This window comes from Haliotis cracherodii, unplaced genomic scaffold (genome assembly GCF_022045235.1).
Source record: "Haliotis cracherodii isolate W230 unplaced genomic scaffold, xgHalCrac1.p SCAF_25, whole genome shotgun sequence".
In the NCBI taxonomy this organism is placed as follows: Eukaryota; Metazoa; Mollusca; class Gastropoda; order Lepetellida; family Haliotidae; genus Haliotis; species Haliotis cracherodii.
Window position 1 is genome coordinate 4,590,843 of NW_027266281.1, and position 121,896 is coordinate 4,712,738.

Sequence of the window (121,896 nt, forward strand, 5' to 3'; positions counted from 1 at the left end):
ACGCTCTGCACGAGATTGGGAGACGTCTTCAGGATGCAAGACAGCCATCCACACTTCACGAACTGGAAGCCTGTTTTGCGTGGGAATAGAACGGGACTGATCAAGCCTTCTTCAGAAACTTGTCGGCTCAATGAGACGGCGATGAGCGGCCTGTATCGCAGATAACGGAGGCCACACACTCCATTGATGGACACGACTGACACTTGCAATTTTTCTGTTTGGGGGCCCTCTTTTTTAGGGGGAATGTTTCACTAATAACGGATGTTTTTATCATTCAGTCAACGCCCATTTGTTACATACCATTATGGCCTTAACGTTATTCCTATTATATATGTACAACTTGCGTTTCTCTGCGGTTAGTTAAGTATAGTATCTCTATGAAGAAGCTGACGAGGAAGCACAGCAATATACAGTAAACTACGGTTATAACGAACTCAAAGGGACCAATATGTTGTGTTCGTTATATCCGTAGTTCGTTATAAGCATTTCAACTGAAGGTTATCGCAAATGACCGGGACCAAAAACAACAGTTCGTTATATCCGTCACTTCGTTATAAGCGTGTTCGTTATAAACGTAATTTACTGTAACACAATGTAGTTGACGCGAACCTACCTTTCAGTATACAATACAAATAATTCAAACATTGTTTAAGATAAAGTTGTAATTATAAGTAGCACAATGTTACAACAGTAATACATAGCGCTTTTGAACAACTACTTTTCCTGCCGGTATAAACTTCTTGTTTGTTCGAATTTAAAAGTTTACTCATAATTTTTCGCGCATACTTTATTGGGAAGCACGTACCATCATAACTGTCATTTCTAAACAACAATTGTGAGAGGAAAGAGGGGAGCCATCGATCCGTTCGCTTGGAAGCCATGCGCTCAGGGACCACACATTTGTAAAAGCCAAATGTTGGCAAGGCAACTGAATAGATATTGCTGCTTGGTTTATTCGAAATCAATGTTTAACCGTTATGTTATTACAAGAACACTAAGGGGCTAACTTGATGGTTCAGTGTTGAAGTCTAGAGAGGTTTGTTTTGTTGTTCTGTTCATGCAGTAAGGGAGTGTTGTCTGTGGTGAGGTGGGTGAGGTGGGTGAGGTGAGGTGAGGTGGGTGAGGTGAGGTGAACTGGGTGAGGTGAGGTGGGGTGAGGTGAGGTGAGGTGAGATGAGGTGAGGTGGGTGAGGTGGGGTGAGGTGAGGTGGGTGAGGTGAGGTGAGGTGAGGTGAGGTGGGGTGAGGTGAGGTGGGTGAGGTGGGGTGAGGTGGGTGAGGTGGGGTGAGGTAAGGTGAGGTGGGGTGAGGTGAGGTGAGGTGAGGTGGGGTGAGGTGAGGTGAGGTGAGGTGGGTGAGGTGAGGTGAGGTGAGGTGAGGTGAGGTGAGGTGGGTGAGGTGAGGTGAGGTGAGGTGAGGTGGGGTGAGGTGGGGTGAGGTGAGGTGAGGTGGGGTGAGGTGAGGTGAGGTGAGGTGAGGTGGGGTGAGGTTAGCTGGGGTGAGGTGAGATGAGGTGGGGTGAAATGGGATTTAACGTCGTGCTTAAGATTATTGGATTTAAATTGTGACGTTCATGCACGTGTAGTTTGTGTGTATGTGCGTGTGTGTGTGTCTGTGTGTGTCTGTGTGCGTATGGCTGCTTTTACTAGTCCAGAATAATGCCGATTACTAAAGACTTATGCTTGCCCACTTAGATACCATGCCGCAGTTAAACATGGATGCTCAACTCACGCACATTATACTGACTCCGAACCGACCAGGCCTGTATCCCTTTATGCCGAGTGCCAGGCAGGGCAACACCAAGTACTTATTTTAACGTCTTTCTATTGTACACCTTAGTTTAACCTAAAGATGGTGACAAATCACTGCTACTGTTATACCACTGCTCTGTTTAGAAACACCGAAGGGCAATGACACATTTTTCATCACAACGATTCCAATTTATGCACGCTTACCTTTTCGCGAACGCCGCTATAATCACTATTCAATAGAGATTCATGGACACATGCTTAGAATATTGTCGGAATAGTACAATGAATTCTGCTTTCAGCAGAGATTTTTCAAGCGACTTTTTTCATTGTTTGCAAAAGGTTGACTCTGTTGTGCCACGTTTAATTGTTACACTGCTTTGCAAATATGGTGGCAACTGTGATCACATTTAATTATCCTAAACCAACCAAAACCATTAGCCATTTACACCATATTTTAGTAAATACATATTTTGCTCTTTAACAAGACCATACCATTTTGTGCCATTGAGTATACACTATTGGTTTGTTAAGTGGTCCTAATGATGTCTGGAAAGCCAAAATTTTGACCAATGGGATATCAGGGTTTCTGCACCAATTAGGGAATCAGTGACAAAGAATACAAACGTAGGCAGTATGCTGATGATACTGATTTTTTTCTAAATGGCAAAGATGAAAGCGTGTATACAGCTATAGAAACACTAAATAATTTCTACAAAATGTCTGGCTTAAAAATTAATGTAGAAAAGACAAAAGCAATATGGATAGGCTCAAAAGCGGGTAGCAATGATCGTTTATGTCAAGACTTAAAAATAGAATGGCACAATAAGGAATTTGAAGTATTAGGAATTATGTTTAATCCAAACTTAAGTGAACACTGGGTTATCAATACAAAAGAAAGCTAGAAGAAATAAATAGATTGCTTGCAAATTGGAGAAAAAGAAATCTAACGCTTATAGGAAAAAATACAGTCATAAAACTTTAGCATTGTCAAATCTAGTTCATATATTTTCGACACTACCTAATCCTCCTGAGGACTTTGTCTTATCACATGCAAAATATTTTACAATTTTATCTGGAATAATAAAAATGACAAAATCAAAAGGACCACTTTGACAAGAAAATAGGAGGAAGGTGGATTACGCATGGTTAACATTAGAGCCTTTATTGACGCACTAAAACTCTCTTCGCAGAGATTATATTGTGAAAAAATAACATAATGTATATCCCAATTAAAAATATACTCTCTCTGGGTGCTAATTGTGACAAGCAATCTTTTGTTTAAAAACCCTACAGGAAAGATGTATTAAAAGCTTGGAACAAATTTTGTAAAAAGAATATTATCAATGTTGATAATATAGAAGAAATTTTGTCCTAACCATTATGGCTTAACCACAACTTCAAACAAGCAACATACTACAGAAAGCAATGGGCTAATAGTGGAATTTACTCATTTAAAGATATATGCAATGAAAACGGACTGATGTCATTTGAAGAACTGAAACTAAAATATCCGATAAAAGGTACAATATTAGACTATAGATATGTAATCTTCAATATACCAGAATTATGGAAAACGACAATCCAGAAAACTAGAAAACTAATTTTTACAGAATTTGTATATAAACAGTTGCTTAAGTGATCTGATGAAGCCTGTTAAAGGCGCTAGAAACGTTTATGATAAATTAATATCAAATGAAAATAATCTTAAAGTTTGTGATAAATGGCAATCAATTTTTCAGTGTGATTTTTATTGGAAAACGATATTTACTGTTTATAGATCTAAACTGAAGGATGTAAAACTTTTAGATTTTCAGTACAGACTTCTACATGGAATTATCTACACAAAGAAGGAACTATTAACAATGAATCTTGTGGACAACAGTGCTTGTAGCTTTTGTAATGCTGTCAATGAGGACATCAGCCATGTCGTTTGGGAATGTAATGAAACTAAACAAGTTTGGCTTAATAATTATCTTTCACACTATGGTTCTAACTACTCCAATACTTTAATCAATCATATAGTTTTATTGGAAAAAAGGTATATTCATGTAAGTGGAATTAAAGAAACCAAACCGAAATTAGATATACTTTTAAAACTATTAAAAAACATATATTCAATCGAGAAATTTATTGTTTTAAAAAAGAATGACAAAAATAAATTTAACAAAAAATGGTCACCTTTATTCTCGGCATTTGATTCTTAGCTCTCTGTTGATACATGCCATGTTTGAGTCTGATTGTGTGTTGGAACCGTTTTGGTTTGAAATAGGACCAAAAAAATTTTCCAATCCTTTAATTTTTTTAAAGAGTGTATTGTGCCTTTCTTTGCTATGCAAAATATGTTTTTGACGGAATACTGGATTAATCTCCAACTCTTTTGGAAAATTCTGGAATATGATGTTCACATCGTTAGCAATTTGCAGAATTTCTGCAAGGTGTGACTTCGTTATGCCACGTTTAATTGGTACACTGATTTGCAAATGTCGGGGCAACTGTGATCACATTAAATTATCCTAAACCAACCAAAACCAGTAGCAATTTCACCATATTTTAGTAAATAAAAATTTTGCTCTTTAATAATTCTGTTTCTGTACCATATGAGTATACACAATTGGTATAGTTAAGTGGTCCTAAGTACGTTCTGGAAAGCCAACATTTTGACCAATGGGATATCAGGGTTTCTGCACCAATTCTGGAATGTGATTTTCACATTGTCTTAGTAGAAACTAGATTGTCCATGCTACAAACATGCCAATAATGTCACAATAAAGCCATGCACACTCTATGTATGATATTGAAATGTAAAATATGATGGAAAAAAGGGAAAAAGAGAAAAAAAGAATCTAGATTGCGTGTCTATATTCTAATGAAAGCCTAACTAGAAACACTGTACTTTCTTTAAATGAAATATTTTGCTATTATTATTAATATAACCTTCTCACATGTGTAAGCATATTTCAATAAATACAAATTTTGTTCTTGTAATATTCTGTTATTTACCATATGATATAATATTTGTATAGTTTGATTGGCTTTAAAGAAGTATGTCTTAAAGATATGCCGTAAACGAAAAAGCATATTTATTTCATTTTTTCACACATTAGGTAACCTAAATCAAAGCAAATATTCCACTAAAATACAGTTATTTACTTTATAGATGTAGTAAGGGGTAAATACATTCCTAAATGTACATTCTTCATAATATATTTAGGTTGTGGGTCATGTTGAAAAAAGATATACTAGAGTTTCATTCCTCCGTGGCGGCCATATTGAATTTTTTTGGGTGCCCCCATATCTGAATTTTTTTTGAATGTCATTACCTACAACTGAGCCAAGTTTCATGCTTTTATCAAAAAATTTCACGAACCGGCTCCACTATTTCATTTCCCCTACACAACCAATTGGCTCCATGTTGTGAATGAGACGGTGTGGTTTGCGCCACATCAATCCAGTCAAGATGGGGGACCTATAAACCTCTTAGCTAGCCTGACAAACTGGCTTACAGACAAACCAAACTGGAAAATACAACACCCCCTTAAGTAGTCCCGCTATTTGTTTCAAGAGCGAGGAATACATTTGCAGGAGTCTTAACGTGCAGTAAAAGGATACGCGTTTCACTGACTGATTGATCACAACAGTCACGCCACCCTCAGTCTTGTTACAGGTGACACGACACGACCCTGCAGTCGGGGGACATGTGGCAAGGGGGAAGTAGGTAGGTGCTTTACTTGTTAAAAATGTCGAATATTGATATACATGTAGGATGAATTATTCACAGCATTTATGATGTGTGGGAGAATAAGAGAAAATAGAGTAAAGTTAGCGTAAAGGCAGACATGGGGGTGAGACGGAGGGTTAGAAAGAGCAAGGAGAAGAGTGATGGGGAGAGAGAGGGAGCGGTTGAGGGAGAGAGGGGAGAGATATAGAGGAAGATTACAAAAGGGATAAAGAGAAAGAGGAAGAAAGGGCAGGAATGATTTCGAGAGGGAAGGAATGAATTCGAGAGGGAAGGAAGGAGTTCGAGAGGGAAGGAAGGAGTTCGAGAGGGAAGGAAGGAGTTCGAGAGGGAAGGAATGAGTTCGAGAGGGAAGGAAGGAGTTCGAGAGGGAAGGAAGGAGTTCGAGAGGGAAGGAAGGAGTTCGAGAGGGAAGGAGTGAGTGCGAGTGGGAAGGAAGGAGTTCGAGAGGGAAGGGATGAGTTCGAGAGGGAAGGAAGGAGTTCGAGAGGGAAGGAATGAGTTCGAGAGGGAAGGAAGGAGTTCGAGAGGGAAGGAATGAATTCGAGAGGGAAGGAATGAATTCGAGAGGGAAGGAAGGAGTTCGAGAGGGAAGGAATGAATTCGAGAGGGAAGGAATGAGTTCGAGAGGGAATGAGTAAGTGCGAATGGGAAGGAATGAGTGTGTGTGAGTTGAAATTTTAAGTCACAATGGCAATATTTCAGCCATATCCTGACTATCAAGGGTTGAATTTTATGAATACAATTAAACCTATATAAAAAACTGCCAACGAAGGGCAGTAAAAGTACTAGACTTATCACAGAAAAAGATTTTAAAACTAGTATGGAATCCCAAAAAAGGTAGCATTTATACATAACAATAACATGATAAAAACGGGCTATAGATCGCCAGCCCCTGAAGGGAGATCACTATATTGGGGACCATGGGGACTTACAGTACCTTTGCTACCTGCATGGACCCCAGCAGGATTTACATCATCCCTTCAAGTGTTGGCGATTATTGGCAGAGTTAGCCTAACATCTTAAAATGACACATATTCTACGGTTAAAACACGGTAGTTCTAAATTTACCTTGAAAGAAGTAGAACTTACGTATCCTCTCAGGAACACAATAAGTTTACAGTACTTTAACCCCCCTCGAGGATACAGCCACTAACAATCTCAGTTGCTGATTTGATCTACCAATCATAAAACATTTATATTTTACAAGACACAATCAAAATTTTGCAAACACCTCTATTTCCTTTAAAAAAACAATGATTAAACGAGAATTGATACTGCTAAAAAGATCCTTGATAGATGACGATCTGAAATATTTATCCCTTGTGATGGCAAAATCAATACAGTCAAGCAGGACATGCTTGATTGTGATTTCTTATCGCAAGGGATACAAAATGGAGGATCCTCACCTTTCAAGAGATATTCATGAGTATACCTGCTGTACTCAATACGGCACCGTTGTATAATGACCTCTTCAAATCTGGACTGACATCCCAAGTAGGTGTAACCAATAGTTGGTTTTATTTCATGTAATTTATTGATACCTACTTGGGTGTCCCACTTCTTTTGCATCAGATCACGAATATATGATCTAATCACTGGCTTGTAATCAGTAAATGGGAGCAAAAGTGGTGTCACAGATTTGTTGAGTGCTGCTTTTGCAGCAGCATCGGCCATTGTGTTACCAGTGATTCCAACATGGCTTGGTAACCAACAGAAAACGATGTTGTATTGGCCAGTAGCAAGATCATTAAACAATTCAACATTAAAAGTGGATGCGTGGAAGAACATGTATGTTTTAATAGCTTGAATGCAAGAGAGTCTGAACAAATAATGAACTGTTTATGTTTAGTTTGGCTGTGGATGTATTTTAGAGCCGTTAAAATAGCATTTGCCTCCGCTGTGAAAATAGAACATTTATCTGGTAATCTGTTTGAGATAGTTCTGGATCCAATGACGGTGGCGCTGGCAACAGCGTCACCATACTTGGATCCATCTGTAAATATATATTTATGAGTATCATACGTACCTCGTAATTCATTATATTGCTGTTGATAAATTAATTGATTTGTGTCGGATTTCTTTAGTTTACTTAATGTTAGGTCTACCTCGGGCTTCACTAACTGCCATGGTGGAGAAGTGAACAGCCGAGTGGGGGCTATGGTTTCAAGATTGATTTGGGCAGCAGAAACATCAGATTGTATTCTTATTCCAAGTGGTGGAATAAAAGATGTCTTTTTATTGTAGAGATTTTTGTACAGAGGATTAAAAACACAGACATATGCTGGATTTGATTTAGTAGAACGTAATTTACAGATATACTGTAAAGATAATTGAATGCATCGGTGTTTAAGGGATGGCTCATCAGCCTCCGCATACAAACTGTGAATAGGTGAGGTTCGGAAAGCTCCAAGACAAAGCCTCAGGCCTTGGTGATGAATGGTGTCTAATAATTTTAAATTGCTCTTACAAGCTCCACCATAGATGATGAAGCTGTAATCAAGTTTTGAGCGTATAAGAGCTCGGTCTAGTTGGGGGAGGGTTTTCTGATCTCCTCCCCACTTGGAATTAGAGACATCTTTTAACAAATCTAGGGCTTTCAGACATTTATTCTTTAAGTATTTTATATGTGATAAAAAGGTTAAATGAGGATAGAAAAAACTATACCCAAAAACTTCGCTTCTTTTACAACTTTAACGGGGGTGTTATCTAATATTAGTTCTGGGTCTTTGTGAGGTTTATATTTTCTGCAAAAATGAATACAGTTAGTTTTAGATTTGGAAAATTTAAAGCCATTTTCTAGTCACCATTTTTGGATTTTATTTAAACACAATTGCATTTGCCTCTGAATCGTATGCATGTTCTTACCACGTCAAAAAACCATTAAAATCATCCACAAACAACGATCCATCAATTGAATCGTTTAAAACCTTTGCTAAACTGTTGATTTTTATGCTAAACAAAGTGACAGACAAAATACTGCCTTGTGGGACACCCTGATCCTGATTATAATGATCAGACAGGGTGGAACCCACGCGAACTTGAAATTGCCTGTCAGTTAAAAACTTGGATATAAATTGAGGCAAACGGCCTCGCAATCCGAAATCATGTAAATCTTTTGAAATACCGTACTTCCATGTAGTGTCATATGCTTTATCTAGATCGAAAAAGATTGACACTGCATGTTGTTTGTTTCTAATGGCATTCTTAACGAATGACTCCAATTGAACTAAATGGTCAATGGTACTGCGATTTTTACGAAATCCACATTGAATATTTGTGATTAAGTTATTGCATTCTAAGTACCAAGTTAATCTATTATTGACCATGTGTTCCATGGTTTTGCAAATGCAGCTTGTCAATGAAATGGGTCGATAATTGGAAGGATCAGTATGATCACGTCCAGGTTTAGGTATGGGAACAATGATAGCTTCACGCCATGAAGAAGGAAATTCTCCTGACGTCCAAATTTTATCAAATATTATCAAAAGAGTTTCTAAACACTTGCGGTACATGTTTTAAAAGTTGATAATGTATATTATCAGACCCTGCAGCAGTGTCATGGGCCTGCCCAAGTGCAATATGGAGCTCATGAATGGAAAAGACTTCATTGTAATCTTCCCCGTTATCTGAATTAAAATGTAAAGGTGTCTTTTCCTGCAGCTTTTTGTATTTTTGAAATTGAGGGACATAATTAGACGAGGAAGAATGGTGAATCAGAGTTTCACCAAGTTTATTTGCAATATCTGATGTATCAGTTATCAATTGATCTTTGAGATGGCGGATGCTTGATTTAGTACCCTTACCTTTTATTTTCTGAATCATGTTCCATACCTTGGACATTGCCTTCCGTGAATTTATCTTGGATACATAATTTTGCCAAGATTGACGTTTGTTTTGTTTGAAAGTGCGCCGGGTTTTAGCATTTACAATTTTAAATTTATTGAGATTATGGACTATTGGATGGCGTCGGAAATATCGTTCAGCTTTTTTCTGTGCCTTTCTAGCTTGTTTGCAATCATTGTTGAAACATGGTTTACGTATGTGAGGACTTGAGGAGGACTTCGGAATACATTCATCAGCTATTTTAGTAAGTTCATCAGAGAACAGTTATATAGAATCGGTAACATCAATAAAAATACAAGGTTTTAGTTTGTTAGAACAAAGGACTTCATATAATGCCCAGTTGGCTCTAGTAAAATTCCAACGTGAAGATAGAGGAACATCAGATGGTGTCACAGATTTTAAAATGGTAGGAAAATGGTCGCTTCCACAGAGGTCATCGTGGACCGACCATTCAAATTCATTAAGTAAATTAGAATCTACAACTGACAAGTCCAGACAAGAGTATGTTCCAGTTGCCGGATGTAGATATGTATGAGAACCATCATTAAAAATGCACAGATCGTTATTTAAGAAAAAATCTTCAAGTAATTTCCTTTAGTGTTGCTGTCATTACTACCCCAAAGCGGGTTATGGACATTCAAATCTCCCATGATAACACAGGGCTAAGGGAGTTGGTCATATAGTGCCTGTAGATCAGACTGTCTGAGAGGGTGCGATGGTGGTATATACAACGAACACAAAGTAAAAACAATATTTAACGTTATACGTACTGCAACAGCCTGAAGAGGGGTATTGAGAGGAACAGGACCATGAATGACATAACAGAGGATCCTCCAGTTGCTTTATCACCTGGAGGGGAAAAGCAATGGTAAAAATCGTGCTGTCGTAAATCATAATTATCTGTGGTTTTGAAGAATGTTTCTTGAAGCCAAAACGCAGATGGTTTGAAATCCTGAATTAATAGCTGAAGATCATTAAAATTGTTCGAAGTCCTCTACAATTCCATTCTCTCAAGGAGGAGGAGCAACTCATGGAGGTTCAATTGGAGATCGTGAATGGGGGGAAGGTCCTCTATGCTGTAATGGCAGCGATGGAGTGACCTCATGTCTAGAGGTTCAGAGGGGTTATGAACCTCTAAGGGATCTATTTTTGAAGCAGTCACCTCGATATGCTTAAGGCCCTTTGCTTCTTTTCCTTTTTGTTGTTTTCTTTCTTTTTTAGTTGAACAAACATTTGTTGTTGGTTCAGTACGGGATTCTGGCACAGGTTCAGATTCTGGATCAGGGTCGGGAGGGAGGTCTGCTGGCTGAGACTTAGAGGTAGATGGTGTATCAGTCTGAGTTTCAGTTGTTGATACGGTCACCTCAAGTGGGAACAGCATTGTTTGTTGGTCTTTGACCCAGCTAATTGCTGTCTGGCATGCACTATTTACCTTTTGGATAGAAGAAGAGACTACGACAGAGTATGGTTTAGAAAATGGAGAAGTTGGGGGAGAGAGGGAATGAATGAGTGAGAGAAGGAAGGAATGAGTAAGAGGAGGAAGGAATGAGGGAGAGAGGGAAGGAATGAGTGAGATAGGGAAGAAATGGGGAGCGATGGAAGGAATGCGTGAGAGAGGGAAGGAATGAGGGAGCGATGGAAGGAATGAGTGAGAGAGGGAAGGAATGAGTGAGAGAGTAAAGGAATGAGGGAGAGTGGGAAGGAATGAGGGAGATAGGGAAGGAATGGGTGAGAGAGGGAAAGAATGAGGGAGACAGGGAAGGAATGAGTGAGAGAGGGAGGAAGAGAGGGAATGAATGAGGGAGAGAAGGAGTGAGAGAGGGAAAGAACGAGGGAGAGAGGGAAGGAATGGGGGAAGGTGGGAGAGTTGGAAGGAATGAGTGAGGGAAAGAGAGAGGCATCATTTTATTGTAAATTGTATTTGGATAGGGCCTGTAAAGTTGTACCAGTTGAGGCAGGGAGTGAAGCGTAGATAGAGGAGAGGAAACAGAACGGCGACCGAGACGAGACAGGGAGACGCACGCAGATTGTGAGAGAAAGAGAGAATAAGAAAAGGAAGAGAGGGAGTGCGAGAGAACGACGCTATCTATATGTGTTGGCTATATCACTCAAATTACACAGTCGCCGCCGTCCTTGCCAGTAATATTCATGTTCAAACATCACACGCCTGTCTGCTCTCTGCCGTTGTTTTATTATGAAGATCTTGCAATAACTGACAATGTCTCACACAAAACACCAATAACGACGTCTAGACATAAACTGACAGTGAGTCTCCCTTCAAGGTTGTATGTGAGATAAAATAACATTTCTCAGAAATGCCACTGGCAGTAAAAAGTAGACTGTGTTGTATGTGTAGTGAAATGTAGGGTTAAACGTTGTTTTTAATTAAAATGTTCGGCTTCAGCTAACTTAGTGTTCAAGTGTCTGTTTGATACTAACTGCTAACATTCTCAGTTCCCCAACTCAATCTGTTTTAATCCGTCTTCCCGAGGCCAGGCGTTAACTGACTATAAAAGTCCAGGGGGAACGTCTATAGTCAGTTAATGCCCTTGCCTCGGGAAGATGGTAGAAATCCAACGAAAGACAGGAGCATGTAATAATAATAATAATTGCATTTATAATGTGCCAGATTCCATTCACCAAGTTGATGCTCATAGCGCTACATTATTATTACCCCGGTCAATGGATCAGTGAGCACTCGATTTTCATTCTCACCTCCCTGAGGAGTATACAACCCAAGCTTTCTGTGAGGCGCTAGAAGGTTAACAGCCACATTACCATCTCATCCTACCGGGTACCCACTCACTGCTGGGTGAACAGAGGCACATTTCGAACAAAGCCACTTGCCTAAGGAGACACCACATGTGGTACATGTGCTTCAGTGTGGGGCAGGACCGAAGCCCTAGAAACTCTCAGGAGTCAAGTTGCTGAAAGTTGTCACCCATCCAACTACTCTCCGAGACCGACGTGTGTCTGTGTGGTCTGATGTGAACTACTCACCACCGTTGCAGTGAGTTTGAATCCCATGATTGTCCTCATCGTGACCCTTGAAGCCTAAACATCTTATCCGTGCTTGTGTGAGATTTATTTTCATGTTTAAGTCCAATTAGCGGTGGATCTGTTGTTTACAGGCCTAATGAAATTTCTTGTACCCATTTGGGAAATAACACAGAAATATTGAGAAGAAAGTTGACTAAACACGAGCCTTCATGGTTGCATGTTATGTTATTCCAAACACGCCAAACTATTCCAAACATTGCCAAACATTTCCGAACTATTCCAATCATTGCCAAACTATTTCAAACATTTCCAAACAATTCAAACATTTCCAAACTATTCCTAACATTTCCAAACTATTTCTAAACACGCCAAACCACCCCAAACTATTCCAAACATTTCAAACTTTTCTAAACATTGCCAAACATTGCCAAACTATTCCAAACATTCCAAACTACTCCAAACATTTCCAAACTATTCCAAAACTTGCCAAACTATTTCTCAACACGCCAAACCGTCCCAAACATTTCCAAACTTTTCCAAACATTGCCAAACTATTCCAAACATTCCAACCTATAACAAACATTGCCAAACTATTCAAAAAACGCCAAACCATCTCAAACATCGCCAAACTATTCCAAACACGCCAAAACAACCAGAACATTTGCAAACCATCACAAACATTTCCAAACTATTCCAAATATTGCAAAACTATTCCAAACATTCAACTCTACTCCAAACTATTCCAAACTGCCGAACCATCCCAGTCATCGTCGGGTACACAGGAGACTTGAACACATTGAACCGTCCCCTCAATAATTCCGGTCAGTATATAGAGCCATTGTAAAAGGCCAAATAGTCCTTCACTCTCACTGTCTACAACCGCATGAAAACGTATCACATAGATCGATCAGGTTTTAGAAACCGTTTGGGGAACTATTATTGACACAGTACCCCGGTAGGAATCTGAGTGTGTCTGTAAAGGACGGTTTTTATTGATAGTAACACTTTTATCGTCTGTCGACAAGAAATGAACCGGAAGTGATAAGAAGCAGCATTCGTAACTCCGCAGTAAAAGCATTCTACAAAATAAAGAGCTTCCAGGGGCTCCTAAAATCAATACAGTCTGTTTGTATAGTTAGAAGTCAACACAATTGATCGAATTACAATGACAACTGGACGACATTGCCCTCTCTGGGGGAATACATGCTGTTAAAACTACTTCATGATCAGGATATGTGTCTGACAGAGTGTGTATGATCAGACAGACATACTTATTTCAAGAGGACGAGCTAGGTATTAAGTATAACATCCCATTTGACACCAGGAGCGATGACAAAATGATTAATAAATGTTGAAGAGCGAGCCTTTGTATTTAGATTAAAATATTTGGGAGATAGAGAGACAATGAGAGAGTGTGAGCCGGGAGAAAGGGGAGAAGTAAAGAAAAGTAGATAGATGTCATGAGAGAGAGAGAGAGAGAGAGAGAGAGAGAGAGAGAGAGAGAGAGAGAGAGAGAGCAAAATATTAACTAGAGGACAACAGATTGAGAGCGAGAGATATCTTCTCGTGGCAAGGGATTTAACTGACTGTGAAAGTCTAGTTTTAACCCTTACCACCCTAGACTGGAATTTCTGACCTGTGGCTATTACGAGTTATGTCCCTTCTATGTCCCTCCTATCGTTACCAATTGGCGGGGCCCAGTCAAGACGATCTGATCCATAATCAAAATCTATATTGTGATAAAGCGGGTATTTCTTGTCATCACCTTGATTAAAAACAGGAGAAGATTTGGAAAATATCTGTTAACGCCGAGTTGGCGGCACACATGCTTTGCAAATCCTGCAATCAAAGTTCGGCTAGGGTGGAAACTGGACTTTTCAGTCAGTTAACTCCCTTGCTACGACAGAGAGACAATAACAGACGGGCAGATAGACAGACAGACATAAAATCCCTGGTGCAATGTCGTCTATAGCACGCCCAGCATTGAGTGTTCCAAGACATCGACCTTATTGAAGTAATATTGACATGAAGTAAGGTTTAAGAACATTGAGTTATCGACCACTTAAAAAAACACTCCATGTCGGTTTCTGGATGATGAGGTTGATAATGGCATGACATATTGACAGTTATCAACTCCACACGACTATACAGATAGTATATAACGATATGGGTATTCTATCACCAGCAATGTCAGCGGGGTTTGTGGAGCGAAAAACGAGCTAGAGAACTGCTTGTGTTACGATAATCGACATTGTAAAAAAGCAACAAATCCCCTTCCATAATCATAATTTGGGGAATAGTGGATCTCGTTGTGACTATGGGCAGTCCGTCTAACTCATTCGTGTCCAGCTCGTGTTATTCCGGGACAAGCCGTCTTGCAGGTTACGGAAAGGGGCGAGTGTTGACGAATGCGCTTAACCATTTCACCTGTATCACAAGTTTGTGCTCTTGAATCACTGACAAATGACGACACCGTGTCCGTGTAACGTGGCCCCGGTGGCCCGCATCACACCACTGAATGTATCGGAATGTTACGTTGATATTATGGTTTGATTGTATAAGTGGATGTTATCACCTTGAACCAGCTAGTACGTCACATCTTACATCTGCGTAGAATGTTCGATGTGTGTATGTAAGATATATTGACTCTACCATCTATGAAACCTTACGCTCATATATATGTATGTAACACATGAACACAGGACTGGACAAATCTCAGAGTTTGCATTTCTGCTATTTGTATCTATAGATGATGATGATGCTGCTGCTGATGATGATGATGATGCTGATGGTGTTGGTGTTGGTGTTGGTGATGGTGTTGGTGTTGGTGTTGGTGTTGGTGGTGTTGGTAATGATGCTACTGCTGCTGATGATGATGATGCTGATGATTATCGTCATCATCACCACCAACATCATCATCATCATCATCATCACCACCAACATCATCAGCATCATCATCTATAGATAAAAAATATGATGCTGATGCTGATGATGATGCTGATGATGATGGTGTTGGTGTTGGTGGTGTTGGTAATGATGCTACTGCTGCTGCTGCTGCTGCTGCTGCTGATGATCATCATCACCACCAACATCATCATCATCATCATCACCACCAACATCATCAGCATCATCATCATCACCACCAACATCATCAGCATCATCATCTATAGATAAAAAATATGATGATGATGATGATGATGATGATGCAACATTAATCATAAAAAATATGAGCTGGTGGTAATCCATATCCGTTGCTTCATGTTTAAATATGGTATTATCTTCGCTCACCTGTTACCTATTGTGTTTTAGCAGACCTGAGTGAACAAAATGTTCATAAATGATCCGACATTATCGCCATGTTGGTTTGACATTACACATATATTAATAACTTTATATTCATATTTAAACTATGTAGCTGGCAAAGCGGGAGGCATTGTATATATCATAACTCATTTAAGACCACAGCACTACTGCACATGCAGTTTTACGGTAATAACAAAATAGACTTTAATTGACATTATACTTAGTGGGAGTAGTTGTCATATTCAGCCTGCAAGTCATGACTTGTAAATAATGTAAATTGCTGCACTTACAACACGTGCACACTGCAAGCAGCAGGGGTCAATTGTATCGGGGAGTCCTGCGGGGCCATGTAGCTGGCCAGGATGATACCGATGGCGGGAACCTGCGAGAGTACATGTTTAAGTAGTTATGTTGTCGATAATACAAGCGTGTCCATCTGTTCTATATGGAGAATTTACATCCCTATCTCAAAATGGCGTTGATATGAATATGGCTTGCTATGGTGCCTCTAAAATGTGTGTGGTACAAGCGAGATTAAACAGGAATGACAATTTGATGACGCGTATACCATGCTATTAGACACCCACTCAAACATTTGACAGTGCATGTAAAATAAGTTCATTTAATTTCCATTGCCGCATTGATTGTACGGCTTAATGACAATCTTGTCTGGTAATAGTGAGTGAGTATGGTTTTAATTTACGTCGATTGAACGATTGAATGACAATCTTGTGTGGTAATAGTGAGTGAGTATTGTTTCACGTCGCTTTTAGCAACATTCCAGCAATATCACGGCGGGGACACCAGAAATGGGCTTCACACATTGTACCCATGTCGGGAATCGAACCCGGGTCTTCGGCGTGACGAGCGAACGCTTTAATCACTAGGCTACCCGACCGCCCCTCTGGTTTTAAGACCGGAAGGTACTGTTGACATAGAAACGTGTTTGTGTCCAATGTTCTCATACAATTATTGTTTTCCCTTTGTTTATGAACATATTTATTTTGTTTTCCTGCAGGAGAGGACATGTAATCCATCACACAAGCAACAGGTTCATCAGCATCCCAAGAAGCTTCTGTCCCAACATCGGTTGTACCGATTGAGCACTCAGTGTGATTTGACATCTCTGTGAGACGATAAAACCAACAGCGGACTGAGTGGGTCGTTATAAATCAGTAAATGCAGTCTCCGCCAACTCTGCCTCGTGTTCTGCTCTGAGGAACAACAATACATCACGATACCTCACAATACATCTAAATACATCACAATACATCTAATACATCCAATACATCCAAATACATCACAATACATCACAATACACCCAACACATCCAAATACATCACAATACATCCAAATACACCAATACATCCAAATACATCCAACTACATCCAAATACATCCAAATACATCCAACTATATCCAAATACATCAAATACATTCAATACATCCAAATACATAACAATACATCACAATACACCACAATACATCCAAATACACCAGAATACATCACAATACATCCAAATACATAACAATACATCACAACACAACACAATACATCAAAAACGACGGCGGGCCAATCCATGACAGCATGTCTCACTGATCGACTGTAGTCATCATATTTGCGCCAAAGGTCCATAACGTTGGATATCGGAAACATGGATACCAAGGTTGTCTTCAGCCGGAAGCCGCCCCGGGATCACAACGGGTACCAGGAAGACTACAGCAGTGACAAAGTGTACGACGGGGAGTATTCTGACGATGATGATGTGTTCGTGGAGGACCCAATCCTTGACGTGTCATCTGCCACGAAACCGCTCATGCACCCCCGACAAAGAGCAAGGGTGAAAAGTCGACGACCAGATTGTAAATGTAGACTTCTCATCCGGCCAATTCTGTACTTCCTGTTCCTAGTTGCCTCCCTTGGCGGACTGATGATTCTGATCTTGTTCCTGGTGAACCGGTATCAACACCGCTATGATTTTCTAACACAGAAGCTCATTGGTGGAAAGGATGCTGAGACGATGGCTGTGATTGGCTGTGGTAATATTGAGGTGGAGGATGTTTGGGTTGTTGGAATGCCGAAGATGTTGACAGAAACTGCATTCAGGATGGTGGAGGTCAATCAGGATGGAGTACTTGATGTCATAATGGGATTTGCGACAGGTAAAGGATGCTTGCAGATTCTTGTTTGTACCATAATGATTTAACAAGTGTCGGGATTTCCCGATTGAGGACGATTTTACATTGATACTGACACAAGATAGAAAGCGAGAGAGCGAGAGAATGAGATGAAGCGAGAGAAAGAGAGAGAGAGAGAGCGAGGGAGTGAGAGAGATATAGTGAGAGTGAGAAAGAGAAGATATGAAGCGAGGGAAAGAGAGAAGAGAGAGAGATAATGAGATGAAACTAGGTAGAGAGAGAATGAAATGAAGCGAGAGGGTGAGAGAGAGGGGGAGATAGAGTGAGAGAGAGTGAAAGAGAGTGAGAGAGATAGAGTGAGATAGAGAAAGAGAGCGAGCGAGAGTGAGAAAGAGAAGAGATGAAACGAGGGAAACAGTAAGAGAGAGAATGAGATGAAGAGAGACAGTAAGAGAGAGAGGATATAGGTATAGAGATATAGGTACAAATGATCCTGACACGAGAGGGAGAGAAAGAGGGAGAGATATGAAGCGAGGGAAAGAGAGAAGAGAGATATAATGAGATGAAACGAGGTAAAGAGAGAGAGAGAATGAAATGAAGCGAGAGAGGGAGAGACAGAGAGCGCGGGAGAGGGAGAGAGAGACAGAGAGAGAGAGACAGAGAGAGAGAGTAATGTGGAATCGAACCCGACCCTTAATCCTGAAGCACACGGTCCTTTACCCTCGCGCCCATTTTCTACGCCTGTCTAAAGAGAGAACGATGCATGTTCATTACGTAAGAACCGTTAGGCGAAGCTGATTTATGATTTCATAACATATCATGTCAACACTACTGTGACGTCAACAATAACGTGAGCATTATGGTGGATGAAATCATATTTACATGACTACTTTATATAAAACCATATTTATAACTTATACTGATATTCGACCATACCCCAGTATTCGGCACGAGTATTTTGATCTTGCAATTGTCATGAAAGAAATTAATAATCGATAACATATGCCAGACATTTTGTTTATGTTATTTGAATTCTAAAATTATGTTTTGCGTTCCATTGTCTCACAGAAATGTTCGGAAGAGAAAAATTGTTTTTCCGCGTTTCTGACAATGGGGATAGATGGTTCTCGTGAATCTTAAAAAAGGACTACCCTTTTGATTAACTTTTTAAAGCAAATCTAAGTGATACGCTAATGTAGCTTGACATTTGTAATTCTGTAATCCGTTTTTTTGTATCATCGCCCGCGGAAACGAAATAAAAGTCATGTACTTCAATGCCACGAACGATTGAGGAAGCACTAATTGTCTATTGCTCCTGGGAAATTCCAGCATCACAAATGTCAACTCCATCACCACCGTAGGCGCCGTTGATGTAGGCCGATGTTAGATGAGAGATGAGTGATCCCCGCCGAGTTACACTATCACGTTAGACGAGACAACTCATGAAACAAAGACAAATGTTGTCTGTTGGTTTTCAAATCGATAAAAAACAAACATTTGATTTAGCTAATATTGCCTACCCACGTCTGGATGATGTATTTTATTTCTTACTGTTGACACACCGACGACCCGTGGTGTTTGGCGCCACCTATAAGTTTATTAGTCCATGGTTCGCTGGTACCATGTTCGAATCCAAGATAGTGAGCCCCACAACCCGTGCCGTATCCGTGTGCAGTCCGATTCCCTTTAGAACTGGCTGCTGTGACATAATTGAAAATGGGCATAATTGGTCGACTTTTTAATAGGATGGAGTGTGTATGTGTGATTGTGTGTGTGTGTGTGTGTGTGTGAGAGAGAGAGAGAGAGAGAGAAAGAGAGAGAGAAAGAGAAAGAGAGAGAGAGTGTGTGTGTGTGTGTGTTTAGCCACAAATCCAAGCACTGACCACATCCTATCGCAACCGAATATTCTTGAGCCAGAGTTGCAAAAATAGACCTTAGTGCTAAGACAAACCTAACTACCATGCCTCAAAATAACGTATTCTCTCTTTATGCAAACGGTGTCAGGTTTTGTTGAGGACATTTCTTGATCTCTCTTTACAGTGATCCCCAAAATTGAGTGACCCCTAAATAGTTGCCAAAATGTTACCTGATATTCAATTTCAGTATATGCTAGATTTTGTTTGTCTGCTTCTTGTTAAACGCCGCAATATTAAAGCTACAGGAAGGCATATGATAGCTGAAGCATTTATGTTTGATTCAAGCTTGAAAGCGAGAGTGAAACATTGATTTAGACGTTCATTTGTTAATATACTACTCAAAAGAAGTTAAGGATCACCTCATTCTTTAATATTACAATAGTTAATCCCTCATGCCATGACAGATTAACATTACCAATATGATAGAATCGGGTGATCCTTAACTTCTTTTGAGTAGGATATATACTCGCAACTGTTTTCTCACCGTGTAACGTCCTCTGTGTGTAACGTCCTAGTTTGTAGTGGAAGATAATGTGAGCACAGCGTCTATCCCTGGCGAACTTAGAACAATCATCACACGACCCTTTATTCTTATAGCACATTATTCCCAACGTTGACTCACTGTTTACTAACTGACAGTGTTCACAAATACAGCCGTGGAGGACGTTGACAGCGTTCCCTCGGTGTGGACGTGAACATTGTGACGACACGCGCGTCTTCTCGTGTTACCATAGTAACAACATTTACCTCTTTACCGCATTGGTCTCTGTGCGCTCAGAATGTATAATATGTGTTCTAATCGATGAGTGTATGACATACAGCTGCACCTCATATTCTGTTAGTGGGTGATTGAGTGAGTGATTGTGTGAGTTGGATTTAACGCTGCTTTTAACAGTATTCCAGTTATATCACGGCGTGTCAGATTAATGTGGGAGGAAAGCCCGAAGTGATGCAGGTCTCAGACGTTTACCACTTCGGTGAAACCCACGAGCACGGGTATGGTGCTGACAAACCTAGAAACATAATCGGGGCGAACCAGGATTCGAACCCACAATCATAGGTTTCTGGCGTGCCAAAGGGACGCAACTCTGCACAGCGAATCGCGGCGCCTTAGACGACTGGGCCACCCGTGCCCCCTGATATTCTGTGGCTCTTTGAGGAAAACATTAGTACAGAATGGCCACGTAAAGATTTAGCAAATGCACGTGTCAGCTAATTAAAGATTTGTGAAAATGAGAGGGAAAACCCGACACGTCTGACATTTCACACATGCAAACTGACAGCCAAAAGAAAGTATACACACAGGTTGGGTGGGGGCTGGATTTTGTTTGGATATTTTTTAGCTACAGGTGCAAACACAGATATTGTTTTTTCTTTCAACCTTTGAGCCTAAATACATTCTCCATAATATAGCATCTTACCAAAATGTATTTCTTGTGTTTTATTTTTTCGACATTCAAAGTGAGTGAGTATGGTTTTACGCCGCTTTTAGCAATATTCCAGCAATATCACTCCGGGGGACACCAGAAATGGGCTTCACACATTGTACCCATGTCGGGAATCGAACCCGGGTCTTTGGCGTGACGAGCGAACGCTTTAACAAGTAGGCTACCCGACCGCCCCTCGACATTCTGAGGCTGAATTATGATGTTCAAGCATATTCTGGGCCTTTTTCGATTCCATAAAATCTCTTCCACACCCTACCCATCACATTTACACACACCACCCACACACATTACCAATCAATGGTCGGTGTCTGATGTCATCGTACCCCAGTTGCGTAGATCGATGCTCATGACGTGAGTCAGTAGATCATTTGGTCAAAACTTGCTTTATGAACTTATCTGACAAACTAAACGTTTCAAATCATGCATATAACCACTATATTTCCACCATATTTCTACAAAATGTTCACCATATTTCCACCTTATTTCCACCATATTTCCACGATATCTCCACTATATTTCCACCATATTCCCACTATATTTCCACCATATTCCCACTGTATTTCCACCATATTTCCACCTTATTTCCACTATATTTTCATCATATTTCCACCTCATTTCCACCATATTTCACCTTATTTAAACCATATTTCGACCTTATTTCCACTATATTTCCACCATATTTCCACTATGTTTTCACAATATTTCCACTATTTTTGCAATATATTTTCACCATAATTCCACAATATTTCCACTATATTTCCACCATATTTCCGCGTTATTTATTCCGCTTTTCTATTGTTCTTTGCCGCGAAAGACTGTAATATTGCTAAAGCATCGTAAAGCAATATTTATTAATTCATTCTTTTTGCTCTATTCTTCTAAACAGGGGCTGACGGCTATGGGATTCCCGACATCGTGTGTGATATTTATTTTAACGGTACGAAGCCATGTTTCGGCGGATTACTCGCCCTTGACGGAAGGACGGGGAAGGAGCTATGGCGGCACTACGCTCCGCACGAGATATACGGCGTCAACTGTAACGCTGACCTGAATGGCGACGGTGTCCTGGACTGCCTAGGAGGAGGAAGGGCGGGGGTAAGTGTGACATGTTTATGAAGAACAGTTTGCGCGTCAAACCATTGGACGGATGTTCTATATCGGTGAGCGAGTAACATAAAGAGAATCTCACCCTTGTGTCTGTTGATATCAAATATATCAACAATCGTTGATAAAAGTGGAAAAATTCCGAGGCTTGCCGAGGATTTTTGCCACTTTTATCAACGAGTGTTGATATATTTGATATCAAAACACACAAGGGTGAGATTTTATTTATCATCCAACATCATTCTCCCAGTTTTTTCAATTTGTTGACAGTAATTAGCAGTGTCTTCAGTGTAAAAAGCACTGCTAACAGCTTCAGTAGCAGAGCCATTAGTGATGTCATTTGATTGTGACGTCATGGTAACCAGTGGGGTCACAATGGTCTGCAAAGCATTGTGATGTAATTTCATTGATCTCATCCAAGCGATATCTCCTGTGTGAGCCAGTTCTGGATGATAAATGAAGCCGCAATATTCTCGCGGGGAACACTACAAATGAAAGTTGAAATATGATCGCTTATGTTGTTGTAGTTGGTTTGTTGTTTTCGCACTAAGCTCTATTCCAGCTCTATGACGGCGGTCTTTAAATAAGCGAGTGTGACCACACAATCCACTGATTAATATCATGAGCATCCATCCACGCAGTTGGGATCGATAACATGCATCAACCAAGTCAGCGGGCCTGACCACCCGATCCCGTTAGTCGCCTCTTACGACAAGCAATGTCTGCAATTACTGTTGCTATGGAACAATTACCAAGACAGGAAGTAAACAAAGAAGTTAATTATATACTACCCACCGGACAACATATTGTTTTGGCCATTCTCCTGTGCCAACTTTGGAGACCTTCAAAAGAACTTTAAAAAAACATGCAAAGCTACTCGATTTCAAATGTTATCATATGTATTGTACATTTAGATAGCATTACATATTAGTTTAAATCTGTCACAATTTGCCCCCTGTTTGGTACCGAAATATTGCCGGGCTCATAGACTAATTGGCTTTGCAAATAATGATTAGGGAGAGAATAGGACTCGGGTTTTCGCTCTGACGAAAACACTTTAACACTATTACCGCCAGGCTAACCTACCGCCCCTGCCGTATATAAATTGAACTGAATTTAACTAAATACAACTGAACTGTGTTATGCTCAGCAGTGACCTTCAACCTACAGATGCATAATTAAATATGAACTGACAACGAACTGACGTTATTATCCATTTATATTATTATTATATTAACATTTGGAATTGGAATCTCTGATTGATGAGATTGTAAATGGACACTTAAGATAACATACGATACCTGGAAGTGCACTTTGACTGACGTTAATGCGTTGATCTTTTCTTAAACCCGCAGAACACAAACGTGACATTCAGAGTTCTCATGCTTGTAACGGTTTGTTAATTATATCAGATCTTCATATTGCTGTAATATTACTAATAACTTGAAATTTTCCAGATGGGATTCATGTGCGCTAGTTATTATCTTACGGTCATGATCCGTACCGGTCAAAAATTTAATTAATGTCAGTCTCTTTGGGTCGAGCTCGTAATTACCGTATTTGACGTAATAAGCACCCAGGGCGCTCTCAAAATTAGAAATAGGGTCTCTTTTAGGATATTATTTTTGTGAAAATAACAGAGTTGAAAGACCGTAAATTTCCTGGTTTATGCTGACAGCCTGAAATGTTTATGTATATACAACATATATATTTTTCCAGATTTTAATTGCCCATAATGAAGGGTGCATATAACACACGAGTGCATATTATACACGAATATATAAGTCTTGTGTACATTGATCAATCGGAAGGGGTGCTAATTGGGATTGTTCACTAGCCAAAATATCATCAAATATCACCGTGGGCGCTTATTTCGTCGAATACGGTATAGGTCTTTGGAAGATGAACTTGCTCTAACCCAATCCATTTCGTTATCTGTGCATATATGCTTATCGATATTGTAAAATTTAAACTTAATGCAAAATTTGTAAATATGTCCTCATCCACCATCTAAGGGGCACGAGTGGCCAAGTCGACTAAGGCGCCGCGATTCGCTGTACAGAGTTGCGTCCCTTGGACCCGCCAGAAACCTATGATTGTAGGTTCGAATCCCGGTTCGCCCCGATTATGTTCCTAGGTTTGTCAGCACCATACCCGTGCTCGTGGGTTTCACCGAAGTGGTAAACGTCTGAGACCTGCATCACTTCGGGCTTTCCTCCCACATTAGCTGACACGCCATGATGTAACTGGAATTCTGTTAAAAGTGGCGTTAAACCCAACTCATTCACTCACTCACTCTTACGTTATCTGTACATATACGCTTATCGATATTGTAAAATTCAAACTTTATGCAAAATGTGTCCGTGTGTCCTCATCAACCATCCGCCCGGAGAGCGGAAGGTCCGAGGTTCGATCCCCGACCGCGTCATACCAAAAGACGTGAAAAGATGGTACTTGTTGTTACCCTGTCTGGCGCTCGGCATTAAGGGGCTAAAACAAGGACTGGTCGGCTCGGAGTCGGTATACTGTGTCTGAGTGGGGTATTCATGTTAAACTGCGGCATGGTATCTCAGTGAGCTAGCACTATAAATCGACATCAGTCCGGACTAGTACAAGCAGCCACACACACACACGTGCATGCTCGTCGCTATGTAAGTGCAATAATCTTGGACGCGACGTTAAACCCCATTTCACCTCACCACCTCAACCATCTCTCTATGTGAACTCACTGACTCCGTGAGTGAGTCAGTCAAAAAGTCACTCTCGTACTCACTCTGGTTTTCAAGTATGTTGTAAGTCACATTCTTCTACAAAGCAAACCAAGTGATCGTGGCGAGACACTGATTTGATCAGCTGGTGTGCTCACGGCCAAGCCCTTCAGTAACTCGATAAGAAGATGGATTGTGGCGACGATTGATTAACACGCATAGCACCACACACTACACGTTACGACCATGCCATCACCGACTTGTTGGCAGGATGCCAGAGAGCCACGGCCGTCAGACAAATACAATGTAAAGTTGACATACATACAAGATACATACATACAAGATACATACAGATTAACCACACATGCATGGTTTGTTTTGTTTATTTGTTGTTTTTGTTTAACGCCGCACTCAGCAATATTCCAGTTATATGACGACGGTCTGTTAATAATCGAGTCTGGACCAGATAATCCAGTGATTAATATCATGAGCATCGATCCACGCAATTGGGATCGATGACATGCATCAACTACGTCAGCGAGCCTGACCACCCGATCCCGTTAGTCGCCTCTTACGACAAGCATAGTCACCTTTTACGGCAAGCATGGGTTGCTGAAGAGTCTTCACATCTTTGGAGTCAGGCACATACAAATTAACCCCTCACCAACGGAGTAAGACACATACAAATTAACCCCTCACCTACGGAGTAAGACACATACAAATTAACCCCTCACCTACGGAATAAGACACATACAAATTAACCCCTCACCAACGGAGTAAGACACATACAAACTAACCCCTCACCTACGGAGTAAGACATTCAAATTAACCCTTTACCTACGGAGTAAGACACATACAAATTAACCCCTCACCTACGGAGTAAGACACATACAAATTAACCTCTCACATACGGAGTAAGACACATACAAATTAACCCCTCACCTACGGAGTAAGACACATACAGACTAACCCCTCACCTACGGAGTAAGACACATACAAATTAACCCTTCATCTACGGAGTAAGACACATACAAATTAACCCCTCATCTACGGAGTAAGACACATACAAATTAACCCTTCACCTCCGGAGTAAGACACATACAAACTAATCCCTCATCTACGGAGTAAGAATTAAGCTATATTCCAGCTATATGGCGGCGGTTTGTAAATAATTGAGTCTGGACCAGACAATCCAGTGATTGACATCATGAGCATCGATTCACGCAACTGGGATCGATGACATGTATCAACCAAATTAGCGAGCCTGACCACCCGATCCTGTTAGTCGCCTTTTACGACAAGCATAGTCACCTTTTACGTCAAGTATAGGGTGCTGAAGACCTATTCTACCCCGGAATCTTCACGGGTCGTGACAAGAAGTACCGACTTAACATCACCATATATATGAGGTGGGGTGACATTGGGTTAAATGTCGCGTCCAAGATTCTTATACGTATATAACGATTTGCGTCAATATTTAAAATATGTGCTGGTGCAGCAATTGAAAAGGAATGAATAAATAAAAACGAGAAAAGTATTTCAATGGCATTTGTTTATGAATGACTATCAAATAGTGATGATACCAGGTGTTCGCGAAAGGTTGATCGTATTTTGACCCACTGGTGGCACGAGTCACAAACACATGCCAAGGCAAGTCAATGGTCAGCCTATGAACCTTATTTGAAGGCACAGGAGAGCCACGGTTTAAACTGTGTGGAGGGGGAATACTGCTGTGTATTGCAACAAGGGCTTGAACGTGTTCATATTTACTACCCGGGGACCCAACATACTTTTACCCTTCCCCACCCGGGTACCCGCTGTAGGTCTCAAGAGATGGGTACACAATGTCAGTTTGGGACAAGTTTGGCCGTAGCCTTGGCAAAATGCACTTAGATATAGATATAGGACGATCTGGTCATGCGGTGTCTAGCCGGGAGAGCCACATTTCAGAAATGGCTATTGCCGGTAAAGCCACATTTTCAGCTGAGTGCATTTCACCTATTCTAGCAGGTAATTAATTAATCTGATTACCGATACCTTTATATGAGTGTCCCACATTTAAATTACTAAGCGTGGTGTTCTTTAGAGATACCTTTAAATGAGTGTCCCACATTTAAATTACAAAGCGTGGTGCAGAAAGAAGGTCTGGTGATGGACTATAAGGAAGATCAGGAGGTGAAGAAGCTGGTGAGAAGAGCTGCTGCCCTCCCTCTAGTACCTCGTGACAACGTGGATGATGTGTGGCTTGATGCCATTGCTGACTCTCCTGCTGGCTTTAAAGTGACTGCCTTCATGGACTACGTGACAACCAGTTGAGTTCAAGGAGGGGCCTTCATGCCAGAGATTTGGAACCATTTCGAAAACCAAGGCCACTGTACCAACAATCACCTGGAAGGGTGGCACACCAGTGGTCAGAACCTTCACGAAGAAAGAAGTACAAGGCAATCGATGCACGTATTGCGTCCCTCAAGATCCAGCTCCTGAACCAACACCTGAGTGAGATGGAATATGCTGACCACGTGGGCGACCTCCTTCATCTGCAGTAATGACATTAAATCCATTATGATATTCATATGCTATTCATATTCATCAATGTAAAGTTTTGATGAATATGTTATCCTTGTTGAATAAAAAATGAGAAAACAAGACTTGTTTTGTTATATACGGTAACCTGTTAGAATCACAAACCATAACCATAACCATGGCCGCGAGAGCCACATCAATTTGGGCTATCTATTTTCGAAATGTGGCTTTGCCGGCCTGTAACCGGTCAGGCACACACTGAATTTGACTGAAAGTCAGAAGGAATTCGTCCATTAGCGACTTGTAGTATAGCCTTGAAGTTCTAGATAACGTTTGTCATTAAACAATATATCACGTGACTAACCATTTGTGCGGGTAGTCCTGTGGGTACCCGGGGCCTACTAAGTTCCCACCCGACCCTACTACCCGAGTTACCCGTCCAAATATCTTGTATTTCGGTATATCACGTCAATTAGTGTGGAATATTAATTAAGAACGTCCTTGAGTGTTGGCTGGAACTTCTGTGAAGTGGCTGTTTATTTTGCCATGCTGTGTTGTCTACATGTCTACGTGTGTTTCGTTGCCCTGTCGATAATCTTAGCAACATTTCCCAAGCCGTTTCCAACATATATTCCATGTAGAGCTTTAGTCTCAGAACCCAGACAGCGGAACATCAGACGAGGGGCTCTCACAAAGTCGCCCGCGGTGCCGAAACCGGGAAATTGGTCGGGCTCCGTCTCCAGGGCCCACTTTCCTACACATGTAGTCAGAGCACGCGCAGCGAAGTGAACTGTAATTTGAAGGAGATCACGTGTAACCTGGGTTGCCGCCGTCTCTCTCATCGAATGAGACCCAGGAGCAATCAATAGTGTTCATTTAGATCGCTGCACCCTGTCTCCTTTTATCCCAGGGTGTTGTGATTCTGCAGCATTGTGTGGTATTGAACGGCCGCATCAGACACTTGTGGTACGCATTTGAAAGAGAGGACGAAGCAAGCCATCAGGAGTTCCCTCCCTTCCCCAAACTGCATTCTAGCTCCTCACAGCGATAGCCCGTTCGCGGAGCTCTCTATACTATGTTACCGAGAGTGTAACGAAAGTGTCACGCGCTGGGAAGAAGCTTGAACTGGCATTCCCTGCTGTTTGTCTTACATTTGACGGTACAGTTACCTGCCCCTACCATTGAGCTCACTCTGTCCAAAACCCACATCCCCAAGAAACTCCAACACGGTTGCTGGGGGGAGGGGTGGTGTGTGTTGGTGGGGGTAGGGGTGCGGTGGGGGTGTGTTAGTGAGGGTAGGGGCTGTCCCTTTCAAAATACGGTTATAACGAACTCAAAGGGACTACTAATATTAGTTCGTTATAACCGTAGTCCGTTGTTCAAGAAATAAACGACGAGTGGGAGTTGATTATCTTACAATAAAACACTGCAGGGAGAATATAACATGAGGGGCGCATAAACAACGACCACGAGTCCTTAATTTCATATATGAGACATCAACATTATGTACAGTCTCTTTAAGGATGACGATAAAATGTACAAGCTTCAAAAATATTTAACGGTATTTAATAATGATGACTGTCTGAATAGAATCCTACTTCGGCAATGTCGGACAAGTTGTTTTTTATGCAGGTTGGTATTTTCCGCATTTTCTCACAATCCTCACTTCACTAATCTGTATCTTTTCTCCCAATACCGAGTGTCTTATGTCTCCCGCTTTGGGATTCAGTTGGTCAGCCATCGCATTTATCTGCGTAGCCCAGTTGCATCTATGTCTCACTAGACACTCCCCTCTCAAAAATAACGTCATCCAATAAACGACGTCATCAAGTTGAAAGAGCACGTTTGAATCTCAAGAAATGACGTCATTATAGAACAATGTTTTATCGTGAAACAAACCACGCTTCGTTCTTCATTGTTCGTAGATGTCTTATATAAGTATGCATACAGCAGATGAACGGGCCCAAAATAACAGTTCGTTATATCCGGCAGTTCGTTGTAAGGGTGTTCGTTATAAGCTTAGTTTAATGTAGACTTAAAATATATAAAACAAATTACCAAATAATTATCTGACATGCTTTTGACAAGAGTAATATGACTACCAAATGAAAATTGTTTTCACGATATATTTTCATTCCTCTCGTATGCTGTATGTTTGATGAAATACTTACTTTGGTGCAACTTGCAATATTGGCTTTACTTCTTGATTCTACCAGTGGCTATATAAAAAAAGTATTTGTACCAACGTACTTGGTAAAAGTTAAATGTTGTTTAACGCCGCGCTCAGCAATATTCCAGCTATATGATGGCGGTCTGTATATAATCGAGTCTGGACCAGACAATCCAGTGATTGATATCATGAGCAGTTGGGATACGATGCCATGCATCAACCAAGTCAGCCCGAACCTGACCACAAGATCCTGTTACTCGCCTCTTACGACCACCATAGTCACCTGTTACGGCAAGAATGTGTTGCTGAAGACCTATTCTAACCCGGATCTTCACGGGTCAATAACTTTTGTGATTGGTCAAATGCAATTCCCATCCGAATTCTCTCTCTTGTCCGGCAGCTTATAACACTAAAGGATGTCCTGTCGCTTGGCGAAGGGGCGGTCGGGTAGCCTAGTGGTTAAAGCGTTCGCTCGTCACGCCGAAGACCCGGGTTCGATTCCCGATATGGGTACAATGTGTGAACCCATTTCTAGTATCCCCCGCAGTGATATTGCTGGAATATTGCTAAAAGCGGCGTAAAATCAAACTCACTCACTCAAATGACATGTATCTTGAAACGTCATCACGACATGTGTACTTCCAGACGTTCCAGGCCGTAAGCGGCAAGGACGGACAGCTCTTGTGGGACTTCGGCGACCAGGAATCCCGGAACAGCATCATGAACTTGTACACCGCACAAGTCGTCGCTGACCTCGACCACGATGGCGTCGTCGACGTCCTGGCTGCACATGGCGGCGACCCCCTACAGGATCCAGGTAAATTATTAAATTTTCGTTGTGTTCGTTGTAATTCCTGCCTTCCGATTAGCTGAAGTTATCACATGTTATTGCATAGTACACGCATAGTACCTCTGCCACAGGCCAGCGCCATCTTTCACAGTCAATTCAAGATATTGCATATGCTTTTCATCCGTTTAATTTTTGACACGTCTACATATCTAGATCCACATATGTCATAGAATGGTTAACTTTTATTGACAAGATATCCTAAATTGTGAAAAACTATTTCCATTTGCGTAGTTATCCTATGTTTACATTGGATGTACGGCTCCACGTGCTGTCATCGAAGCCCTACGGAGAGCTAGCGATACAGTAACTTTGATGTATAAATATATATTGTCAGGCAACTTACTGTCGCAGTTATAGTAGCATATCTATATAATTATGCAAAACAATATGTAAAGCTACCCCAAATACTTTCATAAGCCCGTTCTATTCTGATTTCTGAAAAAGTGCTTTTGTTTACAAACAAGAAAAAAGTCCGGTCACGTGATATTCAAATTAGCCTGTGGCAGTGGCGTTATGCTGAGTCACCACTGCGGCGGAGTGTGTTCATTTCCCACAAAAGCGGACTACTTTCATTTCTATGGAATCCCAATATCACTGTTGAGGGAACTCTTTTTCTGCTACCTACATCGTTATGCACAGGACTTTTTAGCCACATTCATGCATATTCATGGTCCAACCCACCTTTTCAGGCTCGCTCGTCTTGGTTCTACAAATTTCATGTCTTTGGGGCTAATTTCTAATTCGCATTTTTCAAACTGTGTCTTCCGTTTCTCAGGGAACTGACTATGTCATTTGAAACAGCCGCCTTCTCGGACATGTTTGTTCCGGTTCGTTACAGTCTGACTGTTGCAGTTCTTTTCGCCTCTTTGCCTTGATTGACAGGTCCTATGAACATTGTTTTGATCCTTCTCTCCGTTGATTGGCTACTGATATGTGGGCGTGTCAAGTTATGTGCATAAATTAAACGATCAACTGATTCATGTCACGGAACAGTATGTATTCCTACACCTGGAATGTTTATCATTCTCGTCATATTTTCTGCTTTGATTTGCATAACTATTTTTTATTAAACTATTGCAGATAATGCATGTTTTCGTTGTCTAATTTAATTATAAAGAATGACTGTATATTTTTTCAGTTCATTGAAGTATGAATAGAAAAACCGATGTGAAACTTTTCTAAGAATACAGTTTTCACATCGGTTTTTCGATTCATACCTCAATGAAACGAAAAAAATACACAGCAAATCCTCAAATGAAAGCGAGTTTCGCCTGACGGGTAGACCCATCTTATCTCTACTTTCTGTGTTCAGGGAGGGAGTTCCGCCTGACGGGTAGATCCATCTTATCTCTACTTTCTGTGTTCAGGGAGGGAGTTCCGCCTGACGGGTAGACCCATCTTATCTATACTTTCTGTGTTCAGGGAGCGAGTTCCGCCTGACGGGTAGACCCATCTTATCTCTACTTTCTGTGTTCAGGGAGCGAGTTCCGCCTGACGGGCCGACTCATCTTCTTCAGCGGCCGCACCGGTGAGGTGTTGCGGTGGGTGGGGGTGCCGGACAAGAGGGAGACGTACTACTCCCCCCAGGTGTACACCCAGCTGGATGGGACGCAGATCGTGCTGTTCGGGACGGGGGGAGAGACGCACGCGGGGTCACTGTGGAGGATCACGCTGAATCATCTGTTCAAGGGCCAGGTTCAGAAGGTGTGTGTGTTGGACGGACGCATGTGGCATAGAGGCTTCAGACAGATTCAAAGTTAAAGAACACGAGACCCGTGAAGATCCGGGGTAGAATAGGTCTTCAGTAACCCTTGCCTGCCGTAAAAGGCAATATATATTTGGAAAAATCTTGGGAGTCCTTATGGGAGCGTAGTAGAAAACTTGTGTTCCGTCATTTCTTTAACGAGCGAATATAGGTTTACGTCGCTTTTAGCAATATTCCAACAATATCACCGCCCGCCAGAAATGGGCTTCACACATTGTACCCATGTCGGGAATCAAACCCAACTACGATACCCTCAAATACACCTTCTTCGATTGATCATAACCTGTTTATTTTACACCTTGGTGTATTCTTTCCTTTGCCCGGCAGTTAATAAATATGAGATAACATCTTACACTTACTTATTGACCTAGGTACACATATTTCACAAATTTCAACTTAGTGACCAGTATTGAAAATGGTCAGCGCAGTTTTATGGATGCAATGTTCTCGCAGAGGAACAACTAAATCTACGAATTACCACTACTCCATTCCGCACTTGGCCTTTTGTTTTGCAATCAGGAAATATTAAAACCTTTTCACTGTCTAACGATTATGACCAAAACGTGCCACCTTAACTTCATATGATACATTCTCTGTCCAAGTTTGATTCCCTTATTCTCAATGGTTATAGTTCTTGGTTTGTCTGCACCACGTACAGGCCCTAATATCACTGAAATACGATTGAAAGCATCTTCCCGAGTCAAGGGCATTAACTGACTATAAAAGTCGAGTTTCCACCCTTGCCGAACTAGACTGGTATTTCCAGGCTCGATCATAGCGCCATCAGCGGCTATTACGAGTTATGTCCCTTCAATGTCCCTCTATTGACTAATCAGATTCCATCTCTCATATCACTTGCATTTGCTTCGAACAAAATGGCGGCGCCCAGTCAAGTCGATTTGATCGATAATCAAGATCAATATCGTAACAAAACGACCCCGCGTAAATCAAATCACTTGAGCACCTTGATTAATAACATTAAAACATTGCAAAATATCTGTCGATGCCAAGTTTGCGGTACAATGCTTTGCAAATCCTGCAGTCGACCGAAATTTGCACTTTGAAATCCATGTCGTTCGTTACGCGATTTTGATTGGACTATGCATAGACTCGTTAATCCAGCCAAAATGTAACTCGGGAATCCCAGTCTAGTTCGGCAAGGGTGGAAAATGGACTTTTACGCCCTTGCCTCGGGATGATGTATTAAAAGTGGCGTTAAACCCTGGTCAAACATTGATAAGCTTGAAGCAGAAATGGCGGACTAGGTAGGAACTCAGAGAACTCAAAGCGATCTTAGCGCTGAGGCGATCGTATCCCACATATTTGAATATATGGTTAGAATAGATATAAGGCTGAGATCACTCTGTGGAACGTCATTGCTTCAATACCTTCACAGACCGCCTACGTGGTCTAATGGTATAGCGTCCACCCGGAGAGCGGAAGGTCCGGGGTTCGATCCCCGACCGCGTTATACCAAAAAACGTTAAAAGATGGTACTCGTTGTTACCCTGTCTGGCGCTCGGCATAAGGGGCTAAAACAAGGACTGGTCGGCTCGGAGTCAGTATACTGTGTCTGAGTGGGGTATTCATGTTAAACTGCGGCATGGTATCTCAGTGAGCTAGCACTATAAATCGGCATCTAGTACAAGCAGCGACACACATACACATGCATGCACGTCCATCTATAAGTGCAATAATCTTGGACGCGACGTTAGACCCCATTTCACCTCCCCTATAGCTTCACTACTGTATTTCAGGCTGTGAAAATATACACTGACGAGTATAAAGGGGTCATGACGCCTCCGGTCCTTGTTGACATCACCGGGGATGGCGTCCAGGACATCATCATCTCCACCTTCAACTCCAGCACCATCGCCTTCGACGGCTACGACTACACGCAGTTGTGGAACTACACCCTGCCCCTTTCGGAGTCGTACAGGTAAACACGACAGTGTCAATGTTATGTACAGGTAAACACGACAGTGTCACCATGTGCAGGTAAACACGACAGTGTCAATGCTATGTGCAGGTGAACACGACAGTGTCACCATGTGCAGGTAAACACGACAGTGTCAATGCTATGTGCAGGTGAACACGACAGTGTCACCATGTGCGGGTAAACACGACAGTGTCAATATTATGTGCAGGTAAACACGACAGTGTCAATGTTATGTGCAGGTAAACACGACAGTTTCAATGTTATGTGAAGGTAAACACGACAGTTTCAATGTTATGTGCAGGTATACACGACAGTATCAATGTTATGTGCAGGTAAACACGACAGTATCAATGATATGTGCAGGTAAACACGACAGTGTCAATGCTATGTGCAGGTAAACACGACAGTGTCACCATGTGCAGGTAAACACGACAGTATCAATGCTATGTGCAGGTAAACACGACAGTATCAATGTTATGTGCAGGTAAACACGACAGTGTCAATGTTATGTGCAGGTAAACACGACAGTATCAATGCTATGTGCAGGTAAACACGACAGTGTCAATGTTATGTGCAGGTAAACACGACAGTGTCAATGTTATGTGCAGGTAAACACGACACTGTCAATGTTATGTGCAGGTAAACACGACAGTATCAATGCTATTCGCAGGTAAACACGACAGTGTCAATGACATAGATATAGGATGACATATATCAACAACAGAAGGATGTGATCAGTAAATAGAAACGACCTTCAATGGTGTTAGGATCTGTTATTGTCCTTTCAGCACTCCAGCTGCCGGCTTCTACAACGACGATGACGTGCCAGACTTTCTGGTGAAGTTTTCTCACGGACCAGGATTCCCCGTGTACTACTACTCCGAGGTGAGTGAGTGAGTATGGTTTTACGCCGCTTTTAGCAATATTCCAGCAATATCACGGCGGGGGACACCAGAAATGGGCTTCAGACATTGTACCCATGTGGGGAATCGAACCCGGCTCTTCGGCGTGACGAGCTAACGCTTTAACCACTATGCTACCCGACCGCCCCACTACTCCGAGGTGAATGGCCACGTGTTGATGCGTTATCCGTGCCAGGAATGCTTGTATTTAATCCCGGGGCTTAATAACGGGCTATAACCTTTTGCAGTCGAATACGTCATCCATAATTTAGCCCTGGGCTTAAGTTTGGCCATATGTAAACACGCCATTTCATTTAATTTTAATGAATGAAATATGGTCTAATTTATAAGTGCAATAAGACACTAAATCGGTACTTAAACACCAATTATCAATACAATCTAGGACACCAATCCGTCCCATAAAATATGGAAGCATGGCATTGCGCTTACAGTTTGTAAAAGTCTAGATTATTCATATAGTGACGTTACATTCCAAGTGTTTTTGGATCACTCGAAATTGTGTTTTTAATTTAAGCCCATGGGCTACAAAATCGGATAAGAAATCTCCTGTTTATGCCCATGAGCTAAAAACTCTTGGCTTAAATACGTGCATTTCCCGGTAGCTAAGACATTACCGAGAACTGGTTCATCACCCAACATCGTTACAACTTCTGAAATTCATTGTTTCCTTGTCTGTAAAGGTTTGTGCCCCAATACCCAAAACGTATCTCTGGGAGACATACCATCAATATAATGCCCCAAATATATACATATTACAAGTATTAGAATACTAATTAAAATACAGTAAAGGTGGTTATACCGAGACCCAGAGGACTGTTGTGAGGCCAGGGTAGGATGTGTATAAGTTAAGAATTGAGCAAAGGTTTTAGGAATTGTTTTGAAATATTGGATATAGCCATAGGAATGAGAAATAACTCTGTTCATTTCATCAGTTATATGGTAGGGACTTATAACAACATCAAATACATTGATGAACTGGGTCAACAGATTGATTTTAGAGGTTTCCCATGTTCCCGATGCTTGGTCTACGCAAGGTGGCACCAGGGTCGAGCCAAGAAAAAGGCCTTGATGTGGCAAGGGTAGAAACTAGGCTTTTATAAAGGGAAGTGGACACGCTTGCCTCGGGAAGATGGAGGTTCTCATGAATCGGTTGTTCTTGTATTTGAACACCTCTTCGTACAAGCTGACTGTCGTAGTTGATGACGTCACAAATATAAAGAAAATCTTGGGTCACAGACTTTGACATAGAACTGCCTTTTTCACTCCTGTTAGGTAGTTTTGTATACGGGACCATGGCAACAGTTCCAAACATTGCCAGTGTAAGGTGAGGTGAGGTGAAATGGGGTTTTACGTCTCGTCCAAGATTATTGCACTTATATAGCGACGTGCATGTACGTGTGTGTGTTTGTGTGGCTGCTTGTACCAGTCCGGACCGATGCCGATTTATAGTGCTAGCTCACTGAGATACCATGCCGCAGTTTAACATGAATACCCCACTCAGACACAGTATACTGACTCCGAGCCGACCAGTCCTTGTTTTAGCCCCTTAAAGCCGAGCGCCAGACAGGGTGACAACAAGTACCATCTTTTAATGTCTTTTGGTATGACGCGGTCGGGGATCGAACCCCGGACCTTCCGCTCTCCGGGCGGACGCTCTAGCAAGTGTAAGGGGCGCACAACGTTATATGTCAGGCATTTGAATATGTCTCATAAAGGTTGACACATTCAGTGGCCCCAAAAGATCTTTTACCCGACCTAGTCCTTTGTCCGTTATATTCATGGATTGTTTCATGTTATTTCGTCCATTATCTGTTAAGGTTCTGTAGTGTAACATTCGATAACATCTGAATGAGGAGCGTCAAACAATTTATGGCCTAAATAGATTCTTGTGGTTTTTCAGAAAAAACGCACATGCATGACGTTAACAATCGTTTGGGATGACAAATGTACAGTAAACTACGGTTATAACGAACTCAAAGGGAGCACTAATTTTAGTTCGTTGTAGCCGTGGTTCGTTATATGCATATATACAGCATAACTACAGCAAATAGTCGGGACAAAAAAGTAAGTTTGTTATATCCGTCAGTTCGTTATAAGCGTGTTCGTTATAACCGTAGTTTCTGTACTTGTCTCCGGTGTTCTCCTGTTCGCAGCGATTAACAAAAGATCAGTAGACTGGTGTCGAAACTCTCATGATCATCGTCCACAAACAACATGAACAGTTTAAACCTTTGTTATAGTGGAAAACAGTAAATTGACCTTGGTCAGTAGTCCGTAATCCTGACTTGTATTTGTCTTCCCACAGACAACAGTGCTGGACGGCAGGACAGGTGCCCCCCTCCTGGATCAGTCAGTGAGGGACACCGTGGGGGCACAGACCTCCTCCCTGACCATCAGCCTGGAGGGGAGGGGCAACGACATCTTCCTGTACTGGCTGGCTGACTGTGAGGACCACGAGGGAGGGGGAGAGGAGTTCAACTTTCTGAAAGGTAAACCAAGACAAGACTGACTAGAAAAACTCTCTGATAAGTGTCTTTACAGTTTGAATGTATTGTCTTAGGTTTTGAATTAATTTTTTATCACCAGGTTTATAAAAGAAACAGAACCTGTGAAGATCTGGGTTAGAATAGGTCTTCAGCAACCCATGCTTATTGTAAAAGGTGACTGTATGCTTGCCGTAAGAAGCGACTAACGGGATCGGGTGGTCAGGCTTGGGCTTGGTTGATGCATGTCATCGATCCCAATTGCGTGGATCGATGCTCATGATATCAATTACAGGATTGTCTAGTCCAGACTCGATTATTTACAGACCGCTGTCATACAGCTGGAATATTGCTGAGTGCGGTGTTAAACAACAAACAACAACAACAGCTTAGTAACTGTTCTCCACTTTCAGGAACAAACGTCCATGAACAGAGCCGGTCCGACTTCTGTAAACTTCGCTTCAAGACCAAGGGCTTCAGCAAAGTCTTTGCATTGAGTTCACACGTGGCCCCACCAGGGAAAACAGTGTATTATTCAGGTAAAACCAAAAACGAATTAAGTGGGTGAAGTATCATTGCTCCGACCAGTAGTGACGTTAAAGGACAAGGGCATTGTTCTTGGACCTCGATTCATGAAGTCGACACACATCTGTATGAAGATTAGGCAAGTGGAGTAACTGTATGTCTCAAGTGACAGATAGGGTGGAGAGTCTGAACGTGAAGTAATAGTGGACAAAAATCCCGTGCATATAAAAAAATAACAACAAATAAAATTACCATAGACTTTTCAGAATCATGCATGACAATCGCACGTACAAACATTTATCATGATTACCCATGAAGACCCCGAAATTGCACGTTCATTCCGGGCATCGCATGTGTAAAATCCCATGGTTAGGAAAGTCGCTCCATATTTACGTTGGATCGAGGAAATAATAAAAGCGTTTTAATTGTGAAAATCAACTTTGTTAATGGCCAAACCTCCTAAACGGTATGTCACGCCAATCTGAAAACAAGCAGATGTGTGAACTGGAAGCCTCGAAACAAGAATTGTGAACGTTCTTGCCGGGGTTTTTCAGCAGGACAAGGACTGCCTCCGTGGTCTAGTGTTAGAGCGTTCGCCCGGAGAGCGGAATGTCCGGGGTTCGATCCCCGGCTGCGTCATACCAAAAGACGTTAAAAGATGGTACTTGTTGTTACCCTATCTGGCGCTCGGCATTAAAAGGGGCTAAAACAAGGACTGGTCGGCTCAGAGTCAGTATACTGTGTCTGAGTGGGGTATTGATGTTAAACTGCGGCATGGTATCTCAGTCAGCTAGCACTTTAAATCGGCATCAGTCCGGACTTGTACAAGCACCAGCACACACGTGCATGCATGTCGCAAAATAAGTGCAATAATCTTGGACGCGACCTCACCTCACCTCACCTCACCTCACCTCACCTCACCTCACCTCACCTCACCTCACCTGGACAATGCACGATCCCACGTTGCATGTGTACTCAAGGACTTCATTGGGCAACAGAAAATTCCAACACTCCCTTTGCTGTTTTGTTAAATCCGCACCCTATAGATCAAATGAAACTTTGTTCACGCCTGTGATGTTCGTCCAGGTACAACAGTTGTTGGTCTAGATCTGGAATGACATCCCACAAGCCTTGACAAACCATTCTGTATAGAGGTCTTAAGCTTGTGTCACTGTGGTAGTGGTCATGCCCAATACTGATATATGACCCCATGCCTCTTTTAACGTCAGATTGCGTTTACGGGGAACGTGTGATGGCACTGTCATGAAGCATAGGTGTATCATGGACATTTATATATTGTTCTGTCGCGTAAAAGTGTTTTTTTTGCGTTTATTTGTTATTTCTTTTGATTGTCAGTGAGCACATAAACCTCCTCTGCTGTTCCATAACTCAGCTGTCAGAGGGAGTCAGTGTATTTCGGATGACGGCTGTACCTGAATTCACCTTCTGTAGTCCAGAGTCTGAACGTGTAGTATCTGTATGCTTCAGGTGACAGGCAGCGTGTGGAACACTCAGTATGGGTCAACACCAGTAAAGAGGCTCTGGACTTCATCGCATCTCACCCACACCTCAACAGCCACTATGACAAGTATATCTTGAAGGCTCAGGGTCTTTGGCAGGTGCGTGTTTTAGCCATAAAGCGTGTTGGAAGAGACAGTAGTTAGTTGGACTTTGACAATGTTCATTGTGAATACTTACTTTCTTATGTTTCCAGTAGGGTAGGACATGCTTACCTTTTACCTGGTGTCGTCACTGATTTTCAGTGGGCCATTCATATAATTTCCACAGCTATTTCCCCTTTACGCCAGGTGGTAGGTACTTTGGCAGAACATCTTGGTTGGTTATTCTCTTGTATTGACAACTTATATTGTGACGAATATAACAAAATAATTACAAAATGACAACAAAAAGGTATGCATCATTCCCTGACTCTCAATGTTGATTACATTTTTAAGCAGCCAACAGACGACACCGTCACCAATGACGACAGGATGCCATCACTGACGATGACGACTAAAGAATTCATTTCCCCTGAAGCACACTACCGCAATGAACAGACTTCCAGTCGGAAAAAAGGAGCTCAGATACCCGCCAGACAGGTGCCCAGTACAAGAAACAGGGGCAGCTTGGGAATTCCAAATCGGAACGGATACAAAGATAACCGGAATTACGGGAACACTGTTAACGGCTATATGACAACGGGAGACAACTCTCCCAGGCGGAACCAGTACGACACTGACTACTACCAGCTTCCATATGACTTAAACACTGACTCGCAGTATCCAGGATATTATCAAAGAAATGATGATGATTATGATGACAATGATAGGTATGGTCAAGATTATCCTAAATATAAATCAGAGAAGAGATCGCAGCCAGCGGAAAAGTTTCATTTTATGAGGAAGAAGCGAGATGCTGAGATGAAAGAGAACAATTTCATGACTGTTGAAAAGTTAAAAGAATTAAATGAAAAGCTTCTTAAAGAAATTAAGAAGAGGGAGATGGGATACAGTCGATATGAGGGGCAGTATATGAGAAGGAAGAAGCGCGATAGTAACAAATTGAAGTCACCGGATCATGGAGAAAACCGGAAGCGGAAGAGACGCCATGTTGGTCCACATGACGCGGATGGGCTTCAGAGGCTGATATCTACGGGCACTGTGGCTCCATCATCTTTGCCCCTGGATCATCCAAATTATAACCATACCATGGACTTTATATTCGCTACCTACTGGTTTTATCCAGCGAAGACACATGCTGTTTTACCCAAGGATCAGAAGTGCATATCGAATAAAATGGCGAACGAGAAGATTCGTTTTGATCCCAAAAGTAAGTTCTGTTATTTTAAAACCTCATGTATTCTATTATAATACAATCAAATTATACGACATCAAATTCAGCAAATGAAATTTAAAATAAAATGATAAATATCTTCCACAATAGACAATAAAAAATAAATCATAACTGCATGGCAACTGATGGCGGAAATATAATCACACATGTGCAAGAATTATACTGATACAAATATTCGTCTTTCGACTACCCAGGCGAGTACTACGGCTTGGACCATGACAACTATGAACGCGTAATCACAAAAGACTGCATTAAAGAGAGCGGCCATGAGCTACCAGATGACGGAGTGTACGAGAGCCAAGACGACTACAACCCTTTCAGTATCCACATGGGTCAGATGACAGTCTACAGGTAAAGGCCCCAGTAAAGCCTTCACAAAGTTTAAGTACAGATATGTGAAGGACATTCCCAAATTTGACGCACTCCAGAAACCTATGATTGTGGGTTCGAATCCTGGTTCGCCCCGATTATATTTCTAGGTTTGCCAGCACCACACCCATCCTCGTGGGTTTCACCGAAGTGGTAAAAGTCTGAGACCAACATCACTTCGGGCTTTCCTCCCACATTAAGCTGACACGCCCTGTTATAACTGGAATAATGATAAAAGAGGCGTAAAACCCAACTCACTCCATAAACACATGTCGGAACCGTAAAATGGTCCCAGCTCTACGTGAAGATTTCTTATGGAAGGGGATTTGTTGTTTTTATTTACAATTACAATTAGACTACAGTCATTCTCTTATCATTGACAAGGGCGATGTAAAAGTCTACACATATACCAAATCCTTGTGGGACAAGTAGCTTATTTACAGAGGTAAGGGTAAGTATGCTTTTACGCCGCTTTCAGCAATATCACGGCGGGTGACACCAGAAGTGGGCTTCGCACATTGTACCCATGTGGGGAATCGAAACCGAATCTTCGGCGTGACGAGCGAACGCTTTAACCACTAGGCTACCCGACCGCCCCTACAGAGTTAAGAGGAATCTACGGGACCAAAGTTTAGTTCAGTACATGCAGAGGTCAGAACAGAGTGAGAGCGTGAGTGAGTGAGTGAGTGAGTGAGTGAGTGAGCGAGAGCGTGAGTGAGTGAGTATGTGAGAGCGTGAGTGAGTGAGTGAGTGAGTATGCTTTTGGCAATCTTCCAGCAGCGGGGGATACCAGAAAATGGGCTTCACACATATTACCGATGTGAGGAATAAAAACTGGGTCTTCGGCTGACGAGCCAACCCTTAAAAAACTAAGCTACCCCACCGCCCCTTAGCATTAACAAAAGCTGCCTTCATCACTGTCACAATATAAACACAAAACACTATTTATTTATAAAGCCTGTTTCCTGCATCTACGATGGTCCATATTGAATAAAAGAACCTTACAAAGCTTTGATAAAACAAATAATCTTTTATCTTACTTATGTTTTGTGGAAAGTATAAGCATTAATTTGAAACAGCTTTGACCTCCGAAAATTTTAACCCGCCTTCATAAATGCTCTTCCATGCTTGTTGTTGACTCCTTAAAGGAAGTTTAGATTTGTCTTAATGATAAATTAAGATAGTGAATTGGGGACAATACATTGTGTCCAGTATTGGCGGAGACTTATTCACAGTTTTTGTCAAAACACAGGTGCAGTTACTATTACCATATACAATTTTCAGGACAGAATTACAGTTTTTGTGATTTAACGCAGGTCGAAACGCTAATACTGAAGTCGTAAACTAATTTCGGATTTTTTCTGATGTTTCAGGGTTCGTATCACATGCACGTGTCTAAATACAACAATGTCAGCTCCTCAGAACAAAAATAAGAGATGCTCACAGATGCTTCCATACGACAACCAGAGATGGCCAGCCTATATGGGCAGATTCGCCGATAGCCATTGGATGGGGAACTGATGTTTCATGCAAGCTCGACTTGATCTCAGAGGGATCATGGCATGTGATAAAAGAAACAATGGCAAAAATGTTGAGACGTTGCTGCTAGGAAACATCATTTCAAATCAGAAACATTAAGATGCAATGTGTGGAATAATTGGGAACATTTGCAAACTTGTTTCTGGCAGGCAATGTATCAGTGTGAGTCATAAGAAGAGGTCACAATCCTTTCATGAATATGCGAAAAATATTTATTCTTTACCTGTAAAGGTATGGCAGTGACAAGAAACCAGCGCTTCAAACTATAACCAATATTGGTACTTAGCGAGCACTCGCACCACACTATGTATCACTGATGATGCTTTCGTTCAACATTCAAACGAGTCCCTAAGAAATAGAGAATCTCACCCGAGTGTCTTTTGATATCAAATATATCAACATGAGTTGATAAAAGCGAAAAAATTCCGAGGCTTGCCGAGGATTTTTGCCACTTTTATCAACGAGTGTTGATATATTTGATGTCAAAAGACATCAAACATCATTCTTCCAACTTTCTCAATTTGTAGACAGTAATTAGCAGTGTCTTCACTGTAAAGAGCACTGCTAACAGCTTCAGTAGCAGAGCCATTAGTGATGTCATTTGATTGTGACGTCATGGTAACCAGTGATGTCACAGTGGTCTGCAAATCATTGTGGTGTAATTTCATTGCAGCGATATCTACAGTGTAGATATCGCTTGATCTTATCCAAGTGATATCTCCTGTGGGAGCCAGTTTGGGATGATAAATGGTATATTCAGCACTGTTTGTGTCGCCTTCTGTTCAGCTGGCATGAGGGGAATGTACTTCTGTCGCCCTTCAGAACATTGGCTTCTACAGCTGGCTGATGAACTAAGATTCATAGGAAGTGGTATCAACAAATTACCAACTCCCGTCGAATATAAAATGATTGTCATGTCCCGTTCTAACTACTGTAAAAGATACTTTGACAACTGAGATTCAGAATGAAGACCACAGATATCAGCCTTTGTTGCCATGCTCCATCGTATGGCATTCGTGTTGTGCGTTTACAATCTTGGACTTAGATACTTCAACAACTCATATGCATTTACAGTGTGTGTCTATTATGTTGTTTTTCCAGAAACATACACATGGCCAATGAAGCAGTGTTTGTGGTTGCGCTAGAACCGTGTGTATATCTACATCATGAAGTGTGGGCCAATGAAATGGTGAACAGTCTTCATTAAGTTTCAATTGTGACAGTCACCTTCACTGAGCAGACACATCATTTGTTTATTCCCTTGATTACATGGCAATGATGTGGGTGTGGAATGTTTTATTCTGTTGATCATTGCAAGCACGTCCAAAGATCACAGCTGACAGGAATATCTGGATAGCAACTAGATATCAAAAACAGTTATTTGGTGGAGATCGTCTATTGTAAAGTGACAGTTTGGTTGCATCCATATGATATTTGGTGGAGACCGTGTATTGTAAATTTACAGTTTGGTTGCATCCTTATGATATTTGGTGGAGACCATGTATTGTAAAGTGACATTTGGTTGCATCCTTATGATATTTGGTGGAGATCGTGTATTGTAAAGTGACAGTTTGGTTGCATCCATATGATATTTGGTGGAGATCGTGTATTGTAAAGTGACAGTTTGGTTGCATCCGTATGCTATTTGGTGGAGATTGTGTATTGTAAAGTGACAGTTTGGTTGCATCCATATGATATTTGGTTGAGATCATGTATATGATATGCTGATTGTTGAACACGATCTCTCATGTGTACATTCTTCGTTGTGTTACAATCAATACAATTCAACACATGTCTCCATTAGACGTGACACAGCGTTTGTAACTGGAAAACGATGTGCCCAGTCGGCTATTTCCATATGCCTGTACAGGGAACTGACTTGTACATATGAAAATTGATAGTTTAATTGGATGTGACTCTGTCGATAAAAGTGGTTCCAGGTCTTGCAGAACAGAAAATATGTGTAAGCGTACACCAAGTAGAACAATCTAGGCAGTGACAGGGTGTGTGGGTGTGGGGTTTAATGAGGTTTCCAGCTGTTAAACTGTAAACTGTAAAATGTTTGCATTTGTTGTCTTAAAATAGACTGCACCTGGTTATGTGCAATGATTATGTTATGCAGTAGAACGTCATTTGTACTTGCATTAATACACTGCTAATTCTAATGCCATATTGAATGTAGTAAAATTATGTACATCTTCAAATTCACAAAAAATATTTTAGTTGTCACAACTTTTATGCAATGTTCTTTGTTTTTAAAGGAGATATTAAGATGCACCTAGAAATGTTAGATATATGAATGTACTGTGGGGTTAGATGGCCTGGAATTCTGAATAACTGATGCTGAATCTTAATACCTGACCAACGGTGCAGTTGATGAGATTCTTAATTTAACCCACATAGGCTATATCAATGATAATTGATGATATATCATCTGCTGGTTTGTGAGGTCACGCTGATATAGTTGAAGGATTATTGACAATGACTTAATTAGCATTTACTCTCTCACTGAGTCAGTGCAGACCGAATACTACCAGCAATGCATTATTGTGATCTATGTTTAGAGTCATTGCAGGCCGAATACTACCAGCAATGCATTATTGCGATCTATGTTTAGAGTCATTGCAGGCCGAATACTACCAGCAATGCATTATTGCGATCTATGTTTAGAGTCAATGCAGGCCGAATACCACCAGCAATGCATTATTGCGATCTATGTTTAGAGTCATTGCAGGCCGAATACTACCAGCAATGCATCATTGCAATCTATGTTTAGAGTCATTGCAGGCCGAATACTACCAGCAATGCATCATTGCAATCTATGTTTAGTCAATGTCATGTAGGTGTGTTTCTGAAACGTTTGTAGAGTACACCTACATCCCTGACATTTTCTCATTTCCCCGACATAAGTATAGTTATCATAGTGGTAATTATTGTCATTAAATGTATGTATAAAATGTGTGTGAATGCATGCCATACATATCTGCCGTACTTATCTACTTACTTCCTGGTACTGGATGGACTTGATACTGTTTTGCACCGAGGCGCATTGTCATGGGTCAGCATCAGACTTGATAGTTTAGAATTGACATACTCTGCCAAATACAATAAAGTAGTCACCTGAAGACTTCTCGCATCTGAATAATGCTGTTGGATCTATGCACTGTGATGGTGTTGTCTTACATTGATAGTTTGTCTGGTGGTTTACTTATCTGAATGTGTCGTCAATACAAATACACACATAATTATTGTTAGCTCCAGATACTAATGAGCAGAATACTGTCGCGTTGACACCATGATGCTTGTTATATTATAATTCCATGGAACAGTGTTCGAAATAACAAATTGCCAGGCTGCTATCAGGACCCACAGACTTCAGAAGCACCCCATCCTGACTAAACTCTTCCGGACCTAAATTTAAATAACCTGCCGCTTGTGGTGACGGATAAACTGAGACGTAAATTTACTGTAGGCCATAAGGACCATACAACTTTGAAACTATGGTCCCGATACGAAAAATACCTTCCTCGGGCCAACGTACAGCGTTTATTTGTAACACTGCTATGGAATCCGATTACAGTTTCATTGTTCATGGGAGTAAATTGTTTTCAGGTGTTTATGATGCAAACGTGGTGTAGCAATCAAACAAGTATAACCAACAATTGACCTCTGCCAAAATACCAGATTCAGATATTGTTCTTTGTAATATGACTGTACTTTGTAAATCGACGTGGAACCGACATGGACAATGAAGAGCGAAGACTATAAAGAAAGGTTGACATTATGAAAATTTACACCCGAATGTCGGAACGAAAGTCTTATATGTAGCAACAGTAATGTCGTACAGTGTGAAAAAAGCTATATTGCCAAAATACTTTTGAAGAACAATTCTCCAACACATTCAAAGATCTATTAATTAAGTACCAAGATACTAGCACCATTACAAGATTGAAACTACTGTAATATGTTTCTGACTGCTCATTGAATATGGTGACCCCTAAATCTCGAATTCCTACTCTTTCATGTGTCCCTATTTCGGGTCTTGGTGTGACCATCACATCACAAGTAATGACTGATAAAGGGCCCTTAGTGTGTACAAATCTGACAGTTGCATGGCGTCATGGCTAGAACATGCTTCTGTGTCAATGTCCAATCATTGTTCCTGTGGCTTTCGGGAACTTATACCTGAACAAATAAACATATATGCGTGCACTCTATAGGATAGAAGTGTGTAAAATGAATATACATAAATATATATCTATATATATAAATATTGATTATATATAATATGCCTATTTTTGATCGCATATAATCATCGCACTAATGATCTTGGAATAAAATGTGTATATTTTTGTGAAGTATATCGTGTCCTGTTTTCATGATTTGAATGTTACTTGATTACCTGACGTGTCTTCACCAACAGAAAACTAACTCAGTGCTTCTCTACACTACGCCATGCTGTACTGGGGCGCGTGTCTTCACCAACAGAAAACTAACTCAGTGCTTCTCTACACTACGCCATGCTGTACTGGGGCGGGTGTCTTCACCAACAGAAAACTAACTCAGTGCTTCTCTATACTGCCTCATGCTGTACTGGGGCGGGTGTCTTCACCAACAGAAAACTAACTCAGTGCTTCTCTATACTGCCTCATGCTGTACTGGGGCGGGTGTCTTCACCAACAGAAAACTAACTCAGTCCTTCTCTACACTATGCCATGCTGTACTGGGGCGGGTGTCTTCACCAACAGAAAACTAACTCAGTGCTTCTCTACACTACGCCATGCTGTACTGGGGCGGGTGTCTTCACCAACAGAAAACTAACTCAGTGCTTCTCTATACTGCCTCATGCTGTACTGGGGCGGGTGTCTTCACCAACAGAAAACTAACTCAGTGCTTCTCTACACTACGCCATGCTGTACTGGGGCGCGTGTCTTCACCAACAGAAAACTAACTCAGTGCTTCTCTACACTACGCCATGCTGTACTGGGGCGCGTGTCTTCACCAACAGAAAACTAACTCAGTGCTTCTCTACACTACGCCATGCTGTACTGGGGAGGGTGTCTTCACCAACAGAAAACTAACTCAGTGCTTCTCTATACTGCCTCATGCTGTTCTGGGGCGGGTGTCTTCACCAACAGAAAACTAACTCAGTGCTTCTCTACACTACGCCATGCTGTACCACAGAAAACTAACTCAGTGCTTCTCTATACTGCCTCATGCTGTACTGGGGCGGGTGTCTTCACCAACAGAAAACTAACTCAGTGCTTCTCTACACTACGCCATGCTGTACTGGGGCGGGTGTCTTCACCAACAGAAAACTAACTCAGTGCTTCTCTATACTGCCTCATGCTGTACTGGGGCGGGTGTCTTCACCAACAGAAAACTAACTCAGTGCTTCTCTACACTACGCCATGCTGTACTGGGGCGGGTGTCTTCACCAACAGAAAACTAACTCAGTGCTTCTCTACACTACGCCATGCTGTACTGGGGCGGGTGTCTTCACCAACAGAAAACTAACTCAGTGCTTCTCTATACTGCCTCATGCTGTACTGGGGCGGGTGTCTTCACCAACAGAAAACTAACTCAGTGCTTCTCTACACTACGCCATGCTGTACTGGGGCGCGTGTCTTCACCAACAGAAAACTAACTCAGTGCTTCTCTACACTACGCCATGCTGTACTGGGGCGGGTGTCTTCACCAACAGAAAACTAACTCAGTGCTTCTCTATACTGCCTCATGCTGTACTGGGGCGGGTGTCTTCACCAACAGAAAACTAACTCAGTGCTTCTCTACACTACGCCATGCTGTACTGGGGCGGGTGTCTTCACCAACAGAAAACTAACTCAGTGCTTCTCTACACTACGCCATGCTGTACTGGGGCGCGTGTCTTCACCAACAGAAAACTAACTCAGTGCTTCTCTATACTGCCTCATGCTGTACTGGGGCGGGTGTCTTCACCAACAGAAAACTAACTCAGTGCTTCTCTACACTACGCCATGCTGTACCACAGAAAACTAACTCAGTGCTTCTCTATACTGCCTCATGCTGTACTGGGGCGGGTGTCTTCACCAACAGAAAACTAACTCAGTGCTTCTCTACACTACGCCATGCTGTACTGGGGCGGGTGTCTTCACCAACAGAAAACTAACTCAGTGCTTCTCTATACTGCCTCATGCTGTACTGGGGCGGGTGTCTTCACCAACAGAAAACTAACTCAGTGCTTCTCTACACTACGCCATGCTGTACCACAGAAAACTAACTCAGTGCTTCTCTATACTGCCTCATGCTGTACTGGGGCGGGTGTCTTCACCAACAGAAAACTAACTCAGTGCTTCTCTACACTGCGTCATGCTGTACTGGGGCGCGTGTCTTCACCAACAGAAAACTAGCTCAGTGCTTCTCTACACTGCGTCATGCTAGTTTATTAAACTATACTTTTTAAAAAGTTTTTTTTGGAAACGTCATCGGAGCGTAGGAGTGAGTTAGTGAGTTTGGTTTAACTCCGCTTTCAGTAGTATTCCGGTCATATCACGACATGTCAGCTTAATGTGGGAGGAAAGCCAGAAGTGATGCAGGCTTCAGACGTTTACCACTTCGGTGAAACCCACGAGCACGGGTATGGTTCTGACAAACCTGGAAACATAATTCGGGCGAACCGGGATTCGAACCCACAATCATAGGTTTCTGGCGTGCCAAAGGGACGCCACTCTGCACAGCGAATCACGGAGCGTGACGACTGGGCCACCCGTGCCCCCTGCGGGGCGCAGGAGAAAACGTGCGTTTCGTCATTTCTTTAAATATCTAATACCTCACTCTGTCGGGTCAGAACTGCTCATAATATAACTCTACCTTTATAACCTACAAGACCCGAGAAAATCCGGGGTAGAATTGGTCTTCAGCAACCCATGCTTCCCGTAAAAGGCGACTATGCTTGTCGTAAGAGGTTACTAACGGGATCGGGTGGTCAGGCTCGCTGACTTGGTTGAACCATGTAATCGTATATCAATTGTGTTGATCGATGCTCATGATGTCAATCACTTGATTGTTGGTCCAAGCTCGATTATTTACACACAGCCGTCATATAGCTGGAATATTGCTGAGGGCCGCGTTAAACAACAAACAAACAAACAAAACACAATATTACCAGCAAATATGTCTGAATCCTTGTTTGTACCATCCTCTAGAAAACGTGTTATGAATAACCAATACACTTAACTAGGTTTTAACAGTTTTACAATAAAGGCATCAAGTACATGCCAGCAACAATAGGCAACAAGCTCTGGAATTAATGTTAGTGCGCCTCGGATATTCAGAACACTTTCCCAATTGAATATATTCAAAGAGGCGTGTCTCCACTCTTGATGCAAAAATGACGTTTGAAAGCTGACAGCCCTTGGTGTTTCCAGTATGTTACCAAATCGTACTTGGCAAGTAGGTTAGGATCAAGTAAGATGAAAAAGCATATATATTTTAGAACGTTTAGAACGAATAAAACTGCCGTGTTATTGTCCACCTCAAGGGCAGATAACTCGTTTTCTAACACGGAGCTTGGAAACTCCACTTTCTGCTGCTGACTGCTGTTCACATCTAGCCACATCACGTATTTCTTACAAGCACTCATTAAAGATTCATACTCTAGTGAACAAAACCAATATTGAAGTAAAGAATTGTGAAAATAATCAATAAGTTGTATGTCTTTTTATGCAGCATGACGAAACTAAATGAAAAAGATTTTACTTGCTTTACAGTACCCGATCAACCGTAACTTCACTTTCAATATTCATGTGGAAGTATATACGACAGAAAAATAATCTTGAGTTATATATTACTGTCTGCATGTTAGTCTCTGCTCAGACCGCGGGAGCAAGTCAAGTCTAAAAGTACCCTCAGCTATGTACATGTTTGTAGTTCAGCTGTTTACAGTCTACAGTGTATGTAGCTACATCACATGTCAAGGCCAGGATGTGTTCCTTACCAGGGTGCTGCCTTCCTCCCTGGTGTGTGGCTCTCTGTGTACCTACACAACTAGATGTGGCTCCTTCATCTGGGATGCTGCCTCCAGCAGCTGCCACCTCCACACACGAGGAGAAACAGAGACAGGGACGATGCCCGTGCAAAAGTCAGGGGTAGGTCTCTCTCTGTATATATATCTCTTCTCTCTGTGTGTTTCTCTTCATCTCTTCTCTCTCTCCCCCAATCTCTCTCTCCCTCCCTCTCTCTCTCCCTCTCTCTCTCTCCCCAATCTCTCTCTCATCCCTCTCTCTCTCCCTCTCTCCCCCCTCTCTCTCTCTCTCCCCTCCTCTCTCTCTCTCTCTGCACACAGGAGGAGACACAGACACAGAGACGATGCCCGTGCAAAAGTCAGGGGTAGGTCTCTCTCTCTATATATATATCCTCTCTCTCTCTCTGTCTCTCTTCATCTCAACCTCTTTCTCTCTCTCTCTCTCTCTCTCTCTCTCTCTCTTACTGTTTCCCTAGCTTCATCTCTTCTCTTTCATACTCTCCCTCTCCCTTCCCCCTCTCCCACTCCCTCTCTCTGTGTGTCTCTCTTCATCTCATTCTCTCTCTCACTCCCTTCTTTCTCTCCCCTTCTCTCTCTGTGTCTCTCTTCATCTCATTCTCTCTCTCACTCCCTTCTATCTCTCTCCCTCTCTCGCTCTCTCTCCCACCCTCTCTCTTTTAGTGTTTCCCTCGCTTCATCTCGTCTCTTTCTTACTCTCCCCCTCTCTCTGTGTGTCTCTTTTCATCTCATTCTCTCTCACCCTCCCTCTCTCCCCTTCTCTCCCTCTCTCCCCTCTCTCTCCCTCCCTCCCTCTCTCTCTCTCTCTCTCTCTCTCTCTCTCTCTCTCTCTCCTCTCAGCGTGAATTGGTATCACTGTTTGAGTAAGTCACTTACAGCCCAATCTGGATAGTATGTAACAATCCAATTGCCACGTACCGAGTGTGTGAATAGGTCTTCAACAACCCATGCTTGTCGTAAAAGGTGACTGACTGTATCCTTGCCGTTTGAGGCGACTTACGGGATCGGGTGGTCAGGCTCGCTGACTTGGTTGATGCATTCATATATTGCAGACAATTAACTACTATTCATATATTGCAGGTACAATTGCTACAGATTAAAGATTCTATTTGTTCACAAGCAAAATTTTCTTTTATTATGTTTCTATTGATCAACCAGTTACTATAGAGACTAACACTTTTTGTATTTCTGTGAACGTTTTAAGTGTTGGAACGTTGCACTGGTGGCGAGGCCGTGCTAGCTTTCTAAAATTTGTCATTTTTGTAAATTGAACATAGTTTCTATTTTACAACAGTAAAAGTCACAGAAAAAGGTATCATTGCTTTATTTACCAATTTATTAAGAAATAAATACATATTGCTATATTTCAGCTATCAATAGATTCACAAAAGACACACGTAAAACATTTCCGACGCTCCTCCCCCTAAACCCCACACTTTTCGGACAACCACACCACTTTGATACCCATATGTCATTACTAAAACCATCAACCATAAATATATAAACTTCCCTTTTAAACCACTGCTCATTTCCACAACCACCTTTACCCACTTCCCAAAAACCACCTTCTTTACCCACTTCCCAACAACCACCTCCTTTACCCACTTCCCAACAACCACCTTCTTTACCCACTTCCCAACAACCACCTCCTTTACCCACTTCCCAACAAGCACCACCTTTACCCACTTCCCAACAACAACCACCTCCTTTCCCGAATTCCCACAACAACCACCTCCTTTCCCCACTTCCCACAACCACCACCTCCTTTCCCCAATTCCCAACAACAACCACCTCCTTTACCCACTTCCCACAACCACCAACCACCTCCTTTACCCACTTCCCAACAACCACCACCATCTCCTTTCCCCACTTCCAAACAACAACCACCTCCTTTCCCCAATTCCCACAACAACCACCTCCTTTCCCCACTTCCCACAACCACCACCTCCTTTACCCACTTCCCAACAACAACCACCTCCTTTACCCACTTCCCAACAACCACCACCACCTCCTTTCCCCACTTCCCAACAACCACCATCACCTTTCCCCACTTTCCAAAAACCACCACCTCTTTTACCCACTTCCCACAACCACCAACCACCTCCTTTCCCCACTTCCCAACAACAACAACCTCCTTTACCCACTTCCCACAACCAACACCTCTTTTACCCACTTCCCAACAACCACCACCACCTTTACCCACTTCCCAACAACCACCACCTCCTTTCCCCACTTCCCAACAACCACCATCACCTTTCCCCACTTCTCAACAACCACCACCTGCTTTCCCCACTTCCCAACCACCACCACCACCTTTACACACTTTCCAACCACCACCACCACCACCTTTACCCACTTCCAAACAACCACCACCACCTTTACCCACTTCCAAACAACCACCACCACCTTTACCCACTTCCCAACAACCACCAACACCTTTACCCACTTCCCACAACCACCACCTCCTTTCCCCAATTCCACAACGGCCACCTCCTTTCCCCAATTCCCACAACGACCACCTCCTTTCCCCAATTCCCACAACGACCATCTCCTTTCCCCACTTCCCAACAACAACAACCTCCTTTCCCCAATTCCCACAACCACCACCTCCTTTCCCCAATTCCCACCCACCACCACCTCCTTTCCCCAGTTCCACAACGGCCACCTCCTTTCCCCAATTCCCACAACGACCACCTCCTTTCCCCAATTCCCACAACGACCACCTCCTTTCCCCAATTCCCACAACCACCACCTCCTTTCCCCAATTCCCACAACGACCACCTCCTTTCCCCAATTCCCACAACCACCACCTCCTTTCCCCAATTCCCACAACCACCACCTCCTTTCCCCAATTCCCACAACCACCACCTCCTTTCCCCAATTCCACAACGGCCACCTCCTTTCCCCAATTCCCACAACGACCACCTCCTTTCCCCAATTCCCACAACCACCACCTCCTTTCCCCAATTCCCACAACGACCACCTCCTTTCCCCACTTCCCACAACAACAACCTCCTTTCCCCAATTCCCACAACAACAACCTCCTTTCCCCACTTCCCAACAACAACCACCTCCTTTACCCACTTCCCAACAACAACCATCACCTTTACCCACTTCCCAACAACAACCACCTCCTTTACCCACTTCCCAACAAACACCACCACCTCCTTTCCCCACTTCCCAACAACAACCACCTCCTTTCCCCACTTCCCAACAACCACCACCTCCTTTCCCCACTTCTCAACAACCACCACCTCCTTTCCCCAATTCCCAACAACCACCACCACCTTTCACCTCTTCCCAACAACCACCACCTTTACACACTTTCCAACCACCACCACCACCACCTTTACCCACTTCCAAACAACCACCACCACCTTTACCCACTTTCCAACCACCACCACCATCTTTACCCACTTCCCAACAACCACCACCTCCTTTCCCAACTTCCCAACAACCACCACCACCTTTACACACTTTCCAACCACCACCACCACCACCTTTACCCACTTCCAAACAACCACCACCACCTTTACCCACTTCCCAACAACCACCAACACCTTTACCCACTTCCCAACAACCACCACCTCCTTTCCCCACTTCCCACCCACCACCACCTCCTTTACCCAATTCCCACAACCACCACTTCCTTTCCCCAATTCCCACAACGACCACCTCCTTTCCCCAATTCCCACAACCACCACCTCCTTTCCCCAATTCCCACAACGACCACCTCCTTTCCCCAATTCCCACAACGACCACCTCCTTTCCCCACTTCCCCAGAACCACAACCAACCATGGTGCTTCTATTGTTGATTAGAACTTTGCCTTTCAAAAGTTGCAGCTGAATAGCTTAGTACACTGGCTGATGTAAGAAAATGTTCAAAAAATGATATTGAAATAGTTTTTATATGTACAATGTCTTGCAAACTTGAATGTTTTTCATTTGTGTTTTCAGAAAGGGTCTCAGAGGATGACTTGTCACACCCGCCCATGTAAAGAGGAGGAGGTTTGTGTGCCAGCTGAAGCAGGGGTTAAATACCTCTGTCTGGCCTCAGGAGTCACTACCCCCACAACCGCAGCACCAGTGACAGCGACAACTACGACTCTTTCAACTACCACCATCGCGACACCAATTACAACAACAACCACGACTCTATCAACAACCTTCACCACGACACCAGTTACAACAACAACCACGACTCTTTCAACAACCTCCACCACGACACCAGTTACAACAACAACCACGACTCTATCAACAACCTCCACCACGACACCAGTTACAACAACAACCACGACTCTATCAACTACCACCACCGCGATACCAATTACAACAACAACCACGACTCTATCAACAACCTCCACCAAGACACCAATTACAACGACAACCACGACTGTATCAACAACCTCCACCGCGATACCAATTACAACGACAACTACGACTCTATCAACTTCCACTACCACGACACCAATTACAACGACAACCACGACTCTATCAACAACCTCCACCGCGATACCAATTACAACGACAACTACGACTCTATCAACTACCACTACCACGACACCAATTACAACGACAACCACGACTCTATCAACAACCTCCACCGCGATACCAATTGCAAAAACAACCATGACTCCAGTTACGGCCATGGCTACAACTGCTAATGTCATTATCACAACCACGGCCACTACAACTACATTACCTTCCTCGATACCACCATCTACATCAACGACTACAACAATGCAATGTCGCACTGTTGCTAATCATCACATAGGTATGTGTGTCTGGTCACATGTTGATGTAAAAATAATTAACATTTGAACTGTCATTATGGGATTATCTTCTTATCGATCATTTGTATTTAAGCTATCAGGTTTGTGACGTAATTGTTACCATGACGTCACAATCAAATGACATCACTAATGGCTTTGCTACTGAAGCTGTTACCAGTACTTTTTTACACTTAACACACTGCTAATTATTGTCTACAAAAATTGGGAGAATAATGTTTGATGATAAATAGAATCTCATCTCTTGTGTCTTTTGATATCAAATATATCAACACTCGTTAAAACTCCGAGGCTTGGGAGTTTTAAACTTTTATCGACTTTATTGACTCGTGTAGATATATTTGATATCAATAGGCACTTTGGGGAGGTTCTCCATATATCAGTCAGGGATCACCTTGATCAGTGTATTGTTACAGTGTCCTACACATACGCTGGATGTTACCAAGATGACGCGGGCCGGGTACTTCCGCGCTGCTTGATGAAGGACGAGACTGGTCTGACACCTGACTCCTGCAGTCTGCACTGCCATCAGAATAGCTTCACCCACTTTGGAACACAGGTAGACAGAAGTGACATTTAACATTTCATTCGTCATAGGGGCGGTCGGGTAGCCCAGTGGATAAAGCGTTCGCTCGTCACGCCGAAGACCCGGGTTCGATTCCCGACATGGGTAAATTGTGTGAAGCCCATTTCTGGTGTCCCCCGCCGTGATATTGCTGGAATGTTGCTAAAAGCGGCGTAAAACCATACTCACTCACTCACTCACTCACTCATTTGTCATATTTCAATAATGGACATACCATTAATCGAATCTCTACCAAAATGAGAAAAATCTAAAAACACAAACACCAGTATGCAAATAACGTACAAGGGATTGAAAGTGTTAGCATGTGTTTATGAAATCGTGAAATAGCGAGGTTATTTTGATTTTTATGATTATGATTATCGGGTTACGAAAGAGTGCAGCAATCTTATCAGTCAAATGAGATGATTAACGGAATCAGCAGGTTACCTTGCCTCAGACCTGGGCAGCTAACCAGACTAATGCAACAGACCAGTACAACAGACTAATACAACACACCAGTACAACAGACTAATGCAACAGACCAGTACAACAGGCTAATACAACAGACCAGTACAACAGACTAATACAACACACCAGTACAACAGACTAATACAACACACCAGTACAACAGACTAATGCAACAGACCAGTACAACAGGCTAATACAACAGACCAGTACAACAGACTAATACAACACACCAGTACAACAGACTAATACAACACACCAGTACAACAGACTAATGCAACAGACCAGTACAACAGACCAGTACAACAGACTAATACAACACACCAGTACAACAGACTAATACAACACACCAGTACAACAGACTAATACAACACACCAGTACAACAGACAAATGCAACACACCAGTACAGCAGACTAATACAACAGACCAGTACAACAGACTAATACAACACACCAGTACAACAGACTAATACAACACACCAGTACAACAGACTAATGCAACACACCAGTACAGCAGACTAATACAACAGACTAATACAACATACCAGTACAACAGACTAGTACAACACACCAGTACAACAAAGTAATGCAACACACCAGTACAGCAGACTACTACAACAGACCAGTACAACAGACTTATACAACAGAGGAGTACAGCAGACTAATACAACAGACCAGTACAGCAGACTAATACAACAGAGGAGTACAGCAGACTAATACAACAGACCAGTACAGCAGACTAATACAACAGACCAGTACAGCAGACTAATACAACAGACCAGTACAGCAGACTAATACAACACACCAGTACAGCAGACAAATACTAGAGGCCAGTACAGCAGCCTAATACAACAGACCAACGCATCACCCGAACATATCACACCAGAACATAAGACCAGTACAACACGCCCATACAACAGAAAACCCCATCAGTTTGTTTGTTTGTTTTTAACGGCGCAGTCACCAATATTCCAGCAATATGACAAAATTTGTACATAACCGAGTCTGGACCAGGCAATCCGGTGATTGACATCATGAGCACCGATCTACACAATTGGGATACGATGGCATCAACCAAAATATGTTCATCTAATTGTGACGAGCACTTATTTCCATATAAGTTATGTTTGTGTGTTTGTTTGTTTGTGGTTTAACGCCGCACTCAGCAGTTTTCCAGCTATATAACGGCTGTCTGTGCAAAAGCGAGTCTGAACCAGACAATACAGTGATTGACATCATGAGCATCGATCTACGCAATTTGGATCGATGACATGCATCAACCAGGTCAGCGAGCCTGTCCGCCTGATCCCGTAAGTCGCCTGTTACGACAACCGTAGTCGCTTTTTAAGACAAGCATGGGTTGCTGAAGACCTAGCCTGCTCACGATCTTCACGGGTCCATTAGTCATGTGTTCAAATGTCATGTTCAATGTCATGTCGATGGTTTAGTCTTGGTTTCTCAAAATACGTAGGAAATCAGATGTGAAAGTTTTCATTCCTGTGTAATCCTTAATCAGACGTTAAACCCCATTTCACCTCACCTCACCTTATTGATACCAATGCTTCTGTGGTCAAGTTATCAAAGAAGGGAACCCCAGGAAACCCGACACTGAGTGCATATTCACCATATGACAACATCACAATGCTTATCCCCTCTCCTAGAGTTTCAGGTTCAGACATAAACGTCAGGGTATCGAGGCTTTGGTGTTGGTTGTTCAAAGTTCTGTTCGTTTGTTTGTTGTTTAACGCCGGACTCAGCAATATTCCAGCTATATGACGGCGGTCTGTAAAATAATCGAGTCTGGACCAGACAATACAGCGATTGACATCATGAGCATCGATCCACGCAATTGGGATCGATGACATGCATCAACCAAGTCAGCGAGCCTAACCACCCGATCCCGTTAGTCGCCTTTCACGACAAGCATAGTCACCTTTTACGGCAAGCATGGGTTGCTGAAGACCTATTCTACCCCGGATCTTCTCGGGTAGGTTCCAAGTAGAAGACACTGAGTAACGCACATGCTACTTCTGATTACAGGTGGGACATGAATGCTACTGTGGTAATATCATCAAAACTGGGTACGCCAAGAGACGTGACACTGAATGCAACATGCCATGTACTGGAGACAGAAGCAGATGTGGAGGACAGTGGAGGATCTCCATCTATACGATTGGCTAGTGTACAGCTGTTTAATGGTCACTAATTGAACGTGACGTCACCTATCCCTATCCGATGACGTCACCTAACAACGGGAGTGATAATGGCCCGTCGTCAAGCAATATGAGGGCATTATTCAGTTACAGTAGCCCGCTCATTTCTTATGTTTAGTGACATTTCTATCCATTTTAGCTGTAATGTCTGATATTGCTGAGGTCGCTCTGCTTTCACTGGTATTGTATTCTATTATCACGTCAAGTTTCTGAATAAAAGTTGTGACTACTTTCTCTTTCAATGAAACGAAAGTTTATTTATCAAAATACAATGCGTACAACAACAGCTCTGTTTACCATGAAAATGTCCAATATACCTGACTTTACGTTTATGTAGAGATTGATTTCACATGGCGCAATATGCCAGAGCATTGTTGGTTTCATGAACATGATCTAAAGCAGGTACCGTCATCGTGGGCAGGTACCAAGGATATCTTACCTCTGAAGATAAGCTAATCCTATAAGGGTAACGCTATTTTTCAGGGCATTATCATTTGTAGAAGCCCGAGGTTTTCCATTAACAGTTGAAAAGACCGAGGGCTTCTGCAAATGATAATGCCCTGAAAAAAACGTTACCGTTATTATAGCTAAAATGGATGGAATTTGTTATAAAATAAAAAGAAACAACAATATCGGTTTTGAAACAGTTACTGCAATCAACACGAATGTCACTGACCACATTTTACAAATATGGAAACGTTATAGAACAAATTAGATGACGTCACTATAATACGTGACGTCATTTTCTCTACCCTATGACGTCACCTAATGGCCCGTCGTCAAGCATGATCAAGTTACAGTGGCCCGCTCATTTCTGATAACGTGCGGGCGGTTTAATGATAATTCTATCCATTTTAGCTATAAAGAATAATATCAACCACTGGTATGCCTGGTCCAGACTCGTCAATGTACAGGCTGAAGTGACATAGATGGAATATTGTAAACCTATAGAAAGAGTGTTCTGTGTTGTGATTGGCTAATTTGGGTCACATGACCAAATATCAAAGGGTGAAAATATGATTTGCATTCCCTGAAGCAAGCGACCGAATCACTGTGTAGGAATACATAATTACTCAGCATGTTTTGCATACTAATTGACAATGGACGCAAATTGAAATACAAAATTAACATTCATAACAAATATTTTCATTTTCTCTATTCATTGGAATTATTTGGATTTTAAATTTTGAATTAAAATTATTAATATCCAAAGTGAAATTCATTGTGTGAAAAAAATGTACAAAAGATATGCAAGATCTGCATCATGAAACAGTAAAAAGCAGTTAACAATGATCGTGTGTGTTCTCATTCAAGACCTTCACCTCAGAGAAATTACCAAATATGTACAACAAATATGTTGAAGTTTGACATCACTACCGGTGACCCACTTTTACAAAATGGCGTGTTGACTGTCAACAGTGCGCGGGATTTTACGAGGTGACTTTCGTTGATTCAGGGTTCGTATATACATAAATGTGACATGTAAGTAATCAGAAACATTCTGACAGTCTGTGTACTGTTTTTTGTTGTTGTATTTTTCATTGAAACCAACGTAAATAGTCAGAAATTCCTATAAATACCGTTGTCGTTGTGCGTGATTTTGCGTCAGTCATGGTGTCACACAGAACGGGAACTTCCACAAGTTCTGTTGAAAATATCAAATTAATGCAATGTATATATGTTTAATTCCCTAATTCTTCCTACGATTATCTTCCCGTGTATATTCGGGAAAAGCAGATCTCGAGCCAATGTACTCAACGAATAGACGAATGGCTTTGTTTACATTTCCAACAAGTGCAGTTTTTTCAGCGTCCGTTTTCACACCTCATTTATTTTGCTTCATTACATCTAGACAATTTGTATTGGTGACAAAGACCATTTGGCATTTGATTCTAAAATGTATGAGGAATTCAAGGATGTAGGTATCGCAGCTGAAATATACGTGATGGTATTTGCGTCTCATTACCGGTGAACCAAAATCACAATCACCATAGCAGCAACAGAACGTTCGATGTTGACGCATCACAACCGAGAAAGTACGAGGTGTTAAAGAGTGAGCATGGTTTTTTTTAAATAAAACAATAGGTTTACAATATTTGCATCTTGGAAATTTTCATTTGAGCCCCTCAAGCTAACGCTTTCGGGTCTCGAGATGAATTTCCAAGATGCAAATACTCGATAAAATCCCGGAAATAGACACACACATAGTATTTATCTTCTATTTGCAAACCCCCAACAAGCAATAAGGCGACAGGGACCAATTCATAAATCCTTTTTCACCATTGTATTGAAGTTCCATTATAAACGTGGGCATGGGTGGCCCAGTCGTCTATGCCGCTGCAGTTCTATGTGCAGATATACGTCCCTAAGGCAGACCAGAAATCTGTGATCGTAGGTTCGAATCCCGGTTCGCCCAAAATATGTTTCTAGGTTTGTCAGCACCATACTCGTGCTCGTGGGTTTCACCAAAGTGGTAAACGTCTAAGACCTGCATCACTTCGGGATTTCCATCCACATAAAGCTGTGACGCCGTAATATAACTGGAATAACGTTAAAAGCAGCGTTAAACCCAACTCACTCACTCACTCACTCATTCACTCACTCACTCACTCACTCACTCACTCACTCACTCATACATGTTTAATACAGCTCCCTGTTTTGTGTAAGTAGGAGAAAGCATAATGTCACGATACCATACCCCATGTCAGAATGATGAGATCTGATTGGTCGACGTGATCTTGATAAAATACTGTATCACACTCCCATGTCAGAAGGATGAAATCTGATTGGTCCACGTGATCTTGATAAAATACTGTATCACACCGCCATGTCAGAATGATGATATCTGATTGGTCCACGTGATTTTGATAAAATATTTTATCACACCCCCATGTCAGAATGATGAGATCTGATTGGTCCACGTGATCTTGATAAAATACTGTATCACACCCCAATAGCAGAATGATCAGGTCTGATTGGTCCACGTGATCTTGATAAAATACTGTATCACACCTCCATGTCAGAATGAGTGAGTGAGTGAGTGAGTGAGTGAGTTGGGTTTAACGGCGCTTTTAACAGTATTCCAGTTATGTCACGGCGTGCCAGCTTAACGTGGGAGGAAAGTGATGCAGGTCTAAGACGTTTACCACTTCGGTGAAACCCACGAGCACGGGTATGGTGCTGACAAACCTAGAAACATAGTCGGGGCGAACCGGGATTCGAACCCACAATCATAGGTTTCTGGCGTGTCCAAGGGACGAAACTCTGCACAGCGAATCGCGGCGCCTTAGACGACCGTCTATCTTGATTAACTCGCATATTTGAACCCTATGAATAAAAAAGTCATCACAATATCGCCTTGAAAGTAGTTATCAATATGTACATCCATCGCCATTAAAAAAAAACAATTAGTTACAGTAGTGTATATTTAAAATGTTCCTCAAATGTTCCAGATGGCAAATTAAGTTTTTATTAAAAACTTATCTCGTTGACAAATGTAAGTTAAGACCGCCTCTGTGGTCTAGTGGTAGAGCGTACGCCCGACGAGCGGAAGGTCCGGGGTTCGATGCCCGGCCGCGTCATACCAAAAGACGTTAAAAGATGGTACCATGCCTGCTGCTCGCCATTAGAAGACGTCACCGCCAGAGAAACATCAGTCGCGAGTACCTGCCGATACCCATGTAGGTATCTTTGTCACATGAAGACGATGCCAGCACAACTGAATCAACATCCTGGTTATAGTGAGTGATTGTAGTTTTACGCTGTTTTGGGGTAATATTCCATCAATAACACGACGGGGGACATCAGAAATGGCTTCACACGCTGTACCCATACTGGAAATCGAACCTGGGCCTTCGGCGTGACGAGCGAGCGCTTTAACCACAAGGCTACCCTACCGCTCTTTCTATTTATAAATAACTTCAGATATAAAATGCATAGCACACTTGTAAATGATAACACTCACCGCTGACTTATGACACAGGTGCCGAAGCACTGAAATCAGGGCATCCGATGACGTTAGTATCGAATGACCTTACGCCAAACCTGGTTTCCCTTAAGAATAGAAACATCACTTTCAAGACAGTTAAGTGAGTGAGTGAGTTTGGTTTTCCGCCGCTTTTAGCAATATTCCAGAAATATCACAGAAATGGGCTTCACACATTGTACCCATGTCGGGAGTCGAACCCGGGTCTTCAGCGTGAAGAGCGAACGCTTTAACCACAAGGCTACCCGACCGCCCCTTCAAGACAGTTGAACCTTCTAACAAGACCAGTCAAGAGAGATGACCACCAAACTATCTCCACATTAGGACATAACCCCACCCCATACGTTCTGGCTGTTCATATTTCAATATTAATATATCGCTCCGTGAGGATTCTGGGTTAGCGTTGTTACCCTGTACCTGTTGATTGAAGCGACATACGTTCTTTATGTGTCATCGTACAACGATTCGGCTGTTGGTTCAGATTCTTGTCCATATAGAGTGAGTGAGTTTGGTTCAACGACGCTTTTAACATTATTCCAGTTATATCACAGCTTGATGTGGGAGGAAAGCCCGAAGTGATGCAGGTCTCAGACGTTTACCACTTTGGTGAAACCCAGGAGCACGGGTGCTGACAAACCTAGAAACATAATCGGATTCGAACCCACAATCATAGGTTTCTGGCGTTCCCAAGGGACGCAACTCTGCACAGCGAATCGCGGCTCTTAGACCCCCTTGGTCCATACAGACAGAACGGGGGATAATGTGGAGGACTTACGGGTATTAATGAGTTTTCAAAGTTATCGAAAATCTATAGAAGTTAAATGGCAGGGCAATTCTCACACAGATCACAAGATCACATTACTCCCAACCTCGATATCGACCTGCACAGGACATCCGTAATTTATATAATTCAAATTAGAAATGGAAGCTGATGACTTAATTATTCGTATCACCTGATCTTATAAAAAGACACTAAGCACAAAACAAACTTTATCAAACGTAAAAAAAACTTTCGACCCCCGACAGCTAATTGAAAATACACCAGGGGAAATTAGTTCATTTGTTATGCAGAAAAGGCCCTGTGCTATGTCGCATTATATTTCAATTAGCCAAGTTCAACAACGTGGTTGAATTCTTTATAGATTTGATCACTTATGATGTCTTGGTAACAATGTTTATATTATTGATACTTCATGATCGGCACAAGATAAACAGGACTAAATCATTTCCTTTGATCAGGAAATGAGGAAGAGAATATTTGTCATTCAATACCAGCATTCTACAGCTTAGATCTTGTCAGAATAGGTCTTCAGCAACCCATGCTTGTCGTAAAAGATGACTATTTTTATTGTAATAGGCGACTAACGGGACCTCGCTGACTTGGTTGATGCATGTCATCGATCCCAATTGCGTGGATCGATGTTCATGATATCAATCACTGGATTGTCTGGACTCGATTATTTACAGACCGCCGTCATATAGCTGGAATATTGATGAGTGCGGCGTTAAACAACAAACCAACCAACCAACAGTATGTGTTGTTGCACGTGACCATTGGTTTTAGCAATATTACGGCGGGGGACATCAGAAATGGGCTTCACACATTGTACCCATGTGGGAATCGAACCCGGGCCTTCGGCGTCACGAACGAACGCTTTACCACTAGGTTACCCCACCGCAACCCGGTGCCCCCCTCTTCCGTCCCAGACCGCCTCCGTAGGTCTAGTGGTAGAGCGTCCGCCCGAAGAGCGGAAGGTCCGGGGTTCGATCCCCGGCCACGTCATACCAAAAGACGTTAAAAGATGGTACTTGTTGTTACCCTGTATTGCGTTCGGCATTAAGGAGTTAAAACAAGGACTGGTCGGCTCGGAGTCAGTATACTTTGTCTGACTGGGTTGATCATGTTAAACTGCAGCATGGTATCTCAGCGTCTATATTTATATCTATAATTCGGCATCAGTCCGGACCAGTACACAGGCATGCACGCACGCACGCACGCACGCACGCACATGCTACATAAGTGCACGCTACGCACGCACGCACATGCTACATAAGTGCACGCTACGCACGCACGCACGCACGCAAGCACGCACGTCGCTATATAAGTGCAATAATCTTGGACACGACGGTAAACCCCATTTCACCTCTCCTCACCTCTTCCGTACCCACAATTCGCCATTTTGTCCGTTCATTGAGATCCTGTCTTGGAGGCATCAAGCATGTGCTTAGCTCAATTGCATTAGTGATTATGAGTTCTCCTGTTAGCGCACACACTTTGGCTTCTGTGTGCATGTGCATCACATGCTGTTCACGCATGATAGGGCGGTCGGGTAGCCTAATGGTTAAAGCTCGTCACGCCGAAGACCCGGGTTCGATTCCCGACATGGGTACAATGTTGAAGCCCATTTCTGGTGTCCCCCGCCGTGATATTGCTGGAATATTGCTAAAAGAGGCGTAAAACCTCACTCACTCACTCATGCATGATATGAACGTTCATTGTGATTAGATGTTGCGCTCAGATTCAACGACACGGTATTGTAATTGTACACTCTAACTCCAGCTACATTCAAATCATTAGATCCCCTATATCTTGGAGGTACAGTAAACTACGTTTATAACGAACACGCTTATAAAAAACTGACGGATATGACGAACTTACTTTTTTGTCCCTAAAATTGGCTGTAGTTATGCTGTATAAATAGAGAATCTCACCCGAGTGTCTTTTGATATCAAATATATCAACACGAGTTGATAAAAGTGGAAAAATTCCGATATCAAAAGACACGAGGGTGAGATTTTATTTATCATCCAACATCATTCTTCCAACTTTTTTCAATTTGTAGACAGTAATTAGCAGTGTCTTCAGTGTAAAAAGTACTGCTAACAGCTTCAGTAGCAGAGCCATTAGTGATGTCATTTGATTGTGACGTCATGGTAACCAGTGACGTCATAATGTTCTGCAAAGCAATGTGATGTAATTTCATTGCAGCGATATATACAGTGTAGATATCGTTGGATCTAATCCAAGCGATATCTCCTGTGGGAGCCAGGATGATAAATGCTCACAGCGAACTACGGTTATAATAAACTACAATTAGTGGTCCCTTTGAGTTCGTTATAATCGTAGTTTACTGTATTATATAACTGATATTTGAATACAGACATTGTCCTTATGATACGTCGTAGGCTAAGACACAGAGCCAGAACAAACACACTCAATGTAAATGTGTGTGATAATTCTGTCTTTATATTGAATTTAGTTTTCAAGGTTCTTTGGTGCCTGTTACAACGTTCCAAACACATGCAAATGTCATAATACACAAAACTACGTTTATAACGAACACGCTTACAACGAACTGACCGATATAACGAACTTATTTTTTAGTCCCGACCATTTGTTGTATAAATGTTGTTTATTACCCACGTGTTAAAGATACAGGTGGTAAGATACTAAATCCGTACGTCACACGTGTGTCGTACAAGGTTGACCTTGTTTTATTCGTTTTGATTGGATAACCGTGACCTCTGTCTCACCAGGACTACTTTTTTCATTCATAAAAAATCGCGAGACGTCATTCATTTTGCAACCACAAGGCAGAACTGAAGAAATTAATGAGAACGAGAGATATTTACAAACACTTTATTAAACCAAACAAAATAGTCACACGCATCAAATTCGGTTTGCATTATATTTAAGTTATGGATAGAGCTTCTACAGACATTATATAATCGAGCTATATCCATTTACAATGTACGACTACCGATCAATAGATCGAGGGCCCCCATGACCGTTACGCATCCGACCACTTTCGCAACTTTCAATTTGATTTAACGTAAAGGGATAAGCGTGGTGAAATGAAGTATGTTTAAACTATCTGGACAGATATTTAGGCTTACTTGGGATGATCCGGTTGTGCAATCAGTGTCCCTTTCGAAGCGTATTTTGTGGCGCTGTTTCGGGAGGTGTTGTTCATGAATGAACGTACACGACTGCACGACCAAATCACCAAAAAAGAACAGTTCTGATACAAATCATTCGAAAACTCCGTGGAAGAGTGTCTGACTTCGGATTTTGAGGCCCCAAACATCCCAAATGTGAACAATAACATTCCCTATCCCTAGCGTAAAACGCTCTGAGTAGGCCTAGATCACGGTTGTCTTTTCTTATTCCGGTGGCGACCTTGCCCTTTGTTCAAAGCTGTCACTGACATGCAAGCAGACTTGGAGCGTGTTGATTTTCACGTCTTCAGTATAGGGTGGTACAGTTAACATGAATGTCTTTTGCGAACACTCTGATTTCCCTCTTTCAAAATGGTACGAACATGAAATAAATTCAGCTGATAGATCAAGGAAACCGAACCATTTTGATTGCACAGACGGGACACCGACAGTGCGAGTGACCGACTGTTAGTCCGATAGTCAAAGCGCGGCGCTAATATGACTTTTCAAATTTTCATATAGGTTTCCTTCGTTCTAACAACATGGCGCTTGAATTACCAATTACCAAGTTGAAGAATTTCTTCGAAAAAAGGATCTTGAGCGTCGGTGCTGTTTTGTTTGCAAACACAACTGCAGGGGCATGTTGTTTATGCGTATGCATAGACATGTCAACAATGCCCATATTTGGTCATATATCAATATTCATGCGCAACCAGATTTTGCAACCGGTTTCAGTTTGGTCGGTCAACGAACGAAAGTTGTTATGTATTTACACTTAAATATATATTTAACGTGGGTAATAAATAAAATACCACACTCTTTCTCGTTAGATACCATTTTTACGAAACTCGTGAACTTTCTATGGTATCTGACCTAGCTGGTTTTGTAAAAATGGTATCTAACGAGAATGGGTGTAGTATTGTCTATATATATGCTTAAAAGGTACTACGGTTATTACGAACTAAAATTAGTGGTCCCTTCGATTTCGGTATAACCGTAGTTTACTGTATTGATTTGTAACTGAGAATGAGCATGAACAGAAAACTACGATTAACTGATAACAACACACTATACTCCAGCTTTACTGTCCAGATCATTTTACACTGCAGCAGGAATTAATCATTTTCAGGTAAACAAGTGATAATTCACACAACACGACACAATCGTTAATTCTAATACGGTCCTTCCTATGCATATTACAGCTGAGAGTTGATCTTGCTCCTGATGCCACCATCATGACACTGTCGCTATGCTACGTTGGCGAGGCACATCTGATATGAAGCTGACTATGTTTGTCTCATATCTTGATCAATCTTTGTGTAATTTGAGTTAGGTACACGAAACTAACACAGGCCGACATAAAAAAAACTATCCTTGAGTTTGGCAAGTTTGATTTACAATGACATTTTGTAACATAATGGCACATTGTTTCAAGCTTCTTTTTAAGAATGTATGATGGGAAACAATTTGAATATTTATATTCGAAAGTGCGGCAGCAACACCAAACATTTAATGGCAAAGAAAATGTTCTGAACTTCAATTTATGTATTTAAAAATTAAAATAATTTCCGCGTGTATCAAGTATTCTTCCGAACACGATGCTTCTCCTAAACAAAGTGGGGAGTATTGAACTGAGTGGCAATCAGGCAGTACCAAGGAGGTCTTCTGTATGTGTTCACCCGCATAAATGCTTGCCTAATTCCCACTGACTTAGTCCTCGTATACAGGTTCATATGTGGCGGTCGGGTAGCCTAGTAGAGCAGCAGCCCAGAGCACTTTGGTCAAACGAACAAGGTACCAATATCCGAACACAGGAACATTTACTGTGTAACCCAATATATTCATATATGGATGTCTGCCGGGGACCCCCTGCTGCATGTGGCCCCTGGCCCCCCAAAACAAGGGACCATTCAAGGGCTGGATCAAACATTGGCGGTACCACATGAAAGTAAGTGTAAATGAACTGGTACACCTCAGAGAGTACAGAATGGGCCACACCAGACAAATCTTCCTCTGCAAAAGGTCTGCCAGACACCCCCAAGAGAGGGTCCCAAAATTTGGGCTGGGTTAAACAATGGAGGTACCACATGAAATCAACATAAAATTAACTATTACACTCTACTAAGTATAAAATACCCATTGCCAGACAAATCGTCTGCTGCATAAGGCCCGCCAGACACCCCCAAATGTTGACCCTTAATGTACTCAGTGGACACTCTGGTAAAATTTGACTAAAGTATACATTCAAAGTACCAGATGAAAGTAAGTTTAGATCAACAGGTACATATTACTGAGTACAACACGGCCCATACCTGACAAATTGTCCTCTGCATAAGGTCCGCCAGACCCCCCAGAGAGGGTCCCAAAATTTGGGCTGGGTTAAACACTGGAGGTACCACATGAAATCAACATAAAATGAACAATTGCACTCTACCTATTGCACAATACCCATTGCCAGACAAATCCTCTTCTGCATAAGGCCCACAAAAAGTTGTCCCTTCAGGTATACACGGGTAAAATTGGTCTGGAATATATATCGATTAATATATATTGTACCACATTAAGGTACGTTTGAATGAACAGGTTCATATCACAGAGTACAGAATGGGCCACACCAGACCAATCTTCCTCTGCATAAGGCTTAAACATTGGAGGTATCACATGGAACCAACATAAAATGAACTATTACGCTCTACTTATTACAAAATACCCATTGTCAGACAAATCCTCTTCTGCATAAGGCCCGCCAGACACACCCTCACCCCACCCCACACAGTTGACCCTCTGTAATCCCAGTGTGCAGGTCTTTGGACGGGCAATATGTAACAAAATGGGGCAAACACCTTGGGTTTTTTAACATTGTGATTATTTGTTGTCATTCGGCATCAGAAGGAATAAATCCGTTTCTTTTAGACCAAAGACTATTTCTTTGAATACAAAATAAACTGAGGGCCAAAAGAAAATTTACCCGTTTTGCCTGATTTAACTGATTTGCCACTTTGAAACAAAGATGCCAACCTGTTCAAAAACAGTAAAGAACACATCTCATGAATACAGCCTTCGTGTTCTCTGTCGTTCTTTCACGGGGTTTTTTTGTGGATTTTGGGAGATATTGGTGTTTTTCAGCAATTTTTTAAAAACATTCTTTCCCAAATTATCGTGCAATTTCCGGGTATACATTACCCACGGATCTGTTCTCTATCATTGGTTGCGATGATTAAAGTACTCACGGAAATGGAAAAAAACTGTTTTTCTCAATTTAAAAATCAACACAAAGTGTTACGTAGCTGTAAATCCGAAATAACAAAACAACTCGAAAAGTACTAGTCTGGATTTGTTAGTTTGATCTCAGTGAACAATACAAAATTGTACTTTACAGGATGTATTTTGTCGGCACTTTCAACATTCAAAAATAAAACTAAGTCCAAATTGACACAGAAGAACAAGACTATAGGCATTATGCACCTGTTCTCACCTTGATCTACTTACACCTGGTTATGCCCTGTTTCACAATAGTCTGTTTTATTCACATTTTTACACACTTTTACGTGTAAAAAGGCATAAAAACATTTGATACGCTGTATCTGTGCCACGGCCCAATTAGTACTAATTTAGTTGTTTGAATATTTACATATTTTGTATATTAACTGCATTTATTTAAGATCTGAGGTCGAAAAAACAGTTTTTTTTATTTCCGTGAGTACTTTTAACACCAACGAACATGCCAAGACTGACCGCTGACCAGAGGGAGAGAGCCATAGGTATGCTGCAGATGGGCGCGACACAGAGAGCGGTTGCCATTAACATGAACTGCTCAAATATGACCATTACCAGACTGGTTCAAACTCTTCAAATCTGATGGGCGGACGCGAGTTTATCGACGACGTGGTGAACGTACGGCTCCTTGTTGTGTCCAGGAGGTGGAACCTTACGGGGTCGGAAGTGTGATGGTCTGGGGCGGCATTTGCGGGGACGAGAAGACGGAACTTGTCATCATCGAAGGCAATCTGACAGCACAACGCTACATTGACAATATCTTACGGCCAGTGGTTCTTCCTTTCATCCAGCGTCAACAACGGACGGTGTTCCAACAAGATAACGCCACACCCGATAAAGCCCGTATTACTAGAGATTTCCTCAACGCCAACAACGTGACTGTCCTGCCGTGGCCAGCTCGATCACCAGATCTGTCCCCCATAGAACATCTCTGGGAACAGCTGGGGCGTCGTCTTCGGAAACGTCAACATCCTCCCTTCACGAGACAAGCGTTGATCGTTGCCCTCCGTGAGGAATGGAATCGGATACCTGCAGTCGATGTGAGGACGCTTGTCAACTCAGTTCGACGCCGCATTCGAAGATGCATTGCCGCTCATGGAGGTCATTTCCCGTATTGAACGGTCTGGTCCGTCGTCACCTAAAAGTTGTAACCAATGTTGTTGATCGAATACTGGACGAATGACCCCTGTTGGAGGTCAAGGACTTTGTTGTTGAATAAGTAAATTCGCATTTTACTGTTCTGAATGATGAATTTCTACAATACAATTGTTATTGCTGCTTCAAATTACGTTGGTCATATTTTATCCTAGAAATATCGTTGATAACGCTCTTTTGGCCGTCTGTTTATATATAAGACCCTGCCTAAACGCTTCAACAACGACATCAATCTTGGGCTAACATCCAGGGCGACAAATGTGTGTCTCCTCATTGGCAGGCAAAACGTGCGATCGTATGTCATCATCGACTCTGCTCTGTTTCCGCCTGTACATGTTTCTGGTGATGAATTATCTCTCTGTGTGTGTCACATTATCATGTGCTAAGGCACATCATCAGAATAGGTCTTCAGAAACCCATGCTTGTTGTAAAAAGCCACCATGCTTGTCGTAAGAGGCGACTAACAGGATCGGGTGGTCAGGCTTGCGTGGATCGATGCTCATGATGTCAATCACTGGATTGTCTGGTCCATTATTTACAGACCGCCGCTGGAATGTTGCCGAGTGCGGCGTAAAACAAAACATAACATAACCATCTAAAGTACTCCCATCATGTTCTTTGCCTTTGTTGATAATCTACCCAAACAAATATGAAACACAACTGTCACTCAATATAAAATAACCAATACGTTTCTTTTCATTTAGATTACAGGACATCTAATCGATTCTACGTATTTTGCATAACTCTTTTGTTCTGTAACTTGACTGTCATCAATATTCATGTGCAAACATATCCCCCACAGCTTAGGTGTATTAAGCTGTACGTTACTGTCTGTATGTTACTCACTGCTCAGCATCAGTAGGAGTAAAGTCTGCTTGTACCCTCAGCTATGTACATGTGTTTAGTTCAGCTGTTTACAGTCTACAGTGTATGTAGCTACATCACATGTCAAGGCCAGGATGTGTTCCTTACCAGGGTGCTGCCCTCCTCCCTGGTGTGTGGTTCTCTGTGTACCTACACAACTAGGTGTGGCTCCTTCATCTGGGATGCTGCCTCCAGCAGCTGTCACCTCCACACACGAGGAGAAACAGAGACAGGGACGATGCCCGTGCAAAAGTCAGGGGTAGGTCTCTCTCTGTATATATATATATACATATATATATATATATACATATATATTCTCTCTGTGTGTCTCTCTTCATCTCTTCTCTCTCTCTCCCCCAATCTCTCTCTCCCTCCCTCTCTCTCTCCCTCTCTCTCTCTCCCCTCCTCTCTCTCTCTGTGTCTCTCTTCATCTCATTCTCTCTCTCACTCACTTCTTCTCTCTCTCTCTCTCCCCTCCTCTCTCTCTCTCTGCACACAGGAGGAGACACAGGGCCAGAGACGATGCCCGTGCAAAAGTCAGGGGTAGGTCTCTCTCTACATATATATATCCTCTCTCTGTGTCTGTCTCTCTTCATCTCATTTTCTCTCTCTCTCTTCCTCCCCAATCTCTCTCTCCCCCTCTCTCTCTTCCTCCCCAATCTCTCTCCCTCCCCCTCTCTCTCCCCTCTCTCTCTCCTTCTCTCTCTCTTCCTCCCCTCTCTCTCTCTCTCCCTCCCCTCCTCTCTCTCTCTCTCTTCATCTCATTCTCTCTCTCTCTCTTACTGTTTATTGCTTCATCTCTTCTCTTTCTCTCTCTCTCTCCACCCCCTCTCTCTTCATCTCATTCTCTCCCTCTCTCACTCCCTCTCTCACTCTCTTTCTCCTCTCTCTCCCTCTCTCTCTCCCTCCCTCCCTCCTCCCGCTATCTTCCTCCCTCTCTCCCTCTCTCTTTCCCTCCCCTCTCTCTCTCTGTCTCTCGTCACCTCATTCTCTCTCTCTCTGCACACAGGAGGAGACACAGAGCCAGAGACGATGCCCCATGCTATTATTCGGGTAAGCTAAGCTAAATAAGTTCAAACGAAGGATGAAGAGTTTTTCCTTTTGTTTACATTGTAGCCACCTATTGATATGATAAAGGAAATAATGTATAGGCCTCTTCATTTAATAGGAGACAGATCAATTGATGTTCTTCTAGGGGAGGTTGGGACCAGGTATTTTATCGGAATTCTTGAAAAAACTAATTATGCTTCAGACTGTTTAAAGCATTTTTAAAAAAAACATATTCAGGATGATAGTTTTAATAAAAATAAATATCAGGTTTCGCAACTGAAGGTGAAAATTATCTAATTTCCAGAAACAATTCCAAATATCCCGTAGGGACTGGGTGTAGAATGTCTCCCAAGCCCCATTGCTGGCCGTCTTTTTGTGCATGGTCACTGGACGTTTTCAGCGTCGTTTTTCCTCAGAAAAAGCGTCAAAAATTGCCATCGGAATTTACTGCGAGAGAACGAGGATATCCAGCTTCTCCTTATCGAGAACCGCCTCCGTGGTCTAGTGGTAGAGCGTCCGCCCGGAGAGCGGAAGGTCCAGGGTTCGATCCCGGGCCGCGTCATACAAAAAGACGTTAAAAGATGGTACTTGTTGTTACCCTGTCTGACGCTCGGCATTAAGGGGCTAAAACAATGACTGGTCGGCTCGGAGTCAGTATACTGTGTCTGAGTGGGGTATTCATGTTAAACTGCAGCATGGTATCTCAGTGAGCTAGCACTATAAATCGGTATCAGTCCGGACTAGTACAAGCAGCCACACACACACATACACGTGCATGCACGTCGCCATATAAGTGCAATAATCTTGAACGCGACGTTAAACCCAATTTCACCTCACCTCACCACCTCACCTTATCGAGACAGGAGTACTGTTGTGCTGCGTCAGACAACAAACGCTTGCTTTTATATGCAAATTGTGTTATAAGTGTTGGGTGTTACCAACAGAGCTTGCCCTTTTCACGAACACCTGGTGTCCTGTGATCGGTTCATATTATTTTCACGGAGATTTTTCCATTTATGCTTACTGGAATCTGTTTCTGTGGATAATCGAGACTGAATACTTTTCTGTATTGACGTTCTATGTTGATTGGCATTGTTAATCGAGCTGCAACGTCAAGAGGAATTTGTATTTCTTACATTTCATAGGTAAACTTTGGCGTGTTAGAGTTCGGCACGATGCCCGTGCTTCTTGCGCAAATGCTGAAATCTACCCCTCTGAGCACGCTGATTTGTCAATCCTGCTCAAAATTTCCGTTCTGTGCATGCATGATTTCGTGGAATACCGTATTCGACGTAATAAGCGCTCCGCTCTCGTAAGCGATATTTGCTAATATATTGGTTGGTGAACGATCAGCACCCCTTCCGAATGATCAATGTACACAAGACTTATTTATACGTGTATAATACGAAATCATGTGCTATGCACCCTTAATTATGGGCAATTGAATTCTGGAAAAATATATCTGTCGTACACAATCAAATCTAACCAACAAATACGCAAACTAATATCAAAAGTACAATTGAACAACTTGTCGACTATCACGCCATATGTCTGTAGGACATATATTGGTTGGCATATATTGCCAGAGAACATGATAGAGATAGTGGTTTCTAATAATGCTTGAAAACTGAGGAAACGATCTCTATTGTATTTTTTATCTTTTCATAACAGAAATTGTATCGTGAGTGTGTGTGTGTGTGTGTGTGTGTGCGCGCGCGCGTGTGTGTGTGTGTGTGCGTGCACTAATACACTATCATTAGTAACATGTAGTACATCGTAGTATTGGGCAGTTTCGACAACTGTTTTTTTTTTTTAAATTTATTATATTTCCCAAGATTGTTGATATGCTGCGTTTAATATACAATGGATGACATATTTACGGCTTTTTCACAATTAAAACAGCTTAAAATAATTAGACTATAGACACGCATTATAATACTTATAATAATCTGATATATTATAAAATGTTATCTGCAAATTGTTTCCATTTCTGTAAGTAATTAACAAGTATGTTTCTTGTAATTGCAATAGATCTTTCGCTGTGCAGAGTTGTGTCCCTTGGGCACGCCAGAAACCTGTGATTGTGGGTTTGTCAGCACCATACCCGTGCTCATGGGTTTCACCGAAGTGGTAAACGTCTTAGACCTGCATCACTTTGGGCTTTTCTCCTACATTAAGCTGACACGCCGTGATAAAACTGGAATACTGTTAAAAGCGGCGTTAAACCCAACTCACTCACTCCTGACAATGAACAAGTCCCCCGTCATAACATTGCTGGATACAATCAGTGAAGACCATTGCAGTGTCCCCTGTCATCATGCAGGTCTCAGACGTTTACCAGTTCAGTGAAACCCACGAGCACGGGTATGGTGCTGACAAACCTAGAAACATAATCGGGGCGAACCGGGATTCGAACCCACAACCATAGGTTTCTGGCATGCCTAAGGGAAGCAACTCTGCACAGTCGACTGGGCCACCCGCGACCCCTCATTGTCTGGCAATCATCACGATTTGTTTGCAATTTACAACCGTTTTCTATCACTGAATGATACTAATACAAACCGCCTAGTGGTATAGCTTCCGCCCGGAGAGCGGAAGGTCCGGGGTTCGATCCCCGACCGCGTCATACCAAACGACGTTAAAAGATGGTACTTGTTGTTACCCTGTCTTGCGCTCGGCATCAAGGGGCTAAAACAAGGACATGTAGGCTCGGAGTGAGTATACTGTGTCTGGGTGGGGTATTGATGTTAAACTGCGGCATGGTATCTCAGTGAGCTAGCACTATAAATCGGCATCAGTCCGGACTAGTACAAGCAGCCACACAAACACACACACACACGTACATGCACGTCCCTATATAAGTGCAATAATCTTGGACGAGACGTTAAACCCCATTTCACCTCACCTGATAGTATTACATCCTGTTTGATATTCCTAACTCAAATCTAAAAGTTAGAAACTGGAATGTTTTTCATATGTGTTTGCAGAAAGGGTCTCAGAGGATGACGTGTCACACCCGCCCATGTGAAGAGAAGGAGGTTTGTGTGCCAGCTGAAGCAGGGGTTAAATACCTCTGTCTGGCCTCAGGAATACCTACCTCCACAACCGCAGCACCAATTACAAGAGCAACTACCACCACCACGACTACAGCTACATTGACTTCCACGACTATAACTAAAACATCAAGCACGACACCAATTACAACAAACACGACTCTAAGAACTACCACTACCACGACACCAATTACAACAACAACCACGACTCTATCAACTACCAGTACCACGACACCAATTACAACAACAACCACGACTCCATCAATTACCACTACCACGACACCAATTACAGCAACAGCCACGACTCTATCAATTACCACTACCACGACACCAATAACAACAACTACAACCACGACTCTATCAACTACCAGTACCACGACACCAACTACACCAACTACCAATCCGCCAACGACTCCACCAACTACGACTACAACTACCCCATGTCCTGAGGGTAGGTGTAGCTAGACACGTCCCCTGCCACTGCCATTATGGGGATGTCATTCCGGAAGCAGTGTTAATAATAACATTTTTTTAATAATAATAAAAATCTCAAATATTAAGGACTCATGGGATAAAAGTTAAATTGATGAAATTCTGTCTTTGATATTATGTCACCCTTTTCATCCCTTCCTTTTCACTGTTTCATTATGTTGAGTGGTGAGTATGCCTTTCTATCCTTTCCGTTGTATGTTTGTTTGTTTGTTGTTTAACGCCGCACTCAGCAATATTCTAGCTATATGACGGCGGTCTGTAAATAATGGAGTCTGGACCAGACAATCCGGCTATTCGGTTTATCCCGGAATAACACGAGTTGGTCACGAATGGAATGCATTGCCGCTCCTGACACAAATTCACCGGAGCATGACGCTTCAACGGTCCAGTTAGTAGCCCCCCCCTATAGACCTATTCTACTCCGGATCTTCACGAGTTTTTCCATTGTATGAGTGAGTGAGGGAGTGAGTGAGTATACATTTAGCAATATTCCAGCAGGGGACACCAGAAATGGGCTTCACACATTGTACCCATATCGGGAATCGAACCCGGGTCTTCGGCGTGACGAGCGAACGCTTTAACCACTAGGCTACCCGACCGCCCCCTTTCCATTGTAATATTCACCATGCATGTATTTCGTAACCTATCACTTGTGACTGATGACATGAAATATATTTCTTGTCATCTAGTGATCTTCAAAAATAATCCAATTTTACAGACTCACACACATACGTTGGGTGCTACGAAGATGATGCGTCTCGTGTTCTTCCATGCGGCCATCTTGTGAGAAATACAGATCTGACAATTAAAACTTGCAAGCTGCACTGCCACGGAATCAACTATACCCACTTTGGAGTGGAGGTACACAAAGATGTTATTCAATATGTTTTTGCCTCAACAGTCAACAATGCATTGACCACTAATCACATCTCCAATAAAGCCTACCAGAAAGAAACATCACTATTTCATTTTCAAAGCAGTTTCAGTTGTGATCAGTAGCTGTTTCTAACTGTTAGAGTTTCTTTGACAGGCGCCATGCCACACTTGGCCAACGCACTGGTCGAGGAAAGCTACCAAGCAAGAATACTGAGACTGTTTGTATATACAGTAAACTACGGTTATAACGAACACGCTTATAACGAACTGACGGATATAACGAACTTACTTTTTTGGTCCCGACTATTTGCTGTTGTTATACTGTATATATGCTTATAACGAACTACGGTTATAACGAACTAAAATTAGTAGTCCCTTTGAGTTCGTTATAACCGTACTTTCGGTATTTGAATATAAAACTGGCTTGAAATAGAAAAGTCTATTTTCATTCAAAATCGTCTATAAGAATCTACTTCAATATATTATAACATTGATAAACATTACTTTTTCCTTCATTATGTTACAGAAGGGTAACATATTAAAAATAATATCAATACGAGGCAAGATGCTGGCTATCTCAGTTGTGGAACATGCTACCATAGGGAAGATATTAATCCCCCAAAATACGGTGGCGTGAAAGGTTGATATCAGTAAGGGTGCACATGGTATTAAGGGGTGAATATTTAAAATATTCACTAGTAGCGATGCAAACACTATCGAGGCACATGCTTACTTGATACTATCCCCTCGAACATTTCGTAGGAATATGGTCCCCCTTGCATGTCGTATAACGGGAGTTAATGGAGTATGCTTCTTGTTTTTTGTACCAGCATATCGTCAAAAACATGAGCTCAGTTCATCAGACTAGTAATCAGATCAACACGTCAGACCAGTAAATGAGATTGGAACATGCGGTCAGACCATCATACCTATTCATCACACTAATTCGTCAGAACATTGCACCAGCTTACTACCCCGGACCAGTACTTTCGACCAAACGTCAGACCAGCACACCAGCTTACTACCCCGACCAGTACATCCGACCAATACGTCAGACCAGCACACCAGCTTACCTTCCCGGACCAGTACATCCGACCAATACGTCAGACCAGCACACCAGCTTACTACCCCGACCAGTACATCCGACCAATACGTCAGACCAGCACACCAGCTTACTTCCCCGACCAGTACATCCGACCAAACGTCAGACCAGCACACCAGCTTACTATCCCGACCAGTACATCCGACCAATACGTCAGACCAGCACACCAGCTTACTACCCCGACAAGTACATCCGACCAATACGTCAGACCAGCACACCAACTTACTACCCCGACCAGTACATCCGACCAATACCTCAGACCATCACACCAGCTTACTTCCCCGACCAGTACATCCGACCAATACCTCAGACCATCACACCAGCTTACCTTCCCGGACCAGTACATCCGACCAATACGTCAGCCCAGCATACCAGCTTACTACCCCGACAAGTACATCCGACCAATACGTCAGACCAGCACACCAGACCAGTACATCAGAACATATCGTATACCAACCGCGAGATATCCATATTTCTGCTGCAGGCTATCTGCAGAATTGTAACACGATTTTTATTTAATTGTGACGAGAACCACACTCCTTCTATACAATTCGGACATCTACAACAGGATGTCAAGGGTTTGGTGTTGGTTTCCCCAAATAAGCAGAACATCACATCTGGTAATAAACATGCTACTTCTGATTACAGAATGGAAGGGAATGCTTCTGTGGTGACGTCATCAAAGCTGGGTACAGATGGAGATCCGACACTGAGTGCAACGTTCCTTGTTCTGGAGACAGAAGCACGATGTGTGGCGGAGACTGGAGGATGTCCATCTATAAGATCTCTTGTACTACAGCTGTGTGAATTATTCAATTCCGTGATATGCTGGCTGGTTTGTTTGTTTGTTGTTTAACGCCGCACTCAGCTATATTCCAGCTATATGGCGGAGGTCTGTAAATAATCGAGTCTGGACCAGACAATCCACTGATTAATATTATGAGCAGTTCCACGCAGTTGGGATTGATGATATGCATCAACCAAGTCAGCGAGCCTAACCACGCGATCCCGTTAGTCGCCTTTTACGACAAGCATAGTCACCTTTTACGACAAGCATAGTCACCTTTTACGATAAACACAGTCACCTTTTACGACAAGCATAGTCACCTTTTACGACAAGCATAGTCACCTTTTACGACAAGCATAGTCACCTTTTACGGCAAGCATAGTCACCTTTTACGACAAGCATAGTCACCTTTTACGACAAGCATGGGTTGCTGAAGACCTATTCTACCCCGGAATCTCCACGGATCCCGTGATATGCAGTGTGTAGACATTCATCGCTACAATAATGAGTTACGTAATGCCCATGGACCACGACTATGCCGCTATAAAGAGTAATGGAAACATACGTCACTATCTTACGAAGAAGGGGGCACGGTTGTCCAGTCGTCTAAACTTCGCGATTCGTTGTGCAGAGTTACGTCCCTTGGGCATGCCAGAAACCTATGATTGTGAGTTTGAATCCCGGTTCGCCCCGACTATGTTTCTAGGTTTGTCAGCACCATACCCGTGCTCGTGGGTTTCACCGAAGTGGTAAACGCCTGAGACCTGCATCATTTCGGGCTTTCCTCCAACATTAAGCTGACACGCCGTGATATAACTGGAATACTGTTAAAAGCGGCGTTAAACCCAACTTATTCACTCACTCACTCCTACGAAGGAAGACCGGATTATCTTTGTTGTTATGTGCTGCTGAGGTCCCTGTGCTTTTACTGGTATTGTATCCTATTATCCCTTCAGATTTCTCAATAAAACTTGTGACCTTTCCGAATCTGACTTTTTCACTGAAATCTACCTTTGTTTGTTTGTTTGTTTGTTTGTTTAACGCCGCACTCAGCAAAAGTCCAGCTGGCTTCCATCATCTCTATCAGTCTGCATGTTGACTCTGTGTTCATCAGTCATCGACTGGCTTCCAATTATCTTAATCAGCTCTCTGTGTCCATCAATCAATTTACTGTATAAACATTGATGTTAATAAGTATATATACCTATGTTGTTTAGCACTATCCATGGCAAATTAATCCCGAATGGATAGAAACAAACGACCTAGTACTCCTTAATAGCAACCAACCCACGAGGTACGATAAGATAAACCAAAAAATGTCGGCTATCGACCGAACCATATGCACCGCAGATCTAGCCCAAAGTAGTCAATGGGAAGTGCACGACATTCCCGCTAGGTAGTGACCACTTCCCCATAAACATAACCATTGGAAAAACAAACGTACCAATCCAAACAGAAAACCAAGAACCAAAATTCCATTCCAATAAAGCTAACTGGGACCAATTCCAAGATATCTGCAACGAAGCTAACTTAAACGAAATAGAAAATAATGATCCAGAAACCTATTGTAAAAACCTAACAGACCATATAATAAACGCAGCCCAAACCTCCATCCCCTTCAAAACCTCTAAGACAGGCAAACCGACGGTACCATGGTGGAATGAGGAAATAGAACAGACTAGACGAAAACGTAAATCAGCCTTCAATAAAGCAAAACGCGACTTCAAATATTTAAACATTCCACGAACTAAACCACCAGGTTCAAAAACTAGTCCAAATAGCCAAAAGTAGAGACTGGGAAAAATTCTGCGAAGGTATAAAAAACCGTACAGATGCCTTATTTTCGATGAACATCTCACCTGGGATGCTCACATCCAAAACCTAACAAACTAAATGCAGTAAAGACCTAAACACTCTAACTGCCTAACTGGCTCTAACTGGGGAGCCTCCAAAGATACCCTCCTCTCTCTCTACATATCACTAATCAGATCAAAACTAGACTACGGCTGCGCCATATACAACACCCTAAACAACTCTCTATCTAAAAACCTTGACTCAATACAATATCAGGCTCTCAAACTAATTACACGCACCCAACATGGCACCTCCTACACCTCACTTCAGGCCTTAACAGGAGAAATGCCACTAAGTCTACGCAGGGAACAGCTAAGCTTAAATTTCTGGGCCGCGTCCCAATCAAACCCTCTCATCCAAAACTTAATAAACCAAAACATCAGCCCTAAACACCAAGCTCTAGCTGATAAACACCCCTTACTTACCCCAATATCTCAAAGAATAACAAACTACCTAAATGAACACCAAATTAAAAAACCTCAAACAAAACTGCAAACAATCAAATATCTTCACCCCTAAACTTAAAATACCCAAGTAGACACAACACTAGCTAGCCAAATAAATAAACAAACCGACCCAAACTTAGCTAAAACTACCACACTAGCATACATACACGAAAATTGGCCAAATTGGTGTCACATTTACACGGACGGATCCTCAGATCCGACCTCCAAACACACAGGTTTCGGAGTCCATACCACACAACCAACTAAAACCACACAATCCTTCCGACTCCCAAACAACCAATCAATATTCACGGCAGAACTAATGGGCATGGCCTCAGCCCTCCATAATCAAGAATCCAAAAAACAAAACAGAAATCCTAATACTTACCGACTCCCTAAGTGGACTGCAAGCCCTCCAAAACCAAAAATACCCAAAAACCGACCTAAATTAATAAATCAAATACTTAAAAGCTCCAACGACCTAACTAAGGCAGGCAAACAAATAACCTTCTTGTGGATACCGGCCCACGTAGGAATCACAAAAAAATATATCTAAACTCAAATAGCCAAATCAAAAAAGTGCTCAGCAAACCACTAACCAAACCAAAAATTCTCCATCCATCAAAAAAAAGCGACAGAGTAATCACAAAACTCCAAACAGGACACACCAACCTAAATAACCACCAAATTTATTTTTAAAAACACACTACAGGTAACTGCCCACACTGCAAACAACTAGAAACCCCAGAACACGCACTCATCCACTGCACACACTACCTAACACATCGAAACCGCATTACAAACCACCCTCGGTCTAAACAAGGCTCTCACGCTAGAAACAATACTAAACCCACAAAATAAACTAGAAAACTTCAAGGCCTTAGGCGTATTCTTAATCAAAACGGAACTAATAAAACGCATCTAAAAACACAATAACCTACCAAATCAAAATCACATAAACAAACAGACATCCACCATACCCAGCTCCCTTAGTTCTCCTCCCCAACCCCATCGGCATCTATTCCAAATCTCAAAATTCCCAAATTCTATATAAGCAACCCCTAAAGCCCCCTCTTGGGTTGCACAGACCACTTTCGCCCCTTTCGGAAACATATTAAATGGCCTGGCCTGGCCCGTGTGCGAAATACATCAGTCGGAAAGCGCACGTTAAATCTCCAAAGTAAGTAAGTAAGCACATTGTATGTGATATACGACACCAGCTGGTTCTTCTTTCTTTGATGTAGGGGGCTTGCCATTGGCACTGAGGATGTTCCTGATCATCCTGCCTCTCTGGAATACTGTATCAATGTTGGCATGGTGTTTGAGCAGTTTGCGGATCTGGTGGCTGGCTGTTCCTATGTAGGGAAGACTGATGACAAACGGGGATGTCTGTTGTCGTGGAGGCCGCTCTCTAGGGCTGAGGATGCTGTTGATTGTTTGATCAGCTAGGCTGGTAGGGTAATTGTTGAAGTTAGTGAAGAGGTGAGGTGGGGTAAAATGGGGTTTAACGTCGCGTCCAAGATTATTGCACTTATATAGCGACGTGCATGTACGTGTGTGTGTTTGTGTGGCTGCTTGTACTAGTCCGGACTGATGCCGATTTATAGTGCTAGCTCACTGAGATACCATGCCGCAGTTTAACATGAATACCCCACTCATACACAGTATACTGACTCCGAGCCGAACAGTCCTTGTTTTAGCCCCTTAATGCCGAGCGCCAGACAGGGTAACAACAAGTACCATCTTTTAACGTATTTTGGTATGACGCGGCCGGGGATCGAACCCCGGAGCTTCCGCTCTCCGGGCGGACGCTCTACCTCTAGACCACGGAGGCGGTCAGTTAGTGAAGACATAGCGGAGGTGGTTGAGTTCAGTTTGTAGCTGTTGTGGCGTGGAACAGATGTTGACAGCACGTCGGGCTAAGGTGGCGATGATTCCTCTCTTGATTTGTGGTGGGTGGTTAGAGGGTGGCCCAGTCGTCTAATGCGCCGCGATTCGCTGAGTTGCTTCCCTTGGGCACGCCACAAACCTATGATTGTGGGTTCGAATCCCGGTTCGGCCCGATCATGTTTCTAGGTTTGTCAGCACCATGCCCGTGCTCGTCAGTTTCACAGAAGAGGTAAACGTCTGAGACCTGCATCACTTCGGGATTTCCTCCCACATTAAGCTGACACGCCGTGATACAGCTGGAACCTAACTCACTCACTCACTCTCACACATAAATTGTGTTTACTTTGTCAATCTGTCGTATAGTGGACAATCTTATAGATGGACATCCTTCATCCAGAATTCGTTCCTCTGTCACCAGGGCAAGGCTTGGTGCCTTCAGCGTCGGGTTTCATGACATACCCATCTTTGATGTCATCTCCACAAAAACAATGATCTCCAGCCTGTAAACGAAAGTTGCATATGTAACATGGACGAAAAATGATTATCAACTACAGTAAACTACGGTTATTACGAACACGCTTATAACGAACTGACGAATATAACGAATTTATTTTTTGGCCCCTGTCATTTGTTGATATATGCTGTATATATGCTTATAACGAACTATGGTTATAACGAACTAAAATTGGCCGTCCTTTTGAGTTTTAACCGTAGTTAACTGCACATATTTTTGCATTATTTATATAAGGCAATTACTTAAAAAGAATGGGGATTTCTTTCAACGCGAAACAATTGCTAGGAAATATGGAATTGTCATAACACCAAGAAAATATAGTAGGTATATCAATGCTATTAGGAAGGCAATAGGACAGAACATGTTTAGTTTCCAAAACACGGGTCCTATAGAAATTGAACCACATCCTGAAGTTAAAGGAATCAGACTTGCTGACACACCTTGTAAAAGTAAATTTTGTTATAATACAATCTATAATGTGTTCCAAGTTGCAATTCAAAATTCTACACTCAATCATTCCTTGTAATCAGTATTTAAATAGAATTAACATTAAAGAAAGTAATGTATGTGAACATTGTGGTAGTATAGATACTGTTAGACATTACATGTTTTACTGTTCAAATGTATTACTCTTTTGGATAGAATTCTTTAAGTGGGCGAAGGTTAATATACATAATCAGATATATGATAATTACAAAGATACTGTATTGTATGGTAGAGAAGGAGGCACAGAGGAGTGTACTTTGATAAATTATTTACTACTGCAAGCAAAGTATATTGTGTACAGATGTAAAGTAACTGAAACCGATTGCCATTTTAGAATATTTAAAAGAGAACTAGAAATACAATACAAAGTACTACAGTATAACAATGTTAATCTTGCAGAAAAAATTAAATGTGTACTGAATATTTAGATGAGTATTATTGCTTTATGCAACTCAAACCCAAATATAAAAATATAAACCCTGATATGCCAGGCCATGTAAAATCGTGGACAATCAATATGAATAAATGATGTCAACAAAAAAAACAAAAAAAAATTAAAAAAATGCACATATTTCTTGTGGTTTTGAATTAGGAGATAATATCATACTGTGTTTTCAAGGTAGAGCTAGGTTACCTGTAGATTTAACCCCGCTAAATTGAATTTGGAACCGAACGCGCAGCGTTAGGTTTCAAATGTTAAAATTAGCGCGAACTCTTTGGTGTGAGCAAATATACTAAGTGAAGCGGCATGGGTTGAGTCCAGTGTTTTGTGTGGGTTATCGATGAATTACGGAATCACCGAAGAAAATATGGTGCTGTATATACTCAAGCAGTTTGTTTACGCCGCCGTAATACTTCACTCGAACATATAACAGGCATTGAAAGCATATAAGCACGGCAACTTGGTAAGCTAACATGAGGTGGGCATCCCTAAAGAAAACAAGCAAGCTTTGCAAGGCTTTCGCTCTACATCGCGCGTCACCATTATGACGTCATATCGCTCATTGTGACGCAAAAGATATGACGTCACTGTCGTATATAGAAAAGCGCCAAAATTCCAAGCTCTCTGTTGTCTCGTAAACGTAAATACATTCCCTTTGTTGATATTCTGTGGTGTTTTTCTGCACGAAAAGTATTGCCACACATTCTTTGAATATTGTAGTAACCGCATCTGTGCATTTTGTAACCTGTAATTGTAGATATAATTATTTAAATATGCCTACCGACAATGACTGAAAATAGTACTATTCTATGAATATTAGCTTCCGCGGTGATGCGGCCGTCAAAATAGCTGTTTCAATCAAAGGGGGTTTATTGTGATTTAATAGCCTCTGACTGACCAATCAGAATCGAGTAAATTCCAAATTCATGGTAGAATACATACTTAACCTAGAAATTGGTGCTCGTCACAATAAGATAAAAATGTTTTACAATTCTGCAGTCCACAAGCAGCAGATGTTCAAGTATCTCGTGGTTCAGAATCAATGGGATGTACTGGTGTGATGTATTGATCTGATGTACTTGTGTGTTGTATGCGAATACTGTCTTGGTTGGATGGATTGGTCTGATGTGTTGCTCTGGTGTACTAAGTCTTATGTGTTGTATGCGAATACTGTCTTGGTTAGATGTATTGGTCTGATGTACTTGTGTGTTGTATGCGAATACTGTCTTGGTTAGATGTATAGGTCTGATGTACTTGTGTGTTGTATGCGAATGCTGTCTTGGTTAGATGTATTGGTCTGATGTACCTGTGTGTTGTATGCAAATGCTGTCTTGGTTAGATGTATTGGTCTGATGCACTTGTGTGTTGTATGCGAATGCTGTCTGGTAGGGATGTATTGGTCTGTTGTACTTGTGTGTTGTATGCGAATGTTGTCTTGTAGGGATGTATTGGTCTGTTGTACTTGTGTGTTGTATGCGAATGCTGTCTGGTAGGGATGTATTGGTCTGTTGTACTTGTGTGTTGTATGCGAATGCTGTCTTGTAGGGATGTATTGGTCTGATGTACTTATGTGGTGTATGCGAATGCTGTCTTGTAGGGATGTATTGGTCTGATGTACTGTTCTCTGGTACTGTACTATTGTAGGTCTGATTTGTTGATCTTAACTACTGAATTGTTGTTTTTACTGCCCTGTTGCTGAGGCCTGACGTAAAGATTTATTGTACGTTGGATTTGTTGTCTACTGTTTTTTCATACTTCACATTTATGTCAGACCCGTGAAGATCCGGGGTAGAATAGGTCTTCAGTAACCCATGCTTACCGTAAAAGGCGACTATGTTTGTCGTAAAAGGCGACTAACGGGATCGAGTGGTCGGGCTCACTGACTTGGTTGATGCATGTCATCGAGCCCAATTACATGGATCGATGCTCATGATCTTAATCACTGGGTTGTCTGGTCCATATTTGATTATTTACAGACCGCCTTCATATAGCTGGAATATTGCTGTGTGATGCGTTAAACAAAAAACAAACGACATTTACGTCATACTGAATCTGGTTAAAGGAGGCTTAATGTTAACAAGTTTGTAGTCTTTCGAAATCATTTGAATTTCTATTGCAAGCGTTGTAGGTTGTAGGTGTAGTGAAGCATGCATCAACCAAGTCAGCGAGCCAGACCACCCGATCCCGTTAGTCGCCTTTTACGGCAAGCATAGTCACTTTTTACGGCAAGCATGGGTTGCTGAAGACCTATTCTACCCTGGATCTACACGGATGTTATGAAGTGGTACGTTGCAACTGGAGATGAAACATTAGAGAGCAACTAATTACATGAAGTGATGCATCACAACTGCAGCTGAAAGACTAGAGACCAAATCATTATATGAAGTGGCGTGTCACAACTGGAGCTGAAACATATGAGAACAAGTCATCATATGTGGTGCGTCAGATAAGATTAATGTCAGACCGCGTTCGGTTTCAAACGATATCATGAAGAAATAATCTTCATCCTATGGATATTCTAATATTGTTTGAGGGCGGTCGGGTAGCCTAGTGGTTAAAGCGTTCGCTCGTCACGCCGAAGACCCGGGTTCGATTCCCGACATGGGTACAATGTGTGAAGCCCATTTCTGGTGTCCCCCGCCGTGATATTGCTGGAATATTGCTAAAAGCGGCGTAAAACCATACTCACTCACTCTAATATTGCTTGACTCACCCGATACCCAGTAATTGGCGTCGTCTCTTTCTCTGTTCTGTATCCCAGATGAAGGAGTCACATCCAGTTGAGTAGGTACACAACGAACCACACACCAGGGAGGACGGTACCTCTCTAGTGAGGAACGCATCCTCATCTTTACAGGTGATATAGGTACATTCGCTGCACAGTGTAAATAGATGAGCTAGACTTATGAACATAGCTGAGAGTACTTTTCTAAGCCCCATAGAGGCTGAGCAGAGACTTACACGCAGACAATACATACAGTTCAAGATTGATCGTGTGTCCTTTATCATCCCCAGGCATATAATGCGGGGGAATACTGCGATAAGCCAGTCTGTCCGTCCGTCCGTCCGTAATCATTTCCTTTTCTGGTGCAAAACTCGAAAACAATTCAGTCTATTTGAACGAAACTTGGCAAATCCATCAGTCACGTACTGAAGTGGTGCCTTTTGATATTTTGGGATTTTTCGATTTTTTTTGGATTTTTTTAGGTTATAGGGAAAGAAGTTGGACATAGACGCCATTGGGGATGGGATTTGTTTCCGGGGCAGAATTTGAAAACCATTTAATATATTTGATTGAAACTTGAAAGATGTATCAGTCACATGCTGAAGTGGTGCCTTTTGCTATTTTGTAAATTTTTAAAATTTTATTTTTGCTATTTAGGACAGTTTCAAAATTTCATTTTTCCGTGTATCCATGGAAACAAGTTAGACTTAGCTGAAATGGAGGTAGGGGTCGTTTCTGGAGCAGCACTAAAAACTGTTCAACGGTGTTGAATCAAACTTGGAACATGTATTATTCAGGGGTTGAAGTGATGCCTTTTGCTATTTAGGAATTTAGATATTTTTGTTCCTGTTTCCATGGCAAGAAGTTTGACTTTGACTACATCTTTAAAACTGATATGTATTATTCCTTGAAACTATGCACACATATGACTAGTTTGTCATCTGGTGCCTTTTTTGAGGGATTGTTAGAATTTATATTTTTTCCGTATCCCTGGCAACAAGTTTGACTTTGACTGTTCATGTTGGTGTGTACCTGACACAGAAATACAAAGTTCCGAATCCCAATTCCACAGTCCTGCTTCGATAGCTCAATAACTACTCTTGTATACTGACAGACAGATCAGATAGAAATTCGTCATCAAGTTCACTTAACAGGCAGATATTATGTTCTTTCGAATTTGTAGGGGCCGGGGGATTTGTCATCTTCTGATGACTCTAGATGCTTATGTTCTGCAGCCTGTTTGACGTGGGCTTTTACCCTTTGTCGGCAGAAGAAGGGAGTCTAGATCTGATGGTTGAGGGCGACGGGAGCCCACAATAGTGCCCCTTAGTTCGTGGAACTCGTGAAGATTCCGGGGTACAATAGGTCTTCAGCAACCCATGGTGACGATGCTTGTCGTAAAAGGCGACTAACGGGATCGGGTGGTCAGACTCGCTGACTTGGTCGATGCATGTCATCAATCCCAATTGTCCCATAGTCACCTTTTACGGCAAGCATGGGTTGCTGAAGACCTATTCTACCCCGGAATCCTCACGGGTCCAGCGCATGGGATACGATGACATGCTGTTACCAAGTCAGCGAGCCTGACCACCCGATCCGTTAGTCGCCTGGTCCAGACTCGATTATTTACAGACCGCCGTCATTTAGCGGGAATATTGCTGAGTGCGGCGTTAGACAACAAATCCACCAAACAACCAAACATAAATGGCTTAATATTCCGACACTTACAGCGATTTGGTTACTTCTTTGTCTATGGAAAACGTTGTTGAGAATAGTCCTCTTCTTATCATTCATTTAAAAGATAGTGAGTGTTCTTTTCTTAATAATTAATGTCTGAAAGATTTGTATTGCTACGTACATATCTGTGCGAATGTAATATGTTATCAGGATCAGCCGAAAAGACGTAGCTGTTATTTACATCATTGATGTAGCTCAAAAGGCCACACGATATGAAAAGATCAATAATGCCTTAAAAGGTACTTGGTACTAATTTATCCTGTCCTTGTTGCCTGCTGATATATACACGTTCAAATCTTAAAAAGGTGACTGTGCTTGTCGTACAAGGCGACTAACGGGATCGGGTGGTCAGGCTCGCTGACTTGGTTGATGCATGTCATCAATCCCAATTCTGTGGATCGATGCGACGTCGAATTACATATTTGGGTCATCAAATTGCAGCAACGAACACATGTTCGTTTGTTTGTTTGTTGTTTAACGCCGCACTCAGCAATGTTCCCGCTAAATGACTGCGGGCTCTAAATAATAAGGGCTGGACCAGACAATCCAGTGTTTGACATCATGAGCATTTCGTGATTGGGATACGATGACATGTGGGTACTCACCAAGTCAGCGAGCCTGACCACTCGATCCATTTCGATTACTGTTGACCTATATTTCGAACCCGGAAGCCTCACGAGGTGACAGGAGCGGTCGGGTAGCCTAGTGGTTAAAGCGTTCGCTCGTCACGCCGAAGACCCGGGTTCGTTTCCCGACTTGGGTACAATGTGTGAAGCGCATTTCTTGCGCCCCCAGCCGTGATATTGCTGGAGTATTGCTAAAAGCGGCGTAAAACCACACTCACTCACTGCTAATACTAGATGTAGAATACTTGAAAAAAGAGCGGTCGGGTAGCCTAATGGTTAAAGCGTTCGCTCGTCACGCCGAAGACCCGGGTTCGAATTCCGACATGGGTGCAATGTGTGAAGCCCATTTTCTGGTGTCCCCCGCCGTGATATTGTTTGAATATTGCTAAAAGCGGCGTAAAACCATACTCACTCACTGGAAAACAATTATACAAAGCCAATATACAGATTCAAGGTGTTTAGTGTCCTATCATAGTATTAGTATTTAATGGGTGGAATTATCTCTCTCTGTATATTGGAATGTGCAGATATCGGTTCCACACCGTGCAGAGTAACCATTAACTTCAGACGTATAGTTATGGTTTATGTATATTATGGGGTTTCACTACATAGTATCTCATTGTTATCTTCACTTTGAGCGTGAATAAATTGTATAAATGTCTCGAAACCCATTTTTTACTAAATACAAAATGCTATTTTATGAGTGTATACTAAGGAAGAAAACGTATGGAAACATATTTCGAAAACTCAAAATTTAAATTATGTTTGGTGTGTGTGTGTGGTGGGGGGGGGGGGGGGGGGGGGGGGGCGGGGGAGAGATATTTCCTTAGCTTAAAACTCATTTTTTTGTTTTGCAAATACATAAAGAGCTGCCGTCAAGTATCATACAACTCATTTAACACAGTTAAACTCATTTATAGCGCTAAAAATATATATCTCGCTCATGGGCGAGAATAGGTTCATTTGCTCAAAACTCATATTTTTTGTTTTTGCAAATAAAAAAAAAAAGTATCCACATGTATAATGAAACATAATTCACAAAAAGGCGACTCTGCTTGTCGGAAGAGGCGACTAACGGGATCGGGTGGTCATGCTCGCTGACCTGGTTGATACATGTCATCGATCCCAAATGCGTGGATCGATGCTCATGATGTCAATCATGTGATTGTCTGGTCCAGACTAGATTATTTCCAGATGTTCACGGGTAGTTAACGGTTAGTTTAGTATAAGGATGATACAATAATTAAAATATAATGTATACCGACTTTTACAAATATGAAGTTATATATGTGAATATAATGCATATGTTTGGATTTAAGAAATACAACATTTCTGCATTTAAATCAGAGGCAATTTCATTTAAACCGTTACATATCTGTCCCTAGGCAACACAAACATCACAACATTTTCACATTTTCCGAGTATTAATTTACTCTTGATACCTTGAATTGTTAGCAACGATGCAGTGGGCGGTCGGGTAGCCTAGTGATTTAAGCGTTTGCTTGTCACGCCGAAGACCCGGGTTCGAATTCCGACATGGGTACAATGTGCGAAGCCCATTTCTGGCGTCCCTCGTCGTGATATTGCTGGAATATTGCTAAAAGCGGCGTAAAACCATACTCACTCACTATGAACGATGCCTGACCATTGTCGGTAAACATTGTCGGATGACAGGCTTCAGCAACCCATGCTTGCCGTAAAAGGCGACTAACGGGATCGGGTGGTCAGGCTCGCTGACCTGGTTGATACATGTCATCGATCCCAATTGCGTGGATCGATGCTCATGATATTAATCACTGGATTGTCTGGTCCAGACTCGATTATTTACCGCCGTCATATAGCTGGGATATTGCTGAGTGCGGCGTTAAACAACAAACCAACCAATCATCTCGGAGTTCCCGGTACCACCTCACTGCAGCAAGGAGGTATGGCTTAGGCTCTCCTGACAGTTGCTGTGGTAATTGTAGCAGAGCACTTTGCCAGACCATGGAGATGTAATCCAGTCAACGTCGCCATCATTGTACATCCAATACACAAATATATTGGACGAAGAGCTGATCCAAATACTGTGTGCCGTTCGACAGTTACGTTTGTTTAGAACTGTACTCATTTCCGAATAGTAATATTTCTAAATTGTAACCGTTGTTAAAAATTAGACTCATTTCTAACATCGGAATAATTTTCCAATATGAGAAGGTCGTAAGTGAGATGTTAAGTAAACTGGAAATGACGGAAACTAATCTTAAGTTGACAAATGAAATAGATGTTAATCACAGGGTGAAAAAGTATATGCACTAATGTGTACCTGGGAAATCTTTCATACGTCATTGGGGGCTCGTGTGGCCCAGTCGTCTGAGGCGCAGTGATTCGCTGTGCAGAGTTGCTTCCCTTGGGCACGTCAGAAACCTATACCTATGATTGTGGGTTCGAATTCCGGTTCGCCCCGTTTATGTTTCTAGGTTTGTCAGCACCATACCCGTGCTCGTAGGTTTCACCGAAGTGGTAAACGTCTGAGACCTGCATCACTTCGGGCTTTCCTCCCACATTAAGCTGACACGCCGTGATATAACTGGTATACTGTTGAAAGCGGCGTTAAACCCACCTCACTCACTCACTCACTTATTTCTGCCGATGAAGTGCATTTCTAAAAACAGTAATTTGCGTTAAAGATCTAAGCTTCCGGATCGGTATACAAGTGCAGATTTGTTTTAGCCTAGTGCCTAGAGCTGGTGCTTGGGCAAATATACCGATGTTAGATTTAGTCCTATTTCCATAGAAACGGCTACATTTTAGAAACGTTACTATTCGGATATGAACTCAGTTCTAAACAACGAATTCTTGAATCTGTGGGGGCTGTCGGATAGCCTAGTGGTTAAAGCGTTCGCTCGTCACGCTGAGGACTCGGGTTCGATTCCCGACAATGTGTGAAGCCCATTTCTGGTGCCCACCGCCTTGATATTACTGGAATATTGTTAAAAAGCGGCTTAAAACCATACTCTCTCTCTCTCTCTCTCTCTCTCTCTCTCTCTCTCTCTCTCTCTCTCTCTCTCTCTCTCTCTCTCTCTCTCTTATAGGGATGTTGCAGTTGATGATGCCGTTGCCATGCGAGCTGATACCGAGACCTGTAACTGCTGCAGATGTGCATCTTTGTGCTGCATGACGCCGTCCTTAGCAACCGTTGTCACGTGATACACCAGGCTCATGAAACCAATACCAAAGTCAACAGATACAGCTGTTGGACACACTCTATGCCCCGTCAATTGCCGATTATGACTCACCTGCTACAAGTCGTCAGCTTACCCGCTACAATGGCGTTTTAATATCTTTGTATATATATATCATCGTGTATGCAATCCCACAAGGAGATATACAAGGATTAATGATGATTGTATTTGCAACCCTAATGACAAGGCCTACCTATATCAAGGTAACAAAAAACTATAGCGGTATGTTTAATATTTATTGTTCTTTATCGATTCTGTTTGTAGTGATAACAGAGATAGCGTTACAGTCGTGGATAGTGCGTTCAAAACCTCGGATGAAGCTATGCTTAACAAGACGACGGCAGCAAACTAGGAAATGATCAACTGGGGGTTAGTTTCAGCCTATGGTCTCTGTGTTATGGGACTGAGTTACGCCGCTGTCGTACAAAGAACTCTTATTAAAACAAAGGATACTTGGGGGTTACCAGATGACGTACATTTTAACGTCACCAACAGGCCGACGTGTGCTACGATTTGCTGCAAAGACGTCAGTTCTTGCGCCTTTTTGTTTTCTAAAACTCGGCATTGTGTGTGTCTAAAGGAGCATGGAGACTATGAATTATGGACGGTTAATCTCAGAACAAGTAAGCTATTATCTTTTTTTATCCTATCTTCTACTGCTGCTATCTTCTACTGCTGCTAACCTTTGCTGTTGACTGCAATTAAAACAATTGAATAGAACACATTTTTAATATTGTTTAAGTATTTTCAGATGTTGATTCTGTAGTTTCATTGATTTTGTGATACATTCCTATGTGTAATTATACTTTGTGTTTTATGTGAGGAGTTCATGACATAGTTGTAGTAGACCCGTGAAGATCCGGGGTAGAGTAGGTCTTCAGCAGCCCATGCTTGCCGTAAAAGGTGACCATGCTTGACTCAAGGTCGCAGTCATATGGCTAGAATATTGCTGAGGAATTCTATTCTCAGGAAGGCTATGAAAAGCTTGTGTGTTACTTCAATTTAATATCAATTTCACAAGCTTTACTCTTTCTAAATACACATTTTTTTTATTTTTTTTTGTCCTCAGCATTGAAACTAAATCTTCTTCCTGTACTTGTCCTGTGTTAGATTATCAGGAAAGGTATCTCGGCGCAGCTTCTCCCGGGGGGCGGGTTTTCAATGGGCGCCTAATCCTCTCGCCAGGTAACTCTGAAATTTCTGATGCTGAACTGCCTATATTTAATTTCATACAATTCATACAGAAATTCGACCCGTGATGATCCGGGGTAGAATAGGTCTTCAGCAACCCATATGCATTCTTGCCATAAAAGGCGACTATGCTTGCCGTAAAAGGCGACTAACGGGATGGGATGTCAGGCTCGCTGACTTGGTTGATACATGTCTTCGTATCCCAATTGCGCGGGTCGATGCTCATGATATTAACCACTGGATTGTCTGGTCCAGACTCGATTATTTACAGACCGTCGTCATATAGCTGGAATATGCTGAGCGCGGCGTTAAACAACAAACAAACAAACAACAACAACAACACAATGGTATCACAGATGCATCAAATGACAGACAAAGGAACAGGGTTGTTTCTTCAAGAAATGATTGGATCTCACAGTCTTATATAGTTTTAACAACCAATTGTATATAGTTTGTTAAACTATTTTATCATCCAAAACTGGCTCCCACAGGAGATATCGCTTGGATTAGATCAAGCGATATCTACACTGTAGATATCGCTGCGATGAAATTACATCACAATGCTTTGCAGACCATTGTGACGTCACTGGTTACCATGACGTCACAATCAAATGACATCACTAATGGTTCTGCTACTGAAGCTGTTAGCAGTGTCTTCAGAGTAAAAAGTACTGCTAATTACTGTCTACAAATTGCAAGCCTCGGAATTTTTCCACATTTATCAACTTGTGTTGATATATTTGATATCAAAAGACACTTGGGTGAGATTCTCTCTATATTTATTATTTTGTGTAACAAATGTTTCACTTGATAATCAGTTTTCCTTCATGATTATCATTACCGTGCATCACTGTTGTTGTCATACTGCCATTCTTTTAATTTTCGATGCATTAAAAAACTGACGTCCAAAAGAAACTTTACCAACTGAAAATATAAATTTCAGAACAAGTATGATTTTCTTTTTCGATGTAGTCTTTCTAAAACACATAATATAAATACAACAATCGTGTATTCAGAAAATGTAAATCGTCTGTTACAAGTTTGCGAGATAACACGCAAAAAAGTGAAAAACACGTGCACCACGGACAACTGCAAATGCACGTGCGGGGAAGGGTATAAAACGATTGCAACGGTAAGTCAGACATCCACAGTGATAAAAAAACCACAAAAGAAATGCCACGACTCACAGTCGAACAATGTGAATGAGCCTTTGGTATGATACAGATGGGAGCCACCCACGCCAATATTGCTCCAACCTTCGGCTGCTCCCGTGTCGACGTTACCAACTTGATGCAACGTTACAGACCGACAGGGCGGACCGCTGACAGGCCAAGAACAGGCAGACCCAGGATGACCACGCCCCATCATGACCGGTAATTGAGTACCTTGCACCTCCGAAATCGCTTCCTGACAGTGACGTCATCGGCGACAAATGCCTTTGGTCACAGGGTTAGTCGACATACAGTGGCCAGGAGACTCAGGGCTCATGGAATCAGGGCTTTTAGACCAAACAGAGGAAAGCTATTGACAGCGCAACATCGTCGTCTGCGATTAAGATGGGCCCGCGCTGTACGACGTTGGCAAAGACGTGACTGGCAGAGGGTTGTCTTCACTGACGAAAATCGATTCTGTATGTATAGGGCTGATGGAAGACAACGTGTTTACCGCCGAAGGGGTGAACGAACGGCGGCTTGTTGCGTGCAGGAGGTCGTACCATATGGCGGAGGGAGTGTCATGGTGTGGGGAGGGATCTGTGGGCAGGAGAGGACACCGCTGGTCATCGTTGACGGAATCTTGACAGCTCAGCGTTACATGGATAACATTCTTTGTCCAGTTGTCCTACCATTTCTCCAACAGCAGCCACGTGGTGTCATTTATCAGTATGACAACACTAGAGCCCATACAGCCAGAATTGTCACTAACTTCCTCGCAGCCAACAGCGTCAACGTCCTGCCGTGGCCTGCACGATCACCCGACATGTCCCCCATAGAACACCTCTGGGACTTGATGGATCGTCGTGTTGGACAACGACCACACTCTCTAGCCAACCGGCAGAACTGATCTTGGCCCTCCAAGAAGAATGGTGTCAAATCCCACGCGACCTCATCAGACAACTGACTTTTTCCGTGCTTCGAAGAGTTTTTACGTGTATTGAGGCATTTGGTGGTCACACACGCTACTAATAACTTGTTATTGAACGTAAGCGATTGTTTATGTACTCTGCCTATTGTCCATGATTCTGAAAGCTCGAGTTTTGTACCACACCCAACTTTGGGGGCTCAGACGTCATTCTCGGTCGCAGTATGATTGTCATTTTCAGTATCTATTATGTTGATATATTGATCTTCTCAATACACTTTACTTCATGCATGTATGTTTTGTTGTTTTTGAGCAAGAGTGATTTCAAACTCTGGTAAAGTTTCTTCTGGACGTCAGTTTATAACGACATTCTAGTCGTCTTAAGCACTGACTATGTATTGCCTGCCTTGAGACACTTTGCCATCCAGTTATTGCATCATACCTGGGATGCTACCGTGACGACTGGGGCAGAATACTCTCCGACGTGACCAACGTGACAGACGTGACAACTGAAAACTGCTGGCTACAGTGCCATGGGTACATCTACTTTGGAACTGAGGTAGGTTGGTTATTTTGTTGGTTAACATTTTGAAACTTGTGAGCAGCTCCAAATGCCCAAAGGAAAGTCCACTCATGGCTCTAGCGTTGGTTGGTTGGTTTGTTGTTTAACGCCGCACTCAGCAATATTGCTACATGGCAACAGTCTGTAAATAATCGAGTCTGGACCACACAATCCAGTGATTGATATCATAAGCATCAATCCACGCAATTGGGATCGATGACATGCATCAACCAAGTCAGCGAACATGACCACCCGATCCCATTGGTCCCCTTTGACGGCAAGCATGGGTTGCTGAAGACCTATTCTACCCTGGATCTACACGGGGCGGAACGGAGGTCGGCGAAACACAACAACTATAACTGAAGTAGGAGAAACGCACCTACTTTAACTGGGAAAGGGGAAACACAACTACTTTAACTGAGGTAGGGGAAACACAACTACTTTAATTGGGGTAGGGGAAACACAACTACTTTAACTGAGGTAGACGAAACACAACTACTTTAACTGAGGTAGGGGAAACACAACTTCTTTAACTGAGGTAGGGGAAACACAACTACTTTAACTGAGGTAGGCGAAACACAACTACTTTAACTGAGGTAGACGAAACACAACTACTTTAACTGAGGTAGACGAAACAACTACTTTAACTGAGGTAGGGGAAACACAACTACTTTAACTGAGGTAGACGAAACACAACTACTTTAACTGAGGTAGGTGAAACACAACTACTTTAACTGAGGTAGGGGAAACACATCTACTTTAACTGAGGTAGGGGAAACACAACTACTTTAACTGAGGTAGGTGAAACACAACTACTTTAACTGAGGTAGGGGAAACACAACTACTTTAACTGGGGTAGGGGAAACACAACTACTTTAACTTAGGTAGGGGAAACACAACTACTTTAACTGAGGTAGACGAAACACAACTACTTTAACTGAGGTAGGGAAACACAACAACTTTAACTGGGGTAGACGAAACACAACTACTTTAACTGAGGTAGGGGAAACACAACTACTTTAACTGAGGTAGGGAAACACAACTACTTTAACTGAGGTAGACGAAACACAACTACTTTAACTGAGGTAGGTGAAACACAACTACTTTAACTGAGGTAGGGGAAACACAACTACTTTAACTGAGGTAGGGGAAACACAACTACTTTAACTGAGGTAGGTGAAACACAACTACTTTAACTGAGGTAGGGGAAACACAACTACTTTAACTGAGGTAGGGGAAACACAACTACTTTAACTGAGGTAGGGGAAACACAACTACTTTAACTGAGGTAGGGGAAACACAACTACTTTAACTGAGGTAGGGGAAACACACATACTTTAACTGAGGTAGGGGAAACACAACTACTTTAACTGAGGTAGGGGAAACACAACTACATTAACTGAGGTAAGGGAAACACAACTACTTTAACTGAGGTAGGGGAAACACAACTACTTTAACTGAGGTAGGGGAAACACAACTACTTTAACTGAGGTAGGGGAAACACAACTACTTTAACTGAGGTAGGGGAAACACATCTACTGTAACTGAGGTAGTGGAAACACAACTACTTAAACTGAGGTAGGGGAAACACAACTACTTTAACTGAGGTAGATGAAACACAACTACTTTAACTGAGGTAGGGGAAAAACAATTACTTTAACTGAGGTAGAGGAAACACAGCTACTTTAACTGAGGTAGGGAAAACACAACTACTTTGACTGAGGTAGACCAAACACAACTACTTTAACTGAGGTAGGGGAAACACAACTACTTTAACTGAGGTAGACGAAACACAACTACTTAAACTGAGGTAGGGGAAACACAACTACTTTAACAGAGGTAGGGGAAACACAACTACTTTAACTGAGGTAGACGAAACACAACTACTTTAACTGAGGTAGGGGAAAAACAATTAATTTAACTGTGTTAGGGGAAACACAACTACTTTAACTGAGGTAGACGAAACACAACTACTTTAACTGAGGTAGGGGAAACACAACTACTTTAATTGAGGTAGGCGAAACACAACTACTTTAACTGGGGTAGGGGAAACACAACTACTTTAACTGAGGTAGACGAAACACAACTACTTTAACTGAGGTAGGGGAAAAACAATTAATTTAACTGTGTTAGGGGAAACACAACTACTTTAACTGAGGTAGACGAAACACAACTACTTTAACTGAGGTAGGGGAAACACAACTACTTTAACTGAGGTAGGCGAAACACAACTACTTTAACTGGGGTAGGGGAAACACAACTACTGTAACTGAGGTAGGGGAAACACAACTACATTAACTGAGGTAGGCGAAACACAACTACTTTATTTGTGGTAGGGGAAACACAACTACTTAAACTGAGGTAGGGGAAACACAACTACTTTAACTGAGGTAGTGGAAACACAACTACTTTAACTGAGGTAGGGGAAACACAACTACTTTAACTGAGGTGGGGGAAACACAACAACTTTAACTGAGGTAGACGAAACACAACTACTTTAACTCAGGTAGACGAAACACAGCTACTTTAACTGAGGTAGGGGAAACACAACTACTTTAACTGAGGTAAGGGAAACACAACTACTTTAACTGAGGTAGGGGAAACACAACTACTTTAACTGAGGTAGGGGAAACACAACTACTTTAACTGAGGTAGTGGAAACACAACTACTGTAACTGAGGTAGGGGAAACACAACTACTTTAACTGAGGTAGACGAAACACAACTACTTTAACTGAGGTAAGGGAAACACAACTACTTTAACTGAGGTAGGGGAAACACAACTACTTTAACTGAGGTAGGGGAAACACAACTACTTTAACTGAGGTAGTGGAAACACAACTACTGTAACTGAGGTAGGGGAAACACAACTACTTTAACTGAGGTAGACGAAACACAACTACTTTAACTGAGGTAGGGGAAACACAACTACTTTAACTGAGGTAGTGGAAACACAAATACTTTAACTGAGGTAGACGAAACACAACTACTTTAACTCAGGTAGGGGAAACACAACTACTTTAACTGAGGTAGAGGAAACACAACTACTTTAACTGAGGTAGTGGAAACACAACTACTTTAACTGAGGTAGGGGAAACACAACTACTTTAACTGAGGTAGACGAAACACAACTACTTTAACTGAGGTAGGGGAAACACAACTACTTTAACTGAGGTAGTGGAAACACAACTACTTTAACTGAGGTAGACGAAACACAACTACTTTAACTGGGGTAGGGGAAACACAACTACTTTAACTGAGGTAGACGAAACACAACTACTTTAACTGAGGTAGGGGAAACACAACTACTGTAACTGAGGTAGGGGAAACACAACTACTTTAACTGAGGTAGGGGAAACACAACTACTTTAAATGAGGTAAGGGAAACACAACTACTTTAACTGAGGTAAGGGAAACACAACTACATTAACTGAGGTAGGGGAAACACAACTACTTTAACTGAGGTAGGGGAAACACAACTACATTAACTGAGGTAGGGGAAACACAACTACTTTAACTGAGGTAGACGAAACACAACTACTTTAACTGAGGTAGACGAAACACAACTACTTTAACTGAGGTAGACGAAACACAACTACTTTAACTGAGGTAGGGGAAACACAACTACATTAACTGAGGTAGGGGAAACACAACTACTTTAACTGAGGTAGACGAAACACAACTACTTTAACTGAGGTAGGGGAAACACAACTACATTAACTGAGGTAGGGGAAACACAACTACTTTAACTGAGGTAGACGAAACACAACTACTTTAACTGAGGTAGACGAAACACAACTACTTTAACTGAGGTAGGGGAAACACAACTACTTTAACTGAGGTAGACGAAACACAACTACTTTAACTGAGGTAGTGGAAACACAACAACTTTAACTGAGGTAGGGGAAACACAACTACTTTAACTGAGGTAGGGGAAACACAACTACTTTAACTGAGGTAGTGGAAACACAACAACTTTAACTGAGGTAGGGGAAACACAACTACTTTAACTGAGGTAGGGGAAACACAACTACTTTAACTGAGGTAGGGGAAACACAACTACTTAAACTGAGGTAGGGGAAACACAACTACTTTAACTGAGGTAGTGGAAACACAACAACTTTAACTGAGGTAGGGGAAACACAACTACTTTAACTGAGGTAGGGGAAACACAACTACTTAAACTGAGGTAGGGGAAACACAACTACTGTAACTGAGGTAGGGGAAACACAACTACTTTAACTGAGGTAGGGGAAACACAACTACTTTAAATGAGGTAAGGGAAACACAACTACTTTAACTGAGGTAAGGGAAACACAACTACTTTAACTGAGGTAAGGGAAACACCACTACTTTAACTGAGGTAGGGGAAACACAACTACTTTAACTGAGGTAGGGGAAACACAACTACTTTAAATGAGGTAAGGGAAACACAACTACTTTAACTGAGGTAGTGGAAACACAACTACTGTAACTGAGGTAGGGGAAACACAACTACTTTAACTGAGGTAGGGGAAACACAACTACTTTAACTGAGGTAGGGGAAACACAACTACATTCACTGAGGTAGGGGAAACACAACTACTTTAACTGAGGTAGACGAAACACAACTACTTTAACTGAGGTAGGGGAAACACAACTACATTAACTGAGGTAGGGGAAACACAACTACTTTAACTGAGGTAGACGAAACACAACTACTTTAACTCAGGTAGACGAAACACAACTACTTTAACTGAGGTAGGGGAAACACAACTACTTTAACTGAGGTAAGGGAAACACAACTACTTTAACTGAGGTAGGGGAAACACAACTACTTTAACTGAGGTAGGGGAAACACAACTACTTTAACTGAGGTAGGGGAAACACAACAACTTTAACTGAGGTAGGGGAAACACAACTACTTTAACTGAGGTAGGGGAAACACAACTACTGTAACTGAGGTAGACGAAACACAACAACTTTAACTGAGGTAGGGGAAACACAACTACTTTAACTGAGGTAGGGGAAACACAACTACTTTAACTGAGGTAGGGGAAACACAACTACTTTAACTGAGGTAAGGGAAACACATCTACTTTAACTGGGGTAGGGGAAACACAACTACTTTAACTGAGGTATGGAAACACAACTACTTTAACTGAGGTAGGGGAAACACAACTACATTAACTGGGGTAGGGGAAACACAACTACTTTAACTGAGGTAGGGGAAACACAACTACTTTAACTGAGGTAGACGAAACACAACTACTTTAACTTGGGTAGGGGAAACAGAACTACTTTAACTGAGGTATGGAAACACAACTACTTTAACTGAGGTAGACGAAACACAACTACATTAACTGAGGTAGGGGAAACACAACTACTTTAACTGAGGTAGGGGAAACACAACTACTTTAACTGAGGTAGGGGAAACACAACTACTTTAACTGAGGTAGACGAAACACAACTACTTTAACTGAGGTAGGGGAACAACAACAACTATAACTGAGGTAGGGGAAACACAACTACTTTAACTGGGGTAGGGGAAACACAACTACTTTAACTGAGGTAGACGAAACACACCTACTTTAACTGAGTTAGGTGAAACACAACTACTTTAACTGAGGTAGGGGAAACACAACTACTTTAACTCAGGTAGGGGAAACACAACTACTTTAACTGAGGTAGGGCAACAGCAACTACTGTAACTGAGGTAGGGGAAACACAACTAATTTAACTGAGGTAGGGGAAACACAACTACTTTAACTGAGGTAGGGGAAACACAACTACTTTAACTGAGGTAGGGGAAACACAACTACTTTAACTGAGGTAGGGGAAACACAACTACATTAACTGAGGTAGGGGAAACACAACTACTTTAACTGAGGTAGGGGAAACACAACAACTTTAACTGAGGTAGGGGAAACACAACTACTTTAACTGAGGTAGGGGAAACACAACTACTTTAACTGAGGTAGGGGAAACACAACTACTTCAACTGAGGTAGGGGAAACACAACTACTTCAACTGAGGTAGGGGAAACACAACTACTTCAACTGAGGTAGGGGAAACACAACTACTTCAACTGAGGTAGGGGAAACACAACTACTTTAACTGAGGTAGGGGAAACACAACTACTTTAACTGAGGTAGGGGAAACACAACTACTTTAAATGAGGTAAGGGAAACACAACTACTTTAACTGAGGTAGGGGAAACGCACCTACTTTAACTGAGGTAGACGAAACACACCTACTTTAACTGAGGTAGGGGAAACACAACTACTTTAACTGAGGTAGACGAAACACACATACTATATCTGAGGCAGGGGAAACACACATACTTTAACTGAGGTAGACGAAACACAACTACTGTAACTAAGGTAGGAGAAACACAACTACTTTAACTGAGGTAGGGGAAACACAACTACTTTAACTGAGGTAGGGGAAACACAACTACTTTAACTGAGGTAGACGAAACACACATACTGTAACTGAGGTAGGGGAAACACAACTACTTTAAATGAGGTAGACGAAACACACATACTTTAACTGAGGGAGGGGAAACACAACTACTTTAACTGAGGTAGGGGAAACACAACTACATTAACTGAGGTAGGGGAAACACAACTACTTTAACTGAGGTAGTCGAAACACAACTACTTTAACTGAGGTAGGGGAAACACAACTACTTTAACTGAGGTAGGGGAAACACAACTACTTTAACTGAGGTAGGGGAAACACAACTACTTTAACTGAGGTAGGGGAAACACAACTACTTTAACTGAGGTAGGGGAAACACAACTATTTTAACTGAGGTAGGGGAAACACATCTACTTTAACTGAGGTAGACAAAACACAACTACTTTAACTGAGGTAGGGGAAACACAACTACTTTAACTGAGGTAGACGAAACACACATACTTTAACTGAGGTAGACGAAACACAACTACTTTAACTGAGGTAGACGAAACACACATACTGTAACTGAGGTAGGGGAAACACAACTACTTTAACTGAGGTAGACGAAACACATCTACTTTAACTGAGGTAGTGGAAACACAACTACTTAAACTGGGGTAGACGAAACACAACTACTTTAACTGAGGTAGGGGAAACACAACTACTTTAACTGAGGTAGACGAAACACACATACTTTAACTGAGGTAGGGGAAACACAACTACTTTAACTGAGGTAGGGGAAACACAACTACATTAACTGAGGTAGGGGAAACACAACTACTTTAACTGAGGTAGACGAAACACAACTACTTTAACTGAGATAGGGGAAACACAACTACTTTAACTGAGGTAGACGAAACACAACTACTTTAACTGAGGTAGGGGAAACACAACTACTTTAACTGAGGTAGGGGAAACACAACTACATTAACTGAGGTAGGGGAAACACAACTACTTTAACTGAGGTAGACGAAACACAACTACTTTAACTGAGGTAGGGGAAACACAAATACTTTAACTGAGGTAGGGGAAACACAACTATTTTAACTGAGGTAGGGGAAACACATCTACTTTAACTGAGGTAGACGAAACACAACTACTTTAACTGAGGTAGGGGAAACACAACTACTTTAACTGAGGTAGACGAAACACACATACTTTAACTGAGGCAGGGGAGACACACATACTTTAACTGAGGTAGACGAAACACAACTTCTTTAACTGAGGTAGGGGAAACACAACTTCTTTAACTGAGGTAGGGGAACAACAACTACTTTAACTGAGGTAGGGGAAACACAACTACTTTAACTGAGGTAGACGAAACACACCTACTTTAACTGAGGTAGACGAAACACACCTACTTTAACTCAGGTAGGGGAAACACAACTACTTTAACTGAGGTAGGGGAAACACAAATACTTTAACTGAGGTAGGGGAAACACAACTACTTTAACTGAGGTAGGTGAAACACAACTACTTTAACTGAGGTAGACGAAACACAACTACTTTAACTGAGGTAGGGGAAACACAACAACTTTAACTGAGGTAGACGAAACACAACTACTTTAACTGAGGTAGGGGAAACACAACAACTTTAACTGAGGTAGGGGAAACACAACTACTTTAACTGAGGTAGGGGAAACACACATACTTTAACTGAGGTAGGGGAAACACAACTACTTTAACTGAGGTAGGGGAAACACAAATACTTTAACTGAGGTAGGGGAAACACAACTACTTTAACTGAGGTAGACGAAACACAACTACTTTAACTGAGGTAGACGAAACACAACTACTTTAACTGAGGTAGGGGAAACACAACAACTTTAACTGAGGTAGGGGAAACACAACTACTTTAACTGAGGTAGTGGAAACACAACAACTTTAACTGAGGTAGGGGAAACGCACCTACTTTAACTGAGGTAGGGGAAACACAACTACTTTAACTGAGGTAAGGGAAACACAACTACTTTAACTCAGGTAGGGGAAACACAACTACTGTAACTGAGGTAGACGAAACACAACTACTTTAACTGAGGTAGACGAAACACACCTACTTTAACTGAGGTAGGGGAAACACAACTACTTTAACTGAGGTAAGGGAAACACAACTACTTTAACTCAGGTCGGGGAAACACAACTACTGTAACTGAGGTAGACGAAACACAACTACTTTAACTGAGGTAGGGGAAACACAACTACTTTAACTGAGGTAGGGGAAACACAACTACTTTAACTCAGGTAGGGGAAACACAACTACTTTAACTTAGGTAGACGAAACACAACTACTTTAACTGAGGTAGGGGAAACACAACTACATTAACTGAGGTAGACGAAACACATCTACTTTAACTGAGGTAGACGAAACACAACTACTTTAACTGAGGTAGGGGAAACACAACTACTTTAACTGAGGTAGACGAAACACACATACTTTAACTGGGGTAGGGGAAACACAACTACTTTAACTGGGGTAGGGGAAACACAACTACTTTAACTGAGGTAGGGGAAACACAACTACTTTAACTGAGGTAAGGGAAACACAACTACTTTAACTGAGGTAGGGGAAACACAACAACTTTAACTGAGGTAGACGAAACACACATACTTTAACTGGGGTAGGGGAAACACAACTACTTTAACTGGGGTAGACGAAACACAACTACTTTAACTGAGGTAGGGGAAACACAACTACTTTAACTGAGGTAGACGAAACACAACTACTTTAACTGAGGTAGACGAAACACAACTACTTTAACTGAGGTAGGGGAAACACAACTACTTTAACTGAGGTAGGGGAAACACAACTACTTTAACTGAGGTAGGGGAAACACAACTACTTTAACTGAGGTAGACGAAACACAACTACTTTAACTGAGGTAGGGGAAACACAACTACTTTAACTGAGGTAGGGGAAACACAATTACTTTAACTGAGGTAGGGGAAACACAACTACTTTAACTGAGGTAGTGGAAACACAACAACTTTAACTGAGGTAGACGAAACACAACTACTTTAACTGAGGTAGGGGAAACACAACTACATTAACTGAGGTAGGGCAACAGCAACTACTGTAACTGAGGTAGGGGAAACACAACTACTTTAACTGAGATAGGCGAAACACAACTACTTTAACTGAGGTAGGGGAAACACAACTACATTAACTGAGGTAGGGGAAACACAACTACTTTAACTGAGGTAGGGGAAACACAACTACTTTAACTGAGGTAGGGGAAACACAACAACTTTAACTGAGGTAGGGGAAACACAACTACATTGACTGAGATAGGCGAAACACAACTACTTTAACTGAGGTAGGGGAAACACAACTACATTGACTGAGGTAGGGGAAACACAACTACTTTAACTGGGGTAGGGGAAACACAACTACTTTAACTGAGGTAGGGGAAACACAACAACTTTAACTGAGGTAGGGGAAACACAACTACTTTAACTGAGGTAGACGAAACACACCTACTTTAACTGAGGTAGGGGAAACACAACTACTTTAACTGAGGTAGGGGAAACACAACTACTTTAACTGGGGTAGGGGAAACGCACCTACTTTAACTGAGGTAGGGGAAACACAACTACTTTAACTGAGGTAGGGGAAACACAACTACTTTAACTGAGGTAGGGGAAACACAACAACTTTAACTGAGGTAGGGGAAACACAACTACTTTAACTGAGGTAGGGGAAACACAACTACTTTAACTGAGGTAGGGGAAACACAACTACATTAACTTGGGTAGGGGAAACAGAACTACTTTAACTGAGGTATGGAAACACAACTACTTTAACTGAGTTAGGTGAAACACAACTACTTTAACTGAGGTAAGGGAAACACAACTACTTTAACTGAGGTAGGTGAAACACAACAACTTTAACTGAGGTAGGGGAAACACAACTACTTTAACTGAGGTAGACGAAACACAACTACATTAACTGAGGTAAGGGAAACACAACTACTTTAACTGAGGTAGGGGAAACACAACAACTTTAACTGAGGTAGGGGAAACACAACTACTTTAACTGAGGTAGACGAAACACAACTACTTTAACTGAGGTAGGGGAAACACAACTACTTTAACTGAGGTAGACGAAACGCACCTACTTTAACTGAGGTAGGGGAAACACAACTACTTTAACTGAGGTAGGGGAAACACAACTACTTTAACTGAGGTAGGGGAAACACAACTACTTTAACTGAGGTAAGGGAAACACAACTACTTTAACTGAGGTAGGGGAAACACAACTACTTTAACTGAGGTAGACGAAACGCACCTACTTTAACTGAGGTAGGGGAAACACAACTACTTTAACTGAGGTAGGGGAAACACAACTACTTTAACTGAGGTAGGGGAAACACAACTATTTTAACTGAGGTAGGGGAAACACAATTACTTTAACTGAGGTAGGGGAAACACAACTACTTTAACTGAGGTAGGGGGAACACAACTACTTTAACTGAGGCAGGGGAAACGCACCTACTTTAACTGAGGTAGGGGAAACACAACTACTTTAACTGAGGTAGGGGAAACACAACTACTTTAACTGAGATAGGCGAAACACAACTACTTTAACTGAGGTAGGGGAAACACAACTACATTGACTGAGGTAGGGGAAACACAACTACTTTAACTGGGGTAGGGGAAACACAACTACTTTAAATGAGGTAAGGGAAACACAACTACTTTAACTGAGGTAAGGGAAACACAACTACTTTAACTGAGGTAGGGGAAACACAACTACTTTAACTGAGGTAGGGGAAACACAACAACTTTAACTGAGGTAGGGGAAACACAACTACATTAACTTGGGTAGGGGAAACACAACTACTTTAACTGAGGTAGGGGAAACACAACTACTTTAACTGAGGTATGGAAACACAACTACTTTAACTGGGGTAGGGGAAACACAACTACATTAACTGAGGCAGGGGAAACGCACCTACTTTAACTGAGGTAGGGGAAACACAACTACTTTAACTGAGGTAGGGGAAACACAACTACTTTAACTGAGGTATGGAAACACAACTACTTTAACTGAGGTAGGGGAAACACAACTACATTAACTTGGGTAGGGGAAACAGAACTACTTTAACTGAGGTAGGGGAAACACAACAACTTTAACTGAGGTAGGGGAAACACAACTTCTTTAACTGAGGTAGGGGAAACACAACTACATTAACTTGGGTAGGGGAAACACAACTACTTTAACTGAGGTAGGGGAAACACAACTACTTTAACTGAGGTATGGAAACACAACTACTTTAACTGGGGTAGGGGAAACACAACTACATTAACTGAGGTAGGGGAAACACAGCTACTGTAACTGAGGTAGGAGAAACAGAACTACATTAACTGAGGTAGGGGAAACACAACTACTTTAACTGAGGTAGGGGAAACACAACTACTTTAACTGAGGTAGGGGAAACACAACTACTTTAACTCAGGTAGGTGAAACACAACTACTTTAACTGAGGTAGGGGAAACACAACTACTTTAACTGAGTTAGGTGAAACACAACTACTTTAACTGAGGTAAGGGAAACACAACTACTTTAACTGAGGTAGGGGAAACACAACTACTTTAACTGAGGTAGGGGAAACACAACTACTTTAACTCAGGTAGGGGAAACACAACTACTTTAACTGAGGTAAGGGAAACACAACTACTTTAACTGAGGTAGGTGAAACACAACTACTTTAACTGAGGTAGGGGAAACACAACTACTTTAACTGAGTTAGGTGAAACACAACTACTTTAACTGAGGTAAGGGAAACACAACTACTTTAACTGAGGTAGGTGAAACACAACTACTTTAACTGAGGTAGGGGAAACACAACTACTTTAACTGAGTTAGGTGAAACACAACTACTTTAACTGAGGTAAGGGAAACACAACTACTTTAACTGAGGTAGGGGAAACACAACTACTTTAACTGATGTTGTTTGTTTGTTTGTTTTTTTATTCTTTAAAGCGGCACTCAGCAGTATTCCAGCTATATGACGGCGGTCTGTAAATAATCAAGTCTGGACCAGACAATCCAGTGATTGATATCATGAGCATCGATACACACAATTGGGATCGATGACATGCATCAACCAAGTCAGCGAGCCTGACCACCCGATCCCATTTGTCGCCTCTGACGGCAAGCATGGGTTGATGAAGAACTATTCTCCCCCGGATCGTTACCTACGTGTCGTTACCCACTTGTCGTTTCCCACGTGTCGTTTCCCACGTGTCGTTAGCCACGTGTCGTTACCCAAAGTACCCGTATAGGTCGACATGTAAAGTATGTGCTTTTTTTGCTCGTCTCACTTTCGGTTTTAAATCACTTCTTCGTACCAACAGGTAAAAAAAATCCATTTGGACCAATTTTTCTCTCCATGTTTTCGGCTATCTTGAATTCCTTAATGGCCAGGGGCGGTCGGGTAGCCTAGTGGTTTAAGCGTTCGCTCGTCACGCCGAAGATCCGGGTTCGAATCCCGACATCGGTACAATGTGTGAAGCCCATTTCTGGTGTCCCCCGCCGTTGATATTGCTGGAATATTGATAAAATCGATGTAAAACCAAACTCAGTCGCAGTCCTTAATGGCCACCATTTTGTCTTTGATTTGTTTCGGATATTCTTCTTTTCAAAACAATATGTGGAGTATGAAGTGGTTCCTTAAATGAATTGAGACAGTCGTGTATCAGGAATACCTATAATACATGATATTTCATAGTTACTGCTTGAGATATATTACCAACAATTGTAGGGAATGTATGAAAATAATACAAAATCTATAGACTTCCATTCAAATTGAACATCAATTACCTTTCTGTAATTTATTTAGACATCAAATATATTATTCCGATCATTTCAAATCCAAATTTTCTTATTGGGATAGTTTTCATTTTCTAATGTTTATTCTTCAACTGCCACTCCAGACTTCAGCAATGCTGTGTGGCAACGCATTTAAACAATGGTAATTCTGTTTGCAACAACAGTTATGATGTAACCAGAACCAGAACTACATTTGAGCTACAGTTGTAAAGTGTTTCGCCTTAGAGACAAAAATATCCATCAGCAGTGTTTACTGACTGACTGAAATTTATTTTTGTTTTTATCAAAGGTTTCAGCTTGGAACCTTGGGAGTTTTGATGCTTCGTCGCTCACACTTGGTCTACACCTTTCAGTGTTTAACTGACGTTGAAAGTAAATAAAGATGTGATAATTAACTAAATGATAAATGTTCGTAAATATCCGAGATTTCCGATGACACATGAAAATCTACAATTGCTTCACATTGACACAACCAGTAAGATATGGCGACAAGAATGTAGTATCTTCCTCAAAAAGTGCTTCTCATGAAAAATACACCAAATCATTTGAAAATAAGCACATGTGTATTACTTAATGAGCATTCATAATACAATGCAGTTTGCAATATTTTTTTAAATTAACATTTTAAAGAAGGTATTATCATTCCTTCATCAAAGTACCATATCTGATTTTGATACTGACTGGTGCTTAATACTGCATCTACTTAATGGCTAAATAACACTTGAAATCTACTTGGAGTTCGTTTGCTATTGTATGTTATAACAATCGTATGGTTCAAACTATTCATTCAACTTACCTGTGAGAAATAAAAACTGCTGCTCCAAAAACTAACTGGGTCTTTACATCAGCAAATATACCACTTTCTTGACAACTAATCATGGTCATATATAGGATTTCAAATGACTAGAAATAGGCAATTATCAGTCTTTCGTGTTGCCGTTTCGAAATCAAAGATGGCCGCCTTAATGGTATCATTATGCCTGCAAATCCATTTTTATCTGACATTTCGCCCCATACTATATTTTGGTTGATTTTGTTGCATTCTCGGCGTCAACGAAAACTATGTTTTCTTCAAAGTAGTCCCATAAGGAGTTACTCCCCACTACTAGTATTGGAAACCCCGTGAAGTTCCGGGGTAGAATATGCTTGTCGTAAAAGGCGACTAACGGGATCGGGTGGTCAGGCTCGCTGACTTTGTTGAGATATGTTATCGATCCCAAATGCGTGGATCGTACTCATGATGTCACTCACCGGAATGTCTGGCCCAGACTCGATTATTTTACAAACCGCCGTCATAAAGCTGGAATATTGCTGAGTGCGGCGTTAAACAACAAACCACGCCTGATTTGTGACCTGTGACTTTGGTTTGAGAAATAAATCTAGTACGCTGGTCGCAATATACTGTGACGTGGAGAGAATGTATGCTCTAAGCTGAATCAGACAAACATTGTTTTTGATAACACATGATGTGTTTTATGTGTATCTGATTACAGAGTGCCGACCAGTGCTTCTGTGGTGATATCATCAAAACTGGGTACGCAAAGAGGCCTGACGAGGAATGCAACATGCCATGTGCAGGCGACAGCAGCTTGCTGTGCGGAGGGTACTTTAGGATAGCCATCTATAAGATTAACGCTTAAAGTACAGTAAAGTACGGTTATAACGAACTCAGAGGGACTACTAATTTTAGTTCGTTATAACCGTAGTTCGTTATAAGCATATATACAGCATAACTAAAGCAAATAGTCGGGACCCAAAAAGTAAGTTCGTTATATCCGTCAGTTCGTTATAAGTGTGTTCGTTATAACCGTAGTTTACCGTACGTGTAATCTCTTTAAGCCTTTCCTTTGAATTATGTGAGTGCCATCACCGAATTTCTGTAATCCATTCCTGTATTTGTTACCGCTATTTTGCCTTTTACGCGCATTGGAATCATTTTCGTTTAGAAATGGAGAATAGTTAATCTAGGGCATTGACACTTGATACAGAAATATTAATACTTCGCTATTTTCCTTACCTCAATCTGACCAACTTCTAATGTTTGTTTGTTTGTTTGTTGTTAAACGCCACACTCAGCAATATTCCAGCTATATGGCGGAGGTCTGTAAATAATCGAGTCTGGACCAGACAATCCAGTGATTGACCTCAAGTGCATCGGGCAAGTAATGGAATTCATTTCAGCGTGCACTGTCTCTATGTATATTCTGGTCACACAATTCCGAAATGATATGGCCGAAATAGGTACTGTGTCTATGTGTCTGATGTTAAATGCGCAATGCCAAACGTTTTATGCGTTGTGACACTTGTTCATGTAGTTTACCATTGTCTTGTTCCTTTGTTCATTTTAATTTGACATCTAGATATTAAAGTTGTTGAAAGGTCTGGTTGAAATGCTTTATTCTTATTTCTTCATTATGTACAATTTATATATTCCACTAAGAGCATTCCCCGTTTGGTTTGTTTGTTTGTTTCACGCCGCACTCAGCATTATGACGGCGGTCTGTAAATAATCGAGTCTGGACCAGACACACCAGTGATTGACGTCATGAGCATCGATCAACGCAGTTGGTTGGTTGGTTGGTTGTTTAACGCCGCACTCAGCAATATTCGAGCTATATGACTGCGGTCTGTAAATAATCGAGTCTGGACCAGACACACCAGTGATTAACGTCATGAGCATCGATCCACGCAATTGGGATACGATGACATGAATCAGCCTGACCACCCGATCCCGTTAGTCGCCTCTTGCGACAAGCACAGTCGCCATTTATGGCAAGTATGGGTTGGTGAAGGCCTAACACAGGACTAGTTTCAGTGGCAATATCGATCAGTGTTTTGATCTGATCTGAAAGAGTTTTTATCTAAAATATAGGTTAGCTACGTGATACATCGCAAAGAACAATGGGGAATGCGCCCCTCGTCGTTTATTCTCCCTGCAGTGTTTTATTGGACGATAACTCGTCGCTTATTTCTTAAATAAATAAAATACGGCTAGATCCTTTGAGGCACTGATAATGTGAAGTTCAGGTGAAAATTAATGGCTACCATATAAATAATAACGAACAGTGAGTTTTTTCCTAATTAAAAATCACCACTCACGGCATTATTTACGGCATGTTTTGAAATCTAAATTTCGGATATTTACTCGGAGAAATGAATTACAAAAATACGATATTAGTGATCATGGGAATTTATCAAATCACCAATGATCTTTCCAAAACGTCGCCGATAACCCTAGAATCGCTTAGAATGTTTTGGAAATTACGCAAATACGAACGCCGAAGTGAACTTTCCGCCATAGTTGATAATGTTTATAAAATCACGTTTCACGTGTGCCGATATTGAGACGCCAATAACATCACGTTTTTTCTGAAACTCAGCTGAGATACATACATCCTTGAATTCCTCATACATTTTAGAATCACATGACAAAGCGTGTTTGTCACCAATACAAAGTGTCCAGATGAAATCAAACAAAATAAATTATGTGAGAAAACGAACGCTGTGATCGAAAAACTGCTTTGCACTTCTTTGTAATGTAAACAAAGCAAAATTCCGATTTTACAGTGTAGCATTGTCTCCTAGTTTGAGCTATCCATTTGTCTTTTCTTTGAATCCATTGGCTCAACATTTTCAGAATATGCATGGGAAGAGAATCGTAGCAAGAATTAGGGAATTAAAAATAGATACATTGCAAATATTTGATATTTTCAACAGAAATTGTCAAAGCTTCCGTCCTGTGTGACGCCATGACTGACGCAAAATCACGCAAAACGACAATGGTATTTATCGGAATATCTGACTATTTCCGTTGGTTTCAATTAAAAATATAACAATAAATAACAGTACACAGATTTACAGAATGTTTCTAATTACTTACACGTCATATTTACGTATAAATGATCTCTGAATCAACGAAAGTCTCCTCGTCCAATCCCGTGTACTGTTGCCAGTAAACACGCCATTTTGTAAAAGTTGGTCACCGATGTGATGCCATACGTCAAATACGTGTTCATATTTGGTAATTTCTTTGAGGTGAAGGTCCGGAGCACCTTTAGAATACAGAACCACAACTTCTCGTGAGGACGATGTCTGCTGTAGGTCACATGTCTCCAAAGACAAGCAACCAGTTTTTGTGAGAATCCGTCGGACGCGAACTTGCAAACGAAGTGCAAAGTTACCTAGTCATGCCTACGACTTTACGGAACTGAAAGAAAAGGGTCGAACAGGTGACGGACACTTACGAATGTTACGGGTAGGCATGGTGTCTCGTGACTTTAGTCTACGGACACTTACGAATGATCCCGATGCCATTTGGCACACTCGCGCCCTTACGTAATCTACAAGATACCGGGTGGTGAGGAATGAGCCGATATGCTGCGAACTGAAAACGGCTCCAGGCGTCAGACGTCGAACTCGCGAGTGCGCATGAATGACATGGTATTTAATAATTCGTCGGGTGATTTTTGTGACAGAAACGTGTGGTAGGGAACACTGTAAGGATGATGTGGACAAAAGTAAGGAACGAGGAAGGCATGAGCATGGCCAGTGACGACACAACGGTGAGTTCGCTTTTGGCTCAGTACTGAAAACACGTAGCCGGTGAAAGTGTTCCAGGGGCCCGGTTCCTCAAAGCGATCTTAGCGCTACGATGATCGTAAGCCCATGTTAAAGTATGGGAGTAACGATCACCTTAGCGCAAAGATCGCTTTGAGGAACCGGGCCCTGGGCCAACTTGCACAAAGCGATCTTAGCGCTACGATGATCGTAAGCCCATGTTAAAGTATGGGACTAACGATCACCTTAGCGCAAAGATTGCTTTGAGGAACCGGGCCCTGGGCCCACTTGCACAAAGCGATCTTAGCGCTAAGATGATTGTAACTCCAATACTTTAGCATAGGCTTACAATAGTCTTAGCGCTAAGATCGCTTTGTGCAAGTGGGCCCTGGACAGTTTCCAGTAGCCAAAGTATTCGACACAAAACCATTTCATCCTTTTTACTTTTTAACTATTAGGAGCCACTAAAGAATCTATAATAGCACCTAACCATAATGATCGTAAAGGGGTGATTGATCGAAAAGGGGATCCAAGGTCTAAGGATAGAGTTCGGGGTAACCTACTCTAACACTAGCGATATTTGGATGTGTTCAGCGCCAATATAATATCCATAGTATAATGTGCATAGTAATGAAAATTTATGAATAAAAAAAATAATATAGGTATATAAGTTCCCATTTATAACAACTTTAGCCACTTGAATTACGAGAAAAACGAAATAAAAACTACGTAAAAATAATAGTGCTTTCGTAAACTAGCGCAGGCTATATTTAGTAAACAAATATTCAAAACTCTCCACACCGCTGGGCGTATTCAATAACATCAGATCACTGAGAGGAGCTTATGCACACTCGATGGCCCCTGACGTCACAGGGCATTGTTTCGCGTGTTTGAAAAGTTTGTGGTACTGTATTCTAAAGGTAGTTAAGCTATTTTTCAGGGCATTGTCAATGTTAAATGAAAGCACACTCGACCATTGTATCCTGCTGTTTACAGTTTCAGTTATGATGGAGATCTTGCATATCTTTTATACATTTTTTCACACAATTAATTTCACTTTGGATATTTGTCAATGTTCAATATGATTTCGTACGTCGACATAGGCCACAACATGTCCGAACCTTTGATAATATCGTGTTTATTTAGACATTGTTTACGTAAGAAATTGATAAGCTTATAGTGTCTTATACGATACTTCTTTCCTTTTGATAAGTGTCACAAGATGAAATGTAGATGTAACTGCAACATGTGCGTATTTCTTTGGTGTGTCATCGTCAATATCATAAGTTCATATAAACAATGTCCATGAATAGCCGCTCATTGTATTTTATAACAAAAACTGAATATATTACCTTAACAAAATGGATAATATTTTTCGGTAATATATATGCACACCTTTCCAGAAGAATTATCTTTGTCTTGGAATTGTTTTTTTATGTCGTTTAATATACAGATCAGTGATATCTAACGATTCGCCAGGTGTGCGTCAGTCACAAACATTTTACGATTTTTATTATCTGTTTATCTAAGACATTAAATGATAAGAGCAGTCGTTTTATGTTAGGGGAGATATATATATTTATCATATAATGGGTAGGTTTCTCGGCAGGATAAAGCCAACGGATAAAAACGATATCCGTTGGGGTCATATGCGGATAGAGATGCAAATATCAAAAGTCAAGTAGGGACTACTTTCACTGTTTATAAACAAACATGGCGTCGCCCTTGTCATTCGACGATCGAGTCAGAATTAACCATCGGGAATCTGGATAAACTACAGGGATAATTGCTATCATTATCAAAAGAGCAGTTTAATATACTGAAAACCTGTGTCTAACTGTGACGTAGCTAAGGCATTTTATAAGTTTTGGCATATACATTTCGAAACAATTTGGCGAGGGCACGAGGCCTAACCAAGCGAGATCAGTAGCCATATCTGTGCGTATAGATTACTGTAGACCTCTGCGGCTTGAAACCTCCTCCACAAATTAAAATAGTTGGATTTGGCCGAAATATGTTTGAATTGGTACCTTGTTTCGTTTTGTCGCTGTGTGTACATCTGACTACACTTCTTAACGTTATGACAAGACAGACCGACTGTCAACCACGTCTGACCGTGGCCGTGACGTCTCATAGACTAGGGTTATTGTAGCTTCCCTTTGACAAAGGGCAGTTACTCTAGCGGACAGACCGATGGATTGCCGCGAAAGGCAATTACAAACAATTGTTGTTTTGCGTATATGTTGCTTCGCCTCTGTATAAGAAACGGATTTCAGTTGGAACTATATTGGCTACTGTCACTGTCCGACTGACACATCACTTACCTGTGACGTAATAAATATTAATGCGCGCATTCCAGGAAAACTTACACTGTTTCGGAAATGTTTGTGAGAGAGGGAAAGCGATTTTGAAGCACAGAATTAAAGATGACATTATATGATAAAGAGGTTATCACGCTTGTGTGTTTGGGGATGGTAAATATCTTGTATTAGGAATAAACACTATGTATTTAGCTCGCCGAGGCTCGCTAAATACAATGTTTATTCCTAATGCAGGATATTTACCAAAGTTATATAAGTGGCGCGTCACAACTGGATCTGAAACATTAAAAGTTCACTGTGACTATATCTCAACTAAATGGAGTTGACGTTACCCCAAGGTTAACCACCATAATCAAAAAGATTCTGTCTGGATAAACTTGACCTGAAACACTGGAGACCAACCAATATGAAGTGGTGCTCGCAACTGGAGTTCAAACAGTAGAGACCAACCAATATGAAGTGGTGCTCGCAACTGGAGATCAAACATTAGAGACCAACCAATATGAAGTGGTGTTCACAACTGGAGTTCAAACATTAGAGACCAACCAATATGAAGTGGTGTTCACAACTGGAGCTGAAACATTAGAAACCAACGCATTATATGAAGTGGTGCCTCACAGCTGGAGCTGAAACATAAAATACCCTCTCATTTTCCAGGAAGTGGCGCTTCTCAAACTTATCTGAAACATTGAAAGACCAACCCTTTAAAATAGGATTAACTGGATCTAAAACATTAAAATACATTAACATGACATGACTAAATCATTGTTACAAAAGTTACATGCCAGAACGGGAACACCACAGAGGTTGATAACTGCAAATCTTTGCACTGACTATTGTGACTAAATTAATGGTCAAACGGAGACAGCGTATCTCTTCATTTTAACCTGAAGCTTAGAGCTTTGAAATGTATATATCATTATATGTGCTCTAGAGATCAGACTTCCAGACGACCTCAGCTGACACTACAACTGCCTTTCTACGGTAACTGGGGTATCATTGGGTGTGGACAGCACCCGCAACTCATTCTTACACTTCACCATGAATGCGGAAGGTTATACTTTCTCTACTACTCGGAACATTCGGACCAGCAAAATACACCCCTATATCTACTGACCACATTCTTCACAGAGAAAGTCCAGCATAGCATGGCTTTCTCAGAATGAAGCCCACATGACCACGGACTGTTGCAATGTGTAACCCATGTCCAGGCACCTTGGTCGTCTAGGTATAACGTTCAATTGTAAAAGGACATGCTTACATTCAGTCAAAGTCACCGTGTCTATAGAAACTATATGGAGTTAAAGTAGCACCGAGTTTACACCAAAATATTGAGAAAAAGATTTTGTCTGGAAAAACTATGTGCTTCGCCTAAGTGACGCGTCTCAATTGGACATACATCGTAAAACCCAGCTCATACCAGTAAGAACTGGTGCATCACAACTGGCCCTGAAACATATGAGAACAACTCATTATCTGAAGGGGTGCTCACCACTGGACCTTAAACATATGAGAACAACTCATTATCTGAATGGGTGCTTGCCACTGGACCTGAAACATATGAGAACAACGCATCATAGGAATGGTGCTAACAACTTGACCTGAAACATATGAGAACAACTCATCATAGGCAGTGGTGCTCCCAACTGGACCTAAAACATTGGAGACCAACTAATATGAAGTGGCGCGTCACAACTGGACCTGAAACATATGAGAACAACAAATCATAGGAAGTGGTGCTCACAACTTGACCTGAAATATTTGAGAACAACGCATCATAGGAAGTGGTGCTCATAACTTGACCTGAAACATTAGAGACCAACTCATCATAGGCAGTGCTGCACACAACTGGACCTAAAACATTGGGGACCAACTAATATGAAGTGGCGCGTCACAACTGGACCTGAAACATATGAGAACAACAAATCATAGGAAGTGGTGCTCACAACTTGACCTGAAACATATGAGAACAACTCATCATAAGGCAGTGGTTTTCCCAACTGGACCTAAAACATTGGAGACCCACTAATATGAAGTGGCGCGTCACAACTGGACCTGAAATATAAGAGAACAACGCATCATAGGAAGTGGTGCTCACAACTTGACCTGAAACATTAGGGACCAACTCAACATAGGAAATGGTGCACACAACTGGACCCAAAACATTATAAACCAACTAATATGAAGTGGCGAGTCACAACTGGACCTGAAACATATGAGAACAACGCATCATAGGAAGTGGTGCTCACAACTTGACCTGAAACATTAGAGACCAACTCGTTATATGAAGTAGTGTTCAAAACTGGAACTGAAACACTAGAGATCAACTCCTTACATGAAGTGGTGCTCACAACTGGACCTGGAAACATTGGAGACCAACTCATTATATGAAGTTGTGCTCACAACTGAAGATGAAACATTAGAGACCAACTCATTATATGAAGTGAACCTGACAACTGGACCTGAAACATTAGAGACCAACTGATTATATTAAATGTTCGTTTGTTTGTTGTTTAACGCCACACACAGCAATATTCCAACTACATGATGGCGGTCTGTAAATAATCAAGTCTGGACCAGACAATCCAGTGATCGGCATCATGACCAGCGAGCCTGACCACTCAATCCCGTTAGTCGCCTCTTACGACAAGCATAGTCGCCATTTATGGCAAGTATGGGTTGCTGAAGACCTATTCTACCCCGGATCTACACGGGTGTTATGAAGTGGTAACTCACAACTGGAGATGAAACATCAGAGACCAACTCGTTAAATGAAGTGGTGCTCACAACTGGACCTGCAACATAAAATACCATCTCATTTTCCAGGAAGTGGCGCTTCTCAAACTTATCTGAAACATTGAAAGACCAACCCTTTAAAATAGAATTAACTGGATCTAAAACATTAAAATACATTAACATGACATGACTAAATCATTGTTACAAAAATTACATGCCAGAACGGGAACACCACAGAGGTTGATAACTGCAAATCTTTGCACTGACTATTGTGACTAAATTAATGGTCAAACGGAGACAGCGTATCTCTTCATTTTAACCTGAAGCTTAGAGCTTTGAAATGTATATATCATTATATGTGCTCTAGAGATCAGACTTCCAGACGACCTCAGCTGACACTACAACTGCCTTTCTACGGTAACTGGGGTATCATTGGGTGTGGACAGCACCCGCAACTCATTCTTACACTTCACCATGAATGCGGAAGGTTATACTTTCTCTACTACTCGGAACATTCGGACCAGCAAAATACACCCCTATATCTACTGACCACATTCTTCACAGAGAAAGTCCAGCATAGCATGGCTTTCTCAGAATGGAGCCCACATGACCACGGACTGTTGCAATGTGTAACCCATGTCCAGGCACCTTGGTCGTCTAGGTATAACGTTCAACTGTAAAAGGACATGCTTACATTCAGTCAAAGTCACCGTGTCTATAGAAACTATATGGAGTTAAAGTAGCACCGAGTTTACACCAAAATATTGAGAAAAAGATTTTGTCTGGAAAAACTATGTGCTTCGCCTAAGTGACGCGTCTCAATTGGACATACATCATAAAACCCAGCTCATACCAGTAAGAACTGGTGCATCACAACTGGATTTGAAACATATGAGAACAACTCATTATCTGAAGTGGTGCTTACCACTGGCCCTGAAACATATCAGAACAACTCATTATCTGAAGTGGTGCTTACCACTGGCCCTGAAACATATGAGAACAACTCATTATCTGAAGGAGTGCTTGCCACTGGACCTGAAATATTTGAGAACAACGCATCATAGGAAGTGGTGCTCATAACTTGACCTGAAACATTAGAGACCAACTCATCATAGGCAGTGCTGCACACAACTGGACCTAAAACATTGGGGACCAACTAATATGAAGTGGCGCGTCACAACTGGACCTGAAACATATGAGAACAACAAATCATAGGAAGTGGTGCTCACAACTTGACCTGAAACATATGAGAACAACTCATCATAAGGCAGTGGTTTTCCCAACTGGACCTAAAACATTGGAGACCCACTAATATGAAGTGGCGCGTCACAACTGGACCTGAAATATAAGAGAACAACGCATCATAGGAAGTGGTGCTCACAACTTGACCTGAAACATTAGAGACAAACTCAACATAGGAAATGGTGCACACAACTGGACCTAAAACATTATAAACCAACTAATATGAAGTGGCGAGTCACAACTGGACCTGAAACATATGAGAACAACGCATCATAGGAAGTGGTGCTCACAACTTGACCTGAAACATTAGAGACCAACTCGTTATATGAAGTAGTGTTCAAAACTGGAACTGAAACAGTAGAGATCAACTCCTTACATGAAGTGGTGCTCACAACTGGACCTGAAACATTGGAGACCAACTCATTATATGAAGTGGTGCTCAGAACTGAAGATGAAACATTAGAGACCAAC

At 41.8% G+C, this 121,896-nt stretch overlaps 3 protein-coding genes across 4 annotated transcripts; all 3 read left to right on the forward strand.

Annotated features, from left to right (window-relative positions):
- Window positions 1-17,121: 17,121 nt before the first annotated feature.
- LOC139472847 (uncharacterized) lies at window positions 17,122-43,940 on the forward strand. 2 transcript variants are annotated; one of them, XM_071255315.1, is made up of 12 exons: window positions 17,122-17,797; window positions 22,024-22,232; window positions 30,288-30,459; window positions 31,970-32,196; window positions 34,015-34,196; window positions 34,985-35,081; window positions 37,425-37,608; window positions 38,016-38,141; window positions 39,616-39,746; window positions 40,083-40,956; window positions 41,175-41,331; window positions 42,723-43,940. In XM_071255315.1, the coding sequence occupies exons 1-12, from the start codon at window positions 17,290-17,292 to the stop codon at window positions 42,868-42,870; spliced, it is 3,015 nt and encodes a 1,004-aa protein (XP_071111416.1). In that variant the 5' UTR covers window positions 17,122-17,289; the 3' UTR covers window positions 42,871-43,940. The 2 variants fall into 2 exon arrangements, with proteins under 2 accessions (XP_071111416.1, XP_071111417.1); XM_071255316.1 differs by lacking the exon at window positions 38,016-38,141.
- A 6,840-nt stretch (window positions 43,941-50,780) lies between these two features.
- LOC139472658 (uncharacterized) lies at window positions 50,781-58,910 on the forward strand. The gene is made up of 5 exons (XM_071255122.1): window positions 50,781-51,014; window positions 54,867-55,209; window positions 55,273-55,304; window positions 56,103-56,258; window positions 58,770-58,910. Exons 1-5 carry the CDS (start codon window positions 50,781-50,783, stop codon window positions 58,908-58,910), a joined length of 906 nt encoding a protein of 301 aa, XP_071111223.1.
- A 13,276-nt stretch (window positions 58,911-72,186) lies between these two features.
- On the forward strand, window positions 72,187-112,209 carry LOC139472659 (uncharacterized). The gene is made up of 6 exons (XM_071255123.1): window positions 72,187-72,420; window positions 76,199-76,715; window positions 77,787-77,863; window positions 78,586-79,091; window positions 79,383-79,524; window positions 112,063-112,209. Exons 1-6 carry the CDS (start codon window positions 72,187-72,189, stop codon window positions 112,207-112,209), a joined length of 1,623 nt encoding a protein of 540 aa, XP_071111224.1.
- The last annotated feature ends 9,687 nt before the right edge of the window (window positions 112,210-121,896 follow it).

Coding starts and splice junctions, on each gene's coding strand:
- LOC139472658 (XM_071255122.1), top strand. CDS start 50,781: ATGTACATGTTTGTAGTTCAGCTGTTTACAGTCTACAGTGTATGTAGC. Junction 51,015..54,866: donor TGCCCGTGCAAAAGTCAGGG/GTAGGTCTCTCT, acceptor TTGTGTTTTCAG/AAAGGGTCTCAGAGGATGAC. Junction 55,305..56,102: donor TTACAACGACAACCACGACT/GTATCAACAACC, acceptor CACCTTGATCAG/TGTATTGTTACAGTGTCCTA.
- LOC139472659 (XM_071255123.1), top strand. CDS start 72,187: ATGTACATGTGTTTAGTTCAGCTGTTTACAGTCTACAGTGTATGTAGC. Junction 77,864..78,585: donor TGAGACTGTTTGTATATACA/GTAAACTACGGT, acceptor CTAATTCGTCAG/AACATTGCACCAGCTTACTA. Junction 79,525..112,062: donor GTCCATCTATAAGATCTCTT/GTACTACAGCTG, acceptor ATCTGATTACAG/AGTGCCGACCAGTGCTTCTG.
- LOC139472847 (XM_071255315.1), top strand. CDS start 17,290: ATGGATACCAAGGTTGTCTTCAGCCGGAAGCCGCCCCGGGATCACAAC. Junction 32,197..34,014: donor TCAAGGGCCAGGTTCAGAAG/GTGTGTGTGTTG, acceptor ACTGTATTTCAG/GCTGTGAAAATATACACTGA. Junction 38,142..39,615: donor GAAAACAGTGTATTATTCAG/GTAAAACCAAAA, acceptor TGTATGCTTCAG/GTGACAGGCAGCGTGTGGAA.